This window comes from Nelumbo lutea, chromosome 1, assembly GCF_056320005.1.
Source record: "Nelumbo lutea isolate HS-2025 chromosome 1, American lotus-T2T, whole genome shotgun sequence".
NCBI classification, from domain to species: domain Eukaryota; kingdom Viridiplantae; phylum Streptophyta; class Magnoliopsida; order Proteales; family Nelumbonaceae; genus Nelumbo; species Nelumbo lutea.
In genome coordinates, this window is record NC_142684.1 from 215,330,512 (window position 1) to 215,452,407 (window position 121,896).

The following is a 121,896-nucleotide window of genomic DNA, read 5'->3' on the forward strand; positions in this document are numbered from 1 at the left end:
TCTCTAATTTGTTGGTTAGCCAAGGACGTGTTGGCTCGCCTTGCAAGCCAATGCAAAAATTCTCTTGACTTTCCATTCCTATCTTTTTTGTCTTTTCTTCTTTTCTTTTCTCTACTTTATTAGTGGGTCCTACCTCATAAGGAGGGAACCCCAACACTATTGAAGAGCGACGACGTTGACATTGCCCTCCATGGACTAATCAATTTTCTTAAGCAAAAGAAAATGAAAAATGACAAGGCCAAGGACGAGGAAAGAAAAGAAATTTATTGTCCGAATGAAGACGAAGATGAAAATAACAAAGAAGCAGCAGCAAAAGGAGCACGAGAGGAAAGAGGGAATGGACGGTTAGGGATCAGGGGAAGAGGGTTTGGGAGGCAGCCATGCATTTATCTCGATCATGGTTTTAAATTTTGCATTCAGTAAAATTTAATTCAGATAGGGTGTTAATGAACTTTGGACATTTTGTGGATTGTTTTGGTCTAAGACATGCCACACCCATTAAAGGTTCTTTCATGAAATTGGATTTAGACCTCACAAAACAGTCCTCACATCCCCCAACAACAGCCGTGCATTTCAATAAAAATATATAAATATGGAGATGTTCCCAATGCACAAATTTGCATGGGGCTATGAGGACGGTTGTTATGAGTGATCAATCTACACTGAATTAAGATTTTCTACCCGCAAGAACTCTACTCACACCTACTCACAAAACATTATCTCCGTGCATTGAGAATATTTCCCCGTATCTAATAACATGTAGGAGGATGAGATGTTTCTTATGTGACTGCCATGTTATGTGGGTATGTGTGGGTAGAGTTTTTGTGTGTAGGAAATCCAGACTCATCCATACTACGGTTAAATTGGTTAGGTAATAAATGATTAAAATATGTTTTGTTTAAAATTTTTTGGCAATGCATACAACGCACATTGGAAAGTGCCTTATCAAGTGTAGTGTGGTTCAACCATGGGATTTTCTGCAAACAAAAATTTACACTCTAAAAACAGAGGCATCCAATCACACACTAGGAATATCCCCTAATGAATTTCACATACATGTCTAGATTTGTGGTTGAAATGACGTGTGCATGGAATTTTTGCTTGCAGGAGATCTGAGCTTGTGACTTTAGGCTGCATTTGGCATTCCTTATTTTAAGGAATGGGGCACAGTAGCATGACAGGATCTCTTAAAAGAAAATTTCCAGTACACACTCCCAAAGCACAATGATCCAAATCCAATTGCATATTAGGAACATCTCCCCTAGAAGCTGTGCTTTGAAATGTAGGTGTAAATCGGGTGTGGCCCAACCTGAATTTGGACCAGCCTGATACAGTACGGGCCAGGTTGGGATTGGGGTTCCAAGTCCACAGGCCAGCATGACATGACACGCACCCGCAGCCCACGTGCTAGCACGACGGCCCGTCTGATGACCCAACGACTAGTTTTAGCTTTTTGGGTTTTTTTACAGAAATACCCCCCAATAGCTATAAACAACTATATAGGGGGTATTTATGTATTTTGGTTTCGGGGGGAGAAACAATGGCACAAATGCCCCCAAACAACTATATAATAGCTAGTTTGGGGGGCATTTTGGATAAAGTGATAAATAACTTTAATGACCAAAATACACCTCCCAACAACTAAAAAATGGCTAGTTTTTTGGGTATTTTGGGTAATTGAATTATTTTCAATTCCTATAAATAGTCATATCCTCCACCATTCTCATCATACCAATTCAACAATTCTCTTAATCTGTTCTCTAGCTTTCATACTCTCTCAAGTTTCTATCTCTCAATCTCTCATACATTCTCTAATTCTCCAATTCTCAACTTTATTGAAGTTTCAACAAGAAGAAGGCTTGTTCAACAGCTCAAGTATCTCAAGTTAGCAATTTGGGAGGTTTGGACTCTTGAAGTTGAAAGGCATTAATCATTGAAATCAAGTTGGAATTCTGAATCAGCAACCTAGGTAAGTGTAATTAAATTAATTTTATTTTTTTAGAATTTAAGAAAAATGGCTAGCTCCTCTTGAAACCAATTCCCCAACATGTTCAATGTTGTCGACGATATTTAGTCAACATGGTAGTGTTAGCACCAATATGGATGGTATTGATATTAACTTAACTTCCACCCCTAGTTCTGATACTAGGGGAAAGAAAAAGAAGGCTACTAAGTTGATTAGCCCAATTTGGAAAATATTCAAAGTAGAAGAGGTTCAGGGGAAGGGAAAAAGAGTTATTTGCCAAAAATGTAGGAAAGACTTTAGCTATTGTAGGAATAGTGGTACTAGCCATTTGGTCAGACATTTGCTCACCCATGAGAAGAAGAAGAAGAAGAAGAAGAAGAAGAAAAACAACACAAACACATTATACATTGGGTAGGGTGTTTTGGTACTTTTAAATATTCTCAAGAAAACATGAGGCAAGAATTAGCAAAATGCATTATACATGTTAAACAACCATTTTTGTTAGCTGGAGATACTAAAATTGAAAATGGTTACGTAATTCTGTAAATTTACAATTTAAAAAAATTTCTAGGAATACTATTAGATCAAATGCTTTAAAATTTTTTTATTCATATAAACAAAATTTAATTTATATGTTATTAAATGTTAATTCTAAAGTTGCATTTACTTCTAATATTTGGACTTCTAAATTTAATATAAGTTATATTTGTATTTTCAGTCATTTTATTGAAAAATTTTGGCTTTTAGATAAAAGAATTTTAAGTTTTACTAGTTTTGAATGGCCATATACTGGCCCTGGTATTGCTGTAAGTATTTTAAATACTTTACATGCTTATGGAATTGACAATAATTTATTTTCTGTTAGTTTTGATTGATAATGCTAGTAATAATGATTCAATAATAAATATTTTAAAATCTCAATTAAAACCATGTTTAAATGGTAAATCATTTCATATCATATGTGCATGTCACATCTTAAATTTATGTATTCAGTATGCTTTAAATATTATTTCTACTCATATTTCTAAAATTAGAAATTATATTATATATTAAAAGTTTTGGAGCAAGAAAACAAGAATTTAAATATTTATGTCAAAATTATGGTCTAAAATATAAACCTTTTATATTAAATGTTAAACACAGATGGAATTCTACCTATGCTATGTTATAAAGTTGTATTTCTCATAAACAAATTCTTAATGATTTTCATAATGCAAAAATGCCTACTGATATTGTATTTGTGAAGACTAGGAAATAACAATTTGTATAAGAGATTTTTTAAAATATTTTTATGATGCAACTAATGAATTATCAGGTATTTATTATCAAACTAGTTGTAATTTAGCCTATCAATTAATAATGGCTAGTGGTTGTTTTGCAAAATATAGAAAGAATCCACAATTTCAAAAGTATTATTTAAATAATGAAAAATAAATTTAAAAATATTAGGAGAACATTTCTCCTCTTTATTGCTTAGCTACAATATTAGATCATAGGATTAGGAAAGATGATTTAGATATTTTACTTGAAACATACTGTGAAAATATGAATATTGAAATTGGAAATAAAAAAGAAGAAATTAATAGTTTATATGAATTTGAAATAATAGGGAATAATAAAAATTCTATAACTTATACAGGTACATCTTCCACTTCTAAACTTGAGCCCGTTAGTGGAAGAGAAAAACTTTTTTATTTAATAAGTAAAAGGCAAAACTCCACCGCCTCAACAACAAGTTCATTTACTGAGCTTAATTTTTATTTACAAGCAAATTTTTCTACTTTAGGTGATTCTTCCTTCACCTTAGAGGGAACAAATAATTTTGAAATTTTAGCTTGGTGGAGTGAACATGCAAAAAATCATCCTGTTTTCGCCACCATGGCACGTGATTACTTGTTAGACAGTGTATGGCCTTAGCTCCAATCAGATTGATGTACTTCTGACATTTATTGCAAATGAATAATAGTACATAAATTATTTGTGTTATATTTGGTGTGTTTTTGTTTAATACCCTTAAACTGGACACTTATGAGACTCGTGTTAATTTAGAATCTTCACAACCGTTGGATAGACCTAGGGAGGTTTATCTTGCTAAGGTTAACACTAATGTGCTACCAAGTCGGTTGGGGTGGCTTGTCTCAATTGCCAAGGTGAGACCCAAAGCACATCTAGTGTGTTTTTGTTTGAAACTCTGAACCGGATCATTTTCCAGTTATGCCTTGAACCTTGGAGATAGATGGGCAAAACTGAAAAGTTACACCTAACCCCTAGACTCGATTATGATACTGCACTAGGTTTTGGATTGGGCTGTCTTTGATATGCCAATCAGTGAGATCCTTAGTAGGGGTCAAAACCTAGGTATGTTGGGGCAGTCTGAGAATTCACCTTAGTGGGTGATCATAGTGATAGAATCAGCCCTTTTGTCGGACAAAGTGAATGATCGGGGACAACACTCTTTCTGATGGAAATCTAAACTGTCGGCAATTGATTTCAAACGTGTTTGAATTTTGTTTTGCAATATATATATATATACACCATGGTTTTTGCAAAGGTTTTAATTCCTGGGATCCATCCTGAGTAAAGAGTGTGACATTGTACCTTGCAGCCGAGGGAGAGGTCATCTCTTGTCGGGCAGTATTTGATCATTATAGGCTGAGAGGTTAAGTGTAAGACCATTTAGGGTTTTTACTTGATGGGTTAATCTCACTTAAGTTCATAGTTCTTGGGCCTTCATAAGGTGGTTGGACCCAAGGACCATTTAGTGTAAATGTTGGGCTTGATAAGAGCTCACACTGATAGGCTCAAGGGTTCACTGTGTTCAGCAATGAATTCAGCCAGGCCTTATAACAAAGGCTAGGCTGAACTCATATGACTTTTGTGGAGATCAATGTTAGGGTCCCACACCATACAAAGAGAGCCAAGCTGGCAGCAAATTAAAAGGGAAGTGGGCTTGATAACTTAATGGGCCTAAAGCCCATTTCAAACTGGGTTAATTTGATTAATTAATATAGGCAATTTTAAGTTTAGATCTAGATCTGGATTAGTAGGAGGATAAGATAAGTCTTATCCATTTAAGAGTTCAGATCCAAATAAAGATTTGGATCAAAGAACCCTTTCTTGATAGGATTAGGAAGTTGATCCAAAAAGATAATAAATAGAGGGTGAAATCCTTCTGTTAAACACTTTTGCTAAATCCAATTCTTTCCCCTGTTCTTGCCGCCCTACCCAGTTCAATCTCCATAGTCTTGGATTGATCAAGAATTGTTCTTGATTTTGATTTTTGCTAGAAAATCAGATCTGAAGTTGTGCTCACATCCCCTGTGTGATCTTTGCTGAAAGATTGCAGTTCTTGTTGAAGAATTGCTCTGTTGATCTTGCTTCATCCTAAGTTGTGTCATCTTCAGTGGAGGTAGGATTTGGTGACCTCTTTGGTAGGGGTGTCCATGAAAAACCGAACTACAAAATGCGGTTAACCAAACCGATCGGTTTGGAATTTTTGAAAAACCGAAGTACTAGTTCGGTTTTTGGTTAACCTATAAAAAAAACCGACGGTTAACCGAACCAATCGGTATATATATTTATATGTATATTTTATATATATTTTTAATATACGTCACATATTTTCTATGTATTTTATATAAATATATATTCATTATATATAAATATATACTTTTATTATATTTATAATGATCTATTTACAAATATATTATATATTTTTAAAATATTTATAATATTATTTATTATTTATAATATAATATTATACATATATTTATATAATATATTATAAATATAAAAAATTGAAAAATCAAAAAACCAAAATAGTTTCGGTTTGGCGAAATGAAAAAACCGGTACCACCAATTCGGTTTACAAAAAGGGGCCATGGTTTGGTTAACCGAATCGTGGACACCCCTACTCTTTGGGAGCTACGTTTGTGGATTCCGTATCAGGTATATCCCTCCCTTTCTTTTGGTTACAAATCTAGCCCGGTTTGTTTTAAGAATGAACGTTGAAAAATGCATTTTTTTTAAATCAATGAATACGATTCCCGGAAGGAAGAAAGGAATTTTTGAAACTTCGCCCAGCCACCCAGAATAGTTCGGCCATCCATATGATGGATATTCCTTCCCTTCACTACTAACCCCTTTGTTGTCTACAGTTCCATCGGAGTCTTGTTTTAGTGCAGGTACTAGGGTGTTAGACAACAAGAGAAAATGTATGAATGATGAAAGTCTGGAGATGTGAATATGCTTTAAAGATTGGCTGGATGTTGAAGATAGATTATAAGACAAAGGAGGGCATGAGACTACACCTAATGTTTCACGTGAAGTAGATGATCAAAGTCAAGAACAATAAGAGAAAATGATGAAGTCGATATTTTTTGTATACTTAATAGTTGTATAGCATTTTTCAAATTATTATAAACTTTTTTAATTTTATTTAATTTTTTATTTTCAATTTGTAACTATGTTGTATTTTTATATTTTATTAATTTATTCCATTTTCCAATTTTCATATTTCATTCATCCAACCATTGTATGCTTTGTATCATTCAAATTTAAATGAAATAAAATTCCTATTTTTCTTATAATTTGTTATTCAATTTGAGTATTTGTCTCTTTAATTTCTTATTTGGCTAAGTATTTTTTTTTTCATTTCTTCGTTAGATTTCTTATTTTTTCAAATAATTTCCAAAGGAAAGTTGAATATTTTAGTTTTACTTAACAAAGAAATAAAAAAATAAAAAATAAATAAAAAAAAAAAACAGTTTGGCCCAAGCCCATGACATGGCCTGCAATCCGCCTGGCCCAGGCCTGTGGCACGACACGGGCCCACACAGGCTTGGATTGCGGGCCATGCCGAGCCGACCCCCTAAATTATCCCTAAAAGGGTGGCACGACCCAGCACAACCCGTTTTACACCTCTACTTTGAACGTTTTTAATTGCAGGAGATCTAATCTCCATAGTAATGGATTCAAAATACACCACACCTTAATCACACTACCAACCACATATGAGTGTTGATTTCTATCATAGGCTGCTTTTGTCATTCCTTATTTTAAGGACTTATTTCCTTGTTACAATTAAAATGTCCGTGTGAACAATGAATTTTTAATAGGAAAAAGGAGATAATATTCAATAACTCTTTCTACGGTGAATTGTTGTTCGGTTAGGTCGTATTTTCTAGTATAGCGAACCCAGCTTCCCCAAAGTTTCTTTCAAGGAATTCTAGATGACGACGGTCTTATGCAAGTTGCGACAACTCAGCAGCCCTACTGTTACGTGTGTATCACTTATCGGCAACACAAAAGAAAATTTTATTACTTTGATGTTGTTTGAATCTTTGGCCCAATCAACGGTAAACACTTCAGGGTTCTCACTGGTTATCAGATGAAACACAACTCTGGCGGTGGTTCATCGCTACCTCCCTCTTACCTTTCTCTTTTCTGGTCAAAACCCAGCAACTCTTTTAGTCTAGTCCCCACTTCCGATCAAGGAAAGTTTTCTTAGTGGATTTCCAACTAAGCAACAATAGCTTGTCTCATGCGTGGCGAGATCTGCTCCTCACAAATGGCCGCCTTATACGCACATCCACCGTGCATTGGGAACATCTCCTAATAAAAAGTACGGGAGATGCTCCCAATGCATGGTAGGATATGCTCTATGAGGCGCCAGTTGTGAGGAGCAGATCCGGTCTCCTCTCATGCACACAACTGAGATAAGAAGTTTTTTGAGATTTGAGAACCACCCCACTAGGCCACTACTACTACCCAGATCATTAGCTTCAACTGATGACTTAATAATGGCTTCTCTCAGCTCCAGAATTCTGAACGCATTTTCTCTCCGAGAAATGCCTTCAATGACCACACTTTTCTCAGGATATGCTTCCTTGGCCACGGCATTCCTGCTCATTCAATCCCTGATCAATCAATTCATTCCCCACCATCTCAGAGGCTACCTCTTCTCCAGCCTCGGCTACCTCCTCCGCCTTTGGTCCGCCCAGCTCACCCTTGTCATCGAAGAGTTCAATGGGATTACTGCTAATGAAGTCTATGAAGCTTCGGAGATGTATCTGCGTACCAGAATCTCGCCCTCGGTCAGTCGTCTAATTCTAAGCAAAGCGCCAAGAGATGAGAATCTCATCCTCACAATAGAAAAGGGGGAGGAGATTATAGACGTCTTCGAAGGAATTCAGCTCAAGTGGAAGTTCATTTGCTCCAATTACGCCAAAGGTCGCCATGATGACACAAAGCGTTCCTTTGAACTCTGTTTCAATAAGAAGTACAAGGAAAAGGTGTTGGGTTCTTACTTCTCTCACATATTTGACATATCAAATGCCATGAAAGAAGAAAACAAGGTTGTAAAGCTTCATACGCTTGGCTCCCTGCACCATGACAGAGGGGTAGGAGTGTGGGGATCGATCAACCTGGAACACCCAGCGACATTCGATACCTTGGCCATGGAACCTCAACTCAAGAAGGATTTGATAGATGATCTAGACAGGTTCATGAAAAGGAGAAACTACTATAAGAAAGTGGGGAAAGCTTGGAAGCGTGGGTATCTTTTATATGGCCCGCCTGGTACTGGGAAATCAAGCTTGATTGCTGCCATGGCCAATTACCTCAATTTCCACATCTATGACTTGGAGCTTTCAAAAGTCAGGCGTGATTCAGACCTCAGGAGGCTGCTGGTTGCCACAAAGAATCGGTCGATACTGGTGATCGAGGATATCGATTGTAGCATTCAGCTCTACGATCGACAAGTGCAAGCAAACAGAGATAGGCCAGTGGAAGCTAAAGCCAAGGCTTCAAGAAATCCACATTTGGAAGGTAAACAATTGGAGATCAAACTCAAGGCATCAGATGATCAGGTTAGTTCTTCAGTTTAAGCCTGCTAGTTGGAGGCTTACCATAAATTTCTTTAAATAAACCAATTCGTCATGCTTTAGGTGACACTCTCGGGACTACTCAACTTCATTGATGGTCTCTGGTCGAGCTGTGGAGACCAACGGATCATTGTGCTCACAACCAATCACAAGGATCGGCTGGACCCTGCATTGTTGCGCCCTGGTCGCATGGATAAGCATATTCACATGTCCTACTGCACCCCTAAAGGATTCAAGCTTCTAGCATCCAATTACCTGAGCATAAACGAAAATCACCAGCTCTTCAGGGAGATTGAAGACCTAATAGAGAACATACAAGTCACTCCCGCAGAGGTCGCAGAAGAGCTAATGAAGAGTGAGGAAGCTGAAGTCGCCCTCGGTGGACTGATCAATTTTCTTGAGCAAAAGAAAACGAAACACAATAAGATCAAGTGCGAGGAAAAGGAAAGTTGGAGCTGAAAAAGAAGATTCAAAAAATTTAACTTGTAATGTCCAACAGTAAGTGGGTTAGGCAGGTTGCTTTGATAACCATCCTCTAGCCAGGGCAGACCTGGTTGCTTCACACTTCACTCTGATTTGATCAAGAAAGACTCATCCCAGTCCCCAAAGACAACATGCATGTTTGTCCGTTTGATTCATCCTAAAGTCCACACATCACAAACATGCCTGATCTCAGTGGGATAACTCCTCAATTCAAGGACTGCAACTCCAATGCTTTGGTAAATTTTCAATTTCAAAGTTTGGCTGATCACTAGGATTCAACTCCTTCATTATTGTAATAAATACACATCATAATAGCTCCACTTTCAATTACATACCAGATAAATTAAGACATCGCCAAAAATGGTAGCATAGAGATTTGCCTATCAGCTAAATAAGGCATGTACTTCTACTTCGTATGAACAAAAATATGTTACAAATATGATACAAAAATTGACACTGAAATGGATTCACCCAAAAGCTCATCTGAATACCACCATAAACCCCCTGTACAAACCAAACAACAGACCATCAATGACACCCAAATGTCAAGCATTGACAATACTCCCCCCATAGCTATACAATGAAAGATTTGGCCCAAGGATAATGGAAAGAATGATGCTTCGTTGAAGAAAAATGCCCATGAAAGTACATCATGAACCTCCAGGATTAACAAGGTTGATATGCAGAGGCACGATACATTGCTTTCAATGTGCCACAATATGAATTCTTTTGCAAGCATGAGATGTAGAGCGTCAGCAGAATTTTGGTTTCATGCCTATTGCAAAATGGTACTCATGTACATGAAGCCATTGTTCATCAAGTCCAAGTTTCCAGAAAACATCGCGGTTGAAGATTGGAATCAACATCTAGAACCAGGAACAATTAAGTGGTTCATTCATAGTTTACATTGATCTTCCATCTCCCTTCTGCAAAATAAGAAAACACAAATAATAAGGAACAACTGAAGTTGTCCAATCAATCTACAGGTACCACCAAATTATATAACTAAAAATTCTTTTCCAAAAGTGCATGGGGTGTGTGATAGAGGAAAAAACGTCTCATAGTCAGTTCAATTAGGCCTCGTCTCAAAACCATCTACGTCATTTCATTCATATTTACGGATGGTTTGGCCAATCCAGATATTAATCATACAAAATGGAACCCTCTCAATTGACCACGTGGCCACTTCTCTAGAGGTGCAGAATGCGATGGTGCAATAGCTTAACATTATAGGTCAATTAATTGAAGCATAACTAGAAATAAAAGATAAAACTGTCCCAAGTCCATTGCTCCACCTGTAGTATCAATTCAATTTGTTGGGATAAGGCTTAGATGATTATAATGATTAGAAAAATAATTCAATTGCTCATCCAAAGTCTAAGAATGTTCAATGCATGAATTAACCAATAGCAGAATTTATGTGGTTTTGAGTTTTAAGGTTACTTGAGCTTTTGAACTAGATTTATGTGCTTTAGGACTTATAGAAGCTTCCTTTTTATAGAAATTCTTGTCAAACTTGATAAAAAATGTTGGATTTTTTAAAGTTTTCCCACTTAGTCTGTATATTTCTTTTTTATCTATAATTATGATTTCAGAGTACTTGAGTCTTAAAATAGGAACATTAACATGAGTCTTTATGAAGTGAAGAATGCTATTGCAAAAACAAAAAAAAAAAAAAAAAAAAAGCATTATAGAAGTTACAATTTCTATTCTGTGCTTTGTTTGGGGGATGCCAAGACTTAGTGAGGATGCAGTTGCTTCTAGGTCAGATTCCTATAGCTAGTTGAGATGCTACTTGCAAGTGCTGATTCCATTAAGGTATGTACCTCATTACCTTACTCAGTATTCATTTATTTTTCCTTTTTTTCATTCTTAATCTCTTGGAAAGCTAAATCTTGGGTCTGGGAACATAAGAAACATAAATGGATCTGAGGACCGCATAAGTTGCCATAAGTTCCATGTTTTAAAACATCAAGATTCACCATTGTATAGATCCCATACACTAAGATAAGTCAGGCCAAAACTCAACACGTAAAGAAGACTATAGCCATCTGATTTTAATGCATGTAGATGGACAGTTGAGAAAAGTTTACCCTAAGGTCAAAGAGAAACTTTAAAAATAATGCCCAAATCAAATGGTTAAATATCGAGTGACTTCTAATATTTTGCATAGTCAATGTTTTAGGTGGAACTCAGTCAATGGTCAGTTATTACTAAAATATATAGGACAGGTCACAGGTTTTGGGGCCCAAACCCATCAATAAGCCTCATCCTCCAGACACAATATGCTCTCATTCCTGGAACAACGCTACAGTTCTCATTTTCTTCCTTTTGCACAACTTCTTTCATGCAGTAAGGTAGGGGTAGGCATGGGCCATACCAAACATGGTATACAAGGCACATAGGTCTCGCCTCTAGCCTGTGGGCCTAAAGTACAGGCCTGGACCCAGCCCCAAGCATGCCCCAGGATGGACCACCAATCCTGGAGACCCTGGATAAATTCAAATGTTAATCTATATATAAGTATTATGATGTATTTCTACCATGAATGATGTATGGTACCACATTTAATTACAAATTCTATCAATATATTTACATATTATGTTTTTTCTTTTATTTTTTTATGAACAACTATATTTTTCATATTCAATTATTGAAGCTCCCTGAACAACCTCACTTATTTCTGCCATTTGAAAGAACCCTGAGACTGATCCAAAGGGTCCATCAGACGAAACAATTCTGATTGGACAAATGTTACTAAAACATACCCAAGAAAAGGCTTATTAAAGAGTGTTATGGGCCAAAATTTTTTCCATGAATCAAGAACGGGGAGAGTAGCATAGGGAATCCCTTTCAGTCCCCAAGAAAGTTTCCCTGTAAAAGATTCATAGGTCGAGTCTGTCCAGAGGCCAACCCAAGGAGCATCCCTTGAATGGGGGTGCATACAGAAACTGTTAAGCCTTAGGTGGAACCCACTTTAAATATCATAAGCCCTACATGGACTAAAAAATTTTATTAAAGAAAAGAAATTACAATAAGAGGTAAAGAAGCTTCAAATTAGGAAAAACGTAATCTCTTATAAGAAAATAAGAAAAACAACAGAAAGAAAATAAGAAATCCACGCCAAACAAATCTGCCCATGATTCAATTTTCCAACATCCAATCCAAAACCAATGAACAAACAGCTAAAGAAGCCTCCTAATGTTGCAGGATCTTCCATCAAATATTTTCATCTCTCTTTCCTTCCGTATCTCACAACAACTTGCAAATGAAATCATATTCCACATGATTTTCTGCCTTTTTCCCCACCAGGCATAAGTGGCCAACTGGCCATAAGATATGAGAGTGCGTTGGAGAGAACTTTAAGCATCTAAATAATGTAGAGGAATAGGGGTGAGTATTTGGCTTATTTGGTTAAAAACCAAACCGAAATAACTGAAACTGAAATTTTTGTTTGGTTTTTGGTTAAAACCGAATTCCATTAATATATAATATATTATAACATATAATATATATTATTACAATATGTATTATGAGACTGAAGTTCATTATAATATATATATATATATATATATATATTACTATACGAGTAAATTATATTATATATTATAGATTATATATTATATAATGAAATTCAGTTTGGTTTTTCAGTTAACCAAATTTCTAATTCTGAAAACCTAAAACTAAACCAAATTTTCCAAAAACTGAAATAATCAAACCGAAAACAACTAAAATCAAAATATTTTGTTCAGTTTTTGGTTTTAACCGAATAATGCTCACCTGCATAAAGGATCAAAGGTAGACTGCTACCTTATAATGGATAAATAAATTCCAAACATCTTCAAACCTTGAACACACTCAACATTGATTTGTCATTTGAAAACCTCTTGTCTATGGGTGATCCACTGTTAGAAAACTATCCAAAGACAGCAACCATGTAAAGACTTCAAACTGTGGTGTAATACGACTTCTAGGACTGTTAATTGTTCAGACCTAGGTCAGGTAAGGTTAGACCTTGTCCTAACCCAATAAGAAAACATGCAAAGTCAGGCCTGACCCAAATCCTATAGAGTATGTAAATACTAGACCTAGAATCAATCCTATTGTTAACTAAGCTTATAGGGTCCAACTCAACTATATTTAGACAAGCCATTAGCTTGGTAACTTGAGAGTTTGTAAGCATGGTTCACAATTTCAATATTGAAGGGCATTACACTATACAGATATAGGGAAATTTTGGGAATAATTCACTAATTTCACTAAGATTTTGGAAAATCTAAAGAAATCAGAGGAAAACTAACAAAAACAGACTGTACCATCATACAATTACACAATTGATCTTTAAGTTTTATATATGCAGCATTTATATATATAGAAACCCAGATCAACAATATAGATTGTACCACCAGGATTTGAAGTAGCCAGCCCAAGCCTGGTTTGTCCATAAAAGGGGGCAAGCCCACAATCAACAATATGGAAACCCAGATCTAGGCCCAGCTCCACCTAAGCTGGGTTGCTCATGCCCATTCCTACAATATAGTCCCAAATAATAGTTTCTGTAAATTGCAATTCCGAAAGCCAAGTCCAAGCTAACCTACCAGCCCTACAATTTTTTCATGCTACAACCACCCCCAATCGTTCCCTAGAAGCAGATCTTAGTATTTTTAATGCAAACTGCATAAATTTGAGCCAATAGCCTGTCCTGTATCACCTATTCAAGAATTTAAATGCATTACATTGAAGTTCATCTTGATAGATATTCACCACTAGAAGTTTTAGTTCAAAAGTGACCAAAAGGGCTTAATGGGAGACATGGAAGAGATTCTATAAGTTGAACATTGCTGCATGATAATGATAAGATGAAAATGTAAGGCAATTTTGGGTTTCTAACTATAGTAGCACATGGAAGATTCTGGGTCATTTATTCTCTGAATAACTTGACCAGCAATGCCTGCCAAATGACACCATGATCCTGAAATACTGAACAACTAAAGTTGGACCATCTCTTATCTATCTGTTGAGTTTTGGGCTGATATAACATGTTTTTTATTTACATAGCATAGTTAGGGAGTTATTGGGCCTTAGGCCCATTAGTTTATGTTTTAAGTTGAGTGTTTTTAAGTTCTCACAAGTAGCCGACTTACTAAGGGCATACTTGTCTTTGTACTCTCTTTTATTTATGAGTATACAATCTAATGAAAGGGGCGGCCAGACCCAATTCTGAGCTTCTTCCATTCTCTTCTATCTCTCTTCTCTCTCTTTCTCAGCTGAAACCTTTTCTTTCTTTTCTTCTTTCTTTTACAGTTTTTTATATCAAAATAGGTTGTCCAAACTTTTCTACTTGGTATCAAAGCAAGTTTAAAGATTTCTTGAGATACTCCATCATGCATCCCTAGATCGACCGACTACATGATAAGGTAAAGGGCTGATCGAAGACTTCAAGTAAGCCCAATTTTTAGATTTTTTTTTGTGGAATTGCAATCCCTAGTAGCTGGTCTAAAGTTTTACACCAAAATCAGGAAGAACTGGAGAAAGGGGGAGAGTCCTGATTTAGGACTTTTCAATTTTGACCTAGGAAGTGGTGCTCTAGTTTTCTAAGGTTCTTTGAGGTTTTCTGAAGGGGGTTGTTCAAGTCCCAGCCTTTTTGGAGGTCTTTGAAGGGAGCAACAGCCTTTTCTCTCTCTTCTCCCGCTCCCACAAAAAAAAAGGAATCTTTGGAGGGAGGGGCTTCTAGGGTTCCAAGAGGGTGTTTGAGGTTTCTAAAGGAGATAAATACCTTTCTTTTCATCTCAAATTGATTTCCTAATATATTCTAGGAGTTATGGTGGGATGTGGAGTTGAAAACAAATTTACAGGGGAAATAGGATCTGAGGGAGGAGGTGCTAGAGACCTCTTCAGGGCCGAAACCATCACTACAGTCAAGTTGGATGGTACAAACTACTTAGAATGGTCACAATCTGCAAAGATGGCCATCGGTGCTCGTGAGAAATTGGGGTATGTCACCGATGAGGAAAAGAAACCTAAAACTAACCACTCCTGATGGGTACAGGAGAACTACATGGTGATGACTTGCCTGTGCAATTCCATGTTGCCCCGTATAAGTAAGAACTTTTTATGAGCTAACACAACTAAGGAGGTTTGAGATAGAGTAGTAGAAAACCTATTCACAGAATGAAAATGTTGCTAGAGCCTATCATTTGAGAAACTAGGTGATTGCTACTAGGTAGGGAGATAAGTCAGTTGCTATTTATTTTTCAGCCCTCAAAACCTTACGGCAGGAGATAGATCATTTGGAGACTGTGATTTGGGAAAGTAGCAAAGATGCAACAACTTATCAAAAGCTAGTAGAGAAGAATAGGGTTTTTGAGTAATTAGCTGGACTTAACCTTGAGTATGATACTGCACGACAACATATTCTTTCCCGAGACAATGTAACTCTCTCTCAAGCATATGCTTCGTGTTTGGAGCGAAAAGCAAGAGGAATGTGATGATGAGGAACCCAGGCCTTGAGCAGTTATCTATGGTTAGCACAATGAAGCTTAAGTCAAGTGGGGACAAGGGTGGAAATGAATTGAGGAAGGAGGACAAAAGGGGTCTGATCTATGACTATTGTAAGAAACCCAAACATACCAAAGATACCTATTGGAAGCTTTACCCACACCTTGTACCAATCCGGCTCAGAAATAAGAAGGGAAATGTAAATATGACAGTGACTGGTGATTAATCAGGGCCACCTACTACAACCTCTTTAGAGTTTGTTACACCAGCTGTAATGAGGGCCGAATTAAAGAGATATGGGCAGATTCTGAATCAGAAGGATACAGCCAGTTCCAACTCATTATCAGGTGGATAGCAAGGTGCAAGTGGATCAGGAGGTAGTCATTCTACCTTGTTTGCACATACAAGTAGTTCACATGCCATTGTAAATTATGTATCCACTACAGGTAAGGGGGCCCTGGATTATAGACTCAAGAGCCTCATAACATATGACCAACATTTCCACATTTTCACCCCATACCACCTCTGCCTTGGCAGAGAGAGTTTCCACAGCTAATGGATCACATGTTCCCATTGCTAGGAAGGGTCTGTCAAGATAACTGATACCATTACCCTACCTTCTGTCCTTTATGTTCCTAGACTAAGCGCTAACTTTTTATCTGTTAATAGCTTGACAAAGAATTTGAACTGTTTAGTGATTTTTCCCCTGGTCATTGTGTTTTGCAGGATTTGGAATCAAAGAGGACGAACCATTGAATGATAACCTCCATAACACAGCATATCCCAAAATCAGAATGGTCAAATCTTGTCCTATACAAGGGTAACACATTGAAAGTTAAGGTCATAGTCACTTGCTTGACACATGTTTCGTTCCACCTTCTCTAATTAAGGTTGTCATAGGATCTTTCTCTAAATAGCTTCCAAGCAGCAAAATACCCAAGTAACTTGCAAGATTGAAGAATACCTGACTAGGATCGTTGAGATCAATACTCATAATGCCATGGAGTTGGTGAGGATTCAATACAAATGCAGGTGCAGTTCTCTACAAAAGATGCAATATATGGAAGTTAAACAGTAGGAAGACATACACAAAAATATGTGAGATAATAAGTGGCACTGTTATTACCTGACCAAATGGATGATGTCCAATGAAGGAAGCACCACTATGCTGCTGGGGATAAAATCCATTGCATGCTATGTCATCATGGCGAGAAATTATCAACTGTTGTCTCTGCTGTCCAGCAACTGAGGATTCCTGCAATACAAATAAATTACAAGTTTTTCTGCTATGTAAAAAAGGAACCAATTAATGTGTTAAATAAAGTAGTTAAATCATTCTCAGCATAGTACTGGACTCAAACGGTGAAGTTGATGGCCAACCATAACAAGTGGAGAATGTTGTACACCAGCCACATTGAAACCCTGCAATATCAAATCTTATGAATGAATATTTACATGACAAGATAACAATAGAGTTGCCACCAAGAAATAGTAGTATAAAATCAATGAAATAGAAAAGTTGTTTTAAGACATTATACCTGACTAGACTGATCAAGTTCAAGATTTGTTGTGGTACATGGACTATATGTATGACTGCCACCACTCTGAATCATATATGGACTGCAACAATTAAGAAGAAATTATCTGTACTTATTTATTCTAAATTCAACAAAACTCAATAGGGCACTAAATTTTACAAATCCATACTTGACCAAATTTCTGGTCTGATGACAATTCATCACATTAGTTGTTCGTATGGAATCCTCAGGCTGATCACTGGTTACTAGAAGTGATGTTTCTACACTTTGTCCTTCATAAGAAAACAGAGGGGAAGAAAGGAGTTACAGGCTTACAGCTCATAATTAGATGTTGAATGATTGCTTATTGGCAACATAAATAGAAAATTAGGTAAAGAAATGTTGATTGTTGATAATATTATATACTTACCCACTTTCGCTTGTGGCTGTTGTATCCCACTTTCCCCACCTATCACACCAAACGACTGCATGGAAAGCTCACTTACTTGTATGTTATCGTTAGGTGTAATTTTCCTATTCAATTGATTGTCTAAAGATGCCTTCTTTCTTCCTGGCCGCCCTTTATGCTTCACATTGGGCAGATCAAGCAAAGGCCCCTGTTCAGCTAGACAGTTTCCTGGACTTTCATGACTAATGTTATCACCATGTGTACTTTCAAATTCTTTTATGTGCTCCACAGAACCAATTGATAGCCTCTTCAGTGTCCCTTCAACTTCCTTTAAACTGGTACGCAGACCATTCATTGCCACCCTGTACACTTCATTGTTTGCAGCAGCCTTTGCTGCAATATTGGTTGCTAGCCGATAAAGAAAAAAGTACCGTAGTGATACTGGATCACGACAATGGCCCTGAATTGCCTGAGCCTGATCATCCACTACAGGCCCAAACTTTGCATCCCGTGTCCATCTTTTTAGTATGTACTGGCACGGAAGGTTTTGAACATCCATGACTACAAATATCTTTAAAATGTGTCTACACAGGTAGCCTGTAAATTCAAACAAGTGGCAACTACAATTAGCATTGTTATTAGAACTATCAAATGTAACAATGTGCCTTGTTTGCTCATACTCTTTTTTCCAGACACTGTAAGTGAACTTTGTCTGGTCCTCATCCATTTTTTCATGATGGTAATTAAGAGCCTGAATTAACTCATCTTGAAATTTCTGTAATATTTCTTTCGTATAAATTTGTGCTGCCTCTTCTTCAATATTCATACCAACTCTCAAAGTTGGCATTTTCTGGTTGGTTTCAAAGTCTTCATCATTCTCAGCCTGTCTTCTAGCTAGGACAGCTCTATCATGTTGCTTCACAAATTCATACAAAGGCATATGCCTTTTCATATATCCATCAAAGTAAGCATGTATGCTTTCACCAAACTGAGTGGTATACATGGGTCCACAAAACACATCGCGCACATAAACCGATGCCCATTTTTCTCGGTTTCCATACAACTTCATTGCCCAGGGATTTCCCCTTAAGTTGTATCTCTCAATCATTTCTTTCCAGATGGACTCAAACTCCTCTACTGTATCACCTTGGTATAATAAGCAACTAATAAAGTCACGAGTAAACCCATTACGAGTACTAAATGCATGAGGTATGTACTTGGTGGCATTTTGCATTATGTTCCATAAGCAAAAGCAATGACGGGTGCCTGGCATTACTCGTGCTACTGCACCTCCAATAGCAGATATTTGATCAGTAAGAATAACCTTTGGCTGCTGACCACCCATTGCCCTCATCAAAGTTGCTAATACCCATGCAAATGACTCCTCTGTCTCATCAAAAAGCAATGCACTGCCAAACAGAATTGTCTGGCAATGATGATTCACACCTATAATCGGAACAAATGGAATGCTGTACTTATCAGTTCCATATGTTGGATCAATACATACAATATCTCCAAAGTAATAATAGTCCATCCTTGACCTAGCATCAGCCCAAAAGAAGTTAGTCATCTGACCATTTGAATCAAGTTGAATTGAAGAGAAGAACGAAGGATTATTTGTCTGTTGACGCTCAAGATAATCAAGTATTGTGGCAACATCTCCCTTTCGCAGTTCTCTTTGTCGTCTTGTACTCAAGAAATTCTTTGTTTCTCTTATAGTGAAGCCAACATTACAGTTTCCCATAGCTTCAAGGGCCATAAAGTTCATGATAAGGTTTGTTCCAACTCCCTCTGAACGCATGTTTTCAAGTACTTCCCATTCAATTATTTTTCGTCGTGACCGAAGTTTATGCCTTTTGCTAGGAGATGTTAAAGCATGGTTATGTTCTTTTACAACTTGACTCACAACCCAGCGGCTTCCCTTTTTTCTTCTTATTGACATCATTGCTTTGCAACCTGTTCTTGATTCTGGTCGAAGCCTTTTCCTCTCTACCACTCTTACAGAGTTGGCATTTCGGTAGCCTTGAAGCGAACAACAAAAACAGCGACCTATAATCTCACCAGTACGTTGAGATTTACGGGTTGAACTTTTACGAGCACTGAATCCCATTTCAATTGCATAACGATTATAAAAAACATATGCCTCTTCTTGGGATTCAAACTCCATGCCAATGCTTGGGCAAAGCTCATTATCCTCACTTTCTTTCATAGCATATCCCTCTTGTTCTTTACCATTAGAGTTTCCATTTAGGTTTCTCAAATCCTCTTCACCATGATCATGATTTTCTTTATCTCCATGAAAACAGTTAGCAGCATCTTCTTCATCATTACAATCAGCTTGACTTCCAAATTCCATAATCAGATCTACAGAAACAGTGGAAACATAACCAATAACACGAACAAGCTACCTCCTTTAAACAAATTTAGTTCATACTTCAGAAACTTTTTGATTATTGTTGTACAAGATAATATAAAGATATAAGCTGAATTTCTTTGAATAAAATAAATAACACTACCTGGTAACTCTAATACCCAAGGATATTGCCACTATCTTGTCTTTAATAAAATACCTACTTGCCTCACAGTCATTAATTTTCATAATCAGATAATTTGTATAGTGCCAACTGCCAACAGCATACAATATAATATAAACAAAGTAAAATGCCTTAATGAAAGTCTCCAACAGTTTCTTGCAACAAGAATTAGCAACGAAAAACAAATTGAAAACCCCCAATAATAAGATATTTACAAAGAGATGCACTGAACCCTACAATTTCTCAGTCTAACAATTGTCATTATGTTAATTAAAGTGAAAAGCTAGAGAGGTTTTTTTTACTTGTCTGTGGAAAAGCTAGACTGTTAAAGACACATCACCATCATCTAAGCCTTGCCCTAACTATATCAGGTATTCAGGTCAACTGCATGAATCCTGTTCTGCCGTTCTATTCTGTTCAGTACCATATCCATTGTTAAATTATGAGCCCTTAAATTATTTCTTAATACCTCAACCCATGTCCTTTCGGTCTCCCCCAGCTCTTATAGCCCCTTCAACTTGTAACAGATCATTGTTCTAACTGGTAAAGACATTTGTAAGTGAATAATATAGTTAATATGACTCAATATTTTGGGTGCACACTTCGCTGAATCACCATAAATCATATAGTGTACCAGAAATATTACATCTAACCTGAGAGTTGTAAACCTTGGGTGATTAGATCGGTTCAAGGTTTATCAGTTCATGTGCAAAAAATAAAGAGAAGAAGAGTAGGAATGGCAATGGGGTGGGTTCGGGAAGGGGCACCCCATCCCCGCCCCCACCCCGTAGTCAAGATGCTCTGCCCCATGGCAGGGTGGGTTCAGGGTGGGGCACCCACTCCCTGTCAGGGATGAGGAATCCCCAAATTTTCCCCGCCCCAAGGCAATCACCTAAAAATAATCTAATTTGTGGATATTTTACAAATAGGATTTTGGGAAATTTGGGGTATTTTAGGAATTGAATTATGACAATTTGGGGTACTTTCGAAGTGGAATTATGAGATCTTGGGATTTTAAGAATTTGGGAAAAACATAGAGATTTTTAAAAATCAATATTAGATTTAGGGATATTTTACCATTGGGCTCAGGGCGGGTTCAGGGAATTATATGCAAACCCCGTCCCCTATTCGGGGAAAAAATATTTTCCCCGTCCCCTTTTAAGATCAGGGAAAACCCACCCTATTCGGGGCGGGAGGGCCCTAGTTTTATGGGGAAATTTCCCATCCCTAGAGAAGAGAACTAGAAAGGACCATGATGCATATGTCGTGTCAAGAGAATGAGTCATTGACTCCATACCAAAGACCAAAATGTGTACAATTACAAAAAAAGGCCCTTCCAAGGGACCAAAGAAGAAATGCATAAAATATATGGATAGAACAAAGTAAACAACAATGTGGCTACTCTTCATCCTTTCTATACTCCCCCTCAAACTGAGGCTGTCAAGACAGTTATGTCAACTAAGAATAAGAAGTCATAACCTTGGTAAAAATGTCAACCAATTGATGTTTAAATGCTAAAGAGAAAGAGAGATGTGACCAGCCATGAACTGGCCTTGTGAATTGAACCATATAATTTCATTGCATGTTGACAATATAGCCCCTTCAACTGAAGAGTTAGAATATTTATGCTTTTTACACTTCTAAAAAATAAAAGAATAATCAAGAAATACACAAATAACGTTTAGTAGACATACAAGATATGATGCCCAACTACAGAAACAGGCACAGACACATATAGGAAATGAGGATACAACTCTCCATTTTCTAAAATCCTAGACAGGGTTTACATTCAGTAAACACAAGCTCCTTCTTGAATAGGGAAAGGGAATATAACAAAGGGAATTGTTCTTTCAAAGAAACACCCCACCCAAAGATGTTCCCAGAATTTGACCTAATTCCTAGAGCAAAGGTCGTACCTAATAAAAGGCAAGAAGGAAGAAAGGCATGAATGGATCTCCATGGAGAAGCTCTTGTAGCCCTTGACAAGACTCCAGTATCCCATCCCTCAGCCGCTTTCCCATGAATACTCAAAACCGTCTTAGCCCACAACTTGTTGCTATCCCTAGTTAATCTCCACAACCATTTCCCCAATAAAGCCTTATTTCTCTTTTGAATATTTCCTATGCCCAATCCACCACCAGCCTTGCTTCTACTAACTACCTCCCATCTAACTCTATGATCTCTTCTCTCTTTCCCTGGTTCCCACAAGAAATCTCTCATCAACTTTTCCAAAATTTTACTTGCTATTTCTAGGATCCTAAAGACAGATAAAAAATACACAGGCAAATTGGTCAAAGTAGATTTTATCATTTACCAGGTTCTAAAAACCGTCATTGCTCAGATAATCCCCTAAAGGCAGTCCCAAATAATTTAAAGGCCATTAAGAAACCACATATCCCAAGATTTCATCCCTGTTTATCATCTATCTCTCAAGATTTGTCAATTTTACTTATGAGAAAGGAAGTAGAGAAAAAGAAACCATCTACGATCAAGTGCTTCTACTTGGTTGATTATGGTTCCTCTACCAAAGCAAGCTAGAGATTAAGTCATCTACAGCCTTGTTCTCAACGGCTGTTTATGGCTCCCAAGATTGGAGAAAGAAGGAATAAAAATTTGTTTAGTCTGATATTCAATCTGACTAATTATGGTTCTCTTTCCACATACAACATCAGGAAGAGTTATGTCATCTACAATCAGATTTTTTTATTCAATTGATTATTGCTTATTGTAAAGAAAAAATGAATGAGAAAGAAATGCAATGTTGTAAAATTTCTTGATTGTATTCTGTATTTATCATTTCTATAATGTTGAGATATGTAAACAAATGAATGAGACTCTCTTTTAAAGAATCCTCTTTTTTTATTTGTTCTATGCATTCATTTCTCTGAGTTAGAATCAAAGTGGTTTCTCTACTTTTTTCAGGGATGTAATTAAGGGAAACTATCCATATGATTCCCTAAATGGGCCTTACCCAAAAATTAAGAACTCAATCATTCCATTGAGTGAATTATGTTGCATGAGAATTTCTAAACATTTCATACCAACAACATACACATATGGCCCTTCTAAGGGACCAAAGAAGAAATGCACAAAATACAGAGATAGAAAAATAAAAACAGCACAGCTACTCTTCATCCATTCCACAAGAATGTCTTGGCAACATAAACTTATTAACATCAAAGTATATAACTAAATTATCATACAACCTTGGCATGGCCACATCAACTAGGACCCATATTAAAATATGCTGCAAAAAAGGGAGGACCAATTTGAAAGTTGCTTCCTTATGCACAGTTCTCGATTGAATACTGTAAGAATAGTGATCAACTTCCCTTGATGTTTTGGATGTTTAAGTACGTCTATGGTGTTTTGTCTCTTTGGGTGAGTTTCAGATTTGATTAGCTAGTCAATCTCTTTTAACATTTTTTAGGGGAAAGGGTGAAAAACAGAATGTGAAAAAGAGAGATTGTAGAATGTTTTTGTGGGGTGGAATTGATTGTAAAGTTTAAATTTACAAAGTTCTATAATATGAAAAGGAGAGAATGTGCGTGATGAAGTAAGGAGAGGATTTGATCCTTTTGAACCAGATGCCAGAGGGATGAACCTTTTTCTGGCTTATGGGTTTAGGCTCTTTGATGAGGATAGTGTTTTCTTTTTGGTGCTTGAACCACAAACCTAATATACTTCTTGCATACCTCCCCCCCCCTCTTTCCTTTTTGATAGAGTTCCTTTTATTTACTATAAAAAGAAGAGAACTGGTGATCTTATGTCACCTACCTAACCAAGCTACATCATCTGGCTGATGGAAACATAAAAAGTATTGCTAGTGGTGATAATCCATTTCCTGAAAGTTGGCTACATCTTGCTTATTACATTTCAGATGTATGCCAAAACTCCTACCATTATAAAGTCACCATCTTGAACATGTAAAACCTATTGTTCTCCTTGTTACATCTAGGATGCCTCCAAAGTTAAGTATGAGGTCAGACTGGGGCGAGGTTTCAGGATAGCAGACCCAAGAGAATATTATCTAACAACACATGGTGCTTGGGGCACTTGGGGAAGAATCCTTTCAAATTCATATTTCAAAGGTGCTAGTTTAGTGGTTATTTGAGCAGTGTTTAGGGAGGAAAGCTGGTTGTTGGTGTGGGCATTTTGTAGTCCTGTTGTCATTTTGCATTTAAGGATTCTTTTTTGGTTGAACTAAGAATGACACTGTCAATTGAGATCAGTAGCTGAGCTTATGAATCTGACTTTAGATTGCAGTTGCTCTTCCTGAGGTTGAAGCCAAACTCTTTAGAAGAGATTCTATGGATTTCTGACATATTGGTATACATCAAACATAAGGCTAGTTCTAGTTGAACCTTATGAGTATGATGGTATAGATTTCTTCCTGAAGCACTATCAAGCTCTTCCTCAGTACTTTTTGAGGTGGATTCTTTTCAAGTTAACCTTTTATCATTGACAAGAAAATTTGATGGCATAAAAGATATGAGCAGGTAAAAGTCCCTAAGAAAATAAAAATTAAAAAAAAAAAGCCAAGGATAGCCCAAGCCCATGAAAATGGACTTTTTTTTAAGGTAAATAAAAAATTATTAAAAGAAAAAATAAATACAAAGAAAGGTAATAAGAAAATCACCCAAGAGAGAAAAAATTCCAACTACAATATCCCATTAAAAGCTCTGAAGGATTGCCCTTCATCATCACAGAAACTATCCCTTCATCCATAATACCCCTACAAAAGCATCCCAATCAAGATTATCATAAACTCAAACATCACAAAAGTTTACCTAAATCCCATAAGTCATCAAAGAACCCCATACAACAACACTCAACAACCTCATCATAGTACCTATCCACTTCCACACAGATTAATGCTTCTTCTTTAACACTTCAGCTTTATTTCGTGTCTTTAGTTCTTTGGCCTTTTGGTATTTTTCATTACCCTATTAGGCCCTACCCCAAATAAACCCCCTTTTAATCTGGCAAGCACCTTTGAAACCAGACCTGGTGCTGATTCTTTTGATTTGTAAAGCATCTAACTACACATGAAGTTTCCTCAGCTTCCTTCAACCTGCCCAAACCAACATTGCTCCTTTCAGAATCCAAAGCCCTCTCTGCCCCCCCCCCCCCGTCACAATCTCCCCTCCAACTCCATCTAAGGTTGCCTTTTTCTCTTGGAACACTGAATTGTCAGCATTACCTGTCAGTTTCAGTCGAAGAAGAGAAGAGACAAGAGAGTCACACGAAAATGGATGGGTGTGTATAGTACCCCACGCCCAGAAAAAGATATTTATATATTAATGTGAGAATGGACAGTTCTGTCCTTACAAGTGTCAGATATGTACAATAATGTACAAAGAGATATACAAAAGAGCCAAATAAAAGAAAGTAAAATTACAAAGTTACCCCTCATCCTCTCTACACTCCCCCTCAAACCGATGCTTAGTCTACAAGAAAATTGTGTCGAGTGCATGTCATAGCCTTAGTAAAGAGATCAGCCAGCTGAAGATTGGAAGGCACGAGGCAATGTGATGTGACCAATAGTGAGAAGGTCTCGAATGAAATGGCAGTCCACCTCTATATGCTTAGTCCGTTCATGGAAAACTGGATTTGAGGCAATTTTGATCACACTCATATTGTCAGCAAATAAAGGGATGGGAGTGGGGTGATCAATGGTCAAATCATGAAGAAGAGCTTTAAGCCAGACAAGCTCACTGCATACAGAGGACATGGCACGGTATTCGGCTTCAGTAGATGATTTGGAGACTGTCTATTGTTTCTTACACTTCCAAGGGATGAGGGAATCACCTAAGAAAACACACCAGCCAGTGGTGGACCGTCTGGTGTCAGGGCAACCAACCCAATCAGCATCAGCATAAGCAATCAATTGAGGAGATGAGGAAGATGAGAAGAAAAGTCCATGAGATAAGGTGCCTCTAGCATATCTGATAATTCGGAGCACAGCAAAGAAATGAGGTTGTCGAGGGACTGATACAAACTGGCTAACTATCTGCACAGCATATGATATGTCTGGCCGAGTCATAGTAAAGGTAAATAAGGCTTCCAACAAGTTGACGATATAATGTAGCATCAGGAAGGAGTTGTCCATCATCCTTACTGAGCTTAAGGTTGAGTTCCAATGGGGTATCAACTTGCTTCAAGTCAGAGAGATTGGCCATCTTAATTAGGTCACTAGCATATTTGTGTTGATTAACAAAATATCCTCGAGCACTTCTGGTGATCTCAAGACCAAGAAAGTAGGCCACAGGACCAAGATCCTTCATTTTGAAGGATTGACTGAGAAGTTGCTTCAACTGAGTGATCCCTTTCATGTTATCACCATTAATAAGTATATCGTCAACATACACTAGTAGAAGAGTCACTCCTTGGGGACGACGAAGAATAAAGAGGGAATACTCTGAGGCACTTTGCTGAAATCCTGCTACAATAATAACCCCTCTGAACTTCTCAAACCAGACCCATTGGGCTTGTTTAAGCACATACAAGGACTTCTTTAGTTTGCAGACTAGAGTAGAATCATCATAGTAGCCTGGAGGAGGCTTCAATATATACTGTCTCACGGAGATGCCCATGAAGAAAGGCATTCTTGACATCCATCTGATGAATAGTCCATTGTTTAATAGCAGTGATAGCAAGAATAAGCCGAACAGTAGTCATCTTAGCCATCGGCGCAAACGTCTCCTCATAGTTGATGCCATGTTCTTGTTTGTACCCTTGAGCAACAAAGCGAGCTTTATATCTATCTAGGCTCCCATCAAAATTCAATTTGACTGAGTACACCCAACGACTAACAATAATGGAGGCATCTGGTGGAGGAGAAACAAGCTCCCAAGTATCATTTTCCAATAGGGCCCGAATTTCCAAGTCCGTTGTAGCTTTCCAATGCCCAATTGTTGCAGCTTGTCGGTAAGACTTAGCAGAAAGGCCACTATGGATAGCAGAATATCCATAGCGGTCAAGAGGACGAATAACTCTGGAAGAGTGTCATAAAGGAGTGGGAGTAGGAGGTGAAGGATCACTTACATGAGAAGTAGATGTGGATGGTATAGGGTATGAGGATGTCAAAGGAACATGCATCGAGGTTAATGAAGGAGGAGGAGGCATAGGCATTGGTGTAACAGGATACTTCCTGTGATAGACTTGTAGAGGCAAGATTGAATCACCTGCAAGAGTAAAGTTATGTAGAATAGAGAATGATGGTGCAAGTAATTTAACAACATATTCAAAAAATGACAAATTCTCAAGAAAGATAACATTTCGAGATATATGGAGACGACGAACTTTAGGATCATAACACAGAAATCCTTTATGTTCTAAACTGTACCCCATAAAGGCACACATAGCTGATTGAGTAGTAAGCTTAGTGCACTCATGGGCAGGAAGATGTACAGGGCAAATGTAACCAAAAACATGAGTGTATAGTAGTTTGGAGAACGATGAAAAAGACAATAGAAAGGTGATTGATTACCAAGAACTGAAGATGGAATGATGTTAATGAGATACACAGCAGTGCTGGCCACCTCCACCCAAAAGGTAACAGGAACATGGGAGTCAAGCAGAAGGGATCTCACCATACTCAAGATGTGTCAGTTCTTGCATTCAGCAACTCCATTTTGTTGAGGAGTTCCTAGACAAGATCTTTGGGATAGAATACCATGTTTCTTTAAATAGGTCTGAAGTTCTCCATTTTCCCCATCAAAATATTCTCCCCTTGAGTCAGAATGTAGAATACGAATGGTGGCATTGTGTTGAGTCATTATCATGGTTTGAAAGTTCTGAAAGGTGGGAAGTACATTTGATTTCTTCCGAAAGGAAATAAATCCAAGTATATCTAGTGCAATCATCAATTAATAAAACAAAGTATTTGTATCCAAGTCTAGATATAACAGAAGACAACCAAACATCACTATGTATTACTTGAAAAGGAAAAGTAGCATGCACAGATGAAGATGGAAAAGGTAAAATATAACTTTTACTAAGACTACAAGTTATGCAAGATTTATCAATATTCTTAGAAACAGAATTAACAGTAGGTAAACAACCAAAAGAAAATAGATGATCCAAGTTCTTAGCATGTGTGTGGCCTAAACGTCTATGCCATAAATGCCACACATTATGACTGTTTGTATTTCCCCAAATTGGTGTTCCTTGTGTAAAGCCAAGAATGAGAATTTTTTCCATTTTATGATCTCCTGTTCATTTGCTATAGCTTAATGGAATTGGAGCCTTTGTTTATTTGGAGGTAGGTGGTCTGTCTTCCAATTTAAGGTCGTTATTTAACCCATCTTTTTTTGTTTGGCACATTAGAAGAGGCAAAGTCATGTGGAAATGTGTCAGGGCAGCCATTTTGTGGACCCTTTGGGAGAAAAGGAATGTAAGAATTTTTTCAGAGAAGGAAAGAGGGTTAGATGAAGTGAAGGATTGCATCCTTACAAGAACAATCCATCGGCTGAAAACATTGGATATGTTTGATGATTTCTCCTTTGATGACTTGTGGAGGAATTGGTTAATAATAGCTAACACTTCAACAAAGAAGAATTGAATCTTGTCAGAATGGGTTTCGCCTTTGGAAGGTGTCATCAAGTTGAATTTTGATGGAAGCAGCCAAGGTAACCCCGGGCCTTCATGTATAGGGGGTGTCCTGAGAAATAAGGACAGCAACATAATTTCCTTATTCTCAGGACTGGTGGGAGTAGGGGACTCCACAAGGGCAGAAATCCTTGCTACAGTATAAGGAATTCAGATTTTTAACCAGCTTGGGGTGGAGCATCTTCTAGTTGAAGGGGACTCTCAAGTGGTAAATGGGATGGCTTCTAAACCCGGATACTACTATTTGGGGCTACAAAGATCTCATCAAAAAAGTAAAGTGGTTAACCAGCAATATGGGAGTTGAGGTAAAATGGGTTAGCATGTCTACGAATTCTATGGCTGATTCTTTAGCCAAACAAGGGGTTTCCAGGGAAGACCTTCTTTGTGCTACTTTGTAAACTATTAGTAATCTGGAATTTGTACTTAACTAGCCTGGAGAGGTTGCAACTCGTGCCTCTACTCGGGGACTTTGTACTATTGTCTATTGCTCATTAATAAACTTATTTCAATCATCAAAAATAAAAAAATGCCACACATTATTACAACGAGAATGTAACACATCACTAATAGTAGAAAGAAAACAAGATGAGGATGTAGGTATATTCTCAAACTCAAGAGCAAACAGCCTCCCAAGCCTACTCCCCTTCCCCTTCACCTCCCTAGTGCGCTAATCCTATATGACACAACCATCACGAGAAAATAGAACCAAGTTACCATCATCAACAAGTTGACCCACAAAAATAAGACTAGTAGTTAACTAAGGAATAAAGAAGGTTTTTGAGAGATGAAAGGAAGATAATTGAAAGGTAGAAAGAAATAAATCATCACAACCAGCAATTTTTAATGACTCACCACTAGCAGTAATAATCCGGTCATTAGAAGGGTAGGGTTTAGGAGTCCGACCAAAGGAGGCCCCAATCATATGATTTGAGGCTCCAGAATCTATAATCCACATATGGCTACGAGAGGAGCAAGTGGTAGAAGACTTACCAGACAGGTCGATAGTAGAGAAGGCAGATGAAATAGCTGAAGACACAAGCTGTCATATCTTATCCTCAGTCAAAGTACTAGAAGGCTCCCCCTTTGAGTCTAAGTTGGAGGAGACAATAATGTCAGATGAAGGCTCTGTAACTATCTGAAGTGCCTTGTATTGACCCTTCTTGCGAGGTCGGGTAGGGCATTCAGTAATGATGTGACCCTGTTGTTTGTAGTAGGTACATTGGGAATCACTGAGACCCTTAGAGTAAGAAAACGAAGTATGAAACCTCAGTCCAAAAATCAACAGTCCAAAAAAGGAAACTGTAAGTAGCAGCCACCCAAGGAAGAGGATCAAAACCCCTTCAAAACTTCACCAAATCAAGGGATATTTGTACAGCAGATAGATCTGGTCTAGGCAACACTAGACCTGAAGTTTGGCCCTGATCTGAGATCTCCCAGGAGAGATCTAGTGAAATCTCTCCTGCAAAGTTCGAACTTTATCTATACAGCAGGTAGGACTGATCAAAAACAACCCTATACACTCCACTAGTTGAAGGGTTCAGTAGATCTTAGTAGAGAGATGAGATTACAACCCACAGAAAGTGATAAAGAAGCAAGAATTAGATCAGAGAGCAACCTGATCTGATTTGTTTATTTTCTCCTTCACCTTGCTCCTTTACTCCACTATTCTAAATTCTTCCCTCTCCAATTCTTCCCCTTGCTCCTTTCTACATTACCAACATCCATTGATTTGTTTATTTTCTCCTTCACCTTGCTCCTTTACTCCACTATTCTAAATTCTTCCCTCTCCAATTCTTCCCCTCCTATGAAGTATAAACCGAAATTTTTGCTGATCTCCACTTCTGTGTCTACTACTTTCTCAATATCAATAAATTTCTCAACTTGATAAGTCTCAGCAATGATTGCCTCATCCAAACTTTCTTTTCCTGAATCTGATTCAAACTCCTCATCTTTGTTCCCTATAAGAGGAAATGTTCTAATTTTTTTTTCTGCTTGTATGCTCTTACCACATCCCACTTTCTGCCCCCTTTAGCCTCTCACCTAGCTTCCTCAACCCTTTTAACTCGCTCCCCTTCTTTATTATCTTCCACCCCCCCCCCCGGGATCACCTTCCACTCCTACCTTCCCCACACATTCTTTCATAACCATCATTTCCTTCCCCCTTTCACTCCCAACAATATCTTCCTCAGAATGAACTCCTTGAATGTTCACTTCCTCTCCCTCTTCTCTAGCTTTCTTCCTGATGATACTATGCTTAAAGTCTCCTCCTCCACCATGACTATTTCCTCTCCCCCTTCTTCGCCCAACCTTTCCAACTCTTCTTCCCTTTAGAAACCAACTTAATTTCTTTTCCATTTCCATTGCCTGTCTGTCATAGATCACTGACTTCAGATAAAGTTTGTATGTCACCCTCATCTTCAATTACTGTATTGTCACTCCTATAGCTCTTCTTTGATACTATCAAAATTTCCTCTCCAAGACAACCATCTACACTTTTCTTCCTTGAGGAAAAACCAATATCTTTGTTCCTCGCAGTTAGAGGTGTCTCCTTGTTTTTATAAAAGAATTTCGCCATTCTCCACACAAAACCCTCAGCATCACATGAGAGAGACTTAGAGACCTTCCTATCAATACACCAACTGTATTCTCAGTACAGACCGTCATCTTCTAATGAAACATTCAAGTTCCTTCCTGAATCCTCTATTGAATTGTCCAAAATCTTTTGCCGCCTTGGTCTTTCTACACATGTACAGTACCATTAATGCCACTTGTTAATGCCTAGGTAAGCGAACAGTTATGTCCCGACCTTCCTTCTTTTCCTAGTCCTGAAATTTCTTCTCCTCTTCTCTTGTCCTTTTCCTCTACCCAGTTTATGTTCACCCAATCTTGTGAAACTTCCATTCTCATCTGAAATACCCAATCATTTCTTGCCACATAAATTTTCTTCTTCAACCCCTTCATCTTCCTCCCGCCATGCATCCTTCGGTAGAGAAGCTTCAACAAACATAGTCAACTAGGCTGAGTAGAACATCTAATCTAGAAAAACCTCAATTTTCCTTGGAATCTCCTCCAGTTTAACCCTGCTGACGCAGATGGCAGCAGAATGGAGATCACTCGCAAGCACACCCTCCAATCCCACATTGCAAATTGATACAACTGATTTGACAACTTCTTCCTTCTACAAATGAAAAGGAAGAATCCCAGGATGCACACAATAGCATCATCTTCTACCTCCAATCTCCTCTCATTAGAAATTGTACAATGATAAGTTCATTGTTAAAAACCTGGAGTTACCTCCAATGATAAGATAACAGAATCTTCTAAGGTCCTAGACCTCTCCATTTGTTAGAAACTTGGAGTGACATCCAATGATAAGTTAATGAAGACCAAAATTCTAAAAACTGGCTGTTATTTGTTTAACAGATATCCATGCATTTCACAAGCTTCACTAGCCACTAAATGTTAATCATCATTTAATATATCAAATGTGGTTCAATTAATTACATATAAATGGAGCCATAAAGGAACACATTTGATATATCTGAAGTTTTATTTTACCAAAAAAAAAAAACTACAGGTATACATGTGCATCAGATATTAGCATACCCAATGTTCAGAAAAGCAGTGGTCCCTGCTACCCATAAGGCACTAGTTATAATTCAAAATAATTGTACTGAGTCTCAATCAGTCAGCAATTGAATTGAGGGCATAATTGGGTTCAATTCTATAGCAGAGAGGAATTTGAAAGCTAATGGATTTTAAGCCTTTACTTTAGTGTTTTTCGAGATTTCAGAACATACCCAGCCACCAAGGGGGAGGGGGGAGTCACCTGAACCACACACAATGTTGTAGTCAAGGTATAGAGAGGGATTCAATTCTGTCTACACTCCCAAGATCCAAACACAGCCTAAGCATCATTATTTTGCTTAAAGATGTTCCAGTTTCAGTTTCTCAAGACCTATCCAGTGTCAAAACTAGCCCTTTCACATTGCCAGTTTAGATCGCATTAAAAATTTCTCAGCTAACCCAATGAGAAGAGGAAAATTTTAAAGAAACCTTTTAAAGGGCCACTACTTATACATGGAAAAAACATTGTATGTCCACATGTAACCAACCTCTGTTTGAAATTGCTACTTCCAGAAAACCAATGTCTAAAGTAAGACTAAGATACTGCTAATTGCTATTGCAAAAGCTACCACATTTTCCTTTGATTCACTCATACAATACATAATTATTGTGTCAAAGCATGATTTTTTCTCAAGCTAACATTAGATTTGCATTTTATCTCATAGACTCTATTTTTCATAACAGGTTATATTTTCACTTTCATTATTTTCTCTCCTTTGAATTGTCCATTACACATTCTCTACTCTATCATCAATCTGTAAATGGATTTGATTAAACAATAATGTTAATCATTTTTTACAATGGAGTACTTTTGTGAGGAAAACCAGAGATTATGCAGATAAGGGTATTTTCTAGGGAAAAAAAAAAAAACAGACACCCATCAAGAAAAGAATGACAGCTACCATAAAAGTGATTTCAGTATATCTTCTTCCACACTATATTTTGTTTAATTAGAACATATCAAATCAAATGTTCCACCAAACTATGTAAGCATGAAGAGTAGAAGAAAGTGGAGAAGCATCAATCTAGCCATTGAGTCATCTAACCACAATTTTGTGCGCATCTAGAGGATTCTAGATGCTTCACAAATCATATAACCTAGAAGACCCTTAGGGATCTCAACCAGATTTCTGGAGGTAGAATTATATCACAAAGAACAAAATATAGACCATACAAATTAAAAAGAAAACAATGATAAGACATACATAAAACCTGAGCAAAAAAAGCAATAGATTCAGGGAAAATTATCAAACCTGAAGTTAAAGAATTTGGTTATGGGAATCTTTTCAGATATAAGTTATACATCACAATGTATTGCCACAAATGCAAACTTCCACCTTGGGTCAGGGGGCTAAACTGCTAAAGGTTTTAATGCCAAACTTTACATGGTACATGTTTCCTGGAGCATTGTAAAACTGGACCAGAATAATGAGCTCAGTAAAAAGAAATTGGCGGCAATAGTGGCATGTGATAAAGAAAACAGTGTGCAATCATTTTAAGCCTTTCCATAGTGTAACAATTAAATGCCAAAGAAAACGATTTGAAATTTGAATACATGGGATTTCATATCAATGAAAGAAGCTAAAAGATCAAGCAAATAAAAATAATAACAATGATGAGGAAGAGGAGGAGACTTATTTGGGTGCATCCTTTTCAATAAATTGGGTACCAACAAAAAGAAAGAAGATACCCCTTGCAATAGTGTAGACATTTCAGGTAGTTTACTAGAGAAACCTTCACCGACTCATTAGAGATACCCTATTTAACAGGTTCAAATATCAATTAATTGATAAACAACTAGAGAATGACTCCCCATACTAAGCATGGGACCAGTATTTTGATTTTTTTAATTTATGTATTCTAATAAATTTTGTTTGGCACCCATTTTATATGTTGTAAATTTAGGTTATTATTTTATTTGATTTTTATGTAAATATTTGTTACTTAATTTAAGAGGTTAAATCAAGTTTTATTTCTAAGTAATACCCCGTTTTATGGACCCTACATCATTTGAAATGAGTTTTTGTTTTTGTTCTTTTTTTCTTTTTAGTGGAAGTAACTACTACTAACTTTTTTTGAGAATAAAGGTAACTACCATTTGAGTGGGTAGACATATGCCTGAGGAAGGAATAACCACTTTTGAGATGCTCTTTCTTGAGAAAAATAAGATGCCACTTGTCCGAGGGAGAATCTCTCTAGTCTGAGGATATACTAATGGGGGCTTGTCAAGAATTACTCCAGGCAAGAATATGAGACACAGCCTTTCTTTTTAGCAAGTCAAAACCTCAAACGTTTCAATATTGACTTCCGATAGGGCCTCAAAGCATCTATGCTAACAGCTTTCAAAAGCATATGATTATAGGAAAATTGTGTCAAAAGACATTTGCACTAATTATAGAGATATAAGGAACTTAAACAATACCCTATTTTCAGAGGGATGACAAAATGCTTATAATATTGATCTTTTGGTATTTTAAATCTTCCCACTAACACAAAGTCTTAGATCTAAATTGTGGAAGACAAAAAAAATGTAAGCTCCATTTCTTTCTAGTTTCTGCATAAGATTGCTTGCAGAAAATTGGAGCATTTATCATTTCTAGAAAATGGGCATTTTTACCAAAAAAAAAAAGTAATTCTCTTCTTAGTCATTTTCATGCACAAATGGTTGCAAAACCCTTTTTCCAAAAGTAAGGCCTAACTTCAGAAAATGTTTTGCCATCCTATGTGTATGCCCATATTCTACACACTAATGAGAGGGACTATATTTATGTTTTATTTCAGGGATGTTTCTCAATAAACCAAAGGCAAAGAAAATGCCATATGCTGAAATGGGTTTCTTCAACTGTGTCCCATTTTCACCAAGTCTCATGACTCTCATCTAACTCCCTATTTAATATTCATAAATGCCTCAACAAAAAACTGGAACTTAAGTCATCAAAAGCAGAACCTTGAAGCCAAGGGACTGGAACTCAATGCATTATAAGCTAAATACATAGTGCCTCAGCATGGAGAGACCTCTCGAAATTATGACCAATATGGAACCGTTAATTTCTTTCCAAAACCAGAGAAAGAGTTCAAGCGAACTGAATTTATGTTGTAAAACTCAACGTTATGGAGTGGGTTCTTATCTGGTCAAACCCGACTCCATTTTTTATTCGTGGAGACTGCATAATCAGCTAAATCCATCAAACCCAGCCAATTTCTGCCTGAATTTCAAATTAAAAACTAACAGCCTAGGGTTTCAGCATCTTATCATCGATTCATTTTGCTTGAGGTCCAGGCAAGAACAGGAGTGTTTGAAGACATCCGCACATACATACCTCTCTACAGTTGAAAGGCGCACACTTAGAATTCGAGAATATACGACCTCATATACGGAAGGCGGATGCCACTGTGATGCTTTAGTTTTCCGTTTATTGAACGAAAGGTAAGAGAATACAGGAAGAGGGAAGGGAAGGCTTGCAGTTACACTACCAGAACTCTAGACAGAGAGTGCAGAAAGTGGCGTTTGCTTGTGCGGTCTGCAGTGAATTTACCTAGACACCCTTGCATTTTCATCTAATGATGGAATGGTCACTAATTGTAATTGAGCCGATTATGCTTTAGGTTTGGTTTGTTTGTACTGCAATTTCATTTACACTGGCACAAATTATGTGAGTGCAAATGAAATGAGAGCAAATTCTGATTTACTTTTGTTTCAGTTTTTACTTTGTTTTGGCTTTATTGAAAAGGGGAAATCTGTAATGCTGGAAAGACAACGATAAAGGCTTTGACCAATAAAACCCTCCTGTCAATTCTCATTAAAACCGTCTTGATTGGTTGCCACTTGCATGATATCGGCTTTTGAAAAGGTTTTACTTTGCTTTGGTTGTTTGTATTCCAAGTGAAATAAAGAATAATCTGAAACAAAGTAAGGTAAAACACAAAACAAGGATGAATCAGAATTTGCACTATTCTCAATTGCACATTTGCACTCCACTGGATTTATAATAGTGCAAATGAAATTCAACGGCAAACAGAAAACACAGCCCTCAACATGCTTGGTAGAAATATATAAAGAATAAGCTTGTAAAGTATTATTAGAGGTGTCGATTGGACTGTATATAGTCCAATCCGATCCAGTGAGTCCATTACAAATGAACTATGTCCAATCCAATCCAATGAATAATTTGGACCATTTTGGATCGGTCTAATTTAATATTTGGACCATTCAATTTGTTTAAAATCATTTTAATTTAGATTGGTTTCAACTCAAACCCAGTCTATTGACACCTATATTCTTATCTTATATCAATAGACCGGATATTGGCTTAATCCAACCAAATCCAATATATATTTATTACGGACGGACCAGGTCTAGTCCAATCTAATAAATATTTTGGACTGAATTGGTCCAATCCACTATGTCTTTTTGGTCCATCCAATCCGTCCAAATTGACCAGTCCATTGACACCCTTAAGTATTATTTTTAAAATTATTTAGAAATGATTACTTATATATATATATATATATATATATATATATATATATATATATACTATGTATATTGGAAACTAGTTAAATGTATCCTATACTATTAAAAGTTAATTATATGTACCATATTCACCTTCCAAATGTTAAGTCTAAGCAATAAATGTAAAAAACAAAAGTATCATTAATTATTCATGAAATTTTCATGATATGCTCTTTCTTCTTCTTCTTCTTCTTCTTCTTCTTCTTTCTCCATTCTTTCCTTCAATGTTGTAAACACCATTGATATTTTTTACTTGACTAACTTCATTTTGACACCATAATTGCCTTCCATTTCATCAATGCTACCGATCTCTTCATCTCTTACACTCAATGCTCCTTCAAGCCAGTCAAATCCCTAGACCCCATGTTTTCATCTACAACTCCCTCGTTAGAGCCTTCCGTCACACCCATTTAGAGCTATCAACGGGCTAGGTTTGTGCCGAAGTCTAAGTAGAACTAGTCCCAAACTGATTATTAATCAAGCAAAATCAAAGACCCAGAACTGTCTTAGCTAATAGTCGGGTCTATACTGCAAAAGTATATTTGTTATTTTGCATAAGAACTTATATTTTAAATTTTGATAATACAACCTTAATAAAAATGATAGAAAAATACTAAATTATTTATATGTTAATAAATTAAACATTTTTAACTAGTACTATCTTATTTATTATTTATCAAATTTACCATTTTAAACATAAAACATGATAAAAACTATAAGAAAACTATGAAAATATTAGGATAAATTACAGATAAGCACCTTGTACTTTGGAGGTAGTGATAGATAAGTACCCTGAACTTTCAAAAATAGAAACTCGGGTTCATCCTATAGTATTCTGTTAGTTAAACATTACATAATGTCAAAACTACTCTTCTCGTGTATTTTTTAGATCATTCTCCAGAGTAAAATCATCACCAAAGAATGTCATCATCAAAAAACTTGAACATGTTATTTGTTGTCCATGTGAGAACGTCATTGTGGGGAGACGTTTGGTTACCTAAGAATGACCTCAAAAATACATGAGAAGGGTATTTTTGGCATTATATAATGTTTAACTGATGGAATACTAACGAATGAACCCAAGTGTCTATTTTTGAGAGTTCAAGGTACTCAAGTGTTGCAATTGAAAGTTCAGGGTACCTATCTATCACTACCCCCAAAGTACAGGATACTCATTTGTAATTTACCCAAAATATTATATATTTAATAAAATAAGTAGTTCTTGGTCTGAATTGGTTTGGGATAGGTAAGAACAAGAACCAAACCAATTATTAATTGGGACAAAATCATGGAACCAGAATTCTTATAATCAACTCAATTGGTTAAGGTCCATTGATAGCTAGTCCTACACCCATCCACCTAAACCTCCATTTTCTGTTTATGCATATGTGTTAAGAGCATATATTTCTCCTAATAACTGCACCATTTTGAAATCCCTGTATGACCTCAAACACCTCAAACAAGGACAAGCTATCCACACCCAAATCAAGGAACCCTATGAAAAAAGCATTAACCCCATAAAGCTAAATCTAGTGTTTAACAAAGAAAGAAGATAAACTAAGAAGGATGACTAGTTTTGATGAAGTACAATTGGATTGCCATCACTTTTACTTATTTCTAATATTTCAGCTTTCAATCATTGTCTAGCTTCAGAAGATTCAAGAGGCTTTGTGGCATCTAAGTCAATGGTATCTGAGATCATTTCCAAAATAAAAAATGAACTTATAATTTTTGAACCTCCATTGCATAAGCCATTTAGGAAACTAGGTACGAAATAAGATCTAGAGAAAAATGGTTTCAGATGAAGAAGATGATCCCAACATTTTGAACTAGGGGCAAATTTGGTATTATGAAAAACTTTGGAGTGAGTTGTTAATGGTTCTATATGGTGCAATGGCAGGGGTCCTATTTATGCTATGTGAGGCAAGTTAACAAGGCACATATAAGTTGTTTTTAAAAGTTCTAGGTGTAAGAGGGTGGTACACAATCTGACTAACCCAAACCCGGGTCAAGTCCATTCATTTTACTAAAATATTGAATATTCCAGCACAACAACAACATTAACAACTAAATGATGAATATTCTAAAAACCAAGAGAGAATTTTTGAATAATAATATGTATAACAAATGAACATTTTAGAAATAAATCCAGCTAAGCCTATTCAATAATGGAATAAATAATCATGTGATTTAAATGACAAAAGGGTAAACAAGAGAATGACAATTAACAATTCGATTCCAAAAAGACATTTAACCACATGATTTAAATGTGCAAAAGGAACATTCTAGAATGAGAGGGTAAAATGGAAAAAGAACAAACTTAAGAAACACGTACACCCAAAACCTATAAATAGGTGTTTCCCATCCATTTCAAGGGGCCCCATAACCATTCTTGCCCCACCACTTTGATGTCAACGCACTCTCTCTCTCTCTCTCTCTCTCTCTCTCAACCTCCACCATTTTCTCCTTCTTTCACCAAAATTCGAGCTCCTGTGAATTACATTGGCCTGATCCCTTGCAGGATGTATGTAAGTAGCCCCTCAGGGGGTCCAACCACTTCCTTTTTTCCCCATTTTCCAATTCAACCACCTTAGCTGATTCCTCAAATCTTGGGGTACAAACTACTTTACGTCTACAACTTTACATTAGGTATATATAAGTAGTTTCTCAAATGCACAAGATATATATAAGTAATTATTCCAATTATAAAATATTCTTACAATCACAACAAGGAAAATCCAAAAACATAACAATTTTTTTTCATAAAACTTGAGAATCTGATAAACCAATGTTTTAAAAAACCAATCTGAAATTAGAACTGTTTTGGCCACTAGTTTTTTGGTCAACAGTTCAACCATCCAGTTCAAATGGATGGCCCTTCTAATTAAAAATAAATAAAAAGTAAAAATGATCAAAAACTATTGTCTAAGGGTGAAACGTAAGGGTAGGCATGAATCAAACTTTTCACAAGCCACTCATTTTCGGCTCATGAAAAGCTTGAATCGGTTTAGCCAAATTGAGCTTTGACCCGAATTCAAGCTTCTTATTATGTTCATTTAATAATTGAGTCAAGCCCAAACATTTTGAAATTCGGCTTGTTAGGCTCATGAGAGGGAAATTCGGTTTGTAATCATGGTCCCCTATACACGGTGGCTTTCTTCTGGGTATTGCAATTTGCAAGAGAGGGAAATGAAAAACCCTTATTCAACTCGATCTTAATCACTCTCTCAGCCTCTCACAGAGTTCACTCACACTTACGGTCACCGGTTCAAGTCAGTCATGGTGCTTCATTCAGTCGAAGTCGGAGGCAAGACAGACAATGACAACACTCATTGGTCACTACAGACATCGGAAGCGAGACAAAGATGACGAAAAAAACTTGTTTAAGCTTAAAATCATTGTGGACGTTGGACGAGCAAAACTTGTTTGAATGATTGAAGAGGATAGATCTAGTTTTCTTTTTCTTCTTCTTCATCTTGCTTTGTTCTTGATTTGGGTTTAGTTTTTTTTTTTTTTAAGTTTTTCCAGTTGGAAGTTGAAGACTGCTTTGGGTTTAGTACCCTTCCTTTTTCTTTGTTCTGAGGTTGTGAATTACCAAATGTTCCTTCATTAACGAGGAAGTATATTCATCATCATTTGGTCCTTGTTTATGGCAATTATTATCTTCTATGCTATGCTACCTAATTGTTCATGTACCTCAATGAGATGTATTTTTCATAAAGTCAATGAATGAAAATGATTTCATTAGAGGGACTGTTGGGTAGACAAAAGGGAAGTTTTATAAGTATTGGGGTGAATGCAATCTTTTGATGGCTGATGTTTCCATTTTGGACCCAAGGTGCAAATTAAGGTTGACTGAAATGTATTTTTCATAGATATATTCAGAAGTTGAAACTAGAAAGAGCATTAAGAAGGTTCGTGGGCTCTATATTGGCTTTATGATAAGTATGTGGCTGCTTATAATGCTAGTAGTGAACAATCATCAACTTAAAGGGAATGGTAGCAATAGTTCTTCTTTAAGTTTTAGTTCCTTCTCTCAATTTCAACAAGTTTGGAATAGTCAAAGTTGATGATTACATAAGGAGAGCTGAGACCATTCCCTCACCAAAATAAAAGTTGGATATGTACCTTGAAGAGAGTGTATATATTTGCGAGGATGAAATGTCATATTATGAGTTTAATGCTTTGGAATGGTGGAAGGCTAATAATTTGAAATACCGGGTGTTATCGAAGATGATGGTTGAGATTCTTGCCATTCCAATACCCACAGTAGCTTCAGAAACTATATTTAATGCTAGTGGTAGGGCAATTGATCCTTATTGTGCATCATTGGCTCCAAAAACTATTAAAGCTCTTATTTGTGGAGGGGATTGGTTTCGTGTTCTTTATGGGGTGAAAAAAAAAACAAAAGATATATTACACTTAACTTCTATTTATTATTGCTTGGTACTCAATTTATTTATACTTTGATTTGTTTATCAATGATTTAATTTCGATTGGACAAAAAATCAATTGAGATAATTCTACCAACTTCTTAATGATGCTTTTAGCTTTGGATAGATTGTTTGGATGTCAGGAGGAGATGTGGCCATATTGATCCTTGGTTGTGGTTTCAAGTATTTAGAATATTCAGGTTATGGATTTTTTTAGTTTCTTTATGGTTAGAATGGGCATTGGAAGATCAAAACTATAGTTTTTCTTTTTTTTTTTTTTTTTTTTACTGTTTTGTTTTGTTTGGACCTTGTCAATGGTTATTTGATGGTTTGGTTTGACTATTAAAGAATGAACTTGTTAGTGGTTATTCCACATTTCGCAATACAGATGTCAACTATTATGTTTTTTTATTAGTTCATTTTTTCTTTCATGTTTATTTCTAGATTTAGTATTATGAGAGGATTAATGTCGGTTCTAATAAATTTGAACTATGATTTCTATTATAATTATACTTAGGTTGTAACTATAAGAAAGGCAGAAGAAAATGGAACTACTTAAGTCTTTTAGCAAAGTTACATAGTCACTTGATGAGGCCACTAACCTTCTATATTCTACTATGGGGGACTGCAATGATATGTAATATGTCTTTTCTTTCAAATGGCAAAAGATGGATGAGTTGAGTGAGTGTTCTGTTCGCTTGAGTTTTGGGTTCAACAGCTCTTGTAGGACTATTCAAGTGGTATCTCCAAATTGGTTCGTTAAAGGAGTCGAGCCATCATTCCATATATACAAGGTTGCTGCAAGTTATCATGTTTGTTCTTCTTTAAGCCAATGTACTGCAGTCATAGTCTTATCAATTGTGTTAATAGATCTAAAGCCAATTAAACAGAGATGGACCTTTTTTATTTTCTCATAACCCAGTTTTTCAAAATGCATGGATATGTGATATGTCTTTGTTGCTGAATTATTTTAAAGAGATGGACCTTTTCGCCTTCATTCAGTAAATGAAGAGCATCCTTATGAGATTGATAGCAATCCATTCAGATTTTTAAGAGATGGAACCTTTTGGCCTTCATTCTAATGTATAACAATCCATTCAAATTTTTAATATCGTATAGAGTTTAAACAAACTGTTTGTGCAGTTTGTATATGTAGAATATATTTCAGCCTTGCATGAATTTCCTATGTGTTTGTGAATCAAATTTAATATGCAAATTAATTTACATAGGATTTTGAAGCCTTCCTAATGATGATTTTGATTTAATGAGTGTGGCTATCTGACCCCGAGGGAGGACGGAATATGAGTGGAGTTGGAATTGCCACCTAAATTTTTGGGAATTGAGAATTTAGGAAAATCTGAGATTTTTCAAAAAAAAAAAAAAAGTTTTATTGGTGATTCATTGACTCAAGTGGAATAGATGTTCTTAGGGTATAAGGGCCAAAGTACAGTGCGGAAAGGTGTTAAGCACCCTACATGCGCCTAGTTAAATCGACCTCTACTTCACCAACGTTCCAAGGAATGCTTTTTTTTTAGGCTATCCATGGTTGATTAATAAAATAACAATTAAAGTTGCAATTTAACAATCAACACTAGAAATTAAACTAAGGAAAAAGAAGCAATGACAATGGAAAATGGCTAAGCAATTAACTAAAGAAGCAAAACAAAACAAAAATTATCTATATATGAATTGCTTAAAAAAGCTACTTACCAATAATTGAAGAATCTAAAAAAGTAAATGCTAAATGGTATGTTCACATGAAAAGGGGTTGCGACTGAATGTCTATTTACGTGAAAATGATACAAACTAAATGCAAGAACCGAGATGTGTAAGATTTGAATGATAAATATGAACTTTTGAAATGCATGACCAGCTAAGAAGAAAGGAGAGTGAAAAACTAATTTAATGCATGATCAATTAAAAAGAAATAATTTACCTAAGAATGTGAATGTTAGTGATGTTTGACTAGATGAGTGTCATTATGAATTGATCAATATCCTAGAAATGAGATGCTAAATTCTAGAGTAGTGGGTCCTACTAAAGCATCCAATTGCAATATGCAAGATGGCTAAAAGGAACATACGACATCTAAAATTCTTTTATTTGGATGTTAAATGCTTTCCTATATAAGAAGTTAATGACAAGAGCATAAAGATTGTAATGTGAAGTAAAAAAAATACTAAGAGAAATAATTGGAATAACCCAAGAGGATGGTCTGACCCGGTGAATGCTAGCAACTATTCATTACTTCTAATACTAATGGGCTGAGCTTGAAATATGAAATGTCAAATGCAGCTCTTCCTATCACTTGTATGCAAACCTATAAATTAATGCATGAATTTAAATTTGCTCTTTAGGCTCAGTTTGGAAGGAGTATAAATACAAATTTGTAGAGTATAAAACCTAACATTTATATTATTTTGTATGTATTTGTACTCCTTCCAAACTGAGCATTAGGAAAAAGAATTAAAAAGAAAAAGTTGAGGAAAAACTAAAACAAGTATGAAATGTAACCCTATTAATTATTGCATTATCAATTCTAGAAATTCTAAAGCGAAAAAAAAAAGGCAATGTAGTAAGACAAAACGGATCGATTACTAAGTAAAAAGAAATTAAAAAAAGGTAATGCTAATCATATGTCTATTCAAAACAATATTTTATCTTTCGGATGGTTGGTAGGCCAATTCTACTTACAATACTTAAAATGGAGAAAAGAAATGGAGGATTTGAAAAGAATGAATTAAGGGGAGACATGCTAATAATAGAAAACAAGGAAAAAAGAATGTAATTAAAGGGTAAAAAAGACTTCGATTATGAAAGAAGAGAGTCCTAAAATTAGTAAAGGATATATAGCCACTTAAAAAGTATAGGGACGTGAACATACCTTTTGGAACATAGATTGCTTAATCTGTAATTTGAACTTTCATTGCCGCCTCTACAAAATACCTCTTGAGAAACTCAGGCTCCTTGGGAAACCCCTTGGATTGAAGAAGAATTCCCAATCATTTGGGAGGTTAAAAATATTTGTTATGTAGCCCAAATGGTGTAGGATTGCTGTTGTATGACTATAATTCTGTTGCACCATTGTCGCTTTAAGAATGCTTCATGTTTCATCTGTTGGATGCATGATCTGGGGGCTCTAGGGACGTGAGAGATGGTTGGGAGAGGCTATTGGACGTGGATAATGGCTATGTGAAGGTTTTTGCATGGATTTCCCCCAAGGTTAGCATGTTTCTAGGCTAGAATGTATGCTCTTGTGTGTAAGGAGGGTATTTATAGATTTTTGGGAAGGATTTTAGAAGGGAATGGAGGGCTGACATTGGGAAATTATGGGAGATCAATGACTAAGGTTTAAAGGTTTTTTGGAAATGGGCTATCAAGACAGATTTGGGAGAGATCCTCTCGATCAATCAAGATAATAAGTGGAAAATTTCATCAATTTACCTAAATTGAAATTCCAAGTTTAGTTGATTGGCTCAATTGATTGGAGGCTCCTTAGCTAGTCAAACTTTAAATTTTAAGATGTCCTAGAGGCTGGGAGGAACATCTGGTCGTAAGGATCGCTAGGTTCGAAGTTGTAGTAAAGAGGATTCCAAATGGAGGGCCCGAATCGAGTCTAGCTTCGGGTCTCAAGATGGAGGGGTTAACAGTGTCGCAATTGGATGATCTTGGTACCGTTGGACTCGGAATTTCAAGATATTGGCATCTACAAGGTTGGATTTTTTTATTTCATGTGGCATATGGTTCAGGATAAAAAATGATCTCGATCGGATGATCATAATCAATTTTGGCATCGGGTCTTGAGATGAAGGGGTAAATGTGTTGGATTTAGGTGATCTTGGTGTTATTGGATTTGGATTTTTGGGCTCTATGTACCCATAGTTTTGGATTTTCAATTTGACGTGAAATGAGGTTCAGGATCAAAATGACTCTGATCGGACGATCGAAACCAGTTCCACCTTCGGGTGTTAAGATGAAGGGGTAAACAATGTCGAATTTGGGTGATCTTGGTATTGTTGGATTTAGATTTTAGGGTTGTGCATACCTATGGTTTTGGATTTCTAATTTGACATGAACTGAAGTTCATGATCAAAATGGCTCCAATCGGACAATCGGAATCGGTTCTAGCTTCAGGTCTTAAGATGAAGGGATAAATAGTGTCGAATTTGAGTGATCTTGGTGTCATCGAATTTCGATTTTTGGGATATACATACCTATGGTTTTGGATTTCTGATTTGACATAAAATGAGGTTCAAGATCAAAATAACTTTGATTGGACGATTGGATTTGGGTGATCTTGGTGTCATTGGATTCATATTTTTGGGCTCTACATACCTATGGTCTTGGATCCTTCTCAACTTTTGTAAAATTTCAAAAATGCCCATGAATCAAATAAGAGGTTAGTTCAAGTATGCTTGAGGCTCAAAGTGTTGTAGAAAAAATGGGGTGTTTACATTGAGTGATTTCACAACAGATGGACAAGATTTTTTTTACCTCATATAATGAGGTCTATGACAATTTTATATGCTCATGATTTTCTACGGTATATGAACAAGACAATAAGACACTACCGCTTTTGAGAATGAAAAGTGTGGCATTAGTATGGATACTATTGATAAGTGTGTCCATGGATATATCAAGCATATTTTCTTGAAGTGTTATCAAATTTATTTCCCAGATCATTTATCAAACATTTTTTTTCTAAAATTTTAGATTTTATGTAGTAATGGATGAAAAAAAATAAGATTTGGGATTCCCATGCTATTTCAGTATGATAACCTGACTTGCTTTGTTTTAATTTAACCTTATGTCTTTTGTTTCTTTAAATGATATTCTGTAATGTATTTATTTACTTTTTACCCTTAAAAGATAAATTATTCCCATTCATATGTGGAGGTACCATGAGAAATCTCTTTGAAATTTGAAAATAGGTTCACTAGAAAGCTCGAATAAGCTCGGTTCATTGTCAAGCACAAGATGAATCGAGCTCGAACATATGAATTTTTCATTTGAGCCAAATGTGAGCTTACATATCCAATTCGAATCAAGTTTGAGCCCAAACTCGATCATGGTATTTTGGATTTTTCTATCGAGCTAAGGTCAAATACTCAAATATTTGGCTCGGCTTGGCTCAAATCCACCCCTAGCGAAATAGAACCATTTTCCTAGACATTTCCTGGATTGAACGATCCGACCGCCTAAGTCAACGATGGTTTGAAAACACTATGATAAACAACCCTTTTCAAGAAAATTTAGAATGTCACATTTTTTTGTGTTTCTAAATAAATGAGCATCTAAACTTGGTGGATTTTCTTCTAAAAAAATTGGAAGCTAACTAGTTCACCAATGAGTGTAGCCCTCCAAGGTTTCTGATGAAGGGTGATTTGGCGCGACCTAGCGAGAAGGGGACACGTGGACACGACTTGACTAAGGGATGACAACTCAGCTTGGCAAGCCTAGTTCCTAATGTATGAGCCCGGGCGTTCATCCACCTCAGCGTCGGGCACCTCGGCATTCAATCCAGTTTGGAACTAAGGAACCGAAGTATCAACTCGGGGCTAACAACCCGAACCGCCACGTAATGACTCTAGAAGTTTTGCCAACAAACTCCAAACCTCACGGGATCACACCGTGTAACAGTAGGTGTTATCTTCTCCCTGCCCAGATCGGGCGAGAATGATAGACTTTAATGACTGATATGTTACTCCCCGACTAAAACAGAAACGGATCTCACCCCCTCAAGCCGAAGATCCCGGAGCCGTTCCATGAATCCTGCAGGAGCTCAACTATATAAGAGCAACAACCCCTCCAGGGCCCAGGTACGTGTGGTCATTCTACTCTCTAGCTCTCAAGCTCTCAGATTCTCAAAGCATTCAACTCGCACCACAGTACACTAACTTAAGCATCGGAGCGACCTCGTCGGGTTAGCCACCCCGGGTTCTTTGATCCACTATCTTGCAGATTCATCTAGCTCGCTGCTCAATTGGAAGCCAGATCACCCTCCAACTAGGAGTAGTCAGATCACGCTACATCAATTGGCGTCGTCTGTGGAAAATGACTGAAAAGTCATCCCTCTTCCTTATAGTTACCAACCTCATTTCTATGATAATGGCATCTTCCAGTCACACCGGGAAAAGTAGCGAGATGAATGTCTCCGGGGGACAACCCCAACTCCCCACGATGTACATCGGTCAGTTCACCATCCCGCTTACTGCGTATGGAGTTCCAACGCTGACCGCGCCGCCAAACACCACATAGGTGAGCGTCCCACTTCCCTCAGTGGTAGGCGTAACTTTTTCTGAGCCTTCTATGCTTCCCCCCAGAGTCGAACAGTCCCAGTTCAACGACCTGGTGTAGTGCGTCCGAGCTATCCAGATCCAAATGCAACAGGTCCAGCAATTTCAACAGTACCAGCAATACCAGCATCAGTTCCCTCCATTGCTGCAGAACCAGCAGCCGGTTCCACCTCGGCACCCAGGGGCCCATCAGAATCATAACCGGCCTCGGGTTAACCAGAATGTCAGCTGATCTCCCCACCAAGGCGAAGAGACCTCCCAGGAGTCAGGTCTCACCCGTGGGAAAAGAGACGACCAACTTACTCCACCTGCCTCACAAGGGAACCTCAGAAACAAGTCCGGGGATACTCAGCCTCACAGGACCAATCTTCCTCAGCATTTATAGCGGGAAAATGACGGTTTGCTGGTAGGTAATCAGTTAGGGGTTCTAAGTGCGAACTCAAAATAGGGCCTCTCCGTCCATGATAGCTAGCCCCAGAATCCCATAAGGAATCAAGAATTACCTCACGACAGAGAGGTACCAGGGCACACTGAAATCAGCAGCACCAATGCCGAGCCAATGAAGAAGCAACAACAGAGACGTCGCTGCTCAAAGGACGCTCCTCCCCTACTTTCCAGGTCGTCTCCTTTGTCTCCCGAACTCTTAGCAACCCCGATGCCTAAGGACTTCAAGATGTCTCCCTTAAACAAGTACGACGGGTCCTTCGATCCTAATTAATGATCATGTGGACTCTTTCCAGTCCTAGATGCACCTAGCTGGGGCTGATGAGTCTTGTATGTGTGTGACCTTCTCCACTACCTTTAAAGGGGTAGTTAAGACCTAGTATCAGAACCTCATGCCGGGATCGATCAAAAGTTGATCTCAGTTCATGAATTTATTTACCTCGCACTTCATCACCAGCAAAAAGTGCCTGAGGTCATAGGAAAGCCTTCTCAACATAGTTTAGAGAGGAGAGTCGATCAGAAGCTACATTAAGCGCTTCAATGACACCTGCCTACAGATACCAGACCTAGACCAGGCGGTAAGACTCACGACAGCTAAGAAGGGAATAACCCACAAGGAGTTTAAATGGCATGTGGTGGCCAATAAACCAAAGAACATCATTGAATTCCTCAAGCTAGTCGATTAGTTCATCGGTACCGAAGAGGAAATCAACCAGAAGGCTGACAACCCAACAAAGAAAAGGAAAAGAGACAATGAAGACACAGGTAATGGCGGACACAAAAGAAGAAAGAGCAAGTCCCCGAGTAGGGGAAGAAACAAATCTGGGAGCCGATCTCCCTCGCAAACTGGTAAATCAGGTCAGCGCTCCAGGACCCCACCTGTTGAAAGAACGAACTACACACCATTAAACGCTAAGCGAGGAGAAATCCTAATGGCCATTAAGGACTCCTCCTTCATCAAATGGCCTCCCAGGTTGAGGAGAGGTCCCGTAACAAGGAACCAGAATGTCTACTATCATTTCCATAGAGACCACGAGCACAACACTGAAAACTGCAGAAACCTCCATGACGAGATTGAGGAGCTCATCCACCGTGGATACTTGAAAAATTTTATACAGCGAGAAGAGAGAGGCCAAGCAAATCGATAAGCAGACCGACAGGGGGACCAGAGAAGGAATGCCCTCGAGACCAATAGGCAGAACGAGCAGCCGCTACGATAGTTGCCCGAGGAGAGACCGATCCGCGGGGTAATCAACATGATTACTGGTGGGTCCATCATGGCGGGGTGTACATCGGCAGTTGGACGGACCTCAGTCCGCAAACTAGAAAATGAAGGAGAAAACCCGCCAAAGCGACCTCGACTTGAAGAACCAATTTACTTCACGGAGGACGATGCACACGGGATCCAGTATCCTCATGACGATGCTCTAGTGATAAAACTGAGGCTCAACGACTTCGAAGTCAAACGCATTCTGGTGGACTCAGGTACCTCGATGGATATACTGTTCAAGGAAGCTTTTGACAAGCTACAGCTACAACAAAGTGATCTGAAGCCAGCAGACACTCCCCTGGTAGGCTTCAATGGCGAGGAGGTCAAACCTCTCGGATGAGTCATGGTACCCTTAGAAGATGACACGTGGCCAAATATCACGAGGTTTGAGCACACGTTTCTAGTGGTCGTGACTCCCTCTCCCTATAATGCCATATTAAGCCGACCCATTACGCACGTCCTACGTGCAATAGTATCCACCTACTATCTGGCAATGAAGTTCCCAATGGACCATGGAGTAGGAGTTGTGCGAGATGACCAGCTCAAATCTTACAAGTTCTATGTAGCTACTCACAAGGGGAAAGCAAAGCTAGCAGCTGATGTCGAGATCGAACGACCAGCGGAATATGCTGACAAGCAGGCTGCCCAATAGAGGAGACGGTCCACATCCCGGTCTCAACCGATGACCCAGCCAAGACTCTCCAGATCCGTGCTTCAATCAACGAGCCACTCCGCTCCCAGTTAGTAAGTTTCTTACTTAAGAATTTAGATATTTTTGCTTGGTCCGCGGCAGAAATGCCCGGAATAGACTCCAAAATTCTAACTCATAAATTGAATACCGACCCCTTAGTCAGGCCAGTTAGACAAAAGAAACGCAACCTCACCCCGGAATGCTGGAGGGTAGTCGATGAAGAGGTTGGGAAGTTCCTAGCAGCAGACTTCATCAGGGAAGTCCATTGTCCGAGCTGGGTAGCTAACCCAATTCTGGTAAAGAAAGCCAATGATAAGTGGTGCATGTGCATCGACTACACTGACCTAAACAGAGCCTGCCCGAAAGACTGCTTCCCGCTGCCCAAGATCGACCGCCTAGTGGACGCGACCTCAGAGCATGAGTTGTTGAGCTTCCTGGACGCCTATTCCAGTTACAACCAGATTAGGATGAACCCTGCCAATGAAGAAAAAACTACCTTTATAACTGAGCTCGGGTTGTATTGCTACAAGGTCATGCCCTTTGGACTAAAAAATGTCGGGGCAACCTTTCAACGCCTTGTAAATAAAATTTTTGAACCGCTAATCGGCAATAAAATCGATTTTTATGTTGATGACATGGTCGTGAAAATCTATTTTTCAAAATTTTTGTTGGATGATTTACAAAGTGTTTTTCAAATTTTGCAAAAATAGAATATGAAATTAAATCCCAACATGTGTGTCTTCGGAGTTACCTCGGGTAAATTCCTAGGCTATATAGTCAATCGATGTGGCGTCGAAGTCAACCCAGAAAAAATAAAGACCATCCTACATATGAGAACACCCCGCAAAATAAAAGAGGTTCAGAGGCTGGCTGGCCGGATAGCCACCCTAAGCCGCTTTATGTCCAAGTTGGAAGATCGTTGCCTACCCTTTTTTAAATCCATAAAAAAGAGTAAGAACTTCGAATGGATTGCAGAATGATAGCTCGCCTTTGACAAACTGAAAAGATACCTAAGTACCACCCCAGTTTTAACTCGACTCGAGGAAGGGGATGTATTAAAGTTGTACCTCTCTGCGACTGACGAGGTGGTCAGCTCAGTACTAATCAAAGAAGTAGATTGGGTCCAACGACCCATCTACTATGTTAGTAAAGTTTTGCAGGATGTAGAAACCAGGTACCCGGAGATCGAGAAATTAGTGTATGCGCTAATCATAACAGCTCGCAAGCTTCGCCCTTACTTCCAAGCCCACACTATCGTCATTCTCACCAACAAGCCTCTAAGACAGATTCTGCTCAAACCCGAGGTATCGAGCAAACTAACAAAGTGGTCTATCGAATTAAGTGAGTACAATATCCGGTATGAACCTCGGACGGAAATCAAAGCCCAAGCTTTGGCCGATTTTGTGGCAGAATGCACATTTAGTACCACAACTCTCGAGTTGGATGAGCTCGAACAACGACGGAAGCTTCAACCAGTACGGTGCCGGTCCTGGTCAGAGCAGGTCCGATTTGGGAGCGGTGCAGGACTGATTCTGTATGGTCAAAGCAAGGTGAGGCTAGAATATGCACTCCACTTCGGATTTGCAACATCAAACAATGAAACAGAGTACGAAGCACTATTTGTCGGGTTAAACCTAGCAAGGGAAATGAAGACAAAGCACATCATCATATGCAGCGACTCACAACTCGTAGTCAACCAAGTCACGGATGAATATAAAGCCCATGACCCCATTATGGTTGCTTATTTGGCCAAAGTTAGAGAGATCATACGCGACTTTGTTTCTTACTTCATTAGACAGATTCCAAAGTCCAAGAACGCTGAGGCCGATGCCTTGTCCCGATTAGCTAGCACAAGCAGTAACACCAGTGGACCGTGTATATAAAAGACTTACCTCAACCTAGCATTCTTGGGGGGCAGGAGAGGTCGCTCCCGTAGCACAAGCAGAACCGAGCTGGATCGACCCACTCGTAAGTTACCTGCTTCACGAGACCCTACCTACAGAACGCAATGTGGCCCGAAGGGTAGAGCGTTAGTCAGCTAAGTATGTCCTTATAGACGAACAACTGTACAAAAGGTCCTTTACGCTCCCCTACATGTCCTGCTTGTGACCCTCAGAGACTAAGTACATACTCCACGACACCCATGAAGGCTTGTGCGATGGACACTTAGGGAGCAGAGCTCTCGCACAAAAGGCATTGCGGCAAGGCTATTACTGGCCCACAAAGAGGGCGAATACACTCGAGCTCATTAAGAAGTTTGACATGTGTCAGAGGCATGCCAACATCCACCATGGACCTGCTGCCGATCTGAAATACCTCACTAACCCATGGCCCTTCGCGTAGTGAGGAATCGACATCCTTGGCCCATTCCCGCCAGCGATAGGACAAAGGATGTTTCTGGTCATAGCAGTAGACTACTTTACGAAGTGGGTGGAAGTTGAACCTTTGACAACAATCACATCCCACAATGTACACAATTTCTTTTGGAAGAACATAGTATGTCGCTTCGTGCTACCTCGGGTACTCATCTTCGATAATGGAAAGCAGTTCGAGGATATCAAGTTTCAAAGTTGGTGTGCCGAAATGGGAATTCAACAAAATTTCACCTCGATGGCACACCCCCAGGCAAACGGGCAAGCAGAAGTCACTAATAGAGCAATACTTCGTGGACTGAAAGCCCGCTTAGCTCGATCCAAGAGGTTGTGGGTAGACAAACTTCCCAGTGTCCTCTAGGCCTATCGGACTACCATTAAGACCACCACAGGTGAAACTCCTTTCAACCTCACTTACGGCACAGAAGCGGTCATCCCAACAGAAACCGAGGTGCTCACACTACGCTTGGAGGCTTATGACAAGGAGACAAATGATGATGAGCTCCATACCAACCTAGACCTTGTAGAATAGGTACGAGACCTGGCCTACATCCGGACTGCAGCTTACCAACAGAGAGTAGCTGGGTACTATAACACTCGAGTCATAAAATGACACTACCATGTCGGTGACCTAGTTCTTCAGAAGGTTATGGTACCTGAGCCCGGCGTTGGTAAATTGGGAAAGCCCATACCAAGTAAGACGGGTGTTCGGGGAAGGCACGTATGAGCTCGAGACTTTGGAAGGGAAGCAGGTACCTTGAGCATGGAATATCGACAACCTAAGAAGGTACTATTCGTGACCACCAAATTGGTCAAAAGGGATCATCAAACTGGAGAGAGGACTGTGAGTCACTCCCAAAAGCCTAAGGGCCATGATGCCAAGGGCCATGATGCCGAGCTGACATAAAACCTCGGCACTATGATAAGTCCTAGTCGCCTCCTTGGCATAGGGAGACAAGTCCTAGTCGCCTCTTCAACATAGGCAGACAAGTCCTAGTCCCCTCTTCGGCATAGGTAGACCAGCTCCCACGCCTGAGGCATAGACAGTTTGGGTACATACCCTACAATGTCTAGCCCACCTCAGCATATAACAACAGGTTGATCCCATTTGAAGTCAGGCCTGATGGCTCGACACTAAGGGGTAACCAACACCTAAACGAGTAGTCCGTAAGCAAATAGGTCGGATACATACCCTATAGTGTCTGCCCACCTCGGCGTACAACAATGCGTAGTTATCCCTACTCGTAGTCTAGCTCGTTAGCTCGACAATTCGAGGTAACCAACACTTAGAAAAAAAAATCTACTACAATTATCCCTACTCGTAGTCCAGCCCGTTAGCTCGACAGTTTGGGGTAACTGACACTTAGAAGAAAATCTACTCCTACTTAGTTTAGTTTGCCAGTTCGGGAGTTATTTACACTTAGAAAATTTTTCACACAGATTGCCAAAATAATTGTATTTCATTAATGTGAAGCTTTGAGTACAAAAGAAAAAAAAAAGAGAAAGAAGAAACTATCACTATGAACTGAGCTCGGAGGCCCGGGGTGTACATCATAAGAGGTCCAAGAAAAGAGGCAAGAATTATGCGCCCGAACTACCGGGCAGGTTAGTCTCCATGCGGTCCTCCTCCGCATCCTCTCGGCCTGACGGGCTCGCCTCGGGGACTTCATCATCACTTTCCTCTTCGGAGGAGTCGGGTTCTTCGTTACCCGCCTTCGCCATCTCAGGAGTAAGATCAAACATGGAAACAGTTCTGAGGTCGAGTTCGGGAAACTTCCGCCACATCATTCATTTGCGTGGGATGGGGGCTGAAGGACCGGCCTCCCGGCGAGAGTTCTTTGAGGCCTTCCTCTTTTTTCCTCTCTGGAATCTCCTCAGAAGGTTTTCCGTATCGACCTCCGGTATAGCTACTGCAAGAGAAAAAGAGAGGGGCTAGTCGCGAACTGAAGTAAATTCAAAATAAAAAAGAGTAATATGAGCGTCGAGGTGGAGGCCTACCAGGAGGACTCAGCCCAGCTCGCACAAGCTTCTCCTCGGCCAAGAAATCTCTCATCTCCAGGCCAAGGTCCCTCTAGGAGTTAACAACCGCCCTAGTCTCCGCATCTAGCCTCACCCCGGGGTCTTTAATGGCCACTTGCCAGTGAGTCGAGAAGGGCCACCCCTCAGGGTTCTGAACAAAAAAGTACCTCCTCTTCCAGGCCGATATTTTGTTCGAGCTGTCGAACATGATTTTGAACCCAGGGCGGGGAGAGATGTAATAACTCTGTTGGATATCCTCGCGCAGGCAAGCGGAGTTCTTTTTGATCGAACAGATCGAGCTAAAAATATCTAAGGACAAAGGTCGGTTATACTCGTGGAATAGGGAGATTGTACCTACTATAGTTCGGATGGAGTTCGGGTGTAATTGGTCAATGGTGATATCAAAGAACTTAATAATTTCTACAATGAATAAGTGGAGCGGGAAGCGCAGCCCAGCTATGAGCTGCTCTTCGAAAACTGTGAGCTCATGGTGACCATGAACCCAAGGGTACCGACCCAAAGGAATACTGAAAACAAGGTTATCGGGAAGACGATAACAAGCTATCAAGGACAGTAACCTGTCTGAGGTCATAGTGGAAGGACCAAAGTCATATGGATCCCGACCACGGGAAGAAGACGGGACCCCCTCTTTAGAGGTCGGTCCCTCCTCTCGAACTTCAGGCTCCTTATGCCGAGATGGCCCGACTTCGGGTAAAGGAGTTTCTCCTAAGAGGCGAGGGGAGGAACTGCTTGGCGAGGAGATGACCTCACGAAAGAGAGCTGAGGACTGCACCTTGGCACCCTCAGGCTCACTAGAGTCACTAATAAGCCTATATATACTAGCACTAGACATACTAGAACAAGAAAAGGAAACGAGAACAAACAAACAAAGAGAAGATGAACTCACCAAAAATATGAAAATGACCTCAAAACACAAGGGAAGAAGTGGCGAGATGAAGGACTTCGACGCGACCTCGGGAGAGCTCAATCACAAGATTTTTTGGCGAAGAAGAAGGGCCCCTTGACCCCCTATTTATAGTTCACCACATGGCGATCAACGGCTGAGACCTGCTCGATCTAACGCTCTCATGAAAACTGGTTGCACGACACCTGAGGACAAAATCGGTTGAGCGTGCTCTTTGACGTCCACAGAGTCTATAAACAGCGTGATGTTCGCGCATATCCGGGACGCGATCTGGATCATTTCGTGGTTGAGCCAGATGGTTGAACAGGCCTGACCAACGGTTCGCCCTTCAGATTGTCTAGACCCCGCACCAAATCCACTTAGATCCTCTATGAACTCCTCGCACCGGGTTGGGACCCCTAGCACGAGGAGTGGGGGGCAATTGATGAAGGGTGATTTGGCATGACCTAGCGAGAAGGGGATGCGTGGACACGACTTGACTAAGGGATGACAGCTCAGCTTGGCAAGCCTAGTTCGCAACGTATGAGCCCGAGCGTTCGGTCACCTCGGCATTTAATCCAGTTCGGAACTAAAGAACCGAAGTATCAGCTCGGGGCTAACAACCCGAACAACCACTCTAGAAATTTCGCCAACAGACTCCGAACCTCACGGGATCACGCTGCGTAACAACAGGCGTTATCTTCTCCCCACCCGGAGTAGGCTGGAACGATATACTTGAATGACTGATATGTTACTCCCCGACTAAAATGGAAATGAATCTCACCTGCTCAGGCCAAAGATCTCGGAGCCATTCCGTGAAACCTGCGGGAGCTTAGCTATATAAGAGCAACAACCCCTCCAGGGCCCAGGTACGCGTGATCATTCTACTCTCTAGCTCTCAAGCTCTCATATTCTCAAAGCATTTAGCTCGCACCACAGTACACTAACTTAAGCATCGGAGCGACCTCGTCGAGTTAGCCACCCCGAGTTCTCTGATCCACTATCTTGCAAATTCATCTATCTCATTGCTCGGATTGGAAGCTAGATCACCCTCCAGGTAGGAGTAGTCAAATTGTGCTACATCAGTTTCCACACTTTCTCTTTTAAACTTTCAAGGATCTTGATCTCACAACCATTTTGTGCATCATCTTGTGGCTAAGTAGTGTTGGATCCTTCATTGTCCTCCACAATACCACATCAATAGTGGATTTGCTAGAACCCCTCTTATCACCAAATGTTTCATTAATAGGTTCTTCATGGTTTTGATCCAGCTCCTTCACCTTTGTATCTAATCCATAGTCATTACCCAACTAGGTATTAAGAGCTTTTGATTCTCATTTTATTCCAGACTTAATGTAATGTAATGTACAGTAGTAATAATTCTCACTTCAACAACAACAATAATAATAATACAAGAAATAATAAATAAAAATAAAATGTTGATAATGAAGTAGTTTTTAAAAATTATCATTTAAATAGTTAATGCTAATTACTTAATTATCTAATTATATAATTATTAATGAAATAATAGTTAGAAATTATTATTATTATTTTATTTATATATTTAATAATTATAAATTATTAATCACTTTAATTAATGATTATGTAATAATTTATTACTATTAACTAATTAATAAAGGTCATTTATTTAAAGATATTTAATAATTCATAATTTTATCAATTCCACTTTAATTAATTATTTATATTCACTTAATTATTATTAAATAGTCAAACAAAGTTCATTTATATTCAAAGTTAAAATGATCAATTGTCATCTTTTAGAACTCAACATTCAAATTTCAGAACATAATTCTTTACATTCAAGCTTCAAAACTAAGAAAAGTTCACCAACTCTAATACACTTCTAAAAGTAATATTATAGTTTCAAAAGCATTTAAACTTCAGACTCGAACAAAGGGCTCGAAGGTAAAAATGCAACTTTAAATACTCTAATACACTTCTAAAAGTTCACCAACTCTAATACATTTAAAGGTAAAAATGCAACTTCAGAACATAATTCTTTACATTTAAACTTCAAAACTAAGAAAAGTTCACCAACTCTAATACACTTCTAAAAGTAATATTATAGAAATTATTATTATTATTTTATTGATATATTTAATAATTATGGGTAGTTTGTTCATTTTATGCCTCTTAATTTTTAACAAAAAGGTCTACTTGTAGATGTGTCAAAAAGTTTGGAAGGTGATTACAATTCCCAAAATTAAAAGAGGTTTCAACAATGGTAAAAACTTCAGTAGAGGTTTCAGCAATTTACCCAAATAGTAATTGAGACAATTACCTCACAGTAACGTCTCACTTTGTCATTAATTCACTTATTGTCAAGGTTCTAAACCCACGTAACCGACCTGATCATGATCGGGTAAATCTTAACCCGATCCAGCCCGGCCCTAGTTGGTACCCACCCGGCTACCCGGATCGAAACTGGTGAACGGTTGAAGCAGTTACAGTTGATCGGAGTCATCGGACATGGCCAGTTTCCGATAATGTACCCCTTCATAGCATCCAACTTCTCACTTCCATTTCATATAATTCTTGACAGTCAAGTAGCTTCTCAGCTGCGATTTGAAACTTCAAAGTGAAGGATGGGTAATGAATTGAAGTATGAGATCGGACAGAGCGCTTACATCAAGCTCGTGCTCCATGCTCTAAAGCACAAGACCTCCGCCATTAATGGCATTCTCCTCGGCCGTTTCATTAACGATGGCCTCGTTGAAATTTCCGATTCAGTTTCTCTCTCTCATTCTCATATCGGTCTTCTTCCAGCTCTCGAAGTCGCTCTACTTCAGGTCAGATCTCTCCTTTCTCTTGTTCTCTATCTAGGGTTTATGATTCAGTAAGTTAATCGATGTGCTTGCTTGATTATCAGATAGAGGAGCATTTTGATGAGCAAGGGTTGAGTGTTGTGGGCTATTATCACGCGAACGAGAGATACGATGATCTCGAGCTGGGAAACTCAGCCAAGAAGATCTCCGATCACATTTGTCGCTACTTTCCCCAGGCTGCCATACTTTTGGTAGGTCCCACTGTGCATTTCTGCCTCAGTGCTTCTGCGTTGGTTTTGGGAATTTTGATCTACTTGGGTTTGATTAGTAGTTGCCAGTTTGTTCCTTGTTGATTTTTATTTTCATTTTTGCAGTTGGATAACAAAAAACTTGAGACAGTACCGAAGGGGGGAGATCGGAATCCTGTTGTGCGAGTTAGTTTTCTCTCTCTCTCTCTCTCTCTCTCTCTCTCTCTCTCTCTTTCTTTTCCCACTTCTGGTGCCCTTGTTTTCTAGCAAACATATAGACTGCACTGTGCACCTACTTTTTTAATTACTTAGAGATCAACTACTTCTGATGTTTTTGTTTCATATTCTACAAAGTTGGCTTCAGGCAGCATTTTATGAAGTTTCTGTGTAACTTAATACGCATGTTATATGGAGTTGAAGGTCCTTTCTAGATAGCATTTGCATGGGAAAATTGTTGCCTTCACCTTGTAAAGGCATTTATACAATCAAGTAATCAACTTTAATAATTATTGGCTTATGAGGATCTTTTATACTTACCCCAATTTGTGCTTAAGTTTCTATTCCTTTTGAATGAATCTTACTTTAAGTCATAATAATGCTTCACTTGCTAAGGCAGAGTCAGTTATAATCTTATAGTTGGGATGGCGAAACAAGATTCATGTTGTTGAACCCATGTAGTTGGGATAAGACTAATGATGATGATGATAATGGCCATGCTGTGTTGAATCAATGGTTCTTATTGAAGTATAACAATGAAGGTGGGAAGTTTGGAGTCATCATAGTATCTCGAAGAAGGAGGCATTTTCATTAGTCAAATTGGTAGTCTACCAACATACTACCTATCCCTTTCAACAGTTCCCAAAGAAGTGGCTTTGAAATTTGAGAAAATCCAGAGGGATTTTTTATGGGAGGGGGTAGGGGGGGGGACCAAAAAGTTTCATTTGGTCAAGTGGGAGAAGGTTTGTAGGTCAAAAGAGGGGGGAAGGTTGGGGGCTGAGAAGAGTAAACTTTTTCAACAAGGCACTTTTAGGGAAAATGGCTGTGGAGATTTGAGCAAAAGGGAGAGAGGGAGGCATTATGGAGGAGGGTAGTGGTTGGGAAATATGGGGTGGTGAGGCTCGGGTGGGAGTCAAGGGAGGTGAGGAGCTCATATGGGATATGTGTATGGAAGGGAATTATGAAATTTGTTGAGTTTGGGCCGAGTTTAAGTTATTGGGCCCAGCGTTTTATTTTTTATTTAAGTTGTTAAGTTAGGAAGTTATTGGGCCTTAGGCCCATTAGTTTATGTTATTTTAAGTTGTGACTGTTCAGTTACTTAAAGTAGCCGCCCTACTAAGGGTATTTTTGTAATATTTCATTCTTTTATTTTTAAGTATATAAATCAAGAGGGGTTGGCGGCCAGATCTATTCAATTCTAGAGACATCCTACTCTCTCATCTTCTCTATTACTCAAACCTTTTAGTTTCTTCTACTTTTCTTCACAAGGCATTCATCTGAATCAATTATCGGCAATTTCTACTTGGTACCAGAGCTGGCCAAAGGTTTCTTGAGCTGCTCTATCATGCAGCCCTAGATCGGCCAACTGCATGGTGATATGAGAGGCTGATCGAAGACCCACAGGTAAACCCAGTTTTTGGATTTTTTTTGTGGATCTGTTTTGTCCTGTAGCTGGTCTAGGGTTTCCCATCAAATTCAGGAAGAACTGGAGAAAGGGGGAGAGTCCTGTTTTTATAGGACTCTTCAATTTTGACCTAGGAAGTGGTGCCCTAATTTTTTAGGGTTCCTTGGAGTTTTCTGAAGGGGGAGGTTCAAGTCCCATTTGTTTTGGAGGCCTCTGGAGGGAGCGACTGCTTCTTCTCTCTCTTCTCCCACTTCCGTGAAAAGGGAATTTTTTGTGAGAGGACTACCTAAGGTTCCAGAAGGGTGTGTGTTGTGCCTGAAAGGGATTATTTCTTTTTTCTTCATCTCAGAGTGATTTTCTAACCCTTTGTTGGGAATAATGGAGGGTCACGGAGTTGAAAACAAATCGGGAAGTGAAACGGGACAAAGGGGAGGAGGTGCCGGAGACCTTTTCGGGGCTGGAACCATCACTACAGTTAAGTTGGATGGTACAAACTATTTAGAATGGTCACAATCTGCAAAGATTGCCATTGGTGCTCGTCGAAAATTGGGGTATATCACTGGTGAGGAAGTGAAACCCGAGACTAACAGCTCCCGGTGGGTACAGGAAAATTATATGGTAATGACTTGGCTATGCAATTCTATGCTGCCCCATATAAGTAAAATGACTTTTTGTGGGCAAATACAATCAAGGAAATTTGGGATGGGGTTGCAAAAACCTACTCACAGAGTGAAAATGTTGCTAGGGCCTATCAGTTGAGGAACCAGGCTATTGCTACCAAACAGGGAGATAAACTTATTACTGTTTATTTTTCGGCCCTTAAAATCCTGTGGCAGGAGATTGACCATCTGGAGACAATGGTTTGGGAAACTACTAAGGATGCAACTGCCTACCAAAAGCTCTTAGAGAAGAATAGGGTTTTTGAATTTCTTGTTGGCCTTAATCTCGAGTATGACATTGCAAGGCAACATATCATTTCCAGGGATAGTGTTACTCTCTCTCAGGCATATGCCTTTATATTATGGGAAGAGAGTAGGAGGAATGTGATGATGAAGAATTCGGGTCTTGAACATTTAGCCATGGTCAGTACTATGAAACCTAAACAAAGTGGAGATCGGGGTGGCAGTGAAATCAGGAAGGAAGATAAGAAGGATTTGATTTGTGGCTACTGTAAGAAGCCTAAACACACGAGAGATACCCGCTGGAAGCTTCATCCTCACCTTGTGTCGAATAAACTCAAAAACAAGAAGGGAAATGTTAACATGGCAGTCGTTGGTGACATACCTGGACCCCCTACTACTGCTACTTTGGAGTTTGTTGTAGCTGCTGCAGTGAGGGCCAAACTTGAGAGATATGGGCAGTTACTAAATCAGCGAGATACAGTCAGCCCTAATCCGTTGTCAGGTGGACAGCTAGGTACAGGTGATTCTGGTGGTGGACATTCTACTTTCTTTGCCCATACAGGTAGTTCACATGCCACTACAAACTATGTTTCTACTTCAGGTAAGGAGGGACCTCCTTGGATTATAGATTTTGGAGCCTCAGAGCATATGACCCATAGTTCCACTATTTTCTCTTCTTGCCAACTCTGCTCTGGCAGAGATAGAGTTTCCACAGTTGATGGATCTCATGTTCCCATTGCTGGGAAGGGGTCTATCAAGATTACTGATTCCATTTCCCTACCCCCGGTCCTTTATGTACCCAGATTGAGTACTAACTTATTATCTGTTAGCAGTTTAACTAAGAACTTGGATTGCTCAGTGATTTTTTCTCCTAGTCATTGTGTTTTGCAAGATCTAGCTTCAAAGAGGACGATTGAGAGTGGTCGTGAGGTGAATGGAATCTACCTTCTGGATGCGCTTCCTCATCATCAGAGTCATCATGTTAGCAGGGATTTTGAGTCAGAGTCTATGGGTCAGATTATGCTGTGGCATAATTGTTTGGGACATTTGTCTTTTTCTTCTTTGTGTTTCTTGTTTCCAAAGTTATTTGAATCTGTTAATCTGTCTAGCTTAGAGTGTGAAAGTTGTCAGCTTGGAAAACAATGTAGACATTCGTTTAAAACTAGTAATAAAAGGTGTTCATCTGCTTTTGATGTTTTTCATACTGATGTGTGGGGACTATACCATATTCCTTCTATGGGTGGCTACCGATATTTTCTTTTATTTGTGAATGACTTTTCTCAGTATTCTTGGATTTACTTGATGAGATCCCGTGATGAGGTACTGTCCTTGGTTCGACAGTTTCATTAGATGGTGCTAACACAGTTTGGAGTATGAGTGAAGGTGTTCAGATCAGACAATGCCAAGGAATATTTTGAGAGGAACCTTGCTTCGTATCTATTAGAGTATGGAGTAATCCATCAGAGCAGTTGTTCTTACAGTTCACAACAAAATGGTGTAGCAGAAAGGAAAAGTAGACACATTGTTGAGATTGCAAGGAGCATGCTGATCACATTTACTATTCCAGTTCAGTTTTGGGGTGATGCAGTTCTCACAACAATCTTTCTGATTAATAGGGTGTCCTCTCGTGTTCTTGGATTCAGCACCCCACTCAACCTCCTTTTTCCTAAGAGGGAGATGTTCCACATCCCTCTCAAGGTTTTTGGTTGTGTTTGCTTTGCTCATGTTCTTGGTCCTTACCGCTCGAAGCTTGATCCAAAGGCAAAGAAGTGTGCTTTTCTTGGGTATGCAGAGAATCAGAAAGGGTATTTTTTCTATAACCCAGTCTCTAGGAGTCGGTATGTTACTATGGATGTCACCTTTTTTGAGTCCACATCTTTTTTCCCGAAGGGTTCTTCTCAGGGGAGTGTTTTGGGGAAGTGAATAGTCTATTCCTCTTCCGGTTCCAGTTCTTGTGTCTGACCCTCCTATGTCACCTACCTTACCACCTCCCCTGTGTCCTATTTCTCAGTGTTACTCACGACAACACCTACGACTTCACAGGGAGGTTGATTCCACTACAAAAGAACCCACATCACTTTCTATCGGTTCCTTGGAGATTCCAGATTCAGCTGACATGGACTCAGGTATTCCTCTTGATCCTTCTAATGTTTCAATTCCTATTGATTCTACTAATCCCATTACAAATGACCTAGACCTTCCTATTGCACTCAGAAAAGGGAAGAGAAAGTGTACTGCTCATTGTATCTCATAGTATCTATCCTACAGTGAACTTTCTCCTTCTTATCGTGCTTTCCTTTCTTCCCTCGACTCTGTGTCTATACCCAAGGGTGTCAGTGAGGCTCTCTCCAAACCTGAGTGGAAAACAGCTATGCAGGAAGAAATGGAAGCCTTAATTAAGAACCAAACATGGGAGATTGTGGATCTACCAGAGGGCAAGGAGACTGTTGGATGCAGTTGGGTTTGTACAGTTAAATACAAGGCAAATGGAAGTATAGAAAGGTATAAGGCCTGACTGGTTGCAAAGGGGTACACTCAAACCTATGGCATTGATTACTTAGAGACCTCTGTACCAGTTGCAAAGATGACTTCTGTCTGGATCCTTCTCTCTTTTGCTGCTACATACTCTTGGCCCCTTTTCCAACTTGTTGTAAAAAATGCCTTTCTGAATGGTTTGGCGTGGGCGTTTGGAGAGCGTCGGGTGGTGACAATGGCTAAACGAGCAATGGAGGTTTGACTCCTCTTCGATCTCCCGGTTTGTTCTAGCTAGAATCAATCTTACGGAATTCGTCTTCCTTTTGATCGGACGACGTCTTGTTTGTGTCTTTGAGGCAATGGAGGTTTGACTCCTCTTCGATCTCCCAATGCAAGAAGAGGTGTATATGGATCTTCCTGTTGGTTTCTACAGTGATGCTGAAAAGGGGAAGGTATGCAAATTGAAGAAGTCTCCTTATGGTTTAAAACAGTCTCTTAGAGCATGGTTTGACAGGTTCAGGAAGACCTTGATTACTTTTGGCTATACTCAAACTCAATCAGACCGTACTTTGTTTGTGAAGCAAAAGAGATCCTTGATGTCAATTCTGACTGTTTATGTGGATGACATTGTAGTTACAGGAAATGACCTAAGTGAGATTGACAATTTGAAGAAGAATATGCACAGAGAATTTGAAATTAAGGATCTTGGGGAGTTGAGGTACTTCTTGGGCATTAAGGTTGCAAGATCAAAGCATGGAATTTTTATTTCTCAGAGGAAGTATGTTCTAGACCTTTTACAAGAAACATGGAAACTTGGAACAAATGCAGCCAATACTCCTATTGATCAGAATCACAGAATTAATGCATCAGAAGGTTAGCTGGTAAAGGACATTGAGAGATATCAGAGACTTGTAGGGCGGCTGCTATATTTATGTATGACAAGACCAGACACCTCCTATGCAGTGAGTGTGGTGAGTCAATACATGCATGCCCCACGAGTCTAGCATTGGGAGGCTGTTGACAGGATTCTTGCTTATTTGAAGGGACACCTAGGTAGAGGCATACTATTTGCTGACCATGGACAATTGAAGCTAGAGGCTTACACATATGCTAATTGGGCAGGATGCCTTGATGGTAGGAGATCTACATTAGGAGTTTGCACTCTTGTTGGGGGTAATCTAGTTTCGTGGAAAAGAAAGAAACAGGCAGTTGTGGCAAGGTCAAGTGCAGAAGCTGAATATAGAGCCATGGCACATGGAGTTTCAGAGCTTCTCTGGATCCGTTCCTTGTTAGGAGAAATTGGTATTGAGGCTGAAGAACCTATGATGCTGTATTGTGATAATCAGGTAGCAATTAACATTGCCCACAACCCAATTCAGCATGACAAAACAAAGCACATTGAAGTGGACAAACATTTCATAAGAGAAAGGGTGACTTTAGGGGAAGTTTGCCTCCCATACATTGCTTTTGATTTGCAGCTTGCTGATGTTCTTACAAAAGGTGTTGCAAGAAACAAGCTAGAGCACGACCTATGCAAGTTGGGAATGTGCAGCATTTACTCCCAACTTGAGGGGGAGTGTTGAGTTTGGGCCAAGTTTAAGTTATTGGGCCCAGCTTTTTATTTTTTATTTAAGTTGTTAAGTTAGGAAGTTATTGGGCCTTAGGCTCATTAGTTTATGTTATTTTAAGTTGTGACTGTTCAGCTACTTAAAGTAGCCACCCTACTAAGGGTATTCTTGTAATCTTTCATTCTTTTATTTTAAGTATATAAATCAAGAGGGGTTGGCAGCCAGATCTATTCAATTCTGGCGACATCCCACTCTCTTTTCTTCTTCTCTCCTCTTCTCTATTGTTGAAACCTTTCAGTTTCTTCTACTTTTCTTCACAAGGCATTCATCTGAATCAGTTATCAGCAATTTCTACTAAATTTAATCAGGACTTCAGAAGTTTAGTTAAATTTAAAGTAGGGGAAGGGCTTAGGATATGGTTTTGGGAAGATGAGTGGCTTGGGGTTGGAAAACTATGTGAGGTGTGTCCCAGGCTTTATAAGTTGACAGATCAGCAAGTAACCATTGATTAGTGCTATGAGTGGATAGGGGAGCAAGTGATTTGGAACCTGAAATTCAGAATACCTTTGTTGGATCTAGAAGTGAAAGAGTGTATTCTTCTATTGGAAAAGTTACAAGATACAAAAATATCCAGAGCTACAGAAGATGGATTATGGTGGAAAGAATGCAGAGATGGAGGATCTTTCTACAGTGCTTTGATGAGAGATAGTAGGGAGTTAGCCCAGATTAAAGGTGTGTTGGGAAACCCAGTGCCCCCAAGGGTAGAAGCTTTTGCTTGGTTGGTGGCGCATGACAGCATCCTAACATTAGATCACTTGAAATCCAGAGTCATACAGTTAGCAAATTGCTGCTATATGTGCAATCAGGAGGAAGAATCAGTTCATCTCTTCCTCTCATGTAGTGTGGAAGATCTTATCTGGAAGTTCTTCTCTTTCCTGTTTGGAGAGAATGTATTTCTCCCTTCGGTTCCAGTAGAGATTTTCTCCAAATGGCTGAAAATCAGAGGAAGTAAGAAAGCTAAAATCCTATGGAGCTGCATCCCATTCGCAGTATGCTGGTCCATTTGGAAAGAAAGAAACAGAAGGATGTTCGAGGACAAGGAAAAAAAGCATTGAGTGTTTGATAGTAGGAGTGGGTAACCTGATTTCAGCTTGGGTTCTCAGCCTTCCAGAGTTTGACCAAGTGAAAAAATCTGATCTGTTAGAGAATTTCTGGGGCAGTTTGGAGCTGAATCCTTGTAGTTTTGATTCTTTTTCAGTTTGAGCTGATTTGTATTTGGTTTGTCAACTTGACAACCATCATGTTGAGATGTACTGCTTCTTTTTACATTTAATAAAAGTTCCTTTTTATCCTTCAGAAAATAAGCTATTATAAGATGAAGAAAATAATAAAACCATATATGAGGGACTTTCTTTGGGAATTGGGGAAGGAAAAAAAGGATCATTTGGTAAAATGGGAACAGGTTAGCAAACCAAAGGAAAAGGGGGCTTAGGGCTAGCAAACATTGCCATTAAAAACACTGTTTTACTAGGCAAGTGGTTCTAGAGATTCCCCTTCAAGAGTGGTAGGCTATGACACAAGGTAATAGAAAGCATTCATGGACTGGAAGGTAATGGTTGGGATGCTGAAGTTGCTCCCCACTCTTCTTCAACTTCTCCTTAGAAAGCAGTTCATGAATTTTACCCTATCTTTCTTAATTCCATCAGGTTTGATGTGGGAAGGGATGATAAATTACGTTTTTGGGAAGACCTGTGGTTAGGGGAGACCCCAATCAAAGACCAATTTCCCCTTCGAGAGTGATAGGCTATGACACAAGGTAATAGAAAGCATTCATGGACTGGAAGGTAATGGCTGGGATGCTAAAGTTGCTCCCCACTCTTCTTCAACTTCTCCTTGGAAAGCAGTTCATGAAGTTTACCCTATCTTTCTTAATTCCATCAGGTTTGATGTGGGAAGGGATGACAAATTATGTTTTTGGGAAGACCTGTGGTTAGGGGAGACCCCAATCAAAGACCAATTTCCTGAACTCTTTGTTCTTTGTTTATAAGGGTGAAACTATGTCTAGATTGGAATCATATTCTCCAACTAGTTTAAACTGGAACTTGGGCTTCAGAAGAGGTTTAAGGGTTCAAGGGAAATGAACTTTCTTCCTTGCTTCACCTGCTTGACATGTTAGGGAAAGTCTTTCTAGACCCTTCCCTTGAGGAGGTCAGTATCACTAGATGGTCTCTTCACATGTTCCTCTTTTCTCAAAGTCCTTGCTCTACCTAATCCTCAAGGGGTGGACTTCCCAATGAAAAAAAAAATTCTAGCAAGTCTATTCCACCTAAAATTCAAGCTTTCTGCTAGGAAATCTTCCTTGGTAAGGTAAATACTTGTGATATGTTGTAGAGAAGCAGGCCTTATGCTTGCCTTTCTCCTCACATGAGCTTCTTATGTAGGGGCAGTGGTGAGACCCTATCTCAGTTATTAATGTCCTATTTCTTTGTCAATTGATTTTGAGAGTTTTTCTGTTCTATTTTTGGGTGTAGGTAAAACCCCCTTCAAGATGTGGTGGGCATTTTCAATCCTATAGGCAAGCAAAGAAAAGAGGTAAAGTTCTTTGGAGAGCTACTAAGGTAGCAATTTGTTGGGTGGTATGAGAAGAAAGGAATAATAGGATTTTCTTTGAGAAAAGGACTCTGGAAGAAGTGATAGTCAACATAAAATTAAAGGCAGTGGTAAAACCAAATCTTCTGTCATTGGAATTTTAAGAGCTTGGACCTGAATAGCATAGTCATCAAGAGAAAAAGATAGAATAAGAGTGGATTAGAAACCCCTAGAAGGCAACAAAGTCAAGTTGAATTTTGATGGGAGCTCCCTCGGAAACCCGGGTATGGCTGGAATAGGAGGGGTAATAAAAAAAAATGCTAAGAGGGGGATTTTAGCCTTGTTTTCAGGGCCATTCTGTATGGGAAACTCTTTTATGGATGAACCATTGACTCTGTTGCAAGGTCTCCAGTTAACAAAGCAGATGGGATTTAGACTGGTTGAGGTGGAAGGGAATTCAAAAATAGTTATTTCATGGGCAAATTGCAACAGTCATACTCCTTGGACCATTAAACATGTGATAAGGGAAGTGCTAAAGATGCAAAGGACATAGAAGCTGAATTTAAGTGGGTTAGAAGTGCAAATGGGTTAGTTGATTCCCTCGCCAAACAAGGGGTAGCAATTGTTTTGGGCCTCTATGTAAATTGGGTTTGAAAGTTGGGGGTGACATTCCTATCACCAAGTTGTACTAACCACCACTCTAGATGCATGAAAGAGCTTTGAGGTAAATCTTATCTAATGCAGATTTGAAAAGTAGAATTATTTATTTATTCTCTTAAAATGCACAAGATACTAGCATGGGAAGGGCAAGCTGAACCCACACTTGGTTAATTGGAGGAAGGTGTGTTGTCCCAAACATGCCGGTTTGCTGGGGGTGAAAATTTTGTGAACACTCAACAAAGCCATAATGTCCTATTAGGCAAATGGCTTTGGATATTTAACAAGAAGTGGGATAGTTTATGGAGGCAGGTGATCGTATCTAAATTTGGGATGAAAAACCATGAATAGGACTTCGGAAGGCGAATATCCACATAAGGCTGTTCAGCATCCTATGAGAGATGGGTCACAAATACAGTTTTGTAAGCTGTCTCATGCACCTGCCGCTTAGGGACTTTAGGGCTGTAATCAGGTCTGATTCAGATTGGATCCAGCCACATCTGAATCCAATCTGTTCTGATATGAAATCTTATTGGATCTAGGGCTCGGATCAGATTTGGGTTTAATTAGAGTCTACTTTATATTTCTTTGAAATAAAGAAAAAACAAAAAATCAAAAAGAAGTTGTTTACTTATTAATTTATATAATAAATTTATATAAATATGAAATATTGAACTTAACTGGACATGGGTCTTAATTGGATTGGGTGGAGCTAAATTCACATCCAATCTAATTATTGTTGAAAAATACAAATCCAATCCAGTAGTATAAAAGGATCATATGAATCTAAATAATTAGATCTGATGTCAAATTGGGTTTTAGACTTTTGTAGTTGATTGACAGCCCCAGAGGCATTCCCCTCCATATATTTGGCAGTGAGTGACAGAGAGGCTTTGGCCAATGACTGTTTTGAATTTGTGAATGGTGCTGTTGTGTGAAACCCTGCAATTAGGAGAAATCTAAACAACTGGGAATTAGAACCCATGGTCGAGCTTCTGTTCACAACCCAAGGCATCATTCCTCAACTAAGGGCAGATGATAGTAAAGTGTGAGTTTGGGAGAACTCAGGCTCCTAAGTGAACTCCTTTTTTCAAGAAGCTAGACAGCTAACCTATGAATGACTTCCCTCATAATTAGACCCGGCAAAAAGTTGACCCAACCTGCAAACACGACCCAACCCAACCCGAAAAAACAGGGTTAGGGTCTCATATTTAGCTACCTTAATGTGAGAATGACCCAACCCAACCTAACCCGAAAAAACTGGGTTGGGTTGGGTTGGGTCATGGGTCAACCCGCTGACCCAATTGTCATGGTGTAATTGGGACTATTTATGCATTGTTAGAAGTTTCCACTCTTTAATTTTTTCTATTTAGTCTTTACTCTTTAAATTGTTAAATGTTCAATTTTTTTATTTTATATTTGGAATTTTAAGGTTAATTTCTTTAACTTTGGCATTTTCATATAGTTTTTTTTTTTTTTGTAAAGTTTAGTTATTTTTTGGGATGACCCGAATTGATCCATGGGTCAACTCTAACCCGAACATTTAGGGTTAGGGTCTAGCATTTGATAACCCAACCCGAAATTCAGCCTGACCCGAAATCAACCCAAACTGTCTTGACCAAACCCGAACCCGACCCACCCACCCAATTGCCAGGTCTACTCATAATCTCATATCAAGTTATGGCGGGCTCATGTACTGTCCAAAGTTTTTTCTTTTTTGGAGGGGGGGGGGAGTGGACTGTAGTACAAGGAAAATGCCTCACTAAGGACAGTCTCATTAGGAGATGTATGGCATTGGATAACCCACTGTGCTCTAGAATTATGAAGATGAATAAGTGAACTGCATCTTGTATTGTTACTTTGCTAGGCTAATTTGGGTGCTATCCCTCGGCTTATTTAACTAGAAGGGGTGCTTCCCAGAGTTGGTGGTGCAGCTGTTGAGAGCATGGCAGCTAAGTGATAAAGGCAGAGTGTTGTGGAGAATCTTCCACTAGTGACTTTTAGAATACTTGGACTGAAAAAAAAGAATGTATAGAAGTCATCGTGTGCTCTTGGTTATCTACTCATAAACTGTTGGGAAAAATTTGAGACATCTTCACTGTACAGTCCCTCGGTGTACACAGGGACTTTTATGCTTTTTTTTTTTGTTTTTAGCAAGTATAATACGTCACTGTTAAAAAAAAATACTCCACTGTTTAGAAAAAGATCTAACCTATAATATTTTTAAGAAGAAATTGATGTACTTAATCAGTAAGTAAAATTGGAAAAAAGAACATGTGGTAGAACTGTGCTGTCAATTCAAAGCTTCATTTAATTGATTCTTCAAGCTTTGTGCTTTCAAAATTGTCTTAATGTGTATTCATGGAACATCAAAAATTTCCAAAAAGTGCTGAAGACTGTCTAGTTAGCGATGTTGGGATTCTATAACTTAAGACTAATCTCAGGTTTGAAATAGCTTTCAGCCTTTTGTAGGTCCTACAATGAAGAATGTGGATATAGTTTCTGTGGGACATATCCTAACCATCAATCTGAACTACAGTTTGTGAAGTTTGACTTCAGATAGTGGAGAAAGTGGATGGGATTATGCATCTCCTTTACTCCCTTGTGAAACTGTTAATCTCTTAAAGGTCTTTTCTAGGAGATAGGATTAGCTGAACATAATAGCTGTTCAGCAGGCTGTGGAACCACTAATAACACTCCACTCCAGTCATAAAATACATGGGGCCCACAACCATTCAGCCACTCACTGTGGTATCCATGTATTTTATCACTGGGTCACTGGCGTGGGGTGTTATCTGTTGAGAGTATAAGGGCATTTATGTCCTTTTACTTGTTTTGTATTTGGGTGCCTATTCAAAGGCCCATTTGTAATTTCACTTAACATTCTGCTTTTCCTCAATCACATCAGGTATGACCTAAACATGGGGAATAAAGTAAGACTTTGGGAAGATCTTTGGGTGGTTGAAAATCCCTTGAGGATCTCATTTCCCTCTTTGTTTGCTTTATCATCTCTTAAGGGTAAACCTATTTTTGACTTCTTAATTCCTTCTCCCTCGCTCTTGGGGTTTGGGTGGAAATTAGGATTCCAGAGAAATGTTAGAGACTTAGAATTGATTCATGATCCTTCTCCCTCGCCCTTGGGGTTTGGGTGGAAATTAGGATTCCAGAGAAATGTTAGACTTAGAATTGATTCATGTGTCCAATCTCCTTTTGTTGTGGGGTGTACCTTGACTGCAGTAGAAGAGGCACTCAAATTTGGACTAGTCATCCTTCGGGGATCTTTAGTGTTTCGTCCTTTTTTGAAGCCTTGACTACCCCACAATCCCCTTCTGTCTCATTCCCAGTTAAGGAAGTTTGGAGCCGTCCTGTCCCCACCCCCACCCCCCACCCCACCAAGTGGGTGCTTTTTGCTGGGAAGTTTACCATGGTGCAATCAACACATGCTTTCCAAAGGAAAAGACCTGGCTGGTACTCCAAACAGGTGTATCTTGTGCAAATTAGATGGTGAAATTGCCTTTCATCTTTTCATTTATTGCCCCTTTGCAGGTCATATTTGGGAAAGAATTTTTGAATTTTTTGGTTGTAGGTGGACTACTCTGAGAAATTTGGATAGGCTTTTTGATCCATCTACCTTTTAGGTGGCCAAGGAAAAGGGGGGATGATGTGGAGATGTACAAGGGCTATTGTATTATGGTTGATTTGGAAAGAAAGAAATCTCAGAATTTTCAAAGGCAAGGAAGATGTGTAGATTTTGTGCTCAACAACGTGCTGGTGAAAGTAGTGCATTGGGTAAAAACAGTGAATTTGTTTTCTGAATTTACTGTTGATGACTTACAGAAATTGGAGGGTGATTGCAGGGTCGTCCTCTTCCAAGAAAAAACTTACGCAACAGTGGGATCCACCAACACCTGATTTCCTTAAACTGAATGCAATGGTAGCAGTATTGGCAATCTAGGCCCTTCTGGAAAGGAGTGTTATGAAATGATAAGGGATAAATTTTGAGGTTGTTCTCTGGACCATGGGGAAGGGAATTCCACAAAGCTGAGTTGGAGGCAGTTTTGTTTGGCTTACAAAAAGCAATGGAGTTAGGCATTCAGAAATTGGTAATCGAAGGGGACTCTAAAGTGATCTTAAGCTGGCTGAGAGGAGAAGAGTCCTTAGTGGTTCAGAAATGAGATAAAAAAAAAAATTCAGAAGACTGTCAAAAGATACACAAATATCAATCCGGTGGATTCCTAGGAAGTATGTTGTGAAAAATCAAGTTTTTGATTTTCTTGCTGGACTGAATGCTGATTATGACTTCACCAGGCAGCATATCTTTTGTGCTAATATTTTGTCACTCTCCACAACATATTCTCTAGTGCAGAATGAAAAGAGTAGGAGGAATGCCATGATGCAAGTACCTGTAGGTGAGCACACAACTCGTGTCCACAAAACCCAAACAGAGTTCTAGTAAACCTGAAGAGGTAGTTTATGAATATTGCAAGAAGCTGAAGCACACCAAGGATAGGTGTTGGAAACTAAATCCCCACCTAAATCCTGAGAAGTTTAAAACTGGAAAGAAGTTAAATGCTCATTAGTCATGATTCTCAGACTCATATGCTTGAGGGAAATTCTTCTGCTCAGGAATTTACTCATGACATCTCTGGTGTGATGGAAAAATTAAGAGGCATCTTACTCCATCTTGAAAAGAGCAGGCTGCCTACATCTGCTGGTTCACATACACCTTCTAATGCCTTTGCAAAATTAGGTACTGCACTTGTGTGTCATCATGCCCCATCCTCTAGCTCTTGGATAATTAGCACAGGAGCCAGTGATCATATGATTGGTATTCCTTCCTACTATACCACTTATAAACTTTTTTAGGGAAAGGTAAGATTACTGTTGTTGATGGATCTCAAACCCCACTCTTAGATTTGGGTGAAGTTAAACTTACCAACAACCTTTCTCTAAAATTTGTTCTCCATGTCCCACAATTGCATAGAAATCTCTTATATGTTAGCTCACTTACAAAGTCTCATAACTCTTCTGCAACCATCTTTCCATCTCATTGTGTCTTTCAGGATCTAAATACGGGGAAGATGATTGGCAGTGGACATGAAGCCAATAGAGTTTATCTTCTTGATCAATCTCCAAAGTTAGGGTTAATGTATCAGTCTGAGTCCTGTCATGATGAGAAATTAAGGCCACGTTTGGTTCAATTCTCATTCTTTCTCATTCTTACTCAAGATGAAATTCTAAAATGGACAAGAATGGGCAAAAATAGATAGAACGAGAAAATATTGGTATGAACCAAACACTTTTTTCCTAAAAATGAATTCTTCTGACTGCTAAGTGTCCTATGTTGCTTATTTTCATTCTTAAAAAAAAAATTGTAACGGTATTCATATACTGCCAACCTAGGTCTCTAAAACCATTGGCATAGATGTTTACTAGTGGATGGTCGGTAGTCAATGTCTGTCGAGGCGAGTTTCCACGGTAGTCTGCTAGTAAATATGGTTGTCAATTGGGCTGGATTTGGTCCAATCTGGTCTAATCCAATATTGGTCCATTTACAAATGGACTAAACCAAATCTAGTCCAAATCCATACAAACCAAGTCCAGTCTAGTCCAAATAAAATGTAAATGGATCGGATTGGGTCCAATCTAATCAAAATAGAATCAAACACCAAAGTAACATGAGAAATTCATAAAATATATATAAAAACTACAATACCTGTTGCAATCCAATCCAGTCCAATTAAAATGCAAACGAATCGGATTGGGTCCAATTTAAATCCAAAGTGAATGAATATAAGTACTTTCGTAAAAGTGCTTTTGTAAAAGTACTTTTATAAAAGTGCTTTCATAAAAGTGCTCTCATAAAAGTTCTTTCATGTAAAAGTACTTTTGTAAAAGTGCTTCCATAAAAGTGTTTTTATAAAAGTGCTTTCATAAAAGTGTTTTTATAAAAGTGCTTTCATAAAAGTGTTTTTATAAAAGTGCTTTCATAAAAGTGTTTTTTGCCAACTTCAGTTTTGACCGATTTCAAATTAAACAAGGGTTTAACCTCATGATCAGATTATTGGGAATTTGGTTTAGGCCCAATTCAAACTGATAAGAATATGGACCAATTTATTTTGGCTTTGCCCAATCCAATAATTATAACGGACCATCCAAATCCAATTTGATAAGGTTTGGATCGGATTGGATCCAATCCAAAACCAGTCCATTGACACCCCTACTAGTAAACCTCTATGGCAACACTTTTGTAGGCAAAGTTTCCTCAAAGACTGAAAAAGAGCAAGATGGGGCATGATTATTTTTCATGCTGCGGGCTACTCATTTTTTGTGCTATGGGGCTGATTTTTCATTCTAAAAAGAATGTGGCCTATGGCAAGAATTTCATAACCAAACATTCTAATGTTATTCATTCTTGCCTAGAATGAACAAGAATTAAAAGAATGAGGCCCAAAGCAGTGAACCAAACATGGCCTAAGTCAATTGAATTTGTGGCATCACCGTCTTGGGAATGTACCTTTTGGTTCCTTGAAGTTTTGTTTCTTAGTCTGTTTAAGTCCTTGTCTAGTTCTAGTCTACAATGTAAAGTCTCTCAACTATCAAAGCAATGTAGAACCACATATTTTTCAAGTAACAATAGAAGTAATGTTGCTTTTCATTTAATACATACTTGGTTGTATTTGATGAAGAGTCGTGATGAAGTTCCTTCAATTATGAAAAGATTCTTCAATATGGTGAAGACACAATTTGAAAAGAAGATTAAGATTATCAGATCTGACAATGTCAAGGAATACTTTGAGAAGCACTTACAAACTTTCCTTGAAGAGGAAGGAGTAATTCACTAGATTTCTTATCCTCATACCCCCAACAAAATGGGGTATTAGAGAGGAAAAATAGACATGTGGTTGAAGTTGCTAGAGGGTTGTCATTTCGGATGTATGTCCTAACTCGGTTTTGGGGGGATGCTGCACAAACAACTATATATCTTATTAATAGATTTCCCTCGCAAACACTTCATCTCCAGTCTCCTCATCAACTCCTTTTTCTTGATGAGGATACCCTCCATCTTCCTCTTAAGGTCTTTGGGTGTGTCTACTTCATCCATGACATGAGTCCTTCTAGGTTAAAATTTGATCCAAAGTCTATAAAGTGTGTCTTCTTGGGATATTCTTCAGTCCAAAAAGGGTACCGTTGTTATGACCTTTGCTCTGGAAAAAGGTATGTGTCCAAAGATGTTACATTCTTTGAGTCTACTCCCTTCTCCTCCTCTTGTCCTTCTATTCAAGGGAGAATGTTAGTGAAGATCAGACTCTTTTAGTATGCCGATTCTTGCTTCGGCTGCAACTGATGTTGTTAATCCGTCTTCTTCTCCTCCGCCTCCCTATGGTGGTAGTATCCTCTTGTACCTCCTCCTATTCCTCGGTCTTGGCACCAGTGGTTCGTCAGACGGAAAAAGAGGATGACTCTAGAGATTGAATGTCCATTACAATCCGGCATCCTAGACTTAGGTAATTTGGATTTTGAACCTGTTCCTATTTCTGATGCTTGTGTTGAGTCTGTTACTAAGCCTCCTAGTGTGGATTCTAAACTTAACCCTCCTATTATAGTTCATAAAGCAAAAAGGACATGTGCTAAATATCCCATCTCAAATTATGTCTCTTATAATACCTTATCTCCCTCTTATTGTGCCTATATCTCTTCCATTGCTTATGTTTTTATCCCTCGTATTGTTATTGAGGCAATGCAGTTCCCTCATTGGGATGTTGCTATGAACTAGGAAATGGAGGCACTTGAAAAAACCAGACATGTGAAATTGTTTCTCTTCTAGAGGGAAAAGTTCCTATTGGATGTAAGTGGATTTACACGGTGAAGCATAAAGCTGATGACTCAATTGAAAAGTATAAAGCTTGGCTTGTGGCAAAAGGGTACACTCAATCTTATGACATTGATTACTAGGAAACCTTTGCTCCAGTAGCCAAGATGAATTCAATCCGAGTTATCATGTTTCTTACTGCCCACTACTCTTGGCTCTTGTATCAAATGGATGTTAAGAATGCTTTCCTTAATGGCGACCTTTAGGAAGAAGTTTACATGAAACGTCCTCTAGGAGTAGACATCCTTGGGAGTGAAGGAAATGTTTGCCATTTGAATAAATCCCCTTAAGGCCTTAAACAGTCCCCTAGAGCTTGGTTTGGCAAATATAGAAAAGCTGTCTTGAAAATTGGCTTCTCATAATCTCAAGTTTACCATACCTTGTTTATCAAGAGAGCAAATGGAAAAGTGACTATGTTGATAGTTTATGTTGATGATATTGTTATCATTGGGGATGATATCTCTAGAATTGCTGAATTGAAGTCTTTTCTTGCTATTGAATTCGAAATTAAGGACCTCGGAAACCTCCGGTATTTCCTAGAGATTAAGGCTGCAAGGTCAAAGAGGGGCATTTATATTTCTCAGAGGAAATGTCCTTGATCTGCTTTAGGAGATAGGAAAATTTGATTATAAACCAGCTGAAACTCTAATTGATCCCAATCATAAGTTGGGAGTTGATGATGGAGATCTGACAAAGGTGTGTATCAAAGACTTATTGGTTGCCTTCTCTACTTAAGTCTGACAAGACCAGATATAGCATATGCTATGAGTGTGGTCAATCAATATATGCATCAGCCTAGATCATCTCATATGCAAGTAGTGAATAGAATACTTGCCTATTTAAAGGGATGTCCAGGAAAAGGGATATTGTATTCTAATCATGGACATATGAAGGTAAAGGCCTATTCTGATACTGATTGTGCAAGTTCTATTGATGATAAGCGGTCTACTTCTGGCTATTGTAGCTTAGTGGGTGGTAATGTTGTATCTTGGAGAAGAAACAATCAGTCATGGCCTTATTGTTATTTTTGATAAAAAAAAAAACAACTAGTCGAGGCTCGATGTAGTGCAGAGGCAAAGTACAAAGCTATGGTTCATGGAGTTTCCAAATTGTTGTGGATAAAGAACTTGTTGGGCAGAAACGGGAGTGTGGATTGATACTCCAATGATATTATATTGCGACAATCAAGCTGCCATAAACATAGCCTACAATTCCGTTCAACATGATCGTACAAAGCATATAGAGGTTGAACGACATTTCATTAGAAAGAGTCACTAGTTGATAGATTTGTTTACCTTTTGTGAGGTTTGAAGATATTGGCTGATTGTCTTATTAAAGGTGTCCCCAAATCAAAGTTTGACAATAACTTGAACAAGTTGGGCTTGGGCATAACAGATATCTATGCTCAGCTGGAGGGGGAGTGTTGAGAGTGTAAGGGCATTTATGTCCTTTTACTTGTTTTGTATTTGGGTGCCTATTCAACGGCCCATTTGTATTTGCCTCTTCTTCTTCTTCTTCTTCTTCTTCTTCTTCTTCTTCTTCTCAGTGCAAATCAGGACCCATTTATTAAGATTTTTAAGTGTCATTGTTCCTAGTAACTTACTCATATATTCATTATTGCTAGTTAAAGGTTTTTGTGGGAGCCGGTGCTTTTTTGTAGAACTTCTTTATTCCATTAACTGGTCCATCTAGAAGGAAAGGAATAGGTAATTTTTTAGAGGAAAAACCTCTTGGAAGGTCAATTGAAAGGGGAGATCAAGATGTTGATATTCTTCTGGAAATTTCTGCAGCGCACATCATTTTTTTTTCTTAAAAACTTTTTTCCTGATTGGTAACTGATCAAACTTTCTTTAGAAAAAGAATAAGAAATAATACAATAGATTGAAGAAAAGAGGGGCCATTGCTTGGTGCAATGGTAAAACCTTATGCTGACTAGTGTGAGAATGTGGGCCTTGAATCTAAGAGTGGTCACTCACTCACTTTGTTCAAAAATATGCCAAAGCTTAGGTTCATATCCAGTTCACCCCTCCCAAGTCCAGGGATAGCTGGGACCAAATAAAAGGCAGAAAAAATAGTGCCAGCCCCTTGGGTAATTTGTTACCCCAATTTGTAATATGTTAATACATTGGGACTGGGCCTACCATGACAGTGTGCAATTCTATACAGGGCTACATCTTCTGTGCAAGCTGCAGGTTTCAAATCAATCTTTCTTTACTCATGCCATCTATGGCTTCTAAATTGTTCTTTAGAGCTTTGTTGATTTTAAACTTTTATACTTACCAAGGTTAAAAGTACGAATATGATGTGCCCCATATTGGGCAATCATATTGTACCTTTTGGTGCCTGATATGAAGAAAAAAATGAGAGTTTTGGTCAAACAAAATGCTCGATACACAAATTCTATGCATCAAGTGTATTGATACTTTGAACCATGGTCTTGACCAAAACTCTTATTTATTTTTTTGGTGTTAGATTTTGAAACGGGCATTATGATATTGTCCTTTAACATGCAAAATTATTAAAATCTGCTAAATCCCTTTAAATAGTGTATTGGGGACCATAAGATACCAAACAATACGTGTATAACATCAATATTTTGACCCTTGGATTTCATATTGATAATAGCTGTTCCTTGTCCTTTCAGTTCTTTAGATCTAATTAAAAAGGAGGAAGAGGATTGTGACCAATCCAAAAAGAAACAAAGCATAAAGAGGATGTATGGGTGGGGTGTATAAGCCAAACATTGCAACTTTCCTCGCTCAGGGCAGGGATAAGACATCAATGAGTTAATGGCTTTATGCTGGGTAATTTCATTTGCAAGTTAGCAACTAAATTGTTGGTTTGGCTTGTGGAATTTAAATTATCCAAAAAAAAATCTGGTTTGCCTTGTTCTCTTAGACCATAGTGTGCTAATTCATGGTACTAAGCAAGGCATGTGTTATTGAACTAAACTGATTTTTTTTTGCTCCCCATGGACCAGCTTTATACGAGAGATGCATCCAAGAGTTGGAAGCAATCTGGCTCTGATGGAAATAGCCGATTATCCATCAAGGAGTCCTCAGCAAACATACTCTTGTTGGATTATATTTCATCTGAGAAATGGAAGGATATTGTGGATTTTGATGACCACCTTGATAACATTAGCAAGTAATTACTCTTTCCCTTATCATTCCTTGCGATTTATTTTTTTATCAATAAAATCCCTTGCCATTTTCATTAAGTAGGTAATTTGTCCCATTGCCTTTGGTCTTTCCGTTGCTTCAAACTTTGATGAAACTGTGCTTCTGAAATTTTTATTTTGTGCTTGCAGGGACTGGTTGAACCAAGATCTTTTCAAGTAGTACACTCGAGTCATTTTTTTAAATGTCTTCTGCTCTTATTATCAACACTGCAAATTGTTTGCTGCATGGGTTTGCTTGTGCTGGATTGGGAGGACATAATGATTACTGACAAAGCGAGAGTTATTACAGGCTTAACGGAGCTCTTGGCCTATGTGGAGGGAAAGCTGCCTAAGAATGTTCTTGATCAGAACCGGTTGTATATTTCCCTTCCTTTAGACAGTAAGCCCAGAAAGATGATCTTCTCTATATCAAACAGCGAGTGGTGGCATTGATCCATCATTTTGAACATCTGTGCTCTTTCAATATTTAAGAATTAAGATGCAAAAATGAATGAAATGCTAGGAAGTTACCAAAGGAACAAAGGCAAGTAACCTATGGTGTCGCTGTGGGCTTTGATTAGTTCTGGATTTGCAGTTAGCTGTGTTTTCGTACCTTTTCCTTCAAACCAAACACAACCTTTAAGTGTTGGATGTCATGGTAGTCATTGCCCAATTGGTGTGGTTTTACTAGTACTTTCCAAGCATGTTTAGAAAGTTGAAGCCATGGGCCCCCTCTAGGTCAAATACGATATATCTTGTTTTATCCTACACATGCACGATGTACGGGCAATGTTATCACTGTCGACAAGGAATTATAACACACCGGATCCTGACATTGTTCTTTACATCGTATTGTAAAGAAATGGAAGGATAGTGAATTGTTCTTTACATGTTATTACAATGGGGGCATGTTATGCCAGTCGGATTATTTAATGAGCTTGCTGCAAGATGGACATGTATAATTGGCAACAAAACCCAATCATGAAGTAAACAAATTAGTGGTGTGGATTCTCTCTGTTACCAACCCAGAGCTATCGTTAATGAGCCAAATCAGTTTGGACTTTGGAGCACGAAAGGATCCCATGTTTCTTTTCCCAGTCCCCAACCTAATATGTTTTACTACTACTACATTGTGAAACAGGTTTTGGTGCAAAAGACGAGTCCGGGCCATCGTATTGGAAAATTGGGTTGGAGATTGGAGGTTGGCAACTTGGTATGTCAATTTATAGGCAAAATTACTAGGGCATTTATCACAGAAAAAGAGAATTTTACAATGAAAGCAGAATAGAAGTAATAATTAGATTCTATGATTCTATCCTAAAAAGACTTTATTTCCTTGATGAATTCTTCAAAATACGTACTTCTCCTGTCTGCTGGGTGGGACTCCAGAGTTTGGCCCCTTTCCCTACTTTGTCATTTCTTTTAGCTGTCTCCTCAATTTTCAGGACCTTCAAACGAGGCATCTCCTTTCCTCCCTTTTATATGTTATATATAAGAATTAAATAATCAATCGAATTCAGATATTTATCAAATGGATTTAAGTTATATGTGAATTTGACCAATTAGATATTCGAATTATCCGAATTCAATTCAATTGTATCAATTTTGAATTCAAATTCAGATTTTCAAATACCATTGACCCCCCTAACTGAGGGAAAATTATATGGAAGTAACTGATCATTTAATGTCATTATGCCAAAACCCCATTTAATGTGGGTATGGAGGTGTACAAGGACGTTCCTTTGGAGTGCATGGTTGTAACAAGATACAAGAAGTTAACCCCCATCATGAACTTGTTTCAATGAGAATGACGCATTGGATTGCCACTAGAAATGGATTCAAAGAAATTTCCAGTAATTTCATCTTTAATGGGGGCGATTTTTACTAGCTTTACTTAACAAAGGAGGCCATCTCATATATATAGTTTGCACCCAGTAGTGGAAAGGCCATGTTCAACTTAAACAGATGTGCCCCAAGAAACCCAGATGATCTAAGTATTAAACAGACGTGTTCTTGATGGACAAGTTCTTTTCAGTTATTGATGGACAAGTTTTTAAAGTATCTATATGATTTAGGAAATTGACTAACTCTACCTTGACTATATCCTTAAAACCTCCCTTACTGTTAATTTTCTGTCCACTCCGTTCATATGTGACATCACGTGATTGATACATTTTTTAAAATTTCTAAAATACCCTTTTATGATTCCACTCTATCTCCGTCTCCGTCTCCACCTCCATCCGACTCCGATTCCAATTCCGTCTCCCTCTCCCTCTCCCTCTCTCTATCTCTCTTTTCTTTCATCGTTCTCCATCCCCAACCAAATGCAGATCCCCTCCCTCTTCTCTGACTTATTTTCTGGCCAAAAAAGTCGCCATCAACTCACATCTAGAAGTTCATTCTTCCCACTAATCTCCTGGTTATCCGATTCAACATTGTAACTCAAGGGCAAGCGATCCAAGACAAAGAGTGATCGAAATCCTTTAATTTGTTGCATCGTCTCAGGATGAAATTCCGACTAGGTAAGGCTAAAATCCTTATAGGTAAGCTCCATTACTTACTACATCTTCCATTCAACGAGTATTTTGTTATGCTAATGAAATGGATGTGCAAGTGATGATTTGGAACAATTAGGTCGAGATTTCACTAGCATCAAAACAGAGAGCGAACAAGGAGGGGATGGAGATGAAGACACGAGATTTTTCTGAAACAGTGGCGTTAGAGAGAACTAGCTACTACTGTGACGGATTCAAAACAGTTGTTGGAAGAAGGTTTAGGGATTGGGCACCAATGGATGCCTATGAAGCTACAAGGATTATCTTCCTGAGAATGCCATGGGACTTCTCCTTATTCAAGATCACGGAGAGGAAATTATCTGGGACTTTGTGGTCCTAAAGGAACTGGGACTTTCCACAAACACCCCATCGACGCCATAATCTCCGTTCCTCTCCAGCAGCTGCTGCTTTTGCTGTAATGGTGGGGATTAGTGGCTGCTCTGGTTCAGTTTCAACAGTGATTGTGGAGAAAGAATAGGGGCAGTGGAGATTGAAAAAGTGTAGGAGGGTAAATTTGAGTGAAATTTTGAGGCAAGTTTCAATGTTTTTTGTGCACTGAAATCATAACTCAAATGGATTTTATTTGGAAATTTTGAAAAATAGTAAATTTGATACTATATTGTTCTCTGTTAATGCTTAATGTAGGGTACTTTAAGACTATGTAAACAGTAAGGAAAGAGTTAATCAATTAGCTAAACTATTAGGATAATTTAAAAAAATTATGCTTTCAATTTCTTAGGTGCCCTGACGCAATGAAATTCTTTCCAGCATATTTATTTGTTGGTGACTTGGTGTTACTTCAAGGCTTAAACTTTGCTGCTTTTTCAATAGCTCATTCAAGTGTGTTCCTTAATCGACTAATGCCCTTGCTGACCCATTAACAAGAGAGAAGGGTAGGAAAACATTACTTATTTATTTTTCGGTGGGGGGGGGCTACTCCCCATGGATCGGCAAAATCTTTCTTTTTTTTAACAGCAGAGCTTATTCTTATTATTCTAATAAAATCTCTTTCATTTTGTCCCTATCGTCTCCATATCAAGTCCTAGTTAATCAACAATTGCATTCATATATGTTATTGGGGATCAATGTAAGCCAGTCACAAATGTATCACTAGAGATGGAAAATTAAAACTTTGAGTACAGTATTACCATGTAAGTGGTAGATCACCTTTGATGGAGAGAAAATACAGGTCATTGACAAGGCTAAGATTTTACATATAAATACATAGAAATTAGGTTGATAAGAAGTCTTCACACGTTATGTAATTCAGGCCAGTTGCCGATCCAAGGGTTAAGTCTAACACTTGGGGGGCTTTGATCAAGGTCTTCATTGTTTATACCTTCAACTTCCTTGGTAAGCTCTGTAGAACTTATTGATACCCTTCTCAAAGCAACTTCAACTTCCTTCAATGTAGCTTCTAGGCCATTCTTTGCCATCTTGAACACTTCTTCTGTCACAACGGCCTTTGCTGCAATGCTTACTATCTCACGATAGATATTACAATAGCGAAGAGAATAGGGATCATAACAATCAGATTGGATTTCTTCGCTCTGGTTGTCCACTGTAGGCCCAGACTTTGCATCTCTTGTCCACCTCTTCAATATGTATTGAGGTGGAATACTATGAACATCTGCAACTAAAAATATTTTCAATATGTGTTTACATAAGTAACCTGCAACTTCAAACAACTGGCAGCTGCACTTCGCATTACTATTAGAGCTATCAAATGTAACAATACACCTTGCTTGCTCATGATCCCTCTTCCACACACTATAAGTGAACTTTGAGCCACTCTCTTCAATCTTTTCATGACGAAAGTTAAGACCTTGTACCAACTCATCTTGAAACTTGCGGAAAATTGTTCTTGTATAGACTTTGGCTGCCTCTTCTTCTATATCCATACCAACCCTCAAAACTGGCTTTTTATGGTTTGTTTCTAAGTCTTCATCAATTTCTGCTTGTCTTCTAGCTACAACAACTCTACCATACTGCTTAACAAATTCACATATTGGCATATTCATTTTGAGGTATCCATCAAAATAAGCATTTATGCTTTCAATATGCTGAGCATTGCACATGGATGCAGAAAATGTATTATGTCTGTAGATTGATGCCCACTTTTCTCGTTTTTCATACAACTTCATTAGCCAAAGGTTGCCCCTTAAGCTGTACCTATCAAGCATATTTTCCCAGCTAGACTCAAACTCCTCAATTGTCTCCCCACCATACAAGCAATTGTTGAAATCACGAGCAAATCCACTATTAGCATTAAATGCATAAGGTATGTACCTTGCAGCATTCTGCATTATGTTCCATAAACAAAACCAATGATGGGCACTTGGTAAAACACATGATATAGCTCCTCCTACTGCTGATTCTTGATCAGTAAGAATTACCTTTGGTTGTTGACCTCCCATTGTCTTCATCCATGTTTCCAGTAACCACACAAATGACTCTTCTGTTTCATCAAAAAGTAATGCACTACCAAATAATACAGTCTGATAATGATGATTAACCCCTACAATTGGGACAAATGGCAAACCATACCTACAGATGCCATATGTTGGATCCAAACAAACCACATCCCCAAAAAAATGGTAGTCCATCCTCGATCTAGCATCAGTCCAAAAGAAGTTTGTCATTTGGCCATCTGAATCAACTTGAATTGAATAAAAGAAAGAAGGGTTGTTTGTTCTTTGGCATTCAAAATAATCAAGTATAGCTGAAGGATCTTCCTTTTGAAGACCTCTCTGCCGTCTTGTATTCAAGAAATTTCTTGCATTGGAATTGGCATTACGACTTCCTCCAGCCTCAAGAGGCATAAAATTCATCATAAGACCTGTTTGAATTCCTGTGGAGTGCATGCTTTTAACTACTTTCCCTTGGTCTTCTGTTAGTTTTTGTTGAAAATGGAGCTTGTCCCTTTTGTTTGGGGAAGTCAAAGGATGGTTATGCTCTTTTATCACTTGACTGACAACCCATCTATCTCCTTTTTTTCTTCTTATCCACATCATTGCCTTGCAACCTGTTCTTGATTCTGGCCTTGGCTTCTTCTTTTCTTCAACTCCTATTGCTTTTGCATTACTGTACCCTTGATGCGAACAACAAAAGCAGCGGCCTATTACTTTGCCAGTACGTTGGGATTTAGAGGTTGAATGTTTCCGTGTACTAAATCCCATCTTTCTTGCATACCGAATATAGAAGACATGCGCATCATCTTGAGATTCAAACTCCATACCTACAGCTGGACAAAGCTCATTATTGCCATCTGAGCCAACAGTATCTTCCTCATTTTTTTTAGAAATAGCATCTTCAACTAGCTCATCATCTTTCTTTGCCCTATCTTCTCCTTCCTCTTCAGCATATACATGGTTTACTTCAGCTCCAGCAAAGCAGTTATATTCTTCTTCATCATTTTGATACAAACACAAACTCTTGTCCATGCCTTGGGTTTATCTACAAAAGCAGCACATGCAATGTCAGCCCTAAGTGTAATAAAAGTACAAAGTGGCCACTCTCAGACTTGAACCCACCTCCTCATGCTTGTCAGCCCCAGATTTTACCATTACACCAAGCAAAGGTCTCCTCTTCAGAAAAAAAAAGGATTAATAATAGGGGTCCCATTTAAATCTAGAAGTGTGTTGTCTCCCTATCCGAATTTAATCACAAACCAAATATAATTTTGTTTCATAAGTACAGAGAAGAAAGGCTTTTAAGATTTACTACATGGATAGTAGGTCCCCCAAACCATAAATAGAACTAGCAATGATGGAGCTGTGGGCATCAATAATAAATAGACCTGACATTTTTTAGAGTGGCATCTTCGTCGTTGAGAAAGGTTGGAAGTATCGGTAATGATTATGGGGGAAATCTAATTTTAGAAGAAAATAATCCAAGCAGTAGTGGAAGAGAAGCTGTCGTAGTTGACAAGGATAGAAGCCATCTTCCAGTTGTAACATGGTACAAGTTCTTAGAGTTTTGCAAGAGTCTGCCATTTCAATTTCTGTAATATTGTTGCTTTTGGTGATAAATGGAAAAACTAGTGTTTCAATCAGACAGATACTACTACCTATCCAAAAAAAAAAAAATCAGACAGATACTAATACACAGATGGCAGGACTGCGAAGCTCCAACTTTCAAAGACATGAAAATATAAATCATACTTGGGTCTGTCTCGTCTGATTCAATGGAAATAAAATGTGTGTAATTTGCTTAGAATTAGAATGAAATGGAAGACAACTGAAACCCAATAATAACTTGATATGGGGAAAGAAAATACATTTAGTATTAGAACTTAATAGTAAGATTAGGAAAAAAACAGTGTCTGGTTGACTAATAACTAATGATTCATCTCTGTCAAAACCCAGAAAAAATAATGATATAATCCTCCTAAACTTGCAAATGCAGTATCTGGTTGAAAGATGCTTATAAACTGCATAAGCTCCCAAGAGAGGTCAGATGACAAAAGATGCTACCAAACCCTTAACAGAGATTTTCCATAAATTTAGAAGTGCTTTTAATCCACAGTATTCAACACAGACACAAACACAATGCAATTGTTGTGGACAAGGTGCACATAAAAAGGGGGCTATAGAGGTTTCTCAATATTGTCAACTAAGTTACATCCTGATCCTTATACTTTTTTTTACTAGAATTGAAGATCTCTGTCCATGATGTGTCAAAATCAGCAAAGGGAGAGTGGATAAGCTAACTAGAAGGATAAATTTGCATAGGAAAATCTTTTCCATGTGACTAAAATAATTTTCTTTAATGGCGCATTCTTGATGTACATATACTAAGGTAATATTCAGATAGGAAAGATGTACATATAACAGGATAAATTCACAGTTCAATAATACATTCATACTTTATAACAGATAGGAAAGATGTACATATACTAAGGTAATATTCAGTCATTCTCCTCTTATGTAGCCACAATCCCCCATGCTTTAGATGTTTAAGATGCCAAAAACAGAATGTGGGGAAGAAGTAAATTTAGTTGCTTGAGCTATTGCATGCTTGTTAGATGTGGTATTGTAGGAAACCTGTCAAATGATTAACGCTTTTATGTTTTCATGTTTTCTTTAAACCACATTTAATATTTATATTTTCTTCATGATTTAATTTTCACATTATTGATAAAAAAAAGGATTTAATTTTCACACTTATTCGAAACACTGAAAGGAATTTGTAGTATTCCAGACTCAGATATTTAGGATAATTCGATTCAGTCTATTTCATCTCTTCCAAGCCATGGCTTAAATATACGTTTTCTCGATTATACAATCAAATGTCCACAATTCTCCAAGATAAAAACTCTCTTCTATTTAAAATAATAATAATAATAATAATGAACTCAGACATAAAGCTACTTCTACCAAAAGACAATCATGTAGAACAAGTGAACTGCAATATTTCATTGCCAAATCATATAGTGTAACCATTTGAAATAGGATGCATAAATTTCTTCAACAATCATCAACTCAATGAAAAAATAGTGTAAAGACAAACTTGGAGTTAAAATTATAGCAAATAACTCCAGATCTTCATAATTTTGAAAATAGTGGTTATGGAACAAAATCCATCTAAGCAAAAGTAGACTAAAAGAAACGAAACTAGAGGTACCTACCAGTGACGACTCGATAGTCGATACTGATAAAGAAACCCCACGATTTCTTTTTGAAGCTTGAGAAACAATTCTACAGCCAATAAACTAGAGGCACTCAGCTGTTCGTACCCAACTCCATCGGCCACTGGAGACTGAAATCAACCCACTTTGTTGAAACCAAACCATTTCTTTTCTGGGTTTGAAAATTTAAACACAGTATAATTTAATGGTAAATTACGAAAAAATCACATTTTCATGAAAGAATCCAAAATTTTAGGGTTTGTACAGTAGACAGAATTTCCAGCGATGCAAAAGAGAAAAAAAAAAAAAAAAAAAAAAAGAAGAAGAAAAAAAACAAGTAGCTCACAAGGTAGACATTATAGAGACTATAATACATACCCTCATGGATTCAAAAGCACATCCGTACAACTCGTGCCCATGCAACTTCGTCCATGGACTTCAAATAGCTGATGCAGAGTTTCTGTTTTAGTTCTTGAACAGAACAACAGAACGAGAAGGAAAAAGGTAACGATGGAACTCATAATTGCTAAATGGACTCGCGCACTTCCGGTCGGAGTCCAAGCATTCTCCAAACAAGACATCCCACGAGGGTCGGACAAAATTGGATCGGATGTACCCACTACCCAGCTCCAAAGTTGATCAATATTCGAAATCGAATCAAATCTTACCCATCGGTTTTTGATTGCGCAAGCATCGGATTCGGGTATTAGATTCAATGCTGTCAAGCTTGGACCGGACACAAAACCATTTTGTCTTGGGTCGTGGGTTGAACAATCCGACAACCGGTTCAACTTACCTGATAAAAAATCAGTTGATTGATTAAGGGTCCGTTTATCATGCCGATTCCAACTGTTTGGTTGGGTGGAATTGAAATCCATCCCATTCTTATTACAGGTGAAATGGCATTTCCCCATTTGAGGGGATGACCATTCCCTCCCCCTCACTTAAGAATGAAATCTCATTTCAACTGAATCCAATTTTCATTTTAATTCTTGTATGATCCAATCAGATTATGAAAATAGATTATTCAGATTTTAGTTCAAATTATAAATCAAAAGGACCCTAAGGCTATGTTTGATTGAGGGAAAAGGTAGGGAAAGGTAAGGAAACTTATACAAAATTTGTAAAAGCTTCTCTATTTTTCCCTTCCTTTTTCTACTTTTTCCTTCGAACCAAACATAACCCAAGTGTTTTTCTGGTATAATGTATATCTGGTATGATGGTTAATCCCTATAAAAATAACAAATAGGTTAAAATTATGAAAAAATCTATGATGCCCAAAAGACAAGATACCAGAAAGAAAGAGTTTGACACTTTGACCAATTAAAATCCCTATAAATTTTGAAGAAAACCCACCTGACTGCTGGTTGCCACCGTTTGGTTGAATGGTCATCAAAATCAACCAGTCTACATATTTCCGGATCTGATGCCCCCACGATAGTGTCCAGTCCAGGTCTGGCAATAATTGGATTAGATTTGCCTTAATTGGATGATCCGGATTTGGACAAAGCGTTATCATTTGCAGCCTTAGAATGCTTACCGTTTCTTTTGTGGATGTGGGGCAAGTTCAATTGTGTAACCTGCTCTGTTCAGCGCAGGTTTGAACCCTCCCCTGATGGGATGGGTTTATGGGTTTGAAAGATCACAGTTTAAATCCATCAGAACATCAGTTTGGGTATTCGACAATGTGAATGATTTTTAAAGCAAAAACAACTGCGGTATCAGCATTGGTTTTGTTGACATTGACATGATGAGATTGGCTTCAGTCGGCGCAAGTCCGTGCTCACACCGTTACATTTGGAATATCTCTCCATGAAATAAAGTATAGAAATACGAAAATATTCCCAATATAAGGCTGTTTGAAAGGGCTTTGCACTAACTGAAGCTGAATTGTGAAATGGTAGATTTTTTTTTTTTTTTGTCTTAAAAAACCATACATGTTGTGAAACATCCTATAAATATAAAATTTAGAAAGGGAAGGACATTTGCATTTGCAGGTTGTGAATACCCTTCCTGCGTAATCCGTGGTTCAATTTTTGATTTAGAAGGGAACGGCATTTGCAATTGTGAATACTGAATACCCTTCCTAGACCATCTCTAATTCAAATTTTGAAAGTTGAAACCCGAAAGTAATTCCATGATTTGTAACACCAAGCTTTATCCCGTGTAGAGGGGCAGTCACCTTAAAATTTTATTAATAAAAACCGCAAAAGAGTAGAAAATATAGGGGAGGATATAGCCTATCTTGCCCCAAACCCAAACAATCAGGGGTGTCAATTGGACTGGATTTGGTCCAATCCGATCCAGTCCAATGTGAGTCCATTATAAATGGATCAGGTCCAATCCAATCCAATGAATATTTTGGACCAATTTGGACCGGTTCAATTCAATGTCTGGACCATCCAATCTGTTCAAATTCATTTTGATTTAGATTGGCTTTGTTTCAAAACCTGACCCATTGATACATATATTCTTATCTTATATCAATGGACCAGATATCGGCTTAATCCAACCCAATCCAATATAAATTTGTTATGGAAGGACCAGGTTCAATCCAATCTAACAAATATTTTGGACTGGATTGGTCCAATCCAATACATCTCGTTGATCCGTCCAATCCATCCAGATTGATTTTGGACTAAATGGGATCCAATCCAAAACTGGTCCATTGACACCCTTACAAACAATACAAAACTCTTACTCACCAACTCGATCCGACCCTTAAGAAAAGAAAAAGAAAATTTTCTTTGAATTTTGCAACATGTAACACAAAACATGTTGATGTTTTGAACCTTGGGGTTAGGTTCTATTTGCATAGTGACAAGCAATGGCTGAGTTAATGTTTTTTTTTTTTTTTTTGGTAAATTTCAATACCCTGCCCTGTGTTTTCAAAAGCCGCCTTCTACCCAAAAAAAAAAACACTAATATCTATATCTAAATGTTTTTTACCTCTCCCTTAGCCAATTTTTAATTTGAAAGAAACTAAAGAGAAACGAAAAAATTTGAGAGAAATTTCTTAACAAAATTATAAAATTCTTTAAATTTTTCATCAATTTTCTATTTCTTTTTTATTTTTTATCAAACCAAATATAACCTTTAGCTTGGAAATAGCACAAATACAAATATGTACAGTATAAATACATACAAAATATAATGTTTTGCACTCTATATATTTGTTTTTTGTATTACTTTCCAAACTGAGCCTAGGCTGTATTTTCGTTGCATTGCAACAAATACAAATTAATAGGTATAATGCAAATACATACAAAATGCAAGGTTTTGCATTCTATATATTTGTATTTTGTATTACTTTTCAAACTGAGCCTAGGCTCTGTTTGGTTGCATTGCAAATCTCTCTCTCTCTCTCTCTCTCTCTCTCTCTCTCTCTCTCTCTCTCTCTCTCTCTCTCTCTCTCCCCAATAACGTAAACTCTCTTCTCCTAAAATTTCTCCCAAATTACCTCTCCCACTATCCACCACTTTCTCTAAAATTATCTCTAATTCTTACTTATCTTCTAAATTATCTCTAATTCTTATTTATCTCCAAAATTATCTCTAATTTAATAGAGAGTTTCTCTCCAAAATTATCTCAAAATTAGTAGAAAGTTTCTCTCCTAAATTATCTCTAATTCCTATTTATCCTCTCCCCTACTTTTTATCTATATCTATCTAAAGAAAAGTTTGGATTAAAAAAATTTAAGAATTATTTAAATATTCTAACAAAATTATATAATAACTTTAAAATATTTGTCAAAAACATAAAATTAATTTTATATTTTTACAAAATATATCACCAAATTATGTACTAACAATTTAAATTATGCTTTTCTAGATTATCAATTTAAATGTTTTTCAAATATTTCATAATATGTAATAGCTTTAAGTAAATAAATAACAAAAAATAAATAAATATTTTATAGATTATTTAAATATTTAAATAACTAATTATTTATCATAACTAGATTTTAAATAGTTAAAATAACGAAATTATATAATAAATTTAAAAAAAAATCTTCAAAGTAGAAAAATAATTAATACATAATATTGAAATTAATAATAATTTACTACATTACAAAATTAATAATGAAATTATGTAATAATAGTATAAATTATGATTTTATGGATAATTAAATTCACTAAATAATTAATACTTTAAACTTTAAATATTTTTCATATTATTTAAGTATTTAAATAAATAAATATTTTAAATAACAAAATATTTAACATAATATTGTAAATAACTAATTTCAATTATATCAAGTAATAGCTTGAGAAAATAACTTTAAAAAGATAATATTTATTTATAATAATTGTAAACTCTTAATCTGTATTTATTATATAATTATATATACTAAAATTAATATTTATTGTATTTTAGTAATTATTTATTGTTTTTGTGATAAATGTATTTTCAATGATTATGTATACATTTATTTTGTTTTTCTATTTAATAGAAAACTTTTAATAATTATTAGAGATTAAACTACTATTATTGAAATTTTTAAATTTAATTTATTGTACTTATTGTATTTATTATATTTTTGTTATAACTTATTGATTAATTTTTATTAGAAATTAAAATATTATTTGAGATTATATTATTTATTGACTAAGTTAATATATTTTTGGTACTTATTGGTATTTTTGTAATTATTGTATTTTTTCATTATCAATATATTTTCAATAATTGTGTATTTTCACTATAAATTTTCAATAATTATTGGAGATTAAAGTATTCTTATTTATCAGAGATGAAACTATTAATTTAGTTGAAATTATGAGTGTTCGTGAGTTGGTTCGGTTTGGTCGTAAGCTATTTGGCCAATCAAATTAACTTGGTTAGGTTGGGAGTTGGTCAGCTAAAACCGATTGACCTTTTTGTGAAATCTAACCCACTCAAATTGTATTAGTTTGGGTTGATTTTTTGGTTTGGTCAGTTGATTCAAAAGAATTAAACTTAAAATTAAATTTAATTTTAAAAATTATAGTGCAATTATTAAAAAATAAATTTAAAAATTAGATTTATGATATAAAACGTTTTAGACTAAGAAATATGGAAAATTTCCCATTTTTCTATATAAAAAATTTATATTTAAAATATAAAATATTAATATATATCCATGGTTAGGTCGTTCAATTTTGGTCGGTTTACAAATGGTCAAAGTGAAATTAATCCAACTTGGTCGAATTGGAAAAATTTTTAACCAAAACCAACCTAAAATACTAGAAAAACAACTCTAGTCAAGTTGATCGGGTTGGTCGATTTCATCGATTTGATGAATAAACCTAACTGAAATTAATTATTTATTTTTGTATTATAAAAAATTTATTAAAAATAGTATATAAAATATAAATAACTATTAATTATTTAAAAAGTTAAAAAAATAAAACAATTGTATACTCTTACGTGTTTCCATTAGGGTCATTTATTAGAATATACATTTAGGGATGGCAATTTTCCCTATCCCCGATGAGAACCCAACTTCCCCGACCCGATGGGGACGGAGACAGAAATGGGAATTGCTTTGACGAAACGGGGGAGGAGGTAAGGGCAGAGACAATGATTAATAAGAATCCCAAGTCGAGGCAGGGGAGGGGGCGACCCCGAAATGATAGCAATGGCTACAAACACTCAAACCCACCAATTCAATATTTCAGTAGTCAGTAATCGTGAACCACACTACCACTAGGAATTGCTTCAGGCTCGTTAAAGACACATCATGTAAGGTAACAAACACATCACAATTCCATTGCAATCCACGAGCCAAGCGCACTAGCGCAGATCACCAATCTGAAATTGAATGAGGAGCTTAACGATAATGATCCAAATATCTAATCCTTGGCTCCTTGGGTCAAACCTAAGAAGCCGCCAAAATTCTGAAGCTGTTAATCATGTGCAAGCAAACAAAAATGGGTCAAGTGTATCTTGAACGCCAAAATCCATTGGCTATGTTCGTTCTTTATATTAAAAAACCCTTCCCTAGAGTCAGCAAGGCTATGTTTGGTTTGAAGGAAAAGGTAGAGAAAGGAAGGGAAGGGCAGGGAAACATGTACAAGGTTTGTAAAGGCTCCCTTACATTTCCCTTCCTTTCCTTGCACATTCCTTCAAACCAAACATAGCCTAAGTTCTAGTTCTGAAAAGCAGGCACAGAATTGGGGTCCCCAATTTGCCATCGGTTCCAAAGTATTTTGGTTCATATTTGGGTTGCCAATTGTCATTGCTGACAATAGTGAATGGCCATGTGACAACTCAACAAGCACCCAACAGATAACTGTCAAAGAATATAACAAAATATCAAACTCATTGATCAGAAAAATATATATCAAACTCCATTGAATTAATTAAACATCGACTTGTCAGAAGATTAAATTCGTGACTAACCACTAAACTTGTCCAAAAAAGCTAAACTGCTATTCACAATTTTTATGTCGACACATTTCCCACAAAAAGCACAAAAGCGGCAGATGAAACTCTGTTCCCAGCTTCACAGGAAATAGCCAACCGCCACAATTGGATGTAGGAATGCAACAGTCCTACTCAAAATCTGTCAACATCTTTTTGCTCCTGGTCTGCTGGTTCTGATTTACAGAGTTTTCGAAAACTGTACATACATAAAGAACATGGGGCTGTGAATAACACAAAGGACAACAAAACTGTACATACATAAACTCTGATTTACAGAGTTCTGATTTACAGAGTTCTGATTTACAAGTTAGTTTAACCAAAAAGTTGGGATCGGCTGCCAACAAAACACGTTCCAACACCCTCCCAATATTCGGGATCTGCTCCTCACAGATCCATCTCACTGTGTATTGAGAACATCTTCCCATGAATAACACAAAGGACAGATGTTCCCAATGGGGCTGTGAAGTCCGTGTGAGGTGTACTCCGTGAGGAGCAGATCCAGACTCTGATTCGACACCGTACATCTCATCATGAGACTGGGACCCGCCAGATTGAGATGCACAGTGTCTGATCATGTTGGGAGGGTGTTGGGATGTATTATCGCAGGTGATCCGGACTCTGACAAAGAATCCAGAAACTCCACATTCAGACTGGAGCTGAAAGAAAAGGAAATCCAAGTTAGAGAGAAGGTAGACAAAATGAAAGCGAAGGAAATAATTAATTCACCCAACTCCGAAATTGAACAATAACATGCACAATTTCAATGGATTTACATCCTTACTGTTAACTTATCCAAAACTCTATCAGAAGTGACAGGAAATGGGAAGAGTTTATCTTTTGAGGCTAGAAAGCTTTTCAGAAAGAGTAAAAACGAAGGTCATTATGTAATGTTGGTTCCAGCTATTTGGGGTCTTGGGGTCGACTTGATATGGTCCTAACCTTTGGCATTTTGTTTAGAAAGTCTTAGCAAGTGCAATTGGTGGTTAATACTTCTGCATGATTTCATCCAAGTGTTTGAAATTGAATTCAATGCCCTATCAAGTTGGTAATAATGTGTTCAATGCTTTAAAAGCACAAGGTGCATGGAAAGCGCAAAGGGTTTTTGGTCCCCAGGGTGTAAGGCGCAAGATGAGGTGCGCTTTTTTCAAGCAAGTTGCAAAGTCTACTGGCTTAAATTAAAATACATAAACCAGTTTTTCAAACCATCATTGACCTAGGTGGTATTCAAACCGTCACCTGATGTCAATTCCAATCTGGTTTAACCCAAACCCAGGAATTGGTCAATAACTGTTGACTTAGTACCGGGTGGTTGAACTGCCAACCTGTTTGACCTGAACAACGGGACACAGGTCACAAATCAAATTATATACTTTTTTTTTAGAAGAGGTAAAGTAAAATAATTGCTATTCCGTTGCCGGGAATTGAAAATAATCACATCATATACTTTTTATTTTTAGGTTTTATTTTTTTAATAATATCTATACATATCTATCTATGCAAGTAGGGTCCATGAAATATGTATTTATAAAAGTATATTTTCTACAATAATAATTACACATAATTCTATTTTCTGTACATTTATTAATTTATTATATACATATAATGTGCAAAACCCTTCAGAGGCCATTACTTTGTGCTCGGTGGTTAGATATGGGTGATTCTTTTTTCTTCGTTTTAGAAAACTTTGTGTTCTATGCATTTTTGGACTATTTTTGCCCAAAAAACATCCTTTTCACCTCAAATATGAATTTTAGCTTTCTTAATTTATAATAAGCTAAAATTAAAAATAAATCACCCAGAACCCAGATGGAAAAACGGTTCAGCCTACAGATTGGTTTTTAAACATCAGCATACACGACGTATAAAACATATTGAAAGTAAAAATGTAAATATAAAACCAAACATCTATTACTATATAAAAGCAAATACTTGCCTTGGTGGTTTTGGTGCAGGCCATAAAACTTATACTTTACTCTTTACTTCCATTCATGGATAGCACGTGCCTCTACACTAGTAGCATATAAAACATATCTAAGCACTTAATAATTCAAGCATCCCAGTACTTATTAGTTAATGTGATGTTAGACATTTTGCATTCTTAATTCTATGAGCCGCCTCTATACTAAGCCCCTTGAGACAAGGTGTAAAATTCTTAACCTGTATATAGACAGATTTGTTGTATAATTTTAATTGTAGTTCTTATCTTTTGAAAAATACATTGTATTAAGAAGGATGACAAAGCACTAGCAAAAATGGGGGTTTCTACTCCCACCTGGCTCGCTTGCATTCACTCTGAGACCCCAAACTCCCCCTGTAGGGAGGGTTCTCTAATCCTTCTTAACTGAAGATATTTTTCAAAAGATAAGAATTACAATTATAATTATAAAACTAATATTTCCATATATAGGATAAAATTCAAGACCCTAGCACCGATCTGTTTGGGCTTTTGCTTCAAGGGGCTTCATCAAGGGTTTGGTGGCAGCATGGTTTTCAAAACCAGACTGGACCGGACGGTCGAACCAGAAAAACCAGGAACCAGTCATCTGCCTGGTTATGTTTTAACCCAAAACCACTTTTTGGCCAAAAACTGTTGATTTGGTCAGAAAACCGCTGACCCAAGTGGTCAAACCGTCAACCTGGGTAACAGTTTTTGGTCGCTTTTGTTTTTAAATTTGTTTATTTTTCTATCAGAGCAGTCTGTCCATTTGGACCAGACAATCGGACCATTCAACCCGGAAACCGGACCCCATAACGGTTCCCTATTTGGTCCAGTTTTAAAAACCTTGGGTTGCAAAGCCCCTGACCTAGTCACTATTCTTCAAAAGTACAAAACAAAGGCACAACACCCACCAAGTGCACACTTTTTCAAAGGGGTTGCGCCATGGTTTTAGAAAATGACCCAAAAACGGAACCGTTCTAGCCACCGGTTTTAGGATCAACAAGTCGTTGACCGGTTCAACAGTCTTTGGCCAGGGACCGGGTTTGGGGTAAAACAGAACCAGATGCCTAGAAGGTTCTAGGGCCGAATGGTCCGACCATCCGGGTCAACGATGGTTCAAAAACCATGGGTTGCACATGGACCTAGGCAAGGCATATGCTTAAAATGCACCTCTCGTGTGCACCTAGGCATGCCTTCTAAATCACAAGTGCTAGTCAAGATGTTTGACCAAAAACCAAACAATGGGGAGCTTAATGATGCATGAAAAAGGTATTCTTGATACAATGGGCAATATCCTGTTCAATCTATGAATACCTTGAATTTCAAATAAGCCGAAAATAGGTGTGTCAAGTAGGTTCCCTTTACTTTTGAAGGTAAAAATAAAATTTATTAAAATAAAAAAATGAAGTCACAAGAAAGGTGATCAGAAGTAGCCTAAGAAAAAAAGGAAAAACAACTTTTTATCCACCAAAGCCTCAATCCACAAACTTAAGCAACTCAACCAACAATGATAAACCACAAACAAACTCATCAAGTCAAGGAACAAATAGAAACTCCCCCAAGTCAAATAAACAATTGAGAAAAAAATACGGATCCAAACCCTCTAGAAATAACTCCCTAGAGAAAAAAGCCCCAACTTCAAGCCATGACACCAGTCCAACACCACAAAAACTAGAAAGCATCTTCCAACCACCACATCCTCTATGCCACTATTCAGCTTCATTGATGACTTACCCCTTTCAATCTAACAAAGGCTTTTGAAATCTGAACCGATCTGTACATTTTTGTGTCTTCTAAATTTTCTTACTGCATTTGGTGTTTTCATACAAGCTATTGGATTCGTATGTCTGGCATTGATCCTATCTAATTCAAATTTATCTGCTTTTTTCTCTTCACCTTCATTGCATACATCCCTTGCTCCTGCTTCTATCTAATTCTTTGAATGTCTTTCTTCCAAACTCTTCACACCCCCCCCCCAAAAAAAAAGATAAAAAATAAATAAAACACAGACCCAATGTCTTACTATCCCCCACTTGTATATTCACAACCTTTTCGATTTCAATCATCCTTCCAACTTTGTGAGTTTCACCCAAGATCACTTCTTCCACTTCATTCAGACTATCTTCCCTAATCCCAGCTTCCTCTTCCTCATTAGTTATGGATTTAGCTTTAATTTTGTATCTTTGCTTATTTTCATATACTATGATTCCAACCTTTCGGCTCTCCCCAACTTCAACCACCCCTTCATTCAGCAATCTTTCCTAAGATCCCATCACGAATTTCCTCCCCTATCTCACTCATCCCATTCCCAATTCCCATCCTGTCTGTCATAACTTTGGCCCCTTTTGTCTGTAGCACCTTTTCATCTCCTGCCTCAGGTCTCTCAAAATTTCATCATTTGAAATTACCAACTTACTCTTTTCACTTGCCTTTCCATGTTCTTCATCTTCCTCACCCTGGAAATTGTGACTTCCCCTATTCACAGTGGGCTCAGGTTAGAATTTTGTCAAATTTGAATGGGCCCCGACCCAAAGCCCGATGTTTTTTTTATTGGAAACGGTAACTTCATTAAATAACTTTCTAGATTTAAGTACAGCTTTCAACTCCCAAGTAGGTGTTGAGCCCCCAGTTATCCTTCTTACAAAACTGCCCAGAACATACTCTCCCTCACAGTCCCTTGTTTAGCCAACGTGTCAGCTAAACCATTAGTTGATCTCCTTGACCATTTGAAGCATGCACCAATCTCCCTTGTTATATTGTGGATTTCCCTTATGGGCAGTCTATAAATCCAAGCTCCCAACTTACCAAATTGCAACCACTCAATCAACAATTTAGAGTCTTCCTCAATCTCAATTTGGTGTAACCCCAACTGTTTTGCATATCTTACACCTTGAAGTAAGGCCATCGCCTTGAAGTAAGCTCCCAACTTACCAAATTGCAACCACTCAATCAACAATTTAGAGTCTTCCTCAATCTCAATTTGGTGTAACCCAAACTGTTTTGCATATCTTACACCTTGAAGTAAGGCCATCACCTCCTCTCTCAATGAGTCCCCGACTCCTATTGGTCCTGAAAACAAGGCCACAATTCCGCCACTTTCACCCCTAAAAACTCTTATACCTGAAGAGCCCGGGTTACCTCTTGAACTCCCATCAAAGTTCAATTCCACTCTTTGTTGTGTTGGTGGGGACCACAATTCCTGCACAATAAGTTTCATGGAAGTTGTAGAAGCCACCACTTCCCAATTCCTGTAAATGTCTTCAGCTGAGAAGTCTTTAAACAAATCCAAAGTTTTCAGCCAATGAATAATCATAATAATTATCCTTTCTAAAATTGCCTCCTTGGATTTCTCCACGTCTTTAAAGATTCTATTATTCCTTTCTTCCCAAACTGACCATAAGATAGCTGCTCTTGTGGCTCTCCACATTAATCTTCCACGCCTCTTCGGTTGCCTAAAAAAGCTTGGGTCAAAAAGGCTTGCCACATCTGGGGGAGGTGTCCACCTACAACCAAAGATAGAAGAGAACCAAATCCAAATAAAGCATACAAATGGACAAGAAATCAATAGGTGTGAGATCGTCTCACCAGATCCCAAGTAGAGGCTACAAACACAGGGTGATAGGCAAACATTTGGCCTTTTTCTTTGCAACATATCTAGAGTATTGATTTTTTGGATAACCACCTCCCAACAAAAAGCCCGAACTTTTGGGGGTACAAGTTCACCAAATCTCCTTTGAAGGAAAGCTCTTTACAGGGTTTGATGATTGAATGAGGATATAAAAAAAGGAAGAGCAAGTGAACACACTAGAAGGGAAAGGTTTCCAAATTCTACTATCCACACAAGATTGATCCAAGTAAGTTGACCCAAAGCCCGATGTTAGTCCCCTACAATGAACTTATCATGTTAGTTTAATCACCAATGAACTAGATACTCTAAGGCCTCATTTGTTTACAACTTTGTAACTTACCCGGATAAGTGCACTTACCTAGGTAAATATTTCCTGGGTAAATTCATTTACCCATGTTATTTTTATTCCCAGGTAAGTAACTGAATGATATTTTATCCATAAAAAGTTATTATTAAAATGGACAAAGTTGTCCCATTATGTTTTATAAAATTTCCCCTCGAGGGAAAGTTACTTACCCACTTGGGAGATGGGCAAGTTTTACGCGGGGAAGTGGAGCTGCTTTTACCGTGGGGCCCATTACTAACTCCCCCCAACGGGGCCTAAAATTTTATGGGCATCATCTAAAAGGTGTATATCATAGTTCACCAATAGAACACTTCAACAAATGTGATAATGCAATTGTCAGGAACAACAAATTGAGCTGTTTTTAATGTGGGACTCACTACTAAATGCAAAAAGAACATTGTAAAGTTGATCAATGGGAAAAAGATACCCATTGACAACCCCACCCCACCCACCCCACCCCCGCCCACCATTTAGCGGTAAACAAACAGGACCTAAAATTTTATGGGCATCATCTAAAGGTGTACATATCATCATAGTTCACCAATAGAACACTTCAACAAATGGGATAATGCAATTGTCAGGAACAACCATTTAATGGATCCCAACTAGATGCTATAGCCCATTCCAGCAACTAGAATAATCCTGACATGACCACCCAAACCTGCACCTTCTTTGGAGATAGAGTTCACCATTTCAGTCATCCAGTAACACGTTTTGGTTATACCCATTGAATAAGGTATCCTGCAAGTGGAGGACCCAACTACTTTGTATGTGAAATGCATGTAAATACCTATTTATTGATGGTAATTACTGGTTTACAACCACAAAACCAGACTATAGGTGTAGATTATAATTAAAGTAACATGCAGAAAATACATGAACCAAGGGTTGGGAATTGGAATACAAAACAACAGAATGAATAGGATTACCTTGCACTGAAGGCTTGTTATCGTGGATCTGAGTACTGTGTCCCCAACTATCAACCTCAACTTCTTAACAAAATCATCCCGATTAATCATTTTGTGCTGATAATATATACCAAAAAAAAGAGAAGAGAAAGAGACATCAGAAAATTATCAAGCTGAGGAAAATAAAATAATCTAAATAGTTAGAAGACATACCTTAAATAGGTCATAATGCTTATTAACTAGCAACATATCATTAGCAGGCACTTTATTTGAAATAGCATCAAACAACATGGGAAAAGGCATCCAGGGGGATTTGGGAGTCCTTGAAATGCTCGAATCAAAGACAGGAGCCTTGTCCTGAGATCTCTTTACTGAATCTCCAAATGAATTATGGTATCCCACCTGAGGAAAGAGTGATATTAAAATGAAAAACATGATAACTTCACAGAAAGTAAAACTCAAAATTCCCAAGTAATGCTTTCAATCCATCATTGACCAAGCCAATCAGACTGGCGCTCCAGTGACCCAGTAACAACTCCAGATCAGGTCAACATCTAACTTGTCATATTACAAGAGAACTGTTGACTTGGTCAATGACTTGTCACCCAGATGATTTAACCACTGGCCAAATCAACAACCCATTTACCAGGTTATCAGGTTTTTTTATATTTTTTGGGGAGTTTGTTATTATCAGGATGTTACAGATTGACCCACAGACCAAATGACAGAATGGTAACCCATCCACCCAGAAGGAAAATCAGTTCAGCCTGTGGGCTTTAAAACAGTGATCTGTCTCTACACTGCAATTAGGACCAACCAAAAGCAAGTCTATCCAGATCATCCACCCACCTGACCTATATATATAAGTTCCCCTGTTTCTACCAATAACCCTACCCCAATCTTATAAGGTAAGGACAAGTTAGTCCCACTTTCAAATTTCAAAATTAATCTTTTGCTAAACTGGTTTAATATTTTCAGCTCCAAGAAAGCAATCTTTAGTTTTAGGAGACCACATCCTTCCTATTAAAAGTGGATAACCAGTCAAAATATGGGAACTAAAGTCCATCAAACTAGTATTTCTGCACAATGCACCATGCAACAAGTAAAGGTGCATGTAAACTGGTATAGATAGATATGCGGCGGAGGGGGTGAGAGAGTGAGAGAGATTCTAAGAATATGCTTACAGAATTAAGTGGAGAGGAGCCAATTTGCATTTGAACTTGACAACAAGTAGATTTTGTTTCACCAGACACATTATATTTGGTCTGCCTCTCGTTTCCAACAGCATGACCTGTAGGAATATTAATGTATATCAGTGGTCGAAGACACACACACACACACACATAAACAGAAAAAAAAAGAAAAAGAAAAAGAAAAAGAAAAGAGATGCCAATATTTGTATAACCCATGTGGTAAATAGCTCCTTCTAAACTCATTGATCCATATAGTTAAGGTAATAGCACCTCTTGGATGAGCCATAGATACAGACTTGTAGCTGAAAAGTTTAACCAATATCTACCTAACCAATTAACCATACAAGTACTTGTCTATGTCTTAAGCGTAGTTAATCCATCTATAGGCAACAATATTTTCAGTGCATGCTCCTCCAAGCAAAACAAGGTAACCCATATCGAGATGATGGGTCATTTATAATGTTGTATGGTATAGTGTTCTGGATCATCCTCCACAAAGTTCCTAGGAAACAAGGTATACATAACATACATACATAATAAAAAAAAATCAATTTAACCAGAGAGAGAGAGAGATGGCAATATTTGAATATCTATGTGGTAAATAGCTCCCTCCTAACTCATCAATACATATAGTTCAAATGTAGCAAATCTTAGATGAGATAATAGATACAGCTTATAACTGAAAATTTTAACCAATATGTACCTAGATAATTAACCATACATGTACTTGTATAAGTCTTATGGGTATTGTTAATCCATCTATAGTGCATATTCCAAACAAAACAAAGTAACCCATATTGAGCTGATGGGTCATTTATAATGTTGTATGACATAGTGTTCTAGATCATCCTCCTCAAAAATTCCTAGAAAACAAGGTATTCCATCAAGAAATAAATTGAAATACAAGGGAAAAAAAGAATCACCTTTAACACTGGGAGGCATCCTAAAACAAACAACATACTCTGGATAGATGTGAGTGTTCGCATTCATGCTCCACACAGTATACTGACTTGGATTTTCAAGATCGTCTACGCCATTGTCAAAGTTTTCGCTACTAGGATGGAACTGCTCAGATCCAGGATGAACAAGCTCCATGTTCCCCATTATAACACGACAAAACATCATATGTTGTACCCCATTTTCGTCAACATCACAATAATTTGCACTGAAAAGAAAGAGAAAGAGAGGGAGGAAAGTCGATTATCCTCCGCAACTACATTATCAATAAATTTAGAAAACATAGATGAAAACTAAAACAAAAATAAATATACAAGGAGAATCATCAAGTTGAGAATTCAAGGGTAAGGTGGCATCTGATACTGCTCAAATGAGAGTCGAAAGCGGAATGCTAAAAGATTCCAAATTTTAATAATGTCTCATTCAGAATTTTAGCAATTTGAGAGCTACTTAATTGCTGAATGATGAAGCACAGGTATTGGGCGTTGGGATGATTGTTTTACCCCAAAAGGTTTTATCATATACCAACAATAACCCTGGATTTAGGTCTTTTTTATTCCTTATTATGTTTCCAGCATCTATTTTAGCAGTTATTAAATGGCTCTTCTATCTATTAACACATTTCCCACAAATGTGCTGATGTGAGGGTTAACCCCATTTCAACAGCCTCAGCAGTTCTAACTCAGATTACCATAGATTGAAAAATGATTTAAAATTAGAAAATTAATCCACAATAACTTCCCATCAATAAATATAGCAAAGAACCCAAAACATAAGTGGCTGACTGATAGCTACCAAATATGTCTACCTTAGTTACACTCCCAAGAAACATGAGCATCTATATCACTAGTTCATTGTACTACCTTTAACTTCCACTTAGCAATTTAATTTTTTTTTCTCTTTTTTCCTAATAGTAGTGGAATTGACAAATACTAATTGCATATTTATATAGTTATACTCCCAAGGAACACGAGTATCTATATCACTAATTCATAGTACTACCTTTAAGTTCCACTTAGCAATTTAGTTTTTCCTCTTTTTTCCTAATAGTAGTGGAATTGACAAATATTAATTGCACATTTATAATTTTCATATAAACAAAAAAGTTAATCGCTCCAAAACTGAAATTCCACCTGATAAGTGAACAATTTGCTGATGAAAGATGAACACCAATACCATATACAGGCTTACGCTTAGGCAGTCCATTTATACCAATCCCATGCACCATAATCCTAGGCACTGCCTCTCTAGAGGAAGCAAGCCAAGCAAATCGAACATTTGCTTCACCACGATACTTCTTTGTGATTTCAAGCTGCTTCTGGAAAAGCTCAAATCGAACCTGTGAAATACTACTTGAGCAATGATAAACCTCAAGTACGTCCTTTGCATCAATCATCGAACCCATACCCATAAGGAACATGTGTTGCACAATATCATTAGACAACTCTCCATGCATTGCTTCATACACAGGATTTTGTGAAGGAGAAATTTCAACCAATTGCTTATTTTCTCCAAAGCGTTCAATTTTTGCTTCTGATTTTGCATCACTGCTATCATGTTGTTCAAGCTCATAATGCCTTATAACAGGTTTTTCTTCAACTTTAAGTCCCTTTATATGAGTATTTGATTCTTCAGTACCTTCTTCCAGACCCAAGCTATCAGCTCCAGTAATTTCAATTTCAAGTTGCAACTTGAGTTCACAGGTCCCATTTGGCTCTTGAAATAAAATTCTCTGTTCATTCTCCAAATCAGGTTGAAAATTTGCATTTACTTCCATATCACCAGAAAGCAATTCCGGAAAGAAACAATTACCTGCTTCATCAATCCAAGCGATGGGTTTTTGTACACCTGTTTTCAGATCAACCTCAATCATGTGGAAAAAATCCATAAGTGAGTGATGGTCATTGAACTCCACCTCAATAGCAACCTTCTTTCTCTGGAAATCTTCTCTTATTAATGCAAGAAGTTCCACAGGGAAATCAGTCCATTCATCATTCTGATAGAACATTAAACGTTGAATTGGCCCACTCTTCATAAAATTTGAGTAGTTTTTCAGCAGAGATTTCCTGAAACGAGACTTGCAACTGTTCTTGCTGCCAAATGATCTGGCTCGTTTGCATAGCTTGTTAGATTGTGAGTTCAAGGTGGGTCTCCGACCCACCACTGCCAGAGCAGGTTCAGCAAAATATGCTGCACAGTGAGATGCCCTTTTTCTCTTCAGATCTACCACAATTCTAAGCCCATTATCCGATACCTTTGCGTTCTTGACTTCCATGTTTATATACAGTATCAATCACTATCAACAAATTTGCCTCCAAGAAGTCCAAAGATGACAAAATTTTACAGTTCTTATTTTTTCTGCATCATGACCATTGCCAGAGAGTATAAAGAGGCCCTGCCAATCATAAGAAGTTAGAGGACATCTTTGTACATATTTCACATGGAACATAACAATGACGAAGGAAACAAAGGATCAAGATTCTTTATATTACAATCAAGAAAAAGGATACAAGTTGATCATAAGAATAAACAACAAATACATGCAATTGCTAGGATATTAAAAAATATTAGTTTAGAATCCCTAAGTTTCCATAAATGGAGGGTGATCATACAAGGAAAAAGTGAATACAAACATAAGGAGGAAATTATCATTCGGCAGCACATAGGGTTCCTTTTAGCTGTCTGAGCAAAACATTAACTGAGCTTGCCTTGTTTTCAAAGATACAGGAGTTTTTTCACCCCAAATGATCCAACCAACTTTACTAATAAATACAAAATAAATTTTAAGTGCATATTATCTTACAAACAGATAAATTCAGGTCATCCTTAACCAGGTCAAATTTGAACAAACAGATACCGTTTTTTGATAGATTTATTAGACACTGCTTGCAGCTTAGAACAGCCATATTCCAATGAGAGAAGCATCTGCATGGCTTCTACCTTCAGATAGCATATCACCATTTGTTCATTTCTTGTAAGATAATATGCATTAGGTCCTCTCTTTTTTTCTCATTTTAGAAGACAAAAGCTATGGTTCAACCACATATAAAATATTTCTTCATGACCTTCATATGTGGGCAGCCACAAAGCAAACATTTTCAGGAACTCCATTCCATTTGAAGTATGTTAGATAATTAGAAAGGAATAGAAAGATCCTTGATGGAAAGACAAATTATGGGTGGCTATGTAAAAAAAGGTTTAGTCCCAAGGATGCACAAAAGTTATAGCTTAACCAGAGTTAGAGGATGTCAAAAGAACCTCTTTTACAATTATTTAATGGTTTGTTAAGGATGTTGCCTCAAAGGATGTATAGCCTTGTGAATTTTTGTAGTCTGCTTTTAAGATAAGCTTTGCCCGTCTGTATCTGGTTTTGATCTTAACATTCATAATGGCCCATGGAGTTGCACAAGGAAGACTCTACTTCTTTATCCCCTTTGAAAAGATGCCAAAGGGGCCACTGCTTGGTGTAACAGCAAATTAATGTCTATAAATAGGAGCAATGGAGAAGCTCATCTGGTTCGTGTAGATCAAATAAGACTCAAATCTACATAACAAATGAGCAAGCACATTACCATGAATTGTTACACTTCGAGGAAAAAACAGGAATACAAAGTACAACATTATTGTCAGTGCTCAGCCATCATTCTCTAAGTTACCTCTTAATAACCAAGGATAAGGACTTCAATGTTTGAGGCATTACATGATATTAAGCCTTGCTTCGTCCTCACTTCAAGTGTTAATTGTGATTATTAGGAAAAGGCTTTTCTGAGGGTTTTGCAAGTAATTTGGATTTTGGACAGAAACCCTTCATCCAAAAATTATCAGAATAAATATTTAAATCACCGTTCAGATAACGTGCATTGATGAGATAGGAAACATAACAAATAGATTTTGCCAATCACTGCAAGATCTTATTAAGAGATTATTGTGCAGGTACAAGAACATACCAAATTCTACTACCAGCGGTCATTTTGCACAACGGTTTTTTTTCTTTGTTCCCTGACCTCAATAAAATCGACCAAAGTAAAGTTCCTCTTCAATCGCACTAGTACCAAACAGCTCTCTCGCTAAATAGAGTTCAAGAACAAACCAAAAGATCTTTACAAGAAAACGACGGAACGATGTTCCAGGAGATAACCATGCAGCTTATATCAAAACAGAAGAGTCAATACAGCTATCAAAATACAAATAAATGGACAAAAACCATGGCCACGTTATTTGGTCTCAAAAAAAGTCCAATCTTTTCAATAAAATTAGAATGTAAGCATAAAATTAAACCACCAGAAACGTTACTCAGAACTAGGCTTAACTACTTACTCCAAAATACACAATCAACTAATAAAACCACGACTAAACGAAATGGAACTTCAACTGAACCCAGTAAAAAAAATCATAGAAACAAAGGGAAAAGAGGAAATAAGGTAAAGTTGTCAAAATTTTGACGTAGAAAAAGGGAATTTTAATTAGATCGGACTAAAAACTCAAGAAGAATTACAGAAGCCCAAAAAAGAACAAAACAAAACAAACTGGCATTCGATCAAATTCTCATATGGGACATAGATTCAGATGAAAATAAAAGCATTGATCAAAAAACTAAAAAAAATAATCAGCACGGGATGAAGTCAAATCCAAAAAATAATGAGAAAACCCTGAAACCTAGACCTAATAAACAGAAAAAATAGCAAGAAAAACTTAAAATTCCTCGAATAAAGAAAAACTTTTCCATAAACAAGATAAAATTCTCACCTTTTAAAGCATTAAAGCTGGTTTTCGACGATTTTCATGAGAAGGGGGGATCTCCGGCTCGTTTAGTCTGAAACCCTCTCTTTCTCGCGAAAACGAAGAACAGTGAAGGGCGTTGACGCCGTTAATACCCGAGATTGGTAACGGTTCCTAGGTCGGCAGCCGTGGACCATCTGTCGTTACTTGCGGGAAAAGAAATACAAGAATAGCCGCCTCATCGTATTAAACGGAAAAGAATCCAACGGTCTGAATTTTCTCTAGCCGCTTAAAATGATTTTACTGTCAATTATTTATTATATTTTAAGGTTTCTAATGTTTTGCCGTTTTCTTTCCGTTAAATAAAACGTGGCAAAATATAGTTCGTCCTAAGAATAAATGGAGTGCTGATGATAGTGATAAGCTTGGTAATTTGTGTGGGCCATGATACGATACTCCGCGGAAAGAACTTGATTCGTACTTCAAGACGTTAGATTAGACATGAGATCTAGTACAAACAAACGCGTTACAACGGGCTACGAAACCAATCAAAAATAAACACGTCAGAAACCGAATTGATGATTGTACGGATCATGTAGGCAGTTCACTTATATGGGTATTTGGTAAAAATAAATTGAGAGGTAATTATTAATTTAACCATTCTTATGGTAACGTGGCATATCCAAAAACTGTCTCGCCTCGGCCCCCAACAGCTAAAGTTTTTCCGTTGGTAGGAGTTGTGGGGGTGGTCTCACCCAATCCGTCCAACCGCTTGAAAATGGGTTAATCACATATTAGGTCCATTTAAATGGGTCAGATTCGTTGGATAACCATTGGCTTAACCACTAAACATACAAGTATCAATTCTTTAGTCATTTTTTAAATTGCCTTCATTCCTTAATTATTAAGTAAAATTAGTTTTGCTTGTAATTAGCACTCTTCACCCAAATCAACATAAATCCAAAATAACCCGACCCAAGTCTAAACCAATTTGGATTAATTCATCCTAGTTTGAATATGAACAAATCCGATCACCTCAACTCGATCCATTTGGGTCAGTCAATCCAATCCGAACCTAGCTCGATCTATACAAGACCAATCTAAACATACTAGGATTCAAATTGGTTTTAGATGAATTGACCCGACCCATATCCAAACTAGTATGTCAGACTCGACTCATTTTAACCCGGTTTGGAATGACGACTATTCAAGCCTATACGACCGAGTTCGTGCAATCAACCTAACCCATATTTGGACAATCCTGGCCTACTTGTCTTGAATTAGTTCAGATCGGTGGGCTCAATCCTAAACCCATGCACAACTTGATATGGACCAGCCTAGTGCAACCTGTCATTTTGACTAAACCGGTCTGGTCCAACTGAACCGCTCTGAATTCAAACAGTTCAACCACTCTTGATGTGATTAGGTCAAAGACAAACCTAGTTAGATAGTTCAAGTTGGTCTGATCAGATTGAACCTAAGTTGTTCAGTCAAACCCGAAACTCGAACATTTAAATGGCTTTAAGTGATAAATTGCCTTTTATTCTCATTGAAAAAATAATATGCATATAGTGTGATTTGAATATTCACTACGTGTGCAAATAACAACTACTATTACTACAAAGCTATGACAAACTTATTTGTAAAAAGGGAGTTGGATTTTATTTTAAGTGCATAAATATAAGATTAATGGGTTAGGCGGGTTTGGATTGAACCCAACCCATTTAATTTTATATAACTGGGTCACTAATGGGTTGGCAGGTTATTGAAGCTCAACCCAAACCAAACCCAACCCAACTCAGCCCGCCCAATTGCCACCACTAGTTGTGGGCTATTTTTTTGAATTTGAACGTTACTAGTTGTTTTTGCAATGAACCGAAACCAAACTGGCACAATGTGTTAACCGATTAATTGGTTTCAGTTTTTTAGTGATTTGATTCTTGATCTTTTGGGTATATATATACACACATATATACTTACCCCTTTTTTGAATTGACCGATTTGGTTAACCACATTTTTTGGTTTATTTTTCTTGGTTCAGTTCAGTATTTTCGATTTTTTTTGTTATTTTTTTAATGAGCACCCCTAATGGTTGGGTTGTGTATTGGCCCACCATATAAGTTTGCTCGTGCACATCCTAAGTCCTAACTAATTAGGTTAGAACTTCTCTTTATATGGGTTTGTTTATGATGGTTGCGATTAGATGATAAAAGGGAGTGTTCTATCACAAAAAATGTTTTTCTTGTTGCTTGTTCCAAAAATAAATAAAAATATTTGGTTTGAAAACAGATTGTTTCTCAAAACAAAAACACATAAACATGTCATATGTGGTTTTTTTTTTATATTTCAAGGCTGAAACCAAAAACATATTCTTGAATTTCTGGTTTCAAAAAAAAAATCATTTGATTACTTAATATCATATTCCATAAATCACACAGCTTTTATGCTATAAATTTTATTTTTGCTTTAAAAATATTATTTTTGATGGTTCCAAAAACATGTATCGTTTTTTTTAACAAAAACAGGATATTTTTTCTCTCTAAAAGCAAAAAAAAAAAAGAGTTGAACATGTTTTTTTTATTGATGTGGTAATTCCAAAAACAAATTAAAACAAAAATATTCATGTTCTGGAATGCTCCCAAAGTTTTAGGTAGGCTTGTAAATGGTATTTGAAAATCCGAATTCGAATCCGAGATTCAGCATAATCGAATCGAATTCTAATACTATTTTTTTTTACCGGTTAAATTATCGGATCGAATTTGGATTGATGAATTCCAAACCGATTAAAAAAATAAAATAAACAATTTCAGAAATTAGAAATGAGAAATGACTAATTTCTCAATGAGAACGTTTGAACGGTCAAACCTTACCTCTCTCTAGTCTCCATCATCCTTTCAACTTTCAAGTTTCAAACCCTAAACCTAACCCTCCATCCCTCACTTCGCCATCGTCGGACGTCGCCCAAGCAACCACCGCCCCTTATCCTTCGTGGCTCCTCCTCTCCTCAGTCGTCTCTCATACTCTCCTCTATCTCTCACTCTCTCAGTCCACTCACAAACTCAACATCGTCGCCACCCAAACAACCACCATCACTGGCCACCACCCCTCATCCTCCACGTCTCCGCCTCTCCTCAGCCCTCTCTCGTCAGTTGTCTCTCATCTTCTCCTCCATCACTCATTCTCCGGTCCACTCATTGACTCAGCATCGCCGGTCACTGCTGCCCAAGCAACCACCATCACCAATGGCAGCATCACTAATAGCGACGATTGAATTCGAATCAAATTGAATATTCGATTTAATAATCAAATTCGAATTGAAAAATTCAATATTCGTTAGATATCGAATCGAATTCGAATATTGTTCTTTATAATAGGTTTCAAATTGGAATCTAGCCTGATTCGATTCAAATTTGATCCGTTCACAGGCCTAGTTTTAGGGACCCCAAGCCGTTTGTGGAAAGGCTAGTGGACTTCACATATAGGTATGTAATTGAGTTGAGTTTAGTTGAGTATTGGCTCGAGCTCAACTCAAGTCATAACTGAATATTAAAAGTTGTAAATAAATTAATATTATAGATAAAATATATTTTAAAACTCAATTTTATATATATTTATATTATGAATAAGTTAATATAAAAAATTAATTATATTATATATAAAATATGTTAAAAATAACATTTTATTATAAGCTCAATCAGACATGATTAAATTCAAGCGAAGTATAATAAAGCCTGGACCCAATTCAACTAACTATTCGACTCTCAATTTTATCTTGGAGTCAAGTTTGAGTATTTAGCAAACTGAGTTCAAGTATCTCAACTCACTTATACCCCTATTTGCAATGATGCCAAATGGAGTTCAATCCCTATGATGGTATCGATTTATAATGCCACGATGAAAGACATTAAAAAAAGTAATAATCTTTTATATTTCATTGTTTAACCTGTGCGTTGCACTGTTCCCGCTAGTGTGTATTAATCTACCAAAGAGGAAGAAGTGGTTGAAATTATTAATCCACTTGTAGTGGACTTGATCACAGAGTATCAGTGGGACCAATGTCCGGGTTCAAATCAGTTGCTAGTTAGAAGTTCACATAATATTGTATCAGTGGGACCAATGTCCCATTTTCCCACTAGTAGGTTTAAGCATACATCACCTCAGTCCACACCCATGTGGGAACGCAATTTGTATTAAAATACAAAGAGAGCGAGAAAGAGAGAGAGAGAGAGAGGTAATTGAATTCAACGACTTATTGCTTTTATCTTTTAATGTATGAGCCATTATTATGAGCTCCTTAATGGCTTAGTGAAAATTGGATTGATTATTGTTAGCATTGTATATAGGGCAATGAGATGTTCGGTTAAGCCATTTTAGTTAGTTTATTAAAGTGCCTCGACGTCGATGTATCCAACGATATTTTTTTAATTTAAGATCAATAGACAAGAGTGCAACGTTTAGATCTCGAGTTCTCAACATATCCCATCAATCCCTTGATTCACTTGGAAAAAAAATAAAAACAAAACCCAAGTGTTCTTATAAGAGATGACACCACCAGGTTCCTTCCTAGAAAACACCTTAGATTCAATTATGATTTTTCAACTTTTTTGATGAATTAATTATTTTTTATTTTTGATAAAAATATTAGTTAAATATAGAACTTCAACAATTCAAGCAATCAATCATCAATTGAGGCGAGTCCCGATTTCCTTTCCTGTTATATTTTGCATAATTAAATCAACAAATTTGGAATGAGAGCACAAAAGATAAAACCCCATTTCTTTATTTTTTGAAAGCATTAACTTATAGCATTGCTGTTATGTATGGTTCTGTTCTTATTAATATGGCACTTGTTTTTGTTAGAAGAATGGTAAATTACATACAAGTACCCTTTACTTTGTGATAGTGATAGATAGGTACCATGAACTTTCAATTGCAACACTTGAGTATCCTAAACTCTCAAAAAGAAACACTTGGGTCCATATGTTAGTATTCCGTCAATTAAACATTACATAATGCCAAAACTGCCCTTTCATTAATTAAACTTATGTGATCAGTACATAATGCCAAAACTTAATAACTCATACGGTATTAATTAGATCGCACAAGTTTAGTTGACGAAAGACTAGTTTTAGCATTATGTAATGTTTAACTGACAAAATATGAATGGGTGGACCCAAGTGCCTATTTTTTGAGAGTTCAAGGCACTCAAGCGTTGCAATTGAAAGTCCAAGGTGCCTATATGTCACTACCCCAAAGTATATGGTACCTATCTATAATTTACTTAAAAAAATCATGTATACTGATAAATAAAGCTATTCACAGGTCGGGCTTTGAGCAAGGTCCAATCAAAATTTGGCAAAAACTAAGTCCAAGCCCGGCCTATGAACAAGTCTCCTAATAAACAACCCCTTAGTCTTCTTGTTTAACCTTCAACCATTTTTTAGTAAACTAATGATTCATTTATAACCTTCAACTTGGTTTTCATAACATTGTTTATGCCTATTTGGCAGTAAAAAAGTTACACTTTTCTCATAAAAATAAAAATTCAAAATGAATAGCATTATTAAAGTTTATAAAAGTGAATAGAGCTTACCATTAAGTAAAAATCCAAGTACTTAAAATGTTGTTGATAAGCTGCCTTGATCATGGTTCAAAACCAGTACTTAAATGTTGCTTTTATGAAAGCCAAAATATAATTGAAGGAAATGAGGGAGCCAACTCCTTCAGTAAAGAATATCCAAGTTTTATTATTAAACGATAACATTTTTAGCCCTAAAATTTACTCCAATCAGAGGCAAAGGGGTAACCACCTTAAAATTAAACTAGAAAACTTAATTAAAGATCAATAATAACTACAAAGGCAAGGGCACTTAGCTTGCCTTGCCCCAAACCCGAGATACAAAAACACACACACACACTCTCTCTCTCTCTAATACTCTCAACAACCCACCCACAGAAAAAGGAGAAAAACAATATTGAAGGAGAATATGTCGTTATCTTCTTGCTTATTACCATTGGGGTTTGAAAATGTCATTTCTAGTGTTTTACTTGTTCTTTTAAAATGTGCATTTTATTAAGCAAATTCATATTTTCAAGACATTCCACAAATCAATGAATTAAGAATAATGGTTTTGTATAAAATAACAAGCCCCTTGCTAATCTTCACATTTTTTTATAATAGATCTAAGATCTAAACTACTTGATCACAAAATTAACAACTTTTATGGTTGATTGTCTAAATTCAATATGGTGCAATTTTTTGCTCTCAATTTACATGTTTAGAAATTTATATGGAAGATTAGTCAGCTTAATTCCAAAAAATCACGATCAAAAGTGATATTCATTTCCAAATCCATTATCATGACCTGATTATCTCTATATTGAAATTGCTATTACATGAATACACAACATTTTTAGCCTTATAATGATATCCTCAACTATCTATCCAAGGACATCATCAAGAAAACTCTTGATTAAAAAAAAAAAAAAAACTCAAAATAAGATGTGTACTTGCATTCCAAAACCAAATTGAACCAATAAAATTGAAAAGTTGGATTTGATTCAATTTTGTATAAAAAACTATTTCTAGTAAACTCTAACATTGCTTGTTTACAATTTACCTTTTTATATATTCTATTTTGATTTTAAAACAACTTATTGTATTTGATTATTATCTACATACTATATAAATAGATACTTAAGCCACGTTTGGAAACGATGCAAATGGAGTGTAAATCCCGGTTCAGGGTAAATTTGCACTTTGGTTCACTTTTGCCTATGTTTGGCAACATTACATTTATGTATTAACAAATGATAGACCAATGCATATTTACATTGATAATAAGATGCAAAATCAATAAAAAAAAAAGTAAATTTGCATTCAAGCGGCTTTTTGATAAAAAAAAAAGCATATGCTTTATTGGAATTCATGTTTGCATCCATTAAAGCTAAAAGTCTATTTAATAAGAAGGTAAATTTGTCAATGCAAAACTAACCCAATTTTGCAATTTATATGAACCATTTTACACTCTACGTATTTGCATTCACACTTATTTGCATCTTTTCCAAACACAGCCTTACTTTTAATTATGTGAAGCTTATAAAAGTTGAACCCAAATACTAAATACCATATATGATTAATACTTACACATAAACGCATATGCTCTTCTTATACTAAACCAAAGGACTCTAACTAGTTATACATTAATAAACATCAGTCTCTATTACCCCCTTCTTTCTGTTGGATCAACAATTGCTAATAATGTGTTTGGTTCCCAAGTTTTACACCCATGTGATGAATTATTTAACAAATAAACGAGATCGGATCTGCTCCTCACACAGGGTGCCTCACTCGCACCTCACATGCACATTGTACCATGCATTGGGAACATCTCCCTTATTTATAAGTTATTATTCATGGGAAATGTTCCCAATGCACGGCGGATGTGCATGTGAGGTGCCCCTGTGTGAGGAGCAGATCCTGTTCCCAAACAAACCTTGATGTGCCATTACCCAAAAAGTTGGTATATAAGTCAAATGCGGTAATGGATTTCCAATGTGTTCATAATTATTTTGTATAAAATCAATAGATTATGGTGTGAGATATTGACCATTCTACAAAAAAAATAGTAGTAGATCTTGGCTTTAGGACAAAAGATCTGTTGTGGGGTGACATTCTTCTTGGCTTATTGTCATTTGGTATATTAAGGCTATGCTATCATGAGGTACTGTACCATACAAGCGTTGGAGCAACTAGTTACCCGATTTGCTATCATGTTTATGATTCCAGTTGATTGGTCATATGTTTTTCGGAAATCATATCTTTTCCATATTATACTCGAATCCTTGTATTAATGAAATGGGTCATATGTTTTTCGGATATCATATCTTTTCCATATTATACTCGAATCCTTGTATTAATGAAATGGGTCCGACTATAATATAGAAAATCATATAGTTTGGAAAATACCATCAGACACGGCCTTGAGAATACCATGAGATCATGAATGAGCTTCGTGACCCAGCATCAGATCATGATCTGCCGGTGACCCAGCATGACCAGTGCTTTTGGAGATGGTGACCCAGCATGGCCAATACTTTTGGAGATGGGGAATAGCATGAGATCATGATCTGCCACAGTTGTAATCGGTGTATATTGAGGCCAATTGTAAGCCGGGCCATGAATGAGCTTCCCTCCGCTCTGGTTAATCACCGTTTCCCAAATAAACCCATCTGGATTATTTGGGGAGGTTACGAGCTCTATGTAAGGTTGATCACCTTTGTACGTGTATGCATCGCCGGCCCATCTATAGAACCCGAACTTTAAGAAAGCAGTGACCGCCAGATAAGACTGCAAGGAAGAAGCAATTCAACGCAAATTAATTCAACTTGATTAATCAATGAGCATAAGTATAGTAAATTAAGGCCAAAACTTTTTTCCTTTATTTATTTTTTATTTCTTTGGCCATAGAAACTTTATAAGCACTTGATAACATGACGGTCTGCACGTATATATCACTAATTTTATTCCCTCAAGGTACTAATCCACCATTAATTAACCTGAACTAGAGAGAGATAAATAGATGGATAGATAGAGAGAGAGAGAATCTGTATGGAAAAAGAGAGGGAGCACGAGACACGATCACTAACGTCTAATGAGGTCCCAAGTATATATATATATATATATATATAGACACCTCCTGCTCGGTACCAGGCATCTTTCTTCTATTCTCTGTTTAGTTACCGTTAAACGCGAAAACAAAAAACTCCTGAAAACTCGAACAAGCATTGAAGAGAGAGATATCCAGAAATCAAATCACTGTTTCTCGATCACATTGGAGTATAGGACTGCTTACTTCTTGCTCCCGACCGTATTTGATTTTCAGAGGCCCCCTGTACTAGCTGTTTCGTCCCTAAGATTGTCAGAGGCTCCCTGTACTAAACATCCGAAACAACCATTTTTCACCGTTGGAAGTGAGCTTTCTCAGCCATCGTGCACCCCCCATCTGCCAGAGCAGCTTCTGAGTGGCTTTTAACGGTGAAGACATTAACGTCTTTCAATGATTTTTTTTTAAATGCGATTTAAATGGTTGTTTTTGAAACTGGTTACCTGGGATAACCGGTATTGATTGAAACAAAGAAGTGGAATGTTAATTGGTCATGTCACCCGATATGATACTTTTTCCATATCATAGATTTTCCCTAATGAAATAGAACCAGGAATTCTAAGCTCATACAATCAATATTCCAAAAGGTATATAAGGTGGTATTGCCTTGAGTCTCAACTTTGAGGCTCATTCTGAAAGGTATAAATAACATACTTGCATCTAGGAGTGCAACTTGGGCGGGCCCAACTCAAGCCCGAACCGGTCCAATTTAGAATTTTACACGGGTTGAGCTTGGATTTTTGGTCCTCAGGTTGAGCTTGGGCCCAAGAATTCGAATATTTTTATATACATTTATACATTATATACATATATATAACATTTGTATAAATATTTTATACACATATTTACATACACATAAATATATGCATATATATATTTGCATAAATACATATGCATATATATATATATAGTGTGTGTGTGTGTAATTTTAGAGTGGGTTCATTGACCAACCCGATTCCGGCCCAGGCCCGAGCCCAACCCGAGTGCATCAAATTACAGGGCAGGTTAGGCTCAGGTTGGGAAAATCGGGCTTGACCTTGGGCTCGGGCCTTAAGCTGAAATTTTAGGGCCAGACCTAGGTTTACCATAAACCCAACCCAACCCGCCCAACTTGCATCACACTTTGGGGCACCTTATGTCAAGAGCATGTATTTTAAACTGAAGTAATGTTCTCAGTTCAAGAATGAATTCAGACCAGTTGTAAGATTTTGGGGCATGTATTTGATGTTTTCATACATGTTCAAGAATGAATTCAGACCAGTTGTCAAGAGCATGTATTTCAAACTTTTAGGTTTTCAAATCCATTTGATGTTTTCATACATGTTCAAGAATGAATTCACCAAGTTCCAACCAAATCAAATGAGCAATAAGGTTTTGGTGGATTTTCTATAACAGGGTTGGTTAACTAAAATAATTTTGGTTGTTACCAATTCTGATGATTTCTTACAATTCCATAGTATCTGCCTATCTTATCTTGACAATTGTTGTGCTTCTTACGAGGACAGGGAAGTGGCAGTTATTCTGAGTTATGAACCAGGTTCAAGCATCTTAGGTTTTAGCAATATGGCGATTGGACTTGGAAGTGTTGATTGGTGTACTATTTCAAAATCTATCTTTGCACTACCAATCTACAATATCTCCATGAGACATTTCCAAGATGTAAGAGCTGCAGGATACTTATTCAAGAATTCAACCTAGGATATAATGGGCACAAAATCAAATTGTGTATTATTCCCAATCATTGGACCTTTCCCTGATTATATTACTGACTGTTCAAATAAATACAAATGGTAACTAGGTTAGTTGTTTATGGGCCATCCTTTTTTCTTGTAGGCAAGGTTCAAAGTATCGATACGATACAAGTTTCGGCCATATCGTATCAGCACTTAGAAACGGCCAAAACTCTTTTTTTATTTTTTTCAAAGTTTGTTTTTTTGGAAAACTAATAACCTGTTTTTTATTATTAAAAAAATTGTGGGTCCGAAACACCTGGAAATAAGCATTTTGAGCCGTATTATTTTCAAAAGATACGATACGATACACCCAATATGAGACGTATCGTATCGATACTTTGAACCTTGCTTGTAGGGCTATGTAGGTTCATGAGCACATGCACTATTTATGGAAATGCTCTTTTACAAGGTTTATAGGTGAATTTTGGGTGATTGTAGGCTGGCTAGCAGCAAGAGCAGGTAGTCCTTGGGCTATTAGCTATTTTCTGAGAGAAGTAGAATCATTAGCATCCATTCTAAATATCTTGTTCAAGTGAGGTTTGCAACTTGGGCAGGCCTTGGTTGAGAATTTGTTAAATTTATAAAGGGCCTAGGGCGATGTGGTGGAACTTCTTCAAATTTATTATATTTTCACCCCTAGTTCAAGTGGATACGAGATTCTGCTAACAGAAACAGAATAAAAAAGATACATGGGAATAAGAAGGTCATTAACCAATGTTGATCCCAGCTATCTGGGGTCCTCAGAGAACAAGGTATTATGAGAAATATGCAAAGACACCAGAAAAAGATAAATGAGAATAATATTAGAAAGAGAGAGAAACAAATTCAAGCATGCTTGGCATTTCCATTTGGCAGATCCTCCGATCTTGCAGCAAAGTTTAACAATAAAGTAAAAACATGGTTTTACATATAAAGGTCAATCTTAGTCTTCCCTAGATCATATCAGGGCATACTTCTTGCTCTGGCATGCTTGTATTGGGTGTATCCTACAGAATCTGCTCCATTTCACACTGATGCGAAATAAGAGTTATTTATTGAGCAAATCATTGGAAATAGAGTTCTTCACATGAGAAATTATTAAAGATAATCAAGGACGGTATTTAATTAGATTGACATTGAAATTGAAATATGAATATGGAGTTTTCCTTTAAAACTTGTTAACAAAGAAATTTAAAAATCTGCCATTATATTAGGAGTATCTAGCAATGAAAATCCAATAACGCTGACAAGAGTACATCCATGTCTGAGCATTTTCCAATAACCAATTATTACCTGGTTTTTTAAGTGTAAATGGAGTTGGTGGAGCAATTGAACCCATTGATGAGAAACTTGTCGAACACGCGAATAGGAGAGAACATGGGAGCCAAACCTTCGCTAAAGATGTCTGAGCATCTTCAACCTTCGTTAAAGATTGAAGGTTCCTATGAGCAAAACCATGCAGAAGAAAAATTTTTTAATTTAAAACCAAAATTACTTTTTCCCATTTTTAAACTCACAGCAATCAATCTCCAACAAAACAAAATGCTACTTGATCAATAAATCAATATCTATACTGAAAAGTATCTCTATTCAAACTACCTAAATCTAAGCAAGAGTCAATCATGACAAATTAAAGAAGACTCAAGCTTCTTAACCTCAGACCGGTATTTCTAACAAAAGAAATTAACACTTCAATCTCAAAGCAACAGTATAGCATAGAAAAATATTAAGGGAGCTCCAAAATTAACTACATCAACTACTCAAAAAATGGACACATGTACAAAAAAAATCCAATCTTTAAATAGCAATATATATATATATATATATATATATATATATATATATATATATATATATATATTAAGCCACATCCTACAACAGGAAAAACCAGAGTGGTTCACAAGGATGGTAGGCATCCATATTATGCACAATTACATAAATAATAACTAATTACTTAAATAATCAAATAACTGGATACATTTTTGCAATAAATTAAAATTTTAATTGATTCCAAGATTCCAATAATTAAATAAGTAAATAAACAGCCATCAAGTAATTAAGCAAGCATCAAATTAAAGAACAGAAAAAGGCAAATAGATCAATAAACTAACAAAACACCACAGCAGAACCATCCACCTTTTCTGAAGAAGCCAACAAAAATCCAGGGAAGAATCACAGCAACACCAAAAAATACTACAACGAATTACATAAACAATTAAATAATCGCATATGCAACAAATAGTGAAACAATTAAATAAACAACCAACAAATTACACAAGAAAAAACTAAGGCCAAAAATAAAATAACAAAACACCAAAGGAGAATTGCCTACCTTTTCGAACAATCCAACAAACAACCCAGGAAGAAACCCTCTACTCTCCCAGGCCCCAACCCCAGTTCCACCAAAACCCCCTACAAAATAGTAACAAAACCCTAAAACCTTAACACTGTGAAACCCTATAATTGAAAGCCTTTTCAGAAACAAACCCTAACAAGAATTGAGAACCCCAAACTGCTAACAGAAGAGATCTGAGAACTACCGTAAGCTTCTAGCAAGAACTAAGAACCCCTACCTGCCAAGCAAAAAAGAGAAACATTAAGGAAGCCTAAACAAACTCAGAGGATAACAAAAAAATGAAAGAAAGAAACAGAATCAAACTATTTTTTAAGAGAAATGAGGAGAAAAGTAGGTATCGTTTCCATAAAGTGGCTTTTTCTAGTTCCGTCAATTGCTGTTGATGGTGGTCCTTCTCTGGTCTATCAGTGGCAAGGAAGCACAGATAATGAATAAGCCCTACTCTTTTCCAAACCTGCAAAAGCGCTGAACACTGAACAACTTCAATTGACTGAGAGAGAGAAGAGCGGATCAACTGAGAGAAGGATAGCAAGATGGGGTAAGGTGGATCTGAATGAATGAGGACTCTCAAAGCGAGAGGCATCAGGAAGAGAGAGACATGGGAAGGGGAAGGAAGGGAGACCAGATCTGCTCCTTACACAGGGCGCCTCACACTAACCTTACACGCACATTGCCTGTGAGGCGCCCATGTGTGAGGAGCAAATCCCATTGCGAAGAAAGGTATGGACAGATCAGATCTGCTCCTCACACAGGGCGCTTCGCCGCCGCTCAGATTTTTATTTTGTTTATTTTAGTTTTCTCGGTGGCGGTTTTAATAAGAACGACGCCAGCTCAATTGCCTTTATAGCGACAGTCTTAAAGACCACTGCCGGCTTAGATCGTTTTTGTTACAGTGAAGTTCAATCTAATCTAATAAATATTTTGGATCAAATTGATCCAATCCAATATATTTTGTTGGTCTCGTCCAATCCATCTAAATTGATTTTGGATTAGATGGGGTCCAATCCAAAACTGGTCCATTAACACTCTTAATCCAATATAAACGCGAATCAGATTGGACCAATTTAGGCCGATTGTGCACTTACAGCAAAGTTATTTACAAGCACAATTCAAGAGCAAGAACTTTTCTAAAATACTAATACTTAAAAACATTCCATATAATATCAATTAAAGGCGTGTGCATTAATTAAGTGTTGAATTGATAATTTAAGGGCAAAATAAGCAAAAAAAAAAAGAATTCTAGAATATAAAAGCCCAAAACACTATAAGTGAGGCCTCATACGGGGACCCGTTAACAAGACAGCATGTCCATAAACCCATTATGGATGGGAGAAACCCAGATTTCCTCTCTCATCCTCTCATTATGGGAATGGTTCTCTCTCACATTCTTTGCAAAGCATTGCAACCATGCCATTCCCTTTTGGACCTTTAGGCTGTGTTTGGTTTAAAGGAAAAAGTAGGGAAAGGAAGGAAAGGTATGAAAACTTTTGCAAACCTTGTATGAATTTCCCTTCCTTTCCCTACATTTTCT

At 37.5% G+C, this 121,896-nt stretch overlaps 5 protein-coding genes and 2 long non-coding RNA genes across 33 annotated transcripts; 3 read left to right on the forward strand and 4 right to left on the reverse strand.

Annotated features, from left to right (window-relative positions):
* The first annotated feature begins 7,712 nt into the window (after positions 1-7,712).
* LOC148880933 (AAA-ATPase At3g50940-like) lies at positions 7,713-9,694 on the forward strand. Its single transcript, XM_088963045.1, has 2 exons — positions 7,713-8,835; positions 8,914-9,694. The coding sequence occupies exons 1-2, from the start codon at positions 7,768-7,770 to the stop codon at positions 9,307-9,309; spliced, it is 1,464 nt and encodes a 487-aa protein (XP_088819171.1). The 5' UTR covers positions 7,713-7,767; the 3' UTR covers positions 9,310-9,694.
* Positions 9,695-9,716: 22 nt separating this feature from the next.
* On the reverse strand, positions 9,717-36,047 carry LOC148880934 (protein FAR1-RELATED SEQUENCE 5-like). 11 transcript variants are annotated; one of them, XM_088963036.1, is made up of 10 exons: positions 35,852-36,037; positions 33,785-33,946; positions 20,274-20,327; positions 17,779-20,121; positions 17,539-17,641; positions 17,370-17,451; positions 17,182-17,253; positions 16,958-17,086; positions 16,796-16,873; positions 12,316-12,703 (listed from the first exon to the last, which is right to left on the reverse strand). In XM_088963036.1, the coding sequence occupies exons 4-10, from the start codon at positions 20,111-20,113 to the stop codon at positions 12,608-12,610; spliced, it is 2,895 nt and encodes a 964-aa protein (XP_088819162.1). In that variant the 5' UTR covers positions 20,114-20,121; positions 20,274-20,327; positions 33,785-33,946; positions 35,852-36,037; the 3' UTR covers positions 12,316-12,607. The 11 variants fall into 11 exon arrangements, with proteins under 11 accessions (XP_088819166.1, XP_088819168.1, XP_088819167.1 ...); XM_088963040.1 differs by lacking the exons at positions 12,316-12,703; positions 20,274-20,327 and adding an exon at positions 9,717-10,259 and having other exon boundaries at positions 35,852-36,035; XM_088963042.1 differs by lacking the exons at positions 12,316-12,703; positions 20,274-20,327 and adding an exon at positions 9,717-10,259 and having other exon boundaries at positions 17,212-17,253; positions 35,852-36,034.
* A 21,783-nt stretch (positions 36,048-57,830) lies between these two features.
* On the forward strand, positions 57,831-79,895 carry LOC148880935 (ER membrane protein complex subunit 8/9 homolog). The gene is made up of 5 exons (XM_088963046.1): positions 57,831-58,283; positions 58,364-58,510; positions 58,634-58,693; positions 79,173-79,339; positions 79,503-79,895. Exons 1-5 carry the CDS (start codon positions 58,080-58,082, stop codon positions 79,531-79,533), a joined length of 609 nt encoding a protein of 202 aa, XP_088819172.1. The 5' UTR covers positions 57,831-58,079; the 3' UTR covers positions 79,534-79,895.
* Positions 79,896-81,600: 1,705 nt separating this feature from the next.
* On the forward strand, positions 81,601-82,537 carry LOC148880936 (uncharacterized). Of its 2 annotated transcripts, none has more exons than XR_016104848.1 (2): positions 81,601-81,895; positions 81,987-82,537. It is a non-coding gene; the product is annotated as an uncharacterized LOC148880936 (long non-coding RNA). The 2 variants fall into 2 exon arrangements; XR_016104851.1 differs by having other exon boundaries at positions 81,673-81,874.
* Positions 82,538-82,995: 458 nt separating this feature from the next.
* Positions 82,996-88,106, reverse strand: LOC148880937 (protein FAR1-RELATED SEQUENCE 5-like). Of its 3 annotated transcripts, none has more exons than XM_088963047.1 (3): positions 87,915-88,106; positions 87,537-87,667; positions 82,996-85,363 (listed from the first exon to the last, which is right to left on the reverse strand). In XM_088963047.1, the coding sequence occupies exon 3, from the start codon at positions 85,348-85,350 to the stop codon at positions 83,158-83,160; it is 2,193 nt and encodes a 730-aa protein (XP_088819173.1). In that variant the 5' UTR covers positions 85,351-85,363; positions 87,537-87,667; positions 87,915-88,106; the 3' UTR covers positions 82,996-83,157. The 3 variants fall into 3 exon arrangements, with proteins under 3 accessions (XP_088819173.1, XP_088819174.1, XP_088819175.1); XM_088963048.1 differs by having other exon boundaries at positions 87,537-87,708; positions 87,915-88,048; XM_088963049.1 differs by lacking the exon at positions 87,537-87,667.
* Positions 88,107-93,820: 5,714 nt separating this feature from the next.
* Positions 93,821-107,915, reverse strand: LOC148880938 (inactive poly [ADP-ribose] polymerase RCD1-like). Of its 11 annotated transcripts, none has more exons than XR_016104680.1 (9): positions 107,659-107,821; positions 106,860-107,057; positions 104,046-105,307; positions 102,879-103,120; positions 101,947-102,053; positions 100,976-101,164; positions 100,784-100,879; positions 95,875-95,951; positions 93,821-94,137 (listed from the first exon to the last, which is right to left on the reverse strand). XR_016104680.1 is itself a non-coding variant. In XM_088963050.1 (9 exons), exons 3-8 carry the CDS (start codon positions 105,185-105,187, stop codon positions 95,911-95,913), a joined length of 1,812 nt encoding a protein of 603 aa, XP_088819176.1. In that variant the 5' UTR covers positions 105,188-105,307; positions 106,860-107,057; positions 107,659-107,821; the 3' UTR covers positions 93,821-94,137; positions 95,875-95,910. The 11 variants fall into 11 exon arrangements, 8 of the variants coding, with proteins under 8 accessions (XP_088819176.1, XP_088819177.1, XP_088819178.1 ...); XR_016104681.1 differs by having other exon boundaries at positions 106,860-106,979; positions 107,659-107,799; XM_088963050.1 differs by having other exon boundaries at positions 95,875-95,946.
* Positions 107,916-115,435: 7,520 nt separating this feature from the next.
* On the reverse strand, positions 115,436-121,152 carry LOC148880939 (uncharacterized). 4 transcript variants are annotated; one of them, XR_016104678.1, is made up of 5 exons: positions 120,820-121,062; positions 120,550-120,582; positions 120,342-120,421; positions 119,303-119,451; positions 115,436-115,981 (listed from the first exon to the last, which is right to left on the reverse strand). It is a non-coding gene; the product is annotated as an uncharacterized LOC148880939 (long non-coding RNA). The 4 variants fall into 4 exon arrangements; XR_016104679.1 differs by lacking the exon at positions 115,436-115,981 and adding an exon at positions 118,815-119,040 and having other exon boundaries at positions 120,820-121,152; XR_016104676.1 differs by lacking the exon at positions 120,820-121,062 and having other exon boundaries at positions 120,550-120,688.
* Between the last annotated feature and the right edge of the window lie 744 nt (positions 121,153-121,896).

Bases quoted from the DNA above. Each gene is read 5' to 3' on its own strand.
- LOC148880937 (XM_088963049.1), bottom strand. From the start codon at position 85,350: ATGGACAAGAGTTTGTGTTTGTATCAAAATGATGAAGAAGAATATAAC.
- LOC148880938 (XM_088963050.1), bottom strand. From the start codon at position 105,187: ATGGAAGTCAAGAACGCAAAGGTATCGGATAATGGGCTTAGAATTGTG. The intron at 101,165-101,946 runs GTAAGCATATTC...CTCTTTCCTCAG, and splicing joins GCTCCTCTCCACTTAATTCT to GTGGGATACCATAATTCATT. The intron at 95,947-100,783 runs GTAATCCTATTC...CTACTAGTGTAG, and splicing joins TAACAAGCCTTCAGTGCAAG to AGGCACGTGCTATCCATGAA.
- LOC148880934 (XM_088963035.1), bottom strand. From the start codon at position 20,113: ATGGAATTTGGAAGTCAAGCTGATTGTAATGATGAAGAAGATGCTGCT. The intron at 17,452-17,538 runs GTATGGATTTGT...TAATTGTTGCAG, and splicing joins CAGACCAGAAATTTGGTCAA to TCCATATATGATTCAGAGTG. The intron at 16,874-16,957 runs GTAATAACAGTG...CATCTTTTGTAG, and splicing joins GACATCATCCATTTGGTCAG to AGAACTGCACCTGCATTTGT.
- LOC148880933 (XM_088963045.1), top strand. From the start codon at position 7,768: ATGGCTTCTCTCAGCTCCAGAATTCTGAACGCATTTTCTCTCCGAGAA. The intron at 8,836-8,913 runs GTTAGTTCTTCA...GTCATGCTTTAG, and splicing joins TCAAGGCATCAGATGATCAG to GTGACACTCTCGGGACTACT.
- LOC148880935 (XM_088963046.1), top strand. From the start codon at position 58,080: ATGGGTAATGAATTGAAGTATGAGATCGGACAGAGCGCTTACATCAAG. The intron at 58,694-79,172 runs GTTAGTTTTCTC...CCCATGGACCAG, and splicing joins ATCGGAATCCTGTTGTGCGA to CTTTATACGAGAGATGCATC. The intron at 79,340-79,502 runs GTAATTACTCTT...TTGTGCTTGCAG, and splicing joins CACCTTGATAACATTAGCAA to GGACTGGTTGAACCAAGATC.